The sequence below is a fragment of the Nelumbo nucifera genome, chromosome 5 (assembly GCF_055504915.1).
Source record: "Nelumbo nucifera cultivar China Antique chromosome 5, China Antique-T2T, whole genome shotgun sequence".
Taxonomy (NCBI): domain Eukaryota; kingdom Viridiplantae; phylum Streptophyta; class Magnoliopsida; order Proteales; family Nelumbonaceae; genus Nelumbo; species Nelumbo nucifera.
Window position 1 is genome coordinate 47,976,252 of NC_142653.1, and position 144,179 is coordinate 48,120,430.

General features: G+C 40.1%; 2 protein-coding genes and 3 pseudogenes across 2 annotated transcripts; all 5 read left to right on the top strand.

The window, feature by feature from the left end:
* The first annotated feature begins 2,113 nt into the window (after positions 1 to 2,113).
* Positions 2,114 to 13,277, top strand: LOC148791554 (pentatricopeptide repeat-containing protein At3g21470-like; annotated as a pseudogene).
* A 56,992-nt stretch (positions 13,278 to 70,269) lies between these two features.
* Positions 70,270 to 78,293, top strand: LOC148791555 (uncharacterized). Its single transcript, XM_088888228.1, has 4 exons — positions 70,270 to 71,134; positions 71,799 to 71,957; positions 76,032 to 76,895; positions 78,187 to 78,293. Exons 1-4 carry the CDS (start codon positions 70,270 to 70,272, stop codon positions 78,291 to 78,293), a joined length of 1,995 nt encoding a protein of 664 aa, XP_088744354.1.
* LOC148791556 (pentatricopeptide repeat-containing protein At3g21470-like) lies at positions 77,994 to 91,298 on the top strand (annotated as a pseudogene).
* A 124-nt stretch (positions 91,299 to 91,422) lies between these two features.
* Positions 91,423 to 94,762, top strand: LOC148791557 (wall-associated receptor kinase 2-like). The gene is made up of 3 exons (XM_088888229.1): positions 91,423 to 92,326; positions 92,691 to 92,861; positions 94,623 to 94,762. The coding sequence occupies exons 1-3, from the start codon at positions 91,423 to 91,425 to the stop codon at positions 94,760 to 94,762; spliced, it is 1,215 nt and encodes a 404-aa protein (XP_088744355.1).
* Positions 94,763 to 94,862: 100 nt separating this feature from the next.
* On the top strand, positions 94,863 to 95,735 carry LOC148791558 (putative wall-associated receptor kinase-like 16 pseudogene; annotated as a pseudogene).
* Positions 95,736 to 144,179: the final 48,444 nt, after the last annotated feature.

Sequence of the window (144,179 nt, forward strand, 5' to 3'; positions counted from 1 at the left end):
AAGTAGCTAGGAAAATGTATTTATTGTTTCCTAACCTCCTCATGCTATACAGAGATAATTTTGACATCGCCGGATACAAAAGTTGGCTGCCAAAGAAAATTCGGAAATATTAGCATCCCATATCCCTTTGGTCTAGTTGGAGATGATCCAACCTGTTACAAACATGATGACTTCAAGTTGTTCTGCAACACTGCCATCTTCCCTCCAAAATTGACTTTGTATGGCGATGATCCGGAGGATGACCACAACATTCTCAACATATCACTTGATGCTCATCAACTAACGATTTCCATTCTGGGAAGTGTCAAATGTTACATGGGTGCAGATGAAGACATGGAGGATAATGAAATTAGTTATTCTTTTCCAAACACATACAGGCTCTCCAATACCAGAAACAGATTGATGACAGTCGGTTGCGACACGTATGGAGCCGTAACGACTTCAAATACACATGGAACATTAGTAGATGTGGGTTGGCTGTTCTTATGTCTGACGCCCAGGATTCATTTGACTCGCAAGTTTCACATCTCTGGGACATAAGAAACAATGTTGAATACCTTCTTAACGTTGGGATAAGGACTTCCATAATTCTGGACTGGGCAATACTTAGAAACCAGAGTTGCGAGGAAGCACAAAGAGACGTGGCTGGGTATGCCTGTGTGAGTAACACCTACTGCACCAACTCCTCAAATGGCGCTGGATATCTTTGCAATTGCCTGCATGGTTTTCAAGGGAATCCTTATCTTCCCTATGGATGCCAAGGTATGCTATTACTACGAAATCCAAACAATTATTCTTCTCTCTTTTACTTCAAAATTTAAATACAAATATTAAAAAATATCAATACTTATTATATTATATAGTGATAATGGCCATATCAACAGCCCTTTCCTTCTCACATTCCCCGTCTTTCATTTCTACTTCACGATCTCTCCTTTTAATCCCTTCCCAGCTCTCTCGTTCACTCTCTCTCCTTTCTTCCCTTTCCCTAACTTAATAACCCACCTATTAAGCTAGATGTCAAGTCCCAATTTGAAATTCAATAACTATTATATTGGGAAATTTCCCAAAAACACTTGTGGAAGTTTTAGAAACTTTGTAAAATTGTTTCATTCCTTCTCTCTTTGTTCCCTACTTTCAAAAATACATACGTTTTCTTCTTTTCACATCCTTCTAACTTTCTAATCTACCAAAGTACCATACCTCATGCCACTTCAATCTGTAGACCGAGAGTTTCTTCCCCTGCTTTTGTGAGAGATCCCAAACGGCTCAAATCCATGTAGGATGTGCGCCTTCCTATTTTGAACCTGAAATTTTAGAGGACAGTGAGACATGTGACACGAAGATTTTTCCTATTCCAAAAGTTTTGTTTTCTAGATTTTTCTTTAGTTCTGATAGAGTTGTTTTCGACATTGTTATATGTTTCCAAGTTGAATGAGAACCCTGTTTAAAATTTTGATATGCCGATATGAGGTGTATTGTATCCTATTAGAGGCATATTGGTGTGTATTGGAGGTGTATCGAGCCTATGGATTTAACTATCATATCCATAGAGTAATTGAATATTTTTAAAATTAAAAAAATTAATAATAATAAATTATATTTTATCATTTGATCACAACAATTGAATATATTATAACTCTATGGATGATCTATTAGACCAATTGAAATTTCTTCTTTAATAATTACTTTTTAGTTTTATATTTTTATAATTAAAAAATAATTAATTAATTAAATTTTATCATTTGATCACAATGATTGAATGTATTATAAATCTATCGATGATCTATCATATCCACAAAACAATCGAAATTTCTTCTTTAATAACTAATTTTTGAATATATTATATAATGTTTATTTATTTTTTATAATTTTTGAAAATGAATAATAAATAATTGTTATTTATATTTTCACATCAAAGTTTTGCCAATGCATATTTTATGGTTGGATAGAAGAGTTGGGTCTTTCTCATCTCATAAAACATTAAAGCTTAAGAATTGTAATTTATAAATTATAGTTAAGAATGAGATTTTTAATGAAATTATAATTAGCTATAATATATTTCTTTTCGTCACTGGTGGACAATGGAACAGTGGAGAGCGGAGGTTGTGGCCTTGTGGGAGAAAGGGAAGTCACTGTTCATCGTCTCCCACCTTGAGATGGAAAACAGGGTAGCGGCAGCAAGAAACCTCTCTCCTCTCGACAGCAAGAAATCTCTCTCCTCCCTATTTGGTTTTGGTGGCAAATGACAATCGACAGAGGAGAGGAGGTTGGAAGTCAGAAAGGAGAGTTTGCGATGGCTCCAACTAATGGATCTTGGTCTCATGTCATAAAAAGGTACCTCTCTCAAGGAGCCCCAGAAGAAGCTCTTCTTCTTTACATCCAAATTCTCTGCAAAAGGAATCCACCATTATGGTGGTATTCCTCTACTACTCAAGGCTTGTGGGTCTCTGCCGGGAAAGCTTTCCATGCTGAGTCGATCACAATTGGGGTGGATTCAGATGTGGGGATAGGGACTTCATTGGTTAGCATGTATTCTAAATGCCGCGACATAGTTGGTTCCCACAGGGTATTTGATGAAATGCCTGATAGGAATTTGGTGACATGTAATGCAATGATAAGAGGGTGTTCAAGGAATGGTGACATGGGTTCTGCATCATTTAGTTTTGAACGGATGCTAGAGAAGACGGAAGTTACATGGGCAGAGATGATTGATGGATATGCAAGGAATGGGGTTATTATTGCTGCTAGGCATTTATTCAATTGCTCTCCACATGAGATGAGGAATCTAGTGACATGGACTGTGATGATCGATGGATATGTGAGGATTGGGCAGTTGAAGACGGCAAGGCAGCTATTTGAGGAGATGCCACAGCGGAACTGCTATTCCTGGTAGTCAATAATTGCTGGTTACTACAAGAAGAGTAACGTCAAGGAGGCGAGAGAGAACTTTGATCGCATTCCAGTCAAGAATTTGATGAACTGGAATTCATTGATTGCTGGATATGCACAGAATTGATATTGCGAAGAAACTCTAGAGGCTCTCGCTAAGATGCAGTCCGAGGGATTTAAGCCTGATGAAGTTACAGTAGCAAGTGCATTATCAGCTTGTGCACAAAATGGTTCTTTGGATCACGAAAAAGAAATCCATAATCTTGTAAATTGTAGCAATATCAAACCTAACCAGTTGACATGTATGCAAAATGCGGCGACTTGCATAATGCAATAATGATTTTTAGGGATGGGGTTTCATTGAAGTGCCAAATAGTTATTATTATTATTTATTATTTATTATTATTATTTTATTATTATGATTATTATTTATTATTATTGATGAAGGGCAAATTAGGCCCTCCAATGACATCATGACAAATGGCATCTTAGAACAGTTGAATGACACATAGACACCACCTAAGTGATGATTTTGAGTCCCAGATCGCGGTTCATTTGCGTTCCGACCTAGTGACTTTTACCACAACTTAGGTCGGCTAAGAGCACCTCGTTCAGGGCTTACCTGTAGCACCTTGTCATTGGCCGAAATGACCTCAACGCGAGGACTAGGCGGTGACCCGTGAGATGTGCTGACCAACAAATTCGGCATGCATATGCCGACACTCCCAGGTTTCTAGGAATTTGGCCCACGTACTGGATATTCTAGAGAATGCATGGCCATTACCTCCAAAGATCTCGGACCGGTTAGGCACGACATCTTGAAAATCTTGGGTGCAGTGCGTGAGATCGATGACTACTCAACTATATAAGGGCTTCAGACGTCAAGAACAGGGTACGCACAATTACTTGTTCCCTAGCCAACTAATATACAAATTTTCAACCTGCACAACCTAGTACTAACTTAGGAATCGCAATGTCCACCCCGGGTAAAGCAACCCAGGCACTCTAACATTGATTCCTTGCAGGTTTCTCCAAAGAGCTATGCAGCTTGATAATCAACTTAGCTCAACACCCGATCTACCCCTAGCTCAGTCTAGTCAGCTCGGCTTCCAAGTCTTCATCCAACATAAATCCTCCACTTCGGCCTTTGAGTCACCCACCACAAGAAGTAGCCAGATGACTAGAGAGCGCTCAGATTGCACAACGTCAATTAGCATCGAAGTCACCGGCCAGCTGGGAACTGCCAAAACTTGCATCATCAACTGGCATCATCTGTGAGAGATGCTACAAAAAGCTAAGTTCTCGTCTTCTAGAAAACTAAATGCTCATCTTCTAGAAAGTTAAGATCTCACCTTTTAAGAATTTAAGTTTTCACAGTCTAATTTCCATTTTTTATGAACTCAAAGGCATTTTTGACCAGTACCAACATCATGAACCAATAATCAATTACTGGGGGGCAAAGGCGTCCATGATGAAACTTGAGACCCACCCTATTACAATCAGAAGCAATCATGCCAAAGTCATCACTCCTAGTATCTTATGAAAACACACCGCTATGGCTTGTGAACACCCCTCTCCTCGCGGTAGAGTCATTAGCGGTTCCCACCAGGATTGAAGCGTGGCGGTTCTATGAAATGAAGGAAGAATTTCCAAATCTGAGAATGGGAGAATCCCGATGTAAACAACATAATGACCTCGACAACTAGTAGTTTGGCGACAAGCACCTTGGAGTGAGGCCGCCCCTACAGGTCGAGCCCTCCATAGTTCCCGCGGTGTTTGATAGCCAATAGATTGTAAAGAAGCCCCACCGACCTCAGCTCATTCTATGTTTATACTCAACAACGGTTAAACCGAATGAAGCCTCTTCTGCTTAGTTTCGCAAGTTTGCTTCTACAAGTCGAGCACTTCTTAGATCCCATGGGAGTAGACGACCAATGGATTACATGGACGCCCTTGTAGGTCGAGCCTTCCAAGGCTCCCATGCGAGCTGGCGACCTAAAGTCAATAGTGCTTCTCCCGCAGGTCGAGCTCCTAGTGGCTTCTTGTAGGGGTGGATGACCGACGTCACTACAAGGCTGATGCAGTGTAGCTGTGGCCACGAACTGCTAACTCACACCAATAACATGCTTATGTATCAACAACCCTCACAAGGGGGTCCGAAGTGCATAGTTGTGGTCTTGCAAGCACTCACCCAGGAAGATAATCCCACGAGACATTGTAGAAGCAGCCATATGGGAAGTTACTATAGAATGACCACCTTTTTAGGCGGAAAGGTTAATGCGCACATTGGCTAAATAATATTTTGGAGAGTGGACCACGAGTCGCTTCTAGAGCCTAAGGGCTAGGATGCCCAATTGATAAAAAACCTCAGCACCACGTGAGACCCAGTCACCTCTTTGGCATGGGCAAAATCAAGGATAAGGAGAATGGACTGTGAGTCACTCCTAGAGCCTAAGGGCTAGGGAGCCAAGCTGATAAAAGACCTCAACACCGCATGAGACCCATTTGCCTCTTCGATGTGGGCAAGATCAAGGATAAGGAGAGTTGACGGCGAGTTGCTCTCATATCCTAAGGGCTAGGGCGCCGAGATAATAAAAGACCTCGGCACCACATGTGACACAATTTACTCTTTGGCATGGGCAAGATCAAGGATAAGTAGAGTGGACCACAAGTCGCTCTTAGAGCCTAAGAGCTAAGGTGCTGAGCTGATAAAAGATCTCGACACCATATAAGACCCAATCGCCTCCTCGGCTTGGGCAATCTAGTTGCGAGCTTATTAGACCTCGGCACCACATAAGACCCAGTTGCCTGCTTCCTTGGCATGGGCAATAGAGTCAAATGCAAACTTAGCCAATCTTTTCACCTCGGTTTAGGCTTTGTGTCAAACTCGCTGGATACTCTTTCAGAACCAGTTTGAATGATGCTACGTTAGAGTCTACTTAGGTGGAGCAACCTGATAAAGCAGTCACATAGAACCCCTTCTTGAGGGCGACCCGATGAGCTCCACTCTTGAGGTAATAGGTCGGATTGCAATATCCCTTGATGGTCACATCCCTTATAAGGTAGATGTCCTCGTGTACCTGCTCCACCTTTCCTCGAGCAGATGAGATCGCTCTCATGCCCCGATAATCAAGACGACGAGGTCCTGTGTAAGGCTGCTAACACTTGGATTCTTCTAACCTAAGAAGCAAATCAGACCTATGCTTACGACTATGAGTTCATCAAACAGTCATTCCAGGCCAAAGGAACTATCTACTTCCTTCGCCTAGGTACTCTCAGCTTGGGAGTGGGGGGCAATTGGTGAAGGGCGGATGTGTCCCTCCAATGACATCGTGACACATGGCATCTTAGAGCTACTGAATGACACATAGATACCACCTAAGTGATGATTTGGAGTCCCAGATCGCGGTTCGTTTGCACTCCGACCTAGCGACTTCGACCACAACTTAGGTCAGCTAGGAGCACCTCGTTCAGGGCTGACCTATAGCTCCTCACCACTGGCCGAAGTGACCTCGATGCGAGGAACGACCTCCCTCGAGGGCTTCTCGACTTGACTGAGGATCAGGCAGTGACCTGCGAAATGTGCTCGCCAACAAATTTGGCATGCATATGCTGATACCCCCAGGTTTCTAGGAAGTTGGCCCGCATACCAGATATTCCAGAGGATGGTCAACGTGTATGGCGATTACCTCTGTGGATCTCTGACCGGTTAGGCACGACCTCTCGGAAATCTTGGGTGTGGTACGTGGGATCGACGACAACTCAACTATATAAGGACTTTAGACCTCATGGAACAGGGTATGCACGATTACTTGTTCACGAGCCTACTAGTATACATACTTTCAGCTTGCACAACCGAGTACTAACTTAAGCATCGGAGTGCCCACCACGGGTAAAGCAACTCGGACACTCTAACATTAATTCCTTGCAGGTTTCTCTGAAGAGCTACACAGCTCGACAATCAACTTAGGTCGGCACCCGATCTACCCCCTAGCTTAGCCTAGTTAGCTCGACATCCAAGTCTTTATCCGGTGGAAATCCTCCACTTCGGCCTCTGAGTCACCAGCCACCAAGAAGTCGCCAGATGACCAGAGAACGCTCGGATCGCACACTATCAATCAGCATCCGAGTCATCGGCCAGTCAGGAACTGCCAAAACTTGCATCATCAATTATTATGATTATTATTATTATTGTTATTAATTGAGTTCACATGGTGATTCACGTGTGGGCCCATGTGAATTCTCAGTTGAAATGTATAGTGTGACATGTGAAAAGCATTGTTTATATGTATAAGTGAAGTGAGAGCTAAAATTGTCATTTGTATCAATATAAGCACTTATGGGGAAAATAGCTTACCAAACATTCCCACCCCAATAAGTGCTTAAAAACATAATAAGTGATTTTAAAAGTGGGATACCAAACAGCCTTAAGTGGTTGTTAATATAATACAAGTACTTCTTTTAACAATTACTTAATCATCAAGGCCCTGTTTGGTGCATTTTTCTGCGTAGGCTGTTGGCTGCTTGGAAGCCCGAGAACCTACATTTTTGTCTTTTTCCGTTTAGTTGGGAGAAAACTAACCACTGAAGATTACGTCTGGAAAAAACACCAGAACCTTGTTATAGGCTAAATTCCACTAGTAGATCTGCGGAAGCAACAAACTGAACTCCAAATAAAAATGGATCGAGAATGGAGCACTGGATTAGCTGTAAGACTCCTTCCAAACTATGCATGAGGTTGTCACAAAACGTGGTAGGAGGAGAATACAATGGAAGGCCTATTTCAAGTATGAGAGAATACAATTGAACTATGTGGTGTTGCGCTGGTGTAAGTCTAAGGATGTTGTGGTGATGATTTAGACGTGATAATTTAGAGAGCTCTCGAATTGAGGCTGACTCTGTTAGCAAGTCCAAGGTTGTTGCACTGGTGCAAGATTCAAGTAGAAGACCAATGGTTAGGACGTCGATTACACTTGGGGAAAACCCTCCTTTCACACCTCCTAGGGATGACCCTAGTTCATAAGAAGGTGTTCCGACTGTGGGTGGTCAGGCTTTATCAGGACAAGGGATGAGTCCGTCTAGGAGTCCAGAGGTGGAGAACCTTGGGTCGGTGAAATATGAAAAACAGAGGAACTGTTTTGAATGAATACCAAAATTGTGTGTTACTCAATTTGAGACTCACATATATATATATATATATATTCATATATATATTTTTGTATCTATATGTACATGTGTCACTATACAATTGGAATTATATACATTAGAGATAAATACACAAGGAATTTATGATAAGAATACAGAGGGGAGATAAGAATATGTTAGATCCCTCATCCCTCATGTTACTGAATGGATGGAACAGTCTAAATCCCTCATGTTACGGAATAGATGAAGTGAATGGTGTAACTGATTCAGCAGTATCATCGTTATCAGTGCCCTGCAAGTGGACAGGGGGGACCACTATCAACTTGGACATAGTAAACTAAGAGGAAGGCAGCGGCTTAGTAAAGAGAGGCATGAGCTGAAGTGGGAGAGGCATGAGCTGAAAGTAGAATTGAAAGTGACGAGGAAGAGTTTTACAATGATTCCTTAGCGAAAACCCACGAGGCTTTCAAGTTTGGGGGATTTCTGGGATGTAGAAAGATAAGAAGGTTTGTTGAATTTGATGTGGATGATTCAGTTAAAGAAGATCTAAGAGGATGGAAGGCAATTAGGGGTTAAGGAAGAGGAGGAAGAGGTAAGTTGTCACTCTGTCCTACTTAGTTTTTGGGCCTTAGGTCAGTTAAAGAGTTTCGAGGTTGGTTGTCTGATAGGTCCCAGTCAAAGCTAGAGTGATAGAGTATTCTGCTTATGGTGAGAATAAGACCACAAGATTTTATTAACTTCCAACTCCCCTCCCATGTTGGATGGGTGGTGTTTAAATACAGAAAATTCTCAATTTCCTTCCACTAACATAGCCACTGATTAAGGGATTAGCTTCTCTAGTAGTTAGTCTATCCCTAAGCCATAGGAACATAACTACTTAACCACTAACAACTTGACCTATTCTTAAGTAATAACTACTTAACCAAATTGACTACTTCCTAAGGCCAACACCTTGGCTTTATTGACCTATTCCTATGTACAGGTTACAAGGAAATAGAACAGAAATAAACTAACAAGAAAATGAAGAGAAAAGGGAGGAAATCTGCTGCTCTTCTCCCTATGCCACGTCACACACCTGCATGGGCCATGCGTCTATCATTGCCCCCGTCTTTCAGAGGAACCTTGTCCTCAAGGTCCAATTTGATGTATCTGTTCCATAGCTCGTCGAAAGTTGGTGTGAGCTCCCTCTTCGTCATCTGTCTCACTTTCGTCATAATTTCCTTCAAGCAATAGCAACTGCGGCCCTTTGCATTTGTGCCCCGGTACAAATTTTTCATCGCAATTAAAACAAAGGCCTTGAGCACGCCTCCTTTGCATCTCCATCCAAGTGAGTCGTTTCATTGGTGAAGCAGACTTCAGTTTCGTTGGAGAAGAGTCGATAGTGGTCCTATTGAATTGACATGTAGCATTCAAGGATTTTGGCTTAAACATCTGAATCCCATCTGCTATTTCAATTTTAAGACCTCCCATAAAGTTGCCTACCAATGCCTTTTGAGTCCACCCTTGTACCCGATATTCCAGTTGTTCGAACTCTTTTTGATAATCACGTAAGGAGCCCACCTGTGTAATCTTTGACAATGCCTCATCAAAGTCTTCACATTCGGTAGGACCAAATCTTGCCCAAAGTTCCTCTTGAAAATTTTCCCATGTCACCTCTTTGCCTTTTTCCTTATAGGATATTCTCAACCATTGCCACCATTGATTAGCCTCGCCTTTCAAATGGAAAGAAGCCAAGGACACCTTGTGAGATTCAAGAGTGCCTTGGTATTCAAAAAATTGAACTACTCTTGTGAACCATTCGGTGGGGTCATCTCCCGCAAATCGAGGAAACTCCAAGTTGGTTAGTTTGGAAGAGAACAGTTATCATCCCACTTCGGAGTTGTCTCGAGATTCTTTTCTCATGTTGCGAGAACGCCCGGTAGGAGAGTTTGCCTTAAATTCAAGGCTGTTGGCAGTCGATGTTGCACGGTTGGAAAGTAGAGCTTCCGATAATTTGTTGATGGCATCTTCTAGCTGATGGAACTTATCAGCTATTGCCGCCTCCAAGTTCAGTCTCTAAGCTCTCAATTCTCTCCTTGTTAGTAGCCATGGTGCCTAGCTTTGATACCAATGATAGGTCCCAGTCAAAGCTAGAGTGATAGAGCATTCTGCTTAGGGTGAGAATAAGACCACAAGATTTTATTAACTTCCAACTCCCCTCCAATGTTGGATGGGTGTTGTTTAAATACAGAAAATTCTCAACTTCTTTCCACTAACATAGCCACTGATTAAGGGATTAGCTTCTCTAGTAGTTAGCCTATCCCTAAGCCATAGGAACATAACTACTTAACTACTAACAACTTGACCTATTCTTAAGTAATAACTACTTAACCAAATTGACTACTTCCTAAGGCCAATACCTTGGCTTTATTGACCTATTCCTACGTACAGGTTACAATGAAATAGAAAAGAAATAAACTAACAAGAAAATGAAGAGAAATGGGAGGAAATCTGCTGCTCTTCTCCCTACGCCACGTCACACACCTGCATGGGCCATGCGTCTATCACTGTCTTTGTTGGTCTTTTTGATTTTCCTTTGGTTATGTGGCTTTCTGCAGCAACGTTTTATTGTCCTTCCTGGTTTGTTGTTGTTGTCAGTTTGTTTTGATTAGTAGTGTGTTCCGTTCTGGGTTCTTGAGTGAGCCTCGGGCTTTGACCCATTTGTATTATTCTTTTCCCCCTTTTTCCTTTCATCTTAATAAAATTTTCTTTCTCTTGAAGAGAGAGGGAGAGATAACTAGGACTTACATTTAGCTTAGGGATGGCAATTTTTCTCATTTCCCAAATTCACATGGGGACTCTCTCTGAATGAAGTGGGGATAGGGATGATTTTCTCCCTGCAAGAATGGGGATGGAAAAATTTTCATCCATTTTGATAGGGATGGGGAGTGCATTCCCTGCCCCACGGGGACACCAATCGATCCCCGACCCCTAGGGATCTCTGCTAATATATTTTATATATGTATGCATGTGGGTATTTTATATTTTTAAAAATATGGTTGAATCTTTTTTAATGTGATTGTAAATTTTAACTATTTTATTTTTAATTTTTTAAATAAAATAAAAAATCAAAAACAAAATGGTTGACAATAAAAAAAATCATGAGAATCCCATGGAGATGGGGATAACCTTGTCCTCCAAGAGGACGGGGAGGGGATGGAGAGTGGGCGGATCAAACGCAAAAAAGACATGTGAGAAAGGAAGTAGGAATTATGCATGCGGGGATAACACCAACTGCTCTATCTCCAACAACAGCCTTGGATATATTTGCCAATGCATGCAAGACTTTCATGGGAATGCTTACATCCCCCATGGATGCCAAGGTATGACTTCACCCTTCTTCCAATTTTGCTTCAAATTTCACTATTGAATTAGGGTTATATAAAGGTAATCATCTTATATTATTCTAGACGTCACCACCTATTGCCGAAATATATATATCCCAGCCCTCCCTATAAACACCATCCCCTAAATTGGGAATCTTTTCCACTGGACGCTGAACCAAACTGTACAATGGCCTAAGGGGGCGTTTAACTCAAGTTATCCCTTTAATTTAGGGAAAATTCTCTATTTTGGGTCTAGTGCCACTTTGGTCCTGAATTTTAAAATGCGAAAATTAAATATTCAAATGTTCAAAACATGTCAATCCAATCTCTATCATTAACCATTCGTTAAGTGGCAATTGAAACAACACAAATACCCTTAAAGTGTTATCAAATTCTCTTTATCAATCTTCCAAACATTGATTAAAAATGAACAGTCTCAAATCCTTGCCTCTTCTATTAGAGAAAGTTGGAGTCACATCTTAGTGGGCATTCTCGTGACCCCAACTTTCTTGAATAAAAGAGGCAAAGATTTGAGACTCTTCATTTTTTTTTATCAAGGTTTGAAGGGTTGATAAAGAAAATTAGACAACACTCGAAGGGAATTTGTGTCTTTTGAAATGCCACTTAACAAATAATTAATGGACCAACTAGAACTTGACTGATAAATTTTGAAAGTCCAGGTATTGAGTTATTGCATTTTAAAATTCAGGGACCAAAGTGGCACTATACCCAAAGTGCAGGGTACTTATCAGGAATTCTCCCTTTCAATAAATTAAAGGCTTTGACATTTTTGTTTGAGAAGCAAATGTGATTTCTTATTTTTAATATGGTGTGTTGAACTTGAAATGTATTTATTGATTCCTCACCTCTTCTTGAGGATGGTTATGTGAGGACTACATCCTTACTTGAGATGATAGAGGTGTAGGCACGACTTGCAAGTGGTTCGCGCAAAGTGTGGGTCGTGCCGCCCTCTCCTATGAAATTGGACCGTGCTGCAGCACAAGCCCGGGTGGGCCCGTGTCGTGCTGTGTGCCAAGCCTTAGCCTAAGTCAGGCCAAGGACTGGGCCAAAGCTAATTTTGACATCGCCAGGTACAGGAGTTGGGTGCCAAAGAAAATGCGGAAATAAAATATCCCTTTGGTCTAGTTGGAGATGATCCAACCTATTACAAACATGATGACTTCAAGTTGTTCTGCAACACTGCCATCTTCCCTCCAAAATTGACTTTGTATGGCGATGATCCGGGGAAAGACCACAACATTCTCAACATATCACTTGATGCTCATCAACTAACGACTTCCATTCTGGGAAGTGTCAAATGTTACATGGGTGCAGATGAAGACATGGAGGATAATGAAATTAGTTATTCTTTTCCAAACACATACAGGCTCTCCAATACCAGAAACAGATTGATGACAGTCGGTTGCGACACGTATGGAGCCGTAACGACTTCAAATACACATGGAACATTAGTAGATGTGGGTTGGCTGTTCTTATGTCCGACGCCCAGGATTCATTTGACTCACAAGTTTCACATCTCTGGGACATAAGAAACAATGTTGAATACCTTCTTAACGTTGGGATAAGGACTTCCATAGTACTGGACTGGGCAATACGAAACCAGAGTTGCGAGGAAGCACAAACAGACGTGGCTGGGTATGCCTGTGGGAGTAACACCTATTGCACCATGGATGCCAAGGTATGCTATTACTACGAAATCCAAACAATTATTCTTCTCTCTTTCACTTCAAAATTTAAATACAAATATTAAACATAAACGCTTTGCTGTTATTAACACATGGAAGTCACCAGATGAAACCATTGGTCCGTAAAGGACTCCTCTTGATAGCGCATGTGCTCATTCCAAGGAGTTAAAGCAGCTAGATTGTCAAAGAAAATGCGGAAATGTTGGCATTCCATACCCGTTTGGCCTCGTTGGAGATGATCCAAGCTGTAATAGAGATGAATTCAAGTTGTTGTGCAATACAGCCACTGACCATCGTCCGCAACTGATGATGTATGGCCCTGACAGTGATGAGTATAGTGATAAAATTGTGTTGAACATATCACTACATGGCGAATTAACTTTCTTCTACTGGGCTTTTGTCGATTGTGATATGGGGGAGAACCCATACCACAATGTCACATACTCCTTGATATATGATCATAGCAGGGAGGGGACCATAATTCCTTGGGAATATAGATTCTCTAAATCCCGGAACAAATTTACGGTTATTGGTTGTAACATACATGGCCTTATGTCTGATTCCAATGACCAAGAGTCCCAATGTGTTTCACTTTGTCATTGTAACACGGACGCGACCAATAAACGCTGTAACGGCACCGGATGCTGCCAGACGGCAATACCAGAAGATCTTGTTTCATTTAAGCCATCACTTCACAGTATTGGCAATCTATCTACCACAGACTCCACTTGGAATATGAGCAAATGCAGCATGGCCTTTCTGGCCGACAAAGACTGGTTTAATTCAAATGGTTCTTATCCATGGAGCTTAAGAAATGAGGTGGAATACCTTGTAAACGTTGGCTTCAGAACTCCAATAGTACTGGACTGGGCAATTCGAAACAACATTTCTTGCGAGGAAGCACAAGGACAAGGAGGGACAGACACTGACTATGCCTGCGGGCACAATACCGATTGCATACACTCCAAAAATGGCCCCGGTTATCTTTGCCAGTGTAAGAAAGGTTCTCAAGGGAATCCTTATCTCCCCGACGGCTGCCAAGGTACTAATTCATTATATTCTCTTCCTTTCCTTCAGTATTTACATGTATAGGCGATGAGAGACAACCCTAGGATCAATTTTAGGGTCCAATTTTAGCTTGGGCTATGCTTGAACTACTATAAGCCTAGCCCAAAATTATAAACATGGTGCTGATAAATTTGATATTATTTCCATGAGATTCTAATGATTCCTGTTATAATCGAATAATTTAACCTTCTCATTTAATTTAATACTTTTCTATTTGACTCATCATCATCTAAGCCTTATCTCAATTTCACTGGATCAGTTATATGAATCATGTTTAGCCATTCTGTTTAGCCATTAATACTGTCACTTGAATCATTTCAGTTTTACTCCACTCCCTCCAAAGTCTACATGCCATTACCCTTGCTTAATTAGTACTACGTTCATTTTATAACGACGATTAAAACGTTACTAATAAATCCAAGAATCAATATGAATCTGTGATTTGAGAAGGTCTTCGAAATATGCGAACACATTTTTTCTAATTTACTGATGCTTTTGGATTTTTGTGAAAGTTATAACACTTATAATATTTTTGCTAATGCTTTGACTATTGTCTTTCTCTTTCCAGATGTAAATGAGTGCAATGATCCAAATAATTATCCTTGCATAGGAACTTGCACTAATACAATTGGATCATACAATTGCTCTTGTCCAAAGGGTACTTATGGCGATGGTAAGAAAGATGGGCAAGGTTGCAAGCCAAGGAGTAAAGCTTTCCCTGTAATTAAGGTCATCCTAGGTAATGCTCTTGTCCTTATGCAATTTTTGTGCAAACGTTTCAAATGGATCGTCTGTATTTAGTTTCATTTGTTGAGGGCCAATTTAAAAAAAGAAAAAATTATGAATGTAACCATACATAAAAAAAGAAAAAATTATGAATGTAACTACTATAAGCCTTATCACATTGGGCCAGGGTGGGGTGTGGGTATGCCACACCCTATCATTTTTCTCTTTCACTGTTTGGTTTGTAACCAGTTTGTCCATTTAAATTTTAATTTTCTTTTTTAAATGTTTTTCTTCGTATCTCTTCCTCTTTGTGTCTCTTCGAATAGGTGTATTGTTTTTGAGAGATACATCTCTCTTCGAATGGATCGTCTGCATTTAGTTATGAATGCAACTGTGATTCAAAATTTTATGAATCTCACCTCATTGATTTTTTGGTGTTGTCTTTTTTCTCTTCTCTTATCTTCTCTTGCATGTAAGAAAAGAGTTATTGTCCCACATTATTTGGTAAAGAGATAAAGTTGAGTATATTAGTAGGTTTGTTTCCTCTATATGTAGGAACCCATAAGTGGAAAACACTATATATCACTTTGGGCCAGGGTGGGGTGTGGGTATGCCACACCCTATCATTTTTCTCTTTCACTATTTGGTTTGTAACCAGTTTGTTCATTTAAATTTTAATTTTCTTTTTTAAATGTTTTTCTTCGTATCTCTTCCTCTTTGTGTCTCTTCGAATAGGTGTATTGTTTTTGATAGAATTTTCCTTTTCTATCAATTGTCTCTATGTCTAAGCATTATCTTTGAGTGGTTCGTGGGGGTTTGATAAACGAGTGCACATCTACTAGTAGTTGTGGGCTGTTCCTTCTTTACGACCGATTTGTATTTACTCGGCTGCTTGTAGGGGCAAATGTAATTTAAGGAGAGTGGCCTAATGGTATGACTCAACCCTCTTTTCCTCTGCAATTCTCAGTCTCGACACAACAATTCTGCAACACTGTCACATTTTGGTTTACAAAGTGTTCATTGATAACTTCCCTACCTTCTGATTATTATTTTTACAACACAACTTCTCACCAATAATTACCCAACATTTGGTGAGATGCCATATGATATAAAAGTATAAGTTTTATAGAACATAATATGTAACATTTAATCATAATATATTGGATTTGGCTATGAGCTCTTCTTTTGTAAAAGCTGATTACAAATTTCCTTTTCTAGATTAGAAGTCTGGAAGTGAATTAGAAATATTGTTACTTGATGATCTATTTCACATTCAAACAAGATTTTGGCTAGCAAAATAAGACGGTTCTCGTATTTTGCATGTCTAATTAGCTAGAAAAAACTGCTGATCAACGAACTATTATACATCAATTAACATGAACAATGGATTTCTCATGTTCATTCTATGGGATCTATTATACATATTTGGTAATAAAAGAAGATTTTTATAAAAGAAAAACTAAGAGAGAGATACAACGAACTATAGAAACTATAAAAGGAGGCTGATCAACAAATAGATATTCAGCCAATCCCATTATATACACAATATGTATGTATGTACGTATATATAGGGGATGTTGTAGGGGTTAAACCAACAGTGAAAAAAGAAAATCTGCATGGATTCTAGAAATTTTATGCCAAGTTTCCTTTTTCTTTTTATGAGAAACGGCCATGTTATTAGTCAATTTATGAAACCTTCTTCCTTGAGAAAATTACAATATAACAAAGGCTATATTGTATGACCATTTCTCTCTAGATATTCTGTTCACTAACTAATAATTGACATATATTGTATGCAGGTATAAGCCTTTGCATCTTCGTATTACTCATTTGTATCTCTTGGTTATACTTCATCATAAGGAAAAGAAAACTCATGAGATTAAAAGAGAAATACTTTGAGCAAAATGGTGGTTTGCTTTTACAACAACAGTTATCTAATGGAGGTTCAAATCTCTTGAAAATCTTTTCAACCGAAGAGTTAAAGTTGGCAACCAAAAATTATAATGAAGAAAGCATCATAGGCCAAGGTGGACAAGGTACGGTTTACAAAGGCATTTTTCCTGATCATCAAATTGTTGCCATTAAAATGTCTAGAATAATGGATTCTAGTCAAATGGAGCAATTCATAAATGAGGAATGACACAATACCTGAAAGAGAAACTCAGTTCTCAATACCTATTGTTAATAATGAGATTGAAAGAAGAAATGACACAATGGTAATACCTACAATAGGAACTAGAAGAAGTCAAAGACAAAGAACAGAGAAACACTTAGGTTCAGATTTTATCTCTACTCAATCAATTGTATTTTTGGTTGAGGCTGACAGAGAGAAGATTTTGAATAAGATACCCATTGTCCTGAACATTGAAAATGATCCAAAAATCTACAGTGAGGCCATGACCTCTAGAAATGCTGCATTTTGGAAGGAAGTTATAAATAATGAAATGGATTCAATAATGTCAAATAACACAAGGGTACTAGTAGACTTGCCTACAGAATCAAAACCAATAAAATGTAAATAGGTGTTTAGAAGAAAATACAACACTGATAGAACTGTACAAACTTTTAAGGCTAAATTGGTGGCCAAAGGATTTAGTCAAAAGGAAGGGATTGATTACTTTGACACCTATGCACCAGTGGCTAGAACAACTTCTATTAGTATACTCATAGCATTAGCATCCATTTATCACTTATCTGTTCACCAAATGGATGTTAAAACTGCTTTCTTAAATGGTGATTCAAATGAAGAGGTTTATATGGAACAACCAGAAGGATTTATTCTTCCTGGAAATGAGAAGAAAGTCTGTAAATTGGTTAAATCACTATATGGATTAAAACAAGCACTTAAACAGTAGCTTGAGAAATTTGATTCTTGCATTCTAGCTTTTGGTTTTAAACATAGTAGTGCTAATAGATGCATTTACTCAAAATTCATTGAGAATTATGGAGTAATTGTATGTCTTTATATTGATGATATGCTTATTGTGGGTACAAATATGGTTGGCATAAATGAAACAAAAAACTACTTATCCTCTGTCTTCAAGATTAAAGATTTAGGAGAAGTAGATACCATATTGGGAATAAAAGTTAAAAAGCACAGTAGGTGCTATGCATTAAGCTAATCACATTATATCGAGAAAGTACTTGAGAAATTTAAGCATTTAGGGTTTAAAGAATATAGCACCCCATATGATTCTAATATAAAACTAGTAGAAAATACTGGTAGAGCAATTGCACAACTTGAGTATGCTATTGCAGTAGGAAGCTTGATGTATGCTATGCTTTGTACCAGACCTGATATTGCATTTGTAGTAAGTAAACTTAGTCGGTTTACAAGTAATCCCAGTGCAGAGCACTGGAAGGCAATTGGGAGAGTTCTTGGGTATCTCAAGAGAACATTAGAACTTGGCTTATTTTACTGTGATTATCCAGCTGTACTAGAAGGGTACACTGATGCAAGTTAGATTAACAGTAATGGAGATAACAAGTCCACCTCTGGATGGATTTTCGTTCTTTGTGGGGGTGCGATCTCTTGGGCATCCAAGAGACAAACTTGTATATCTCACTCGACCATGGAATCCGAATTCATAGCCTTAGCGGTTGCTGGAAAAGAGGCTGAATGGATTAGGAACTTATTATTGGATATAAAACTTTGGCCTAGTCCTATGCCTCCAATTTCCATTTACTGTGATAGTGAGACAACTTTGTCAAGAGCCTATAGTGGTACCTACAATGGTAAGTCTAGACATATAAGTCTGAGACATGAATTTGTTAGGCAACTAATTCAAGATGGAGTCATCTCTATAACCTATGTGAGGTCAAGTAAAAACTTGGCTGATCCTCTTACCAAGGGCTTGGCCAGAGAATTGGTAAGAATGACAACTAAAGAGATGAGATTAAAACCCTTTACTTAGTCACCTGTAATGGTAACCCAACCTGAACTAAAAAACCATTAGTATTGGGTTTAATGGGTAACAACAATTTATAGCAATGTGAGTGTTATCACTAACATTGAGAAATTTCCCATCACAATATAAGCAGTGCTATCCGTTATGATGAGAGAGGTTGAGTTAAACTCTTAATGAAGTTCTGAAATGTGTCAAATAATGGAACACATAGTGTAACTTCACCTATTTGAACATAAAAGTGGTGTCACTTCTCATGAGAGTTTGGGTTTGCTCTCAGGATTGTTCATGAAACCAGGAAAGAAGCACATGGCCATAATAGTGCTGAACAAAACTTTAGGAAGATTTTCGTTTGTTTTGTTATTGTTTGGCTGGTTTTATTGTTTTGTTATTCGTATAGCTCTTTCTTGTTTTTTTTTCATTTTAATAAATTTTATTTTATTACTAAAAGCTTCCCAGAATAGATATCTAATGACTAATGAGTTGCAGCCAGAAAAACAAAAGTGACAACTAGGTACTGACATCATTGCCCAACTTGACCCCAACATATTCTTTATAAATGAATATGTAAATTATCAATTATTTAATTTTACCTTGTTGAATTTTCTTTATTTTTAGGGTAAATTGCTGAAACCTCCCTGAAGTTTTTGGTTATTGTTGAAACTTTTTTTGAAGTTTGATAATTGTAATTGATGTAGCGCGATCCGGTCACTCCTAGCTGGCGGTGGCTTGGCTCCTATCTGGCGACGGACAACACTTGAGACGAACAAGGCAATGAAGAATTCCTGGGGAGCTCACCCGGCAGGAATACTCCAACGATCAAGTTAGATCTTTAGCAAAGAAGTATGAGAAATGCAGAGAGATAAGAGTGCGGATAGCGCAATACCTTGGGGCCCTAAAAGGAGGGCCTTTATTTAATGGGATCCTCGTGGTCTTTGTGGAACGGTCCCAAAATCACTTCTATGATGGAGTGCGCCACTTAGGGGTAAACGTTATCCACTAACGTTAATCACTTCCATTCGGACCAGGCGGGGAGGTAATGCTCGGTGTTATGAAGTGTAGTCTCGCAAGATTGGGAAGCTGTTAAGGGTAGCTATCAGGTCGGCAGGTTGGGGTACTCGAACTATCTTATCCGAATTGTCATTCCTGAGTTATCGCTCACATATAGGTGTCGATCTCGTGACTTGTTAACGAAGTATTCTTACCTCGGGGTAGATCCAGCCCGGGAGAGCCTTAGCTCGGGGTGGACCCAACTCGGGGGAGCTTTAGATCGGAGTGATTGGAATACCACCCTGTATCGAGCTGTCGCTTATACCGAACTGCCACTTGTACCGAACTATTAGGCGGGGCCCCAACGAGACCATTACACCGAGTTGCGGCCAGTCTATCATGCTACCATGTCCAAGTGTCCCCTAATTATGAGGTCGGGCCAAATCAGCCTCCATCAATTGCCCCCCACTCCCTGTGCTAGGGGTCTTGACCCAGTGCGGGGAGTTCACGGAATGACGGGTGGATTAGGCTCGGAGTTCGGGCTGTCCAGCTAGGCAACTCATTGGTCAGACCAGTTCACTGCGTGGCTCAATCAAGGGGGACCTGAGTCGCGTACAGCTCATGCGCGGATAACACAAGATTATAGACTCCGCAGACGTCAAAGAAATGCACTAAATTATTTTCACCTCAGGGGTCGTGTAGCCGGTTTTCTTGAGAGCCGTCGGATCATCTTGATCTTGACGATTGATGCCCGAGTATAGAACCTATAAATAGTGGGGGTCCTGGGTCATTTTCTGCCACAAGTTCACTTAGCATTCATCTTGAGCTCGCGCCTAAAGGTCACCAGCTCGGGTTCCTAGTTCGTCAAGTTCCTTACTTCGGTTGCATTCTTTTGGTGAGTGCTCCCCTAGCTTCCTTTCAGTTCACTTCTTCTGTTCGGGATGTCTAGTTTTGACAATCTTTTAGACAAGCCCGAGGTAGGTACCTCGGCTCAGGGTGACCCAACCGAGGTCTAGTCCCACAAGGCGCGGGAGGCCTCTAGCCATCAGGCATCCACCTCTCACCGAGGTCGGATGCCAAACAAGTTCAGTCCCTCTACCATGACCTTGGAGAGACTTCGGTCTCTCATCCTTCAATACAACCTGCCCTGGGAGTACACCTATAGTCTTGACGAGATCCTGCTTTTCAGGGAGCAGGTCGTAGTCGGGCTTTGTCTTCCCCTCCACCCTCTCACCATTGAAGTTTTAAACCACTTCAATGTCACCATTGACCAGCTCCACCCGAACTCGATACGCAATGTGGTCGAGACAATCTCCCTTTGTTTTGACTACGCCCTCCCTTGGACCTGGATATCTTCTCTTCGATCCTGTCCATCAAGAAGCACACCGGAGTTCTCCCAGAGCACAGGCAGGCTTACTATCTTTCCCCTCGTTCGGGCTTCAAGCTCATGCATAAGCTCCCGAGCAAGGTCCCGGCCTAGAAGCAGGACTACTTCGTAGTTCGAAGTCCCGAAGGATGGCCCTTCCTTACCCAGTGGAGGGTGGTCATCCAAGACACCGGAGTCAGGCTAGACAAGGAGACAAGGGAGACACTCCAATCTTGGGCAAAGCTTGGGTTTGACTACAGGGACTTTATTGCTGAGGGCAAGCTAGTACAAGCCGGCCTGAGTCCTGGTAGGTCATCTTTTACTTAGCTTGAATTCATTCAAAAGTTCTTTTTAACAATTTCTAATGCCGAGCTTCTATTTGCAAGGCTTATGGAAGACAATCTTAGGGTGAACAAGCTCCAGGCAGGGAACCTCTTCGACAGAATGAAGAGGAAGAAGCGAGCTGCCAAAAAAGCTCGCACCGTTTTCCCAAAGGCTCCTGAGCTCGAGGTGTCTGAGGCTCCAATCATTGACTTGGAGCCAGATAATCTGTCAGTTCGGGAGCCTGAGACAGCAATGGAGCCCGAGCACGAGGCACCTTCAAATCCAGAACCTGCCTCTGAGCTTGCCCCTATGCCAGAGACAACCATCTCCAACTCGGGGAGTGATGGGGGCTGTCCGGAGCATTCTTGTCCCACGGTGCACCCTACGAAAGAGCAAGGGGGCCGTCTATGCCGAGGAGGTCGCCGACTGGGCCGATCTCAAGCCTGCCCAACTTGATGCTCGGGCATCTACCCACTCCATTGTGGTGCATATTGTTTCTTCCCTCTCCCCCCTTCCTTTTTGCGATTTTTGATGGTGCTGACTGACTTCTTTTTTGCAGGTGAAATCCACCGTGCATGCCTTGACCCTCTTGTCCGATAGGCATCTAAAGCGGGCTTTAGCTACTGAAGAGTTAGCTCGCGCAGCCCATACCGAGCTGAGACTAGCCTATGGCTAAATTCACAAGTTGGAGAACGGCGCCCATGTTCAGAGGACTTATATCGAGGCGCTGATGGCCAAGAAGGAGGGGTTGTTGCATGAGGTGGACACCTTCAAGAAAAACAAGGTGTCTCCAGAGCAGGAGGCGATCTCTCTAAGGGCGGACAAGGCGTCCTTGGAGCGGGAGGTGGCTACCTTGAAAGCAAGTCGGGTGGCCCTAGAGCGCAAGGTGGAGAATCTTCAGGCCGATGTGAAGGAACGACCAAGATCTTCACCCAAGCCATTGAGGAGACCAAAGTCAAATCTATCCAAGACTACGTTAGGTTGAACGAATTCGATGAGGTGCTAGAAGAGGCCTACCACAAGGGCTTCAAGCTAAGCCGGTTCCTCATCAGGTGCGAGTTCCCGCAACTGGACGTGAGCGCCATCACCACCTCGCAAATCACCAGGGAGATCACCAACCAGGTCACTGAAGACCCGAACTCCGAAGAGGAGGGTGGCAAAGAGGAAGCTCCTGTTGAGGCCCCGAGTAGAGAGGATGGGTCCCCAAAGTAGTTCGGGCAGTCCCTACATATTGAGCCTGCGAGCTCGGTTTTCTTTTTTTTTTTTTTTGTATCGTACAAAACGTGCTCATTGTAAAGAAACTTAATGAATGAAATATCCTTTTTTGCAAAGTGTTGTGCATTTTGATCCTTTACCGAAGTGCATCTTATCCAAACTAATTAGAGTTAAGTGCCCGAAGTAGGATCCCTCAACTAGTGTCACCCCGAACTATCTCCTAGTACTTAGTAGGGGTTGTTTCACAATGTACACTGATGTGAGTAACATAGTAGGTCGTATGCCCGACCTATCCTCGCCTAAGTTAATTATTGAGGTTTGGTTCTCACCCGAGCTACCTGTGCCTTTGGCATTACACATGCTGAAGCAGTTAGCTCTTATATGATGCCAAGGTCTCCCATTTGCTCGACACTTTGACCCATAGGCTCTTGGAGTGACTTACAGTCCACTTAGCTTGGTAGTTATAGGTAGTATTGCCTCATGTTGATAATATTCCATGCTCGAGGTACTTGTTTCCCTTATAGGGCTTCGAGCTCGTACGTTCCTTCCCCGAGTACCCGTTTTACTCAGTAGGGTCCCTCCCAATTTGGGCCAAGCTTACCAACACCGGGCTCAGGTACCATAATCTTACAAAGAACCAGGTCTCCGACATAGAGGTTCCACTTCTTGACTCTGGCGTTGTAGTACCGAGCTACCCTCTACTAGTAGGCCGCGGTCCTAATGTATGCGAGGTCCCGTACCTCGTCAAATAGGTCGAGGTTGGTGTGCAGCTCATCCTCATTTGCCTTATCGTCGTACCCTTCTAGACATAGGGTGGCGACCTCGATCTCGGTAGGGATGACTGCCTCGGTGCCGTAGGTGAGGTTGAAGGGAGTCTCGCCTGTCGCAGTCTTCGCCGTAGTCCTATAAGCCCATAGTACACCGGGTAGCTCGTCTACCCATAACCCCTTAGTTCGATCTAGGCGCGCCTTCAGTCCACGAAGGATGGCTCTGTTCGTGACTTCCGCTTGGCCGTTGGCTTAAGGGTGCGCCACCGAGGTGAGATTTTGCTGTATCCCCATGTCTTTGCACCAATTCTATAATTTAATGTCTTCAAACTGCTTACCATTGTCGGAGATCAGCACTTGGGGTAGTCCGAAGTGGCACACTATACTCCTCCAGAAGTTCTGCACATTCCGAGCTGTGATTTTCACGAGGGGCTCGACTTCAACGCACTTGGTAAAATAATCGATTGCCACCACTAAGAACCTTCTCTGCCCCGTCGCTGGTGGGAATGGACTGAGTATGTCGGTTCCCCACTGTGTGAAGGGCCATGGGTTGGTAAGTTATTTTAGATCGGCGGCGGGCTGGTGGTGGATGTTGGCGTGCTTCTGACACATGTCACATTTTCTAACGAGCTCGATCGCATCTACCTTCATCGTTGGCCAGTAGTACTCCTGTCGTAGTGCCTTTTGGGTGAGAGCCCTGCCTCCCAAGTGTCTACCGCACAGGCCCTCATGAGTATTTAGCCTCGAAAGGTCACAAGTAGCGCAGGTAGGGGAGCGTGTAAGATCTTTGGTACAGCCATTCGTTTATCATGACGTATTTGGCCGCCTGACGCTCTACCCTTCTGGCAGTATTACAATCTGTAGGGAGGGTCCTATGTAGCAGGAAGCTCGTGAGTGGATCAATCTAGCTCGGCTCTGCTTGAACAACAGGAGCAGTCTCCTCTGCCCCCCCAAGAACACTAGGCCGAGACAAGTTCTCTATATACATAGTTGGTGGGTGTCGAATCCAACCAAAGATAAATAGTCTTGCTCTGGTTTAATAATTTGTAGATAGTGAAGAGCAAGGTCGTCTCCACAGAGATTGGGTGGATTTATTTCCAAGTAAACAAAGTAAGGGAGGTTGTAAAGCTAAGGAAAATAAGAAAATAGCAGAAAATAACAGAAAGCAAAGATCAAATTGATGGGAGATATCTTCCGGTTGAAGGGACAAGTTCAACCTTGATTCTTATCATTGATCATCGATGCAAGGATAGGTTCATATGTTTACGAATAAATTGGTTATAGCTATTAACAAGCTCTAACAACCAACCTCTACTCGTATTATTCGACAACCAAAACAACCTCTTTGGTTGCTTCTCTTATTAATAGACAGTCCTAAACAAGCTCTTAGGATTTAATCTATTAATAGCATTAAGAGGGGAGAGACCTAATTTTGGTCAGCGATCTCACAAGCTCGGACCGTTTAAACCAGATTATACCTTTTCCTAACATAGATCGAAAACTTTTTTGTAATCAATTTCTGTTAGTTGCCACCATGATCGAACATACCAATCATATACGAAATTGGAGGTTCAATCGGCCATAGATTATTTCCATTGAATGAGCAAGGGGCCCTTCTTACTTAATCAATAAAAATAATCCTCACAGTTAATCGCAGAAAACATATGAATACCCATAAACATTGAACTAAAATAAAAATCAATTAGATCTCACGATGTTAAAGAGTCAAAACTTCCCTAACCCTTGAACCAGAAACAAAGACTTACAGACACTTCATAATGAAATCGCAACTTCCAGATGAGAGAGGGGGGGTCAAACTCTGCTTCTTCCTCCTTGGTTGCTGATGTCTCTCTCTGAAGGCAGAAGCTCTCTTGAAGGAGTTGATGCCCTGGGTGCTAGTCCGCCCCCCGTTTATATAGATTTAGGGAGAGAGCTGTTTTCCAACTCCCTTTAGGAGATTATCCTCAAAACTGTAAAGTCCTAGTTTGATCTAAACTTATCGTATCCTAACTCTTATCTCAATCTCCTATCTATCTAGGATTACAATTAAAAATTTAAATCTGATAAAACTCTCTTTCTTGAGATTACGTTCAAATTCTATTCTAATGGGACTCTTGGTTCTTGAATTCAAGCTGGGCTTCTTTAACAATTCGGGTTGCTTCAAGGCTCTTCAACGAAATGGGCTTCAGTTGTTAAATGGGCCTTCCTACGAAATTACTCCAGTTTTGGGCTCGATTTCGTCTTCGATTAAGACCGAATCTGTCAAAACCCAAAACATAAAAGTTGTGAGCCTTTTCCTTATCTTTTCAGTGCTTCTTGAATTATCCAAATCAGAGTCCAGAATTGAGAGTTATGCCCAGATCACTGAACAATGTTGAAACTGTGCAAAATCATCCGATTAGCCTTGTTTTCTTCCAATTGCCTTCTTGCTTGCCCGGAATCGATATACAAGAGTAATGAGTCCAATTAGGTACCAATTAAGTATAAAATACTGAATATTGAGGGATAAAAACATAACAAATTTTATTCTCATCAACAGTCCTCTTGGTATTGTCACTTGTGCTGGCCAGCCTGGACAGGGCTCAGCATTAGCGTTCTCTGACCTCGGTATTCGTTTGGCGAAGTGGGATCAGAAATTGAGCAGTGCTTCTTTGACTTTGGCTAGGTAGGCGATCATGGATGGTTCGCGGGCTTCGTATTCGCCCATGACTTGGTTGACTACGAGCTGAGAGTCACTACAGACAACAATGTGCTTAGCCTTCACTTCCCTAGCTAGAGCTAGCCCGGCTATTAATGCCACATACTCTGCTTCATTGTTGGACACCGCGAACTTGAAACGTAGCACATAATCTAGTTTCACACCGCTTGGCCCATGCAAAACTATTCCAGCTCCGCTGCTCTGTTGGTTTAACGAGCCATCCACGTGAAGGATCCAAGGCTCCTCGTCCCAGTTCGCGCTTGGCCTTACTAGGAGGGATGCCGCGCTGATCATTACTTCACAGTGCTCAAGCTCAACCGGCCTTAGAACCCCGGGCTCAACCGGCCTGGGAACTTCAGAGCTGAAAGTGCATTCTGCAACAAAATCTGCTAATGCTTGAACCTTGATAGCAGTTCGCGACTTGTATTGAAGATCGTACTCGCTGAACTCGATGGCCCACTTTGTCAACCTACCAGAGACCTCGGGCTTGAGCAAGACCTACCTCAGGGGTTTGTTAGTTAGGATGACGACAGTATAAGCCTAAAAGTACAGATGGAGCTTCCGGGCCACAATAACTAATGCGTAAGGTAGATTTTCGATCTCTGAGTACCTCGTCTCTGCCTTTACTAACATAGTAGGCATGCCGTTGCAGAAAACAACTGCAAAGAACGATTAGAGCATATTGCACTATGTGACATCTTGTACACTATAAGAAAAATTAGTTTTAGCAATAGATAAAACCATCGCTAAAAGGTATAGCAATAGTTTAGTGATGTTCATGGCTAAAAATTATAGCAACAGATATTGTACAGTGTAGATAGCAACAGATATTGTACAGTGTAGATAGCAACAGATATTGTACACTGTAGATAAAAATATATGCATAGCTATGATTTTCCCCATTGCTAATTGCAACGGTGTTATTTTGTATCGTTGCTACAACTTGATATAGCAATGGATTTGCCTGTAGCTAAATGTACAATCTATTATAAAGGTTTTTGCTGAACCTTTGCCATAGGTTGATAGTACCACAACCAAAACTATAGCTAGAAAATATGGGGAATAGATGAATAATTAGTAGTAGTAACAGTTTTAGATAAATTTATTGCTAAAAATATTAATATTGCCATGGTTGTTTTTTATATCATTGTTGCAGGTTCAGTTGCATCGAATAGGATGATTGGGACTGAGAGAGTTGTATAGTTTAGTCACTCGAGACTGAGACTCCCCTGCAAAACTAAGCAAAAACCACCGTTCTACCTTCTACCTCTTCTCCTTACACTCCGCGAACTTTGAGTCTCTTTCATGCCACTAGGATGCTTTACTACCTTTACATCATACAGCTGCTCGAGGGACTTCGATTTTCTACTGCCTGGAAGGTAATCCAAGCTGCCAGAACATGAATCAGAATCACTGCTATCTGAATCAAACTCACTTTCAGAAACGAAATTACAAACCGAGGCTGAAGGATGCACAGAAACCGTTTTGATTTCTCTATCCTTAAACCACTCACGAGCCAGCTCTTCTAGGCCAAAATCAAACGAGACCCCAACCATTCTCCCAAAGCACATTAGCCTTCCGAACACGGTTAGCGATGCTCCTAGGGTCTGCAGGCCTGTCTGCCATGCCTGTCTTCAGAGGGACCGCTTCCTCTACTGAGATGGGCGTGCACATGCTATCTGGAATAGTCAACAAAGGAAGGGATTTTTGAAGCTAAACCCGAGGCTGCACCTGTACTAGAAGGAGACTCCACTATATAATTTGTAAGAAGTTTAAGCATAGGCTTCCCATTTATAGTGGGCTGGCTTGGGTCCGGATGTAGTAGGCACGTTAGGTAGCCACAATGAGTGAGCACATAATAGTTACTGTATTTTTCATTCAAACGCTTTTGATCCGTTAGACAAAAATTATCTATTATTTTATTATCTTTTTAAAAATAATTAAAAATTAAAACAATGAAAAAAGAAAATGCAAATGAGTCCCAACTCCCAACACGTTTACATTTTCTTTTTTCATTGTTTTTATTTTTAATTATTTTGATAAAGATAAAAAATAATGGATAATTTTTGTCTAACGGAACAAAAAACGTTTGAATGAAAAGTACAGTAACTGGGACATATATCACATAGCTATTACATGCTCACACATTGTGCTTACCTAATATGCCTAATATATTCAGAACCAGCCTGAATAAGGGCTTAAGCCTGTGCCAAATGGTTCCTAGCGGAACCAGCCTTTGGGTGTTAATACAAAGAATGACCCAAACTTCAGCCAAATGGTGGGCCTGAAGTTTAAGCATAGTCAAATAATATAATTTTTTAAAATAGAAAATATAACAAACTACAAAAATAAAAAATAGGAAAAATTTGGGATACATATCTAATATTATACATTTATTATATTCAATAAAAATAAGTATTATACATAAGAAATCATTTTATCAATAATGAAAATATAATACAAAATTTAATAATAAGAAGAAGAAGAAGAAGAAGAAGAAGAAGAAGAATAACTGTTATTATAATTTAAAATTTTCACTTACAATGCACATGCTTAATTATTAGTAGAAAAGATAGAAAATTAGAAAAGGGTTTTCTGGTTTGGAGCCAAGTGAAGAGTTATGACGTGGACAGATTTGCTAAATCAAAATTATCCGAAAACCTCATTGTAAACAAATACAAAAAGGAAAAAAAGAAAATGTTAAGTTGACTATCTAGCTAGCGAAGGAGTATATATACATGAACATTAAACTTAAATTTTATGTATTACTTACTTCCATTTGTGGAATTTATAGAGGGTAAAAGAAACTTGCATGGATCCTTGTACCTTTATGCAAAGTTTCATTTTCTTTTCATCTTGAAGGTCATGCTTTTAGTTCATTTGTAAAATCATGTTCCTTCTAAAAATTAAAATATAAGGATGATATTATATGATTCCTTTCTCAGCTATAACAAGTTTGTTAATTAATGATCAATGCAGTTATAAGCTTTGACATCTTGTTTATACTCATTTGTATCTCTTGGTTATATTTCATCATAAGGAAATGAAAATTCATGAGATTAAAAGAGTAGCAATTTGAACAAAATCGAGGCTTGCTTTTGCAACAACAATTATCTTCAAATGGAGGTTTAAATCTCTTCGAAGTATTTTCAGCGAAAGAGCTAATGTTGGCGACAAAAATTTATAAGGAAGAATGCCTATACGGTATATAAAGGCATTTTACCTAATCATCAAGTTGTTGCTATTAAAATGTCCAAAATCATGGATGGTAGTCAAATTGAGAAATTCATAAATGAAGTTGCCATTCTTACTCAAATGGAACCCTTTCTCAGCACATTCATAGAAATAATGCCACCTCTTTGCTTTCTTGGGATGATTGACTGAGGATTGCAATGGAAACTGCTAGTGCATTTTCCTATCTACACTCTGCAGCTTCTATACCAATCATTCACAGAGATGAAGGAAAAGCTCTGTAAAATATTATTTCAGAAGCTAATGAATAGCGATGGTCCTTCTCACTACATATATACAAGCTGACAAAAAAGAATGATCTAGAAAAAGCAAACTCTCTAACAAACTTGTCACCTCACCCTGTAAAATAAAAGAATAATATAAAGCTAATAACTAGATAAATGGTGAGATGTAATGAGCTGTGAGCAGCACTGAATATGCAGGAAGAATATACTGGTATTGTACATCCCCCCCTCAAGTTGGACTATGATGGAAATCCATCAGGCCCAACTTGGACAGCATCAAATGAAATTGAGGAGCTAAAGCTTTGGTAAATATGTCTGCCACTTGCTGTTTAGTAGAGATGTGCTGAGGACGAACAAATCCTTGTTTGAATTGATTGCGAACCAAGTGGCAGTCAATCTCCAAATGTTTGGTTCTCTCATGGAAAATAGGGTTGGCAGTGATATGGAGGGTGGCCTGATTGTCACACCACAAAGGAATGGGAAGGTGCAGTGGAATTTGCAAATCTTTTAGAATATAAGTTATCCATTGCAACTCACAGACTGTGGAAGCCATGCTGCGGTATTCAGCCTCTGTTGAAGAATGTGACACTGTAGTTTGTTTTTTTTTTTTTTTTTTGTTTTCCATGAGATAAGAGAGTGACCAAGATAAATACAGAATCCAGTGAGTGAACGACGAGTGTCTATGCAGGAAGCCCAGTCAGCATGATTGAATGCTTGTAACTTGAAGGAATTCTGGATAGGAAAATAAAGACCCTTACTGAGTGTCCCCTTTAAGTATTTAACAACATGCAGAGCTGCTTCCCAGTGGCTTTTGCAGGGCAAATTAACGAATTGACTTAATTGTTGAACTGCATAAGTCAAATCCGGTCGAGTAAGATTCAAATATAATAATCTTCCCACCAATCTACGATATTTGTCAGGATCAAGTAAAGGATCTCCTGCTTGAGAAGAGAATTTATGGCCTTTAGGTAGAGGACTTGCAGTAGGCTTGGCACCCAATAATCCAACATCTGTAACAATATCTAAGGCATACTTTCTCTGATTAATATAAGTGCCAGTATCACTGCATGCAATCTCAAATCCCAAGAAGTATCTTGCAAGACCAAGATCTTTGATGGTGAATTCAGCATCCAAAAACTTCTTCACAGCTAAGATCTGCTCTTCACAAGTTCCTGTAGTTAAAACATCATCCACGTGCACAAGTAGAGCTAGAAAATAGGTGAAAGATTTCAAAGTAAAAAGGCAATGATCATGCTGTGATTGCAAAAAAACATAAGTTTGCAATTTATTGCAAAATCCTGAATTCCATTCTCTGGTAGCCTGTTTAAGGCCATAAAGAGATCTCCTTTGCAAACTTCTCCTTCTTTAGCCTTTTTATACCCTTCTGGAGGCCACATATAAACTTCTTCTGTGAGAAATCCATGCAAGAAAGCATTATTTATATCTAGCTGGTGAATTGGCGAAGAAAATGCAGTTGCCACATCTAAATAAATTCTGACAGTAACCAGCTTGGCTACTAGAGAAAAGCTTTCAAAATAGTCTACCCCAGCAACTTGATTGTACCCTTTGGCCACCAATCTTGTCTTGCATCTGTCAACTGCCCCATCTGGTTTTAGTTTCACCTTATAGACCCATTTAGAGCCAATAGGTTTCTTCCCTGCAGGTAATGGCATCAAATCCCAGGTTTGGTTTGATTCTAAAGCCTCTAACTCCTTGTTCATTGCCTGCACCCATTCTGCTTTAACACTGGCTTCTTTGTAAGATTTTGGTTCCTGAATAGTTGTAACATTTGCTAGAAAGGACAAGTAATCACATGTAAACAGTGGTGAGTGAATGAAAGGAAAAGTCCGAGGGGTGTGTTTGGAACTGGCGGATGTGGTTTTGAGTATGTAAGTATTGGCAGTAGTTGGATCAGTAAAAGATAGATTAGTAACAAAGTCTTTCATCCAGGTTGGCTTATTCCTAATCCTTGTGCTGTGTCTGGTTTGTTGGAGGTCTAGATCGGGTTGAAGTGGTAGCATTTCAGTTACAGGTTCAACATCTGATATTTGGTCTGGTGTTGAATGGTCAGTAAGTTCTAAATCCAAATCAGGAGTAAGATCAGGTGTAGGTAACGAAGGTTCAGGCTGTGAAATTGGTTCTGGAATAACAGATTCTTCAAATACATGTTCACTGTCAGCAGTTGACATGGGCAAAGGCAAGATGTAATCTGTTTCTTGTTTAAAAGGGAAAACATTTTCAAAGAAGATGACATCCCTAGAGGTAAAAACTTGTTTGGAAGTTAAATCATACAATTTGTAAGCCTTTTGCCCAGGCTGATAGCCTATGAAGACACATTTAAAGGCTCTAGTTGAAAATTTATCTTTTGCTGGTTTAGTATTTGTTGCATAGCAGAGGCAACCAAAAACCTTTAACATATGATACTCTGGTGTTTTGTTATATAAAATCTCAAAAGGTGTCTTCCAATTAAGAATCTTAGTTGGCAATCTGTTAATTATGAAAGTTGCCATAAGCAAAGAATATCCCCAAAATTTTCTTGGTAAGTTTGATTGAAACATAAGTGCCCTTGCAACTTGCAATAGGTGCTTATGCTTCCTTTCAACTACACCATTTTGTTGAGGGGTATATACACATGACTTTTGATGTAAAATTCCTTTCTCAAGTAAAAGACTTTGAAGTCCATTGCTTAAAACTCAGTTCCATTATCTGATCGAAAATATTTTATCTTTGTTTCAAACTGAGTTTCAACCATAATGATAAATTGCACTAAAGTTTGAAAAGTTTGACTCTTGTGTTTTAACAAGAAAGTCCATGTTGCCTTGCTATAGTCATCCACTATTGTTAACATATAACGAGAACCAGTCAATGATGCATGTTTGTAGGGTCCCCACAAGTCTAAGTGAACTAATTCAAAAGGTTTATTGGTATGAATATGACTAGTAGGAAATGGAAATCTATGCTGCTTAGAAAAGGAACATACATCACAGGGCAATAAAGATTGATTAGTGCAAGAATTTAGAATTTTCAAATGCTGTAAAACATTAACTGAAGCATGGCCAAACCTCTTATGCCAAAGTGACATAGAGTTGGCTTTGTCCTTTAACTTTATTTCTGAATTTGTAACTGCATTACAATGCAAAGGTAAAGGTGGTAATGAAACAGAATTACATGAAGGAAAGGTGTATTTCTGTATAGTGCTTGGAAGAAAAGACTTTGTATCTAGGAAATAAAGATTTCCTACTGATTTTCCCACCGCCAATACCTCTTCACTCTGCTGGTCCTACAACAAACAATGCGTAGGTAGAAAAAGAAATTTCATGTTTGCATTCTTTGCAGCTCTACTAACTGATAGCAGATTAAATTTAAAGCTAGGTACATGCAAAACATTCGTGAGACAGATTCTTGGGGTCAATTGGACAGTTCCAGTGTGTTTCACTAAGTTTATGGTTCCATCTGGAAGATACACGGGTGTCATGTGGCTTACAACTATTGGTTTATGTATAAGTGAAATGTTTGTGCACATGTGATTAGATGCCCCAGTGTCTACTATCCAGGTTCCTGATCTAAACAAATCCACAGTATTTAAAGCAAAATTAAGTTTAGGATTTAGAACAGTACCTGTAAACTCTTCAAGATGTGCAAAATTCACCATATTCGCAGGTGTAGGCATCTTCCCTTTCATCAATTTTATAAGCTCCTGCTGAATTAAATTTGCAAGCCCTACATTCCGGTCAAGTCATTTTCCTGCAGTAGTTTCAGTGTTCACTTCCAATGGTGTATCCACCAAATTTGCTGCATATTTTCCTCCTATTTCATTTCTTGTCCCTAACTCGTTCCTCTTCTAGTCTCTGAGTTGCTTGTACTAGTCTGGATATCCAATAAGCTTGAAGCATGATTCCTTGAGATGACCATTAGTGTTGCAGTTTGTACAATATTGTTGCTTCTTCTCTTCGTTGGTCATTTCATTTCTCTTTGTATTTCCCTCGTTTCCTCCATCCTTCCTAGGGATCTATGTTCTAGCTAGAATAACTGCATTCTCATTAGGTTCCACATAAGAAACTTGAACCTCCTTCTACTTCTCAACCCTTGTTATCATTGAGTATGCTTTATTGACTGAGGGCAAGGGATCCATTAGTAAAATTTGACTTCTATTATGATCATAAATATCATTCAACCCCATTAGAAATTGCATCAGACGATTAAAAGATGTGAGATTTGCTACTACCTTTGCAGATCCACATGTGCATTCAGGGATTGGCATTAAAGCAGTCAACTCATCCCAAAGTTTCTTAAGTCTAGTATAATACTGTGTAACAGTCATCATTCCCTGAGTAATGGAACTAATTTCCCTTTGTATTTGGTAGAGAAGAGGTCCATTACTCTCTCCATACCTTTCCTCTAATTCACACCAAATCTCTCTTGCAGTAGAAGTGTATAAGAAGGCTTCTACTAGGTCCTTTGATATTGAGTTTAAAATCCAGGAGGTTACCACACAGTTAACCCTATTCCATTTATCATAAATTGGTGAATCCATTTCTGGTACCTTATAACTCCCATCTATGAGTCCCAACTTCATTTTAGCTCCTAGAGCAATTTTAACAGATCTACTCCAGGCTAAAAAGTTCTTACCAGTTAAAGGTGCAGTGACCAAAGCCATACCTGGATGGTCTGAGTTGTGTAGGAAAAGTGGATCTCCATTATTCACTGCGTTTTGGTCTTTCTTCAAGCTTGTTTCAACCTCTATTTCATCTCCTTCGACTACAACTTCCTGTTCGTTAGCAATTACTGTAGCTGTAATAAGGTTGTTGTATTGCTTAATCAAGCAAAGAACCAAGACGAATCCTTCGTCTTCAAATCTTCAATACCTCTCCCTAGATCATCGCTCTGATACCATGAGCAAAGATAGAATGAAGAGAAGGAAAAGCTCTGTAAAATATTATTCCAGAAGCTAATGAATAACGAAGGTCCTTCTCACTACATATATATACAAGCTGACAAAAAAAGAATGATCTAGAAAAAACAAACTCTAACAAACTTGCCACCTCACCCTATAAAATAAAAGAATAATAGAAAGCTAATAACTAGCTAAATGATGAGCTGTGAGCAGCACTGAATATGCAGGAAAAATATACAGGTATTGTACAAAATATACTATTGGATCATAGTTATACAGCAAAAGTCTCTGATTTTGGAGAATTCAGGTTATTTCCTATGGATCAAGCTCAAATAACCACTTTAGTTCGTGGGACTTTTGGGTATTTGGACCCAGAGTATTTCCGTACAAATAAGTGATGTTTATAGCTTTGGAGTAATATTTGTGGAGCATTTGACAGGGGAAAAACCAATTTGTTTTGAAAGATCGGAAGAACAATGAAATCTAGCTTCTTATTTCATTTTGATGATGAATGGCAATCACTTGCTTCAGTTCATTGATAATCTATTTGGAGAAGATGGGAATACTGAACAATTTTTTGCATTTGCTAATCTTGCCAAGAGATGCCTCAGTATAAAAGGTGAGGAAAGACCCACCATGAGGGAGGTGGCAGTGGAGCTAGAAGGATTGAGAAGGTCAGAGAAACACCCATGGGGGATTCAATAAATAGAAGAAGAAAGAGAAGGCCTACTCTCTATATCCTCAAACTCCAAACCTATATCATTAAATCATTTACCATGGTGATGCATCTAGGCAATATAGTCAAGAGAAAGATAAGATATTTTCAATGAATTCCCCTCGTTGATACATCTATTGAGAAGGTAAATATGTATGTACTTTTCTCTTTCATTTCCTTTTGTCAATGATGCTTAAAAATAATAAACAATTTATGATTGTAAAAGAACATTTGAAATGTCAAACTACTTATTGGGCGGAAAACAAGCTTTCACCTAATGTTGGAAATTAACTCGTTGAAGTGTTTTTTTCTATTAATTATGTACCCTTGTGTAATTACTGAAATGACAGAGGATCAATGTTGCAAGGTTAAACATTGATTTGAGTGGGTGAGGAATTTTCCATGTTCATTTCAGGAGTACAAGGTTCAAATTATTAAACCAACAAAACTCTAATAATCAGTTTTATGTTTCAAATTATAAAACCCCTGTTATATCATCGGAGGTTTATGTGGCTGTTGTCAACATCCACTACAAGAAAAAATATACACATGATTTTTATAAAATATAGTTATCAATTAATAATTATTAACTTTGAATGGTGCCTCTTAATCTTACCATCACTGAAATACCAATAGTCAGTCTCGCACCAAAAGTCAAAACCACTCTTCTCAAACCACATAAGATGCAAGCAAAGTATGCCTTTACGATGCTTCATTGTGTTGCACACACACATGCATATGCATGCGCACGTGTTGGGTGATATGTGAATAAATGAGTGTGTACAATCAATAAAGGAAGACATCAGGCTTCTACGATCATATACTAAAGGTGAGATGCACTGAGATGGATTCTGCCCTATCAACAAAAGTTCTTCGAGATACAAGAAATCACTTTCAACTAGGACACGTGATAATCCAACCTCTAAAGCAAATCTTAGCGCAAATAGTAAAGCATAGGCTTTGGTCACTTCAGCAGGGACCATGGCCAATTTCAACAGCTCAACCAAAAACAAAAGAACCATGAACATTGAGGATGACAATGCTCGAACCTTACTTATTAGAACAAGAGGATCCATCTATATTGATTTTGAGATATCCAAAAGGAGGAGCTTGACATCTTATTACCCAGTCTTGTAAGATTCTGGTAGACCCTTATTTTCATAATTCATTGAAAATTAAAAATTAAAGAATCTTGAATAACCAAGATTATGCCTATGGGGGTGAACAAAACCCTAATTGTGTAACAAAACAGTATACATGTTATGCATATTCAATTTAATGTAAGAGACCATCAGAAAATTGATCCTAACTACAACCTTGCAATTGTTTGGCCTCCAAATTTAATCCACACAAAGATACGACCAGAGGTGATCCAAATTTAACCAATTTGCACACCTAATGTACACCTCAGCCTCTTACTCTCAACCTCAAGGAGTTTTAAATCCACGGCCCCATGTCAAAAAAAAACATTATACATTGTGCCACAGCACAGTGTTTTCGAGACAATAGTATTATAAAACATGGTTCAGTACCATTGAATTTGTCATAAAATTAAGCAATAACTCTTGAACAGACCCATTCCTATCCTATGGGCCTCTTCTCGCACATCTGAAAAGGATGCCTTGGTAATTAAACAAATGAGCCACACGTATTATATGCCACTCCCAGCCTCTTAAGCTAATGTTGTTGTTGGCCGGACTGATTGGTTGGACCAATGAGGACCAGTTTTTGGTTGGTTTAATTAGACGAGTTGAACTAAAACACTAGGTTAAACCGGTTAATTGTTGTAAGATTTATTTGTATCCCTTAATAAATACAGAGTTTTCTAAGCGAGGAAGCTTTGCTCTTGCCTCTTGTATGAATTACGAAAGCCCATGGTTTCCGTATATCCATCAACATCCAATACATTGTTTGGGACTGTTCAATAACTGTCCTAATATCTAATTGTTGACAAGGATAAAATTTTCAAAATCCAAACGCTGATCTGGACCATCCAAGCGATTCACCTTCATTGAACTTAGAAGCACTAATATATATTATTTATTTATTTGCTACATCGAATCACTATTAGATATGAGAGCTCTTCGAAAACCCTATAAGAAAAGAAGCCTAAAAGAAGCCCTGGCCTGCAGGTTAGTTTAATTTGTTGTTGATCTGTGTTTCAGTTTTCCGTATCCAGACTTTAAGCTTCCAGCATGTTGATGTTTCTTGAAAGTTAGAAGGGTTTCTCAAACAATGTGTTTCTTAGGCTCGTATATACGTGGCATGCATTCTCTAGGAGCAAACAACTCTTTTTCCCTGTTTGGATACAGAATTTTAAATTTGAATAGGTAGGTATCTACATGATCAGAGTATTTATATTAATGATGAAAATAGCCTGCATGCATATCTTGTTGACTGGTCTAGCTTTATGGGCTTAATTAAAGTTTTCTTTGTTCGTTAATGGTTGGTACTGAAACCATACAATGCATTTTTGAACCAAATAACTAATGATCGTGTATTTGAAATCATTGCAGCTTTTTAATACATTTCATGCAGTGCAGTTTTGTCTATAAAAGCTAGCTAATAGATGTAGGAAAATGGGGTTACTGTAACTTTGGAGATACTATCTTTAGAACATTATTTGTCCCCACTCAGTTTCATTGAGTTTGCTGTTGGGTTATAGGCAAATCCGTTCCCAGGATACAATAGAACCTTAGGCGAGGATTTGCAACCAACAAAGTTGAAGAATCTCCGAAGAAACCTTCTATGAGACTATAGCAGACCGGACTGAGAGAGAGAGAAAGTGGATTTCGAAAATGTGTATTTTTGAAGTCTGATTCATGCTCCTTAAATAGTTTATGAAAAGGTATGAAGAAAAAGTAGTTACTGGTTCAGAGAAGACACCTTGAACAATATTTAAAAAGTAGTTAACAATTAATGACTGTTAACTTTGAATTGTGCCTCTTGACCACACCCGATCGAATCATAACCGTTGATCTTATCAACGGTCAGCATCGCACCAAAACCAAAGCCGCCATTTGCCGCACACGTGCGCGCAAAGTGCGCCTCATTGCGCCGCACACGTGCGCGCACGTTGCGCGGTATCAAACCCCCATACTCTCCTCTACTATTTATAAGGATTTAAATCAGCTCCTATTAAAATACTGAAAACAAAGCTTATAATTTTTCAATGTGAGACAAATTCAAAATTGGATTTTATAAGAGAAAAGCTAATTTTTCAATCAAATGTATAAGTACAATTTCTCATATAATTGACCAATCAAACTTATTGAATTTAATATTTTATAAGATTAAAATCCAACAATAGATACGGCTCAAGTATTGCACTTCGACTTTACAGAATTAATTGTATAAGCATCATTCTATTATTTACACAAGCTTTGTGAAAGGCAAGCAGGCTATATATATATATATATATTTGAAAAGCCGTTAGATTGTATAAATAACAGTGGGCTTACGAACACTGGAAACTAAAGTTTTTGCTGTAGAGGTCGGGAAGTTCCAAACAACGTGATCATTTGATATGTTATGAAACTGGAAAGTAAAATCAAATCAGATGTCATGAACCATCCAATATGCAAAAATGGTATAAAAATTAACAAAGGAATTTGATAATGCAATCAATTGAAAGTTAGCGCAATAATAATTTAATATTCTTAGATAGACTGGGTATGGCAGTGTCCTGAAATACAACGGTCCGTAGGCTGTGTTTGGTTTGAAGGAAAAGGCCGAGGAACGGAAAGGTAGGGAAAGGCTGTATTTTACACTGTTCTTGTGATGTTGAACATGGGCCAGGATGGGCCCGGATTGGCACCTGCGCTTAAAGACATAAATACTGGGCCAACCAGGTCTGATGGGTTTAGAAGTTCTGGACCCATCATAGGCCCAGGCCTGAAAACTTATAGGCTGTTCCTACCTTTCATAATTGGTTGAATTATTATTATTATTAAATTTTGTTGTTATTGTTGTTATAATTCTCTCTTTCTTTCTCTTGAGGCATGGTTTTTGTTCGCTAATTTTATTTGTGATTTCTTCTAGGCTTTAAATAGTCCACTTTCAGTCTTATTCAAGTATGCCTTCATTATACTTCTTACAAAATATTCTGACCCAATCTTTACGAAAGGTATCAATTTATGTCCTTTAGTCCAGTGAAAGATGGTAGCTAACTAGCTACTAACAATTAAAAGTGAGATTGAATTGACTGCCTAGCAGGAGGTAGCTAACTAGCTACTAACATTTTTTTTTTTTTTGTGTAATGAATAAAAAAGTATAAATTAAGAGAAAAAGTTAATTAGAAGATGTAAGGAAAAAAAAAAAAAGCCCAAGCCGAAAAACGAACACACGGGCTAGACGGGGCATTTGAGACACAAAAATGTAGGCGACACCCGTAAAAAATCAACACCAAAAGCCCAACCCAAGCCTAACTACAGAAAAAAGAAGCACGATATAAACAAAAAGTCAAAAACCCTGCGAGAAGGCCCTCCAGGCCTCCACTCCATCCTCTACTTTACTTTTACCTAGAGGTGGCCGTGCCGTATTGGTTTGCGTGTCGTACCACCCTCCCGGCGAAAAATGTCCATGACAATTACTGCCTTTTCCAAAACTACTAAATTTTGCATATAGCTGTTGCACGTATTAAGGTTATTGTGATCTAAATCCATCGTCCAGATGTAGTAAAAACTTTAGATAATTACAATGAATAAATACATAATAGTTGTGTGACACATTTATCAGTTAATTCACTTCATCCAAAATGTTTTTGTTCCGTTAGACAGTAATTATTCATTATTTTATTATTTTTGTCATTATTTTATTATTTTTGTCAAATAATTAAAAATAAAAATAATAAAAAAGAAAAACTTAAACTATTGGGATTTGGGATTCATTTACATTTTCTTTTTTTATTATTTATTATTTTTAATTATTTTAACAAAAATAATAAAATAATGAATAATTTATGTTTAGCGCCTAACGGAGCAAAAACGTTTGGATGAAAGCGCATTAACTGGGGACATGTGTGACACAGCTATTACCTGTTCATTCATTGTGCTTACCTAAGGTGCCTATTACAGTCCGGCCCGTTCCTATGTAGAAGCTTTATTTTCCTCTTTCGTGCAGGAACAAAACGATGATCTTGTTGACGAACAGTAAGAAGAAAATGCTTTGGCCCATGTTGCTTTATCTCATCTCAATAGGGATGTTGGTAATGAAGGCAGAGGCAGCAGCATCGACATTGTCTCACACAAAGCCTGGCTGCCCAGAGCTATGCGGGAACACTAGCATCCCCTACCCTTTCGGCATTGGAGATGATCCAAACTGTTTCGTCAATGGAGATTTTAAGTTGATCTGCAACACTTCTACTGACTTTCCCTTACGGACCAAGGGCGGCCTACCCATTCTGAACATATCGTTGCAAGGTCAGCTTACAACCTCCATTTGGGCAGCTGTCAAATGTTACATGGGAGGGAACCAAAGCTTAAATGGATATGACATATCTCTTAGACTGTCAAATACCTACAGGGTATCCAATACCAGAAACAGATTCACTGGTATTGGTTGCGATATGTATGGCATTTTGTACGACTTCAACCAGGAGGTCTACTATGTCGAGTGCACTTCATCATGCTTGAACGATACCACAATTACGGGGTCATCTTGTTCTGGCCTTGGATGCTGCCAAACCACGATACCCAAGGATCTGAGTTCTTTAGTCATACATATAGGAAGTTATGGCAACTTCACCAACACAAGGAATATCAGTAGATGCGCGTATGCCATTCTGTCAGATCAGGATTGGTTCACCTCACAAATGTTACCTCTCTGGAACATAAGAAATAACGTGGAATACCTTATACAAACTGGGTTCAGAACGCCGATGGTACTTGACTGGGCAATTCTAAATGAGAGTACTTGCGAGGAAGCACAAAGCCAAATGATTTGGCTATGCTTGTGGGAGTAACACCTACTGCACTAACTCCACAAATGGCCCTGGATATCTTTGTCATTGTATGCAAGGTTATCAAGGGAATCCTTATCTCCCTGATGGATGCAAAGGTAGGAATTCAGTTATAAAGATCTCTTTTGATTCAGTACTGTTTAAATAGAAAAGATAGCATAATCGGATCAATTAGCCATTCAAGTTATTACAGTCTACTCAATCCTACACCTGATCTTTTATAACTAGATTATTTATTAAATGATATTAGAACATCCAAGTTATCAATTTGTTCAAAGGAAGGTTTTCAAGAGGGCTTATTTTGTATTTCCAGTGTTCGACTGCTCAGCTGCAAAGAAGACATGCGAAAAAGGAACTGCCAGTTATGCATGTGGGAACAACACCTACTGCTCGAACTCCGACGATGGTTCTAGATACATTTGCCACTGTATGGAAGGTTACCTTGGGAATCCTTATCTCCCCCAGGGATGCCAAGGTATGAGTTTACTAGATTTGCTTGAAATTTTAATAGCAAATATTGCCTAATTTAAATTTGATCCAGGAATAATGTCATTGGGTCGGCTTAAACGGAGAGCCTTCCTTGACCCAACCCCATTGGGTTGGTTGGGTATTGTTGGGTGTCTTGATTTAGTGTTGGGTTGGGTGCGGGTCAGGGTAAATCTGACCGCTATCTGTCTCAAGTTGAGGCAGGGAGCAGTAGGTACTGTATTTATTTTAAATTAGGAAATACTTTGTATTTGGATGCAACTCAAGTCTATTTCCTGAGAAGCACCATATCGTTTTAAAAGAGGAAACAAGTGGGCTTGCATTTAAACTTATTAATGGTTAGTGGGTTTCTTTAGTGGACTTCTAATGGTTAGTTTGTTAGTGGGTTTCTTTGGGCTAGGTTTAGTAAATGCTTGAAGGGTTAATCTTACATTAAATGCTCCAATTGCTAGTTTTTTTTTTCTATATAAAACCTTGTGATCTCAAACTAGAGGATGAAGTTCTTTCTTTTGTTTTGTGAAGCCTTTAGCTTCTCTAGAGAAATGAGAGAATTTTCTTTTTAGGTGAGTGAACTGTTATGGGCCCGAGTGTAGGATCGCGTCACGGGTCGCTCCACGGCAGGAACCTCAGATTTTCCGTGCTGCCGTGCGGTGCACGCTGCTGCCTGGCGGTGCGTGCTGCGCCTATGACTGTGCCGCAGTGCGCTGCCGGATGGTGTGACCATAACATGAACCTCCATTCTTATTGCCTCGTATTATAAGTCTTCTCATATTAGTGAATTATCATCCAATTTTCTTCTTTTTTTTTCTATTTCTTTGAACAAGTTTCTTTTACATTCTCCTCCTATTTGAACTGTATGTTGCTTCACTGCATCTTACTACATCGAATAACGGTGATCTATAATATTGACAATAACAGCATCGACATCCTTCTGGACAAAACCTTGCTGCCAAAACAAATGTGGAAAAATTAGCATCCCTTACCCATTTGGTCTGGTGGGAGATGATCCATCCTGTTTTAGAGATGAATTTAAGTTGTTCTGCAACAATGCCACTGACCCCCCCCCCCCATCTCTTTCGCTCTCCATCTCTGAGTCTCAACTACATCTATGAGTCTCAGCTCTCCCTTTCTCTGAGTCTCAACTACATCCCCCTCCATCATATTCGGAAGGTTGTTTTTAAATGTTGAATTTCAACTAACCATCTACCACTAGACTCAATATATTGAATTTATACAAGGGAGAAGAGGCTCAATTGAAATATATCTTTGATTAAATCAGTATAAGTTGGGCACGAGTTTTAGTACAAAACCTACACAAAATATAGTATCGACATTTTTTCCATTGTTTCACCTAGTTGAGAATTTGATATGTTTGAACTTAAAAACTCTAGGGCTTGTAATGGTGGGGAACGGATATAATTCCACCCTCAGGGCATGGGTTTCCAACAACACAACAGCAGCAGCAGTAGCAGCAACAGTGGCATCTCTCAAAGAATGGGACCCATGACTCGATCTCACTCCACCAAGCCAAAAACCCATCACATGATTGACTTCTAACTCAACTCCCCAAGACCGGAGAGCCCAAACAACCCTATTTTGATTTATTGACCTCCTATTTGGGAATTCCAATACTATATATCAAATTATTGGGATATGGAGGAGAGTGGAGTTGTTAGAACTTGGGATGTGAGAGAGTAAACTAGGTAAGATAGAGTTGTAGCAAATGGCAAAGGCTCAAGATGTTGGAAAAATGGAAACTTGTATTGGCTTGTCCTCAAATGTAGAAGCTTAGTCCTATTTAAATTGGAGCCAAGTCAATGGAGCAAAAGCCAACTGACATTCTATATAGTTTCTTTACATTTTCTAGAGGCTTGGAGATTTAATTTCTAGTCATACCTGCTAATTAGTTCTAGAAGTTTGAATTTCTGGAAAACTTCTAGAAAGTGGATTATTTTTTTAACACTCCTCCTTAATACACTTTCTTGTAACTCCTAATTTCTCTTGTAACAACTCAAACTTTGAACATGGTAATTCTTTTGTGAAAATTTCTACTAATTATTCTTCAGAGTTGCAGTGCTTGAGCTCAATTTCTCCTTTGCTAGTTGTCTCTCATAAAAAGTGGTACATGATTGCAATGTGTTTCGTTCTGCTGTGGTATACTGATTTTTTGCCATTGCTATAGCAGACTTGTTGTCACAATAGATCATTGTTGGTTCCTTTTGCCTTTCACCCATGTCTTCAAGTATTCTTCCTAGCCATATAGCTTGACTTGTTGCTGCCGCTGCTATGTATTCAGCTTCTTCTGATGATTGTGCTAATGTGTCTTGCTTCTTTGATACCCAAGAGAATATTCCAGATCCTTGTGAGAAGCATAGCTTGAGGTACTCTTCATGTCATCCACTGATCCTGCCCAATCACTGTTAGTATAGCCAATTAGTCTTGATGGTAGATTTGTACCAAATGAAGTATTCTTTTGTGCCCTCCAAGTATCTTAGTATCCTTTTTGCTGCTTCATAGTGAGTTTGACTTGGGCTTTGCATGAACCTTGAGAGTAGACTTGTTGCATACATAATGTTTGGCCATGTAGCTATGAGGAGTAAACTCCCAATAAGACTTCTGTAGATTGAGGCATCAACCTTCTTTGAACTATCTTCTTCCTTGAACCTCTCCTTTGTAACGAGTGGTGTAGCGACCATCTTGCATCCTTGCATCTTGAACTTCTTCAGTAGGTTCTTGATATATTTATTTTGTGATATAAAGATACCTTCTTCTTGATTGATCTCGATGCCAATAAAGTAGTGCATTAATTCGAGATCACTCATCTCAAATGTCTTCATCATATCTTTTTTGAACACCTTGATCATTTGTCTCATCGTTTCATGTATAGATGAGATCATCTACGTATAGAGAAATAATGAGAGTGTTAGATTTACCTTGGGTCTTGATGTATAGAGTAGGCTTACTTTGACTCCTAATCCTTGATTCATGAAGTAACTATCAATCTGATTGTACTATGCTCGTTCTGCTTGCTTTAGGCCATAGAGAGCTTTCTTCAATCTTAGTACCTTGTCTTCTCGTCCTTTTACTATAAACCCTTGAGGTTTCTCTACATACATTTCTTCCTAGAGCACTTCATTAAGAAACACCAACTTGACATCAATTTGATAGATCTTCCACTTCTTCTATGATGTTAATGCTACTAGTGTTCTTATAGTGTCTAAGTGTGCCTCCGAGCAAAGGTTTCATTGTAATCTGTCCCAAGAAATTGTGCATAGCCTTTAGTGACTAGTCTTGCTTTGGGTTTTTGTATTAAGCCATTAGGGTTGAGCTAAGACTCACTTAACTTCAATCACTTCTTTGTCTTGAGGATGACCCACTAATTCCCATGTCTTATTTTTCTCAATCATATTGATTTCTTCCTTTATCGCCTTTACCCATACTTCTTGTTTTGTTGCTGCTTCAAAACTTTCAAGCTCCATAGTTACAAAGTTGCATGTCAAATATATCTCACTAAGTGAAAGGAGGGAGAGATCCTTTCTATGGACGCCAAGAATGCAGTGGAACAGGGTGAGCGAATTTCAAAAATTTTCTCTCCTCCCTTCCAACTAGGAATCATATTCCCTGATTTTAGAATGCAATATTCAATGATCTAATCGAACCAAAGCCGAACCAGATCTGAACCAAAGAGAAAGGGAAGGGTTATACCTGATACAGAGAGGCGGTATCTCCCAACATCGGTGTTCACGCCCAAAGAATACTCCCAAGATCTGCTCCCACTGAAGATGACGCAGTGATACTGGAACAGAACCAGCAGTGTTCGTCCTACGAACCAAATTCTTCACAAGAATTCGATGGAAGTGAAGAGCACCGCACACAATCAGCCTTTCAGCAAAGACTGATATCAAGAACACCTTCTTGATCTTACCCTCTCAGAGAGATCGAACCAGGCAGTGAATGGCGGCGGCTGGAGGAGAACTCTAGAGATGAAGTTGGCATGTTTGCTTTTCTTCTCTCTAGGGTTTTTGAGATCCTATCTCAAATTGCAGGAGGATTTTTCTGCTAAACCCTTGGTTTGAATTCTTGTAATTCAAGATTAGGGTTTCTCCTCTTTCTTAGTGATTAAGAAACCTCCTAATCCTATTAGGAGTTATCCTAATCCAAATCTGTATTTGGATAGGGAATTATCTTAATCCTATCTACAGATTAGGTCAGCCCACTCCTGATCTCATCAGGAGGTTACCAGATTCAAATCTTTATTTGAATTTGGTCTCCAAGAATGGATAGGGTCAAGACCCAATCCTTTGGCTTGCCCTAATCTCAAATCCGCCCCTTTAAGTGGGTAATTAAATCAGCCAGTTCGATATGAGCTTTAGGCCCAATATGTATTAAGTGCTCAACAGGCTTCCAAACTGCTGCCCAGTTGGGCTTCTTTGTATGGCGTGGGACCCAAACATTGATTTATACATCAGCCACATGGGTTCGTCCCAGCCTTTGTTACAAAGCCTAACCGAATTCACTGGAGAGCCCAGTAAACCCCCTGAGCCCATCACATGGACTCTATGTGCCCAACAGTTACACTAAGTGGTCCCTGGGTCAAGCCATCTTATAAAAACCCAAGGACTGTGGGCAGATGCAAGACTAGCCCATCAGGTTAACCCTAAAAGGCCTTACACTTAACCTCTCAGCCCATAATGATCAAACACTGTCCGACAAGAGAGGACTTCTCCCTCGGCTGCAAGGAACAATGTTGCACTCTCTGCACATATGGATCTTGGGAATTAAAACCATTTGCCCGACAAAACAAAATTCCAATGATTGAAATCAACTGCCGGTAGTTTGGTTTCCATCAGAGAGAGTGCGTCCCCGATCATTACCTTTGTCCGACAAAGGGGTTGATCCTGTCACTATGATCACCCACTCAGATGAATTCTCAGACTGTCCCAACATACCCAGGTTTTGACCCCCGCTAAGGATCTCACTGATTGGCATATCAAAGACAGCCCAATCCGACACCTAGTGCAGTATCATAATCGAGTCTAGGGGTCAGGTGTAACTTTCCAGTTTTGCCCATCAATCACCAAGGTCTAGGGCAATACTGGAAATCTGGTCGGTTCAAAGATTCAAGTAATCTTACACTACATGTGCTTTGGGTCTCACCCTGGCACCTGAGACAGGCCACCCCAACACTTGGCAGCACACTAGTGTCAGCCTTGGTTGGATAAATCTCCCTAGACTTATCCAACGGCTGTGAACATTTTAAATTAACACGAGTCTCATTAAGTGTCCAGTTTAAGGGTCTTACACAGAAAAATACCACACAACATGAATCAAACATGCACTTTATTCATTTACACTAAATGTCAAAAGTACATCAAAATTGATTGGATCTAAGGGCATACAAAACTGTCTAATGGCTCCCACTTGCACTTAGGTCCAATCTAGTACAAACCGGAGTCCCATGCTTTCCACGTGTTTCTCAAACACTTTCTGTGTGAGTGGCTTAGTCAATGGGTCTGCCACATTATTCGTTGATGCTACCCTCTGAATCTGGACGTCCCCTCTGCCAACAATCTCCCGCAGTACATGGTACTTCCTCTCGATGTGCTTTGACTTCGAGTGGGCTTGAGGCTCCTTAGCTTAAGTGATCGCTCCATTGTTGTCACACAACAACGGGATGGGTGATGTGCTGGACGGAACCACTCCTAATTCGTGAACAAACTTTTTCATCCACACGGTTTCCTTGGCAGCTTCACTTGCGGCAATGTACTCGGCTTCGGTTGTGGAGTCTACCGTAAACCCCTGTTTGCTACTTTTCCAACAAACAGCATACGATCCTATCGTGAAAACATACCCAGATGTAGACTTTCTATCATTTGGATCCGATTGGAAATCGGCATCAGTATACCCTAGAATTTGTAGTGAACTACCATCAATACCAGACAAAACTCTTTTGTCCTTCGAAGGTATTTGAGTATGTTATTCACAGCAGTCCAATGCTCCTGCCCTGGGTTGACCTAGAACCTGCTTACCACACTCACCGCCTGAGCGATGTCAGGGCGAGTGCACAACATGGCATACATGATGCTCCCTACGGCTGAGGCATAGAGAACGTCTTTCATGCCCTCAATCTCCTCAGAAGTCTTGGGAGACATTTTCTTGGAGAGAGTGACTTCGTGCCTAAAAGGAACGTTTCCTTACTTGGAGTTCTCCATGTTGTACCTTTTGACAATTTTCTCAATGTAAGCAGCCTGGGATAATCCAATTATCCACTTCGATCTATCTCTATAGAGTCGAAGACCCAGTATATAGGAGGCTTCTCCAAAATCTTTCATGGAGAATTGCTGTGAAAGCCACACCTTGACCGAAGTCAACATTCCTACATCATTCCCAATGAGTAGGATATCGTCCACATACAACACCAAGAAGGTGACCTTATCCCCACTGGACTTCCTGTAAACACAGGGCTCATCCGGATTCTGCTCAAAGTCAAACGATTTGACTGCAGAGTCAAAACGGATGTTCCAACTCCTAGAAACTTGCTTAAGTCCATATATGGATTTATGAAGTTTACATACCATGTGTTCCTGACCAACAACAATGAAGCCTTGTGGATGCTGCATGTAGATATCTTCACTAAGATCTCCATTCAGGAACGCGGTTTTGACACCCATTTGCAAAATCTCGTAGTCATGGTATGCTGCTACAGCTAGCAAGATCCTAATGGATTTAAGCATGGCCACGGGCGAAAAGGTTTCCTCATAGTCGATGCCTTCTTTCTGAGTATACCCTTTCGCCACCAAACGAGCTTTGAAGGTCTCAACCTTGCCATCGGGGCCCTTCTTTCTCTTATAGATCCATTTGCAACCAATTGCTTTTACCCCGGAGAGCGGATCTACTAGAGTCCAGACTCCATTAGCCTCCATTGAGTCCATCTCGGCTCTTAAGGCCTCCACCCACTTTTGGGAATCTGTGTCCAACATAGCTTCCGCATAAGTTACGGGATCCTCCTCACTAGTCAAGGCTTCCACCAGGTAACTATCCTGGTCATAACCATAACGGACTGGTGGCCTAGATACCCGGGTGGATCTTCTAGGTTGGTCACTACCTAGAACTTGTGGGACATCTCCCACTGCTCCTGAGCTCTCATCAAGAACTATTTCCTGGCGATGGGTGTCCAGGATATAATCGGTTTCTAAGAACTGGGCGTTTCAACTACAGAACATTTTCTGCTCACTTGGGTCATAGAATAGATAACCCACTGAATCCTTTGGGTAGCCTACAAATAGGCAATGGCTGGTCTTGGATTCCAACTTGTCTGCACTCGTTTTTTAACGTGCGTAGGACAACCCCAAATCTTCAAGTGTGTGACAGTTGGTTTCTTTCCGTTCCAAAGTTCGTATGGAGTTTTCGGAACCGATTTGGTTGGAACCCGATTCAGCATGTAGATTGCAGTCTCTAATGCATATCCCCAAAAAGATGTGGGTAATTCCAAGCGTGTGAGAAGTGACCGGACCATGTCTAACAATGTCCTGTTCCTCCTCTCTGAAACACCGTTAAGCTGTGGTGTTGCAGGAGGAGCTAACTGTGATATTATCCCATTGGCCTTCAAGTAGTTCCTGAATTCGTCAGAGAGATACTCGCCACCTCGATCTGATCGAAGGGCCTTAATTTCTCTCCCTAACTATTTCTAGACTGTTGTCTGAACTCCTTGAACTTTTCAAAGGATTCAGACTTCTGTCTCATTAGGTACATGTAATCATATCGTGAGTAATCATCGGTGAAGGTGATGAAATACACGTGTTGGTTACGAGTCCTAACACTCAGGGGACCACATACATCAGTATGTATAAGGTCAAACGTGCCTGTACATCTTTCAGGCTTACCGTTAAATGGTCATTTTGTCATCTTACCTCGGAGGCAAGGCTCACAAGTGGGAAGATCTTCTACGGTTAGAAAATCCAAAGGACCATCCTTTACTAGTCTTGTGATTCGGTCAATACCAATATGGCCAAGTCGGTAATGCCACAGGCACGTGGGACTAACTATATCACGAGTCTTTTTCTTGGGGATTTTGACCGATGTAGTTTCGGTTAAGTTAGTTTCTAGAGAAGGATGTAGAACATAGAGATCATTCTCCAGTTCCCCGCATGCGATGAATTTATTGTTCTTTTTAATAGTAATCATATTACTAAAACAGACAGTATATCCATCCGCACACAGTTTAAAAACAGAAATCAAATTTCTTCTTAAGTTTTGTACATAAAGACAATCCTTAAGTACAAGTATTCCTTCTCTAAAGACTAATTCTACGTTTATGTAACTCATCATCCGGAGACAATGGTCATGAACTTGCTGCCTCTTGGTCATCTGCGCGGTCATGAACTGCTTCAGGACCTTTTGGCGAGTAGAACGGTTCTGCTCTTCGTACATAGTTTTTAGACTATCCAATATGTCTTTGGCGAGTTCGATCTGATCGAACTACCTCTGTATCGGATTATCTAAAGAGGCTATGATATAGCAACGGGCTAGGGAGTTTTTCTCCTCCCACTCTTGGTATTCCCTCCTACAGGCTTCTGAAGCCCTGTCTCCTGGATGATCCGGTGCAAGATTCTTTACCACTTTATCTAACTTTTCTGAAGTCAGGACCAGCATAAGGTTTCTGTACCAGTCGGCATAGTTTGGGCCCTTAAGTTTGTTGCCATCAAACAACTTAGCAAATTGTTCGTTTCCCATTTTCTGGTAAAACAACAAAACGTTAGTCCACAACCTTAGTTTGACTCATGTTACCTACATAGATATGGTTTTTAATCTATGTTCCATTTCCATTTGTTCATCTCTAACATTTCCCTCCTATCTCAGTGATGGAGACGGCGAAATGTCTCTAGAAATGTGGGAAATCACATAGGGTGCGTGGAACCAACTGTTTCAACTGCATAACCCCACCACCTCTCTGTGACGGATCATATCCACTCATCATATGAGTTTCCCTTTAGCCTCTGCCATACAAGGTTCATAGCCATTTTAGGATAAACCTTTCTGTCTAGTGAGTGCTCACCCATCATATTTAGGTTACACCAAGGTACCGTGAGAGAGTTCCCATTTTCTGGTGAAGCCCCTCCCACATCGGTCTATGACGCCCCTATCATCTTATGAAACACTTTGACAGACCCAACAGCAAATGGATAGCCCAATTTTATGGTGCGTTTTCTCATTACTGAAGGACCCATCATCATGCTAATGACGGAAGGCCTTTAGAGAGTCCATCATATGGATCTCCCTATTACATGCACTCATATTACCGAAGGGAACAAGTGATTACGCCCTAGTTAATTTAGGTCAAAACAAAGTGCCTCCCACTGACTTTCATAAAGTCAGATTTCTGGTGGCCCAATTTGGATAGGGTTTCCCCGCACATGTCCCTTTTTAGGGTTATGGGGCCCACCACGAAAGGAAGGGGTCATCCAATGACCGTAAGAAACACCATGGCAATGATGTGCATTCAGCCATAGCGTGCGCAAGAGCCACTAACGTATGTAATGGCTCAATTCGGCTAGGGTTTCCGCACGTGTCCCTTTTCAGGCTTATGGCCCATGGTCGTAGCACATCAAACATCCACACATCGCATGTAATGGAAGAATTGATCCAATCAATTACTTTCTGTAAAGCCTATTAATAAGCCCATTTATAATCCATAATATTAACAATTAACATTATCTAGGTATATGGGTTGAATAGCAGTTAGCAGTTCGGCCCATATAGCTTTTACACAAAATTGGCTTTTGTAGTTTTAACTCTTTAAAACTAGGCTTTACAGGTTGGGCCGAATTGGTTCTTCCAATTAAAGATTAGTTTCAGACCTAAAAGTGGGAGAAATCAGGGCTGAGAACAGCCCCGTTCGAACCCTAGATTCGGTCCAAACAGCTTTGGTCCAATCTGGTCCGAAAATGGTCCAAAACCATTTTTTAATTCAAGAAACAATTCAAGAATGATCTGAAATTAATATTTATGATTTTAGACAATCACAAATCAGATATGGACTATTCGTACCACCTGCAAAACAGAGGTTAGTAATCAAGGGTTGCAATTTCATAAACTGCAAAACGCAGAATGCGATAACACGATCTGCAAATCTCTAGCGCCGCCACCATCTTCAATCAAGAAAATAAAAAATTACAGAAACTTAATTTCTATTAATTAATTACATTCTTGATTGAATCCTATACATTCAGTCTAGAAAAATAAAAAAAAAATATTTTACAGACCGAATAGAATAGAAACTGCAAAAAAGATTGCGTAGACTATCTGCGCCAAATCTGCACATCGGTCACCATGTACGAACAGCCCATTTAAATCAAGAAATAAATTAAGAACAGTTCCAAATAAATTTCAGATTTAACAAAAATTAATTTCAGATCAATCGCCCATATCCAGAAACAATTCCTTGGAATAAAAACAACAATCTGCGCAAATCCAGGTAGAACAACTTCTACCCATTTGCGCAGGTTCAGATCTGATTTTCTTGGTTCAAGATTCGAACCTATGCTCTAATACCACTGAAAGGAAGGAGAGATCCATCGTATGGATGCCAAGAATGCAGCGGAACAGGGTGGGTGAATTTCAAAAATTTTCTCTCCTCCCTTCCAACTGGGAATCATATTCCCTGATTTTAGAATACAATATTCAAGGATCTAATCGAACCAAAGCCGAACCAGATCTGAACCAAAGAAAAAGGGAAGGGTTATACCTGATACGGAGAGTCGATATCTCCCAACATCGGTGTTCACGCCCAAAGAATACTCCTAAGATCTGCTCCCACTGAAGATGACGCAGTGATACTGGAACAGAACCAGCAATGTTCGTCCTACAAACCAAATTCTTCACTAGAATCCGATGGAAGCGAAGAGCACCATACACAATCAGCCTTTCAGCAAAGACTTATATCAAGAACACCTTCTTGATCTTTCCGTCTCAGAGAGATCGAACCAGGTAGTGAATGGCGGCGGCTGGAGGAGAACTCTAGAGATGAAGTTGGCAGGAGGATTTTTCTGCTAAACCCTTGGTTCGAATTCTTGTAATTCAAGATTAGGGTTTCTCCTCTTTCTTAGCGATTAAGAAACCTCCTAATCATATTAGGAGTTATCCCAATCCAAATCTGTATTTGGATAGGGAATTATCTTAATCCTATCTGCAGATTAGGTCAGCCCACTCCTGATCTCATCAGAAGGTTACCAGATTAAAATCTTTATTTGAATTTGGCCTCCAAGAATGGATAGGGTCAAGACCTAATCCTTTGGCTTGCCCTAATCTCAAATCCGCCCCTTTAAATGGGTAATTAAATCAGCTAGTTCGATATGGGCTTTAGGCCCAATATGTATTAAGTGCTCAACAGGCTTCCAAACTGCTGCCCAGTTGGGCTTCTTTGTATAGCGTGGGACTCAAGCATTGATCTACACATCAGCCACATGGGTTCGGCCCAGCCTTTGTTACAAGGCATAGCCGAATTCACTGGAGAGCCCAGTGAACCCCCTAAGCCCATCACATGGACTCTATGTGCCCAACAATTACACTAAGTGGTCCCTGGGTCAAACCATCTTATAAAAACCCAGGGACTGTGAGCAGATGCAAGATTAGCCCATCGGGTATAACCCTAAATGGCCTTACACTTAACCTCTCAGCCCATAATGATTAAACACTGTCCGACAAGAGAGGACCTCTCCTTCGGCTACAAGGAATAGTGTTGCACTCTCTGCCATACGGATCCCGGGAATTAAAACCATTTGAAAAAATTTTGAAACCATATATATCTATATATCTTATGTATAAATTTTGCAAAACAAAATTCCAACGATTGAAATCAACTGCCGGTAGTTTGGTTTCCATCAGAGAGAGTGCATCACCGATCATTACCTTTGTCCGACAAAGGGGTTGATCCTGTCACTATGATCACCCACTCAGATGAATTCTCAGACTGTCCCAACATACCCAGGTTTTGACCCCCACTAAGGATCTCACTTATTGGCATATCAAAGATAACCCAATCTGACACCTAGTGTAGTATCATAATCTAGTCTAGGGGTCAGGTGTAACTTTCCAGTTTTGCCCATCAGTCACCAATGTCCAGGGCAATTCTGGAAATCTGGTCCGATTCTAAGATTCAAGTAATCTACACTACATGTGCTTTGGGTCTCACCCTGGCAGCTGAGACAGCCCACCCTAACACTTGGCAGCACACCAGTGTCAGCCTTAGCAGGATAAATCTCCCCAGACTTATCCAACGGCTGTGAACATTCTAAACTAACACAAGTCTCATTAAGTGTCCAGTTTAAGGGTCTTACACAGAAACATACCAGACAACATGAATAAAAAATGCACTTTATTCATTTACACTAAATGTCAAAAGTACATCAAAACTGATTGGAGTTAAGGGCATACAAAACTGTCTAACACTAAGTGGCCTCATCCTTCTTGGTGGCAATTCTAGAGATAACTCTTCTTGTTTTTCTTCTATTGTGGCTGATGATGGAGTTGATGGTGATGTTGTAGATTGAGGACTTTTTTATCCTTCTTCTCATTCATTAATAAAAGGCCTTAGTTTTTGTACTTTTGGTACCATGATGTTATGTATCTCTATTTTTTCTTCTTTCCAGTTCCATGTAGCTTTCTCATCAAACTCTACATCTTAAATCTCGACTAATAATTAGCTTCTTGCTCTTTAGGCTATAAATTCTATAGTCTTTTGATTGCATACTATATCCCAAGAATATTCCCTTTTTTGTCTTATCTTCTAGCTTGCTCCTTTTTCCTACTAGAATGTGAAGATAGCAAATGCATAAAAAAACTCTCAAGTGTTGTGCCGACGGCTTGCTTCTGCTCCAAGCTTATATAGGAGTCTTGTTTTCTATTGCTCTTTTCGGACATTTATTAAGTAGATGAACTACAATATATATTGCTTCTGCCCAAAAAATCTTAGGCATGCCTTGTTCCAAGAGCATTGATCTTTCCATCTTCATTACTATTCTATTCTTCCTTTCTGAAACTCCACTATGCTTTGGAGCGTAGGTGTTGGTCAAGTAACGCTCCAAGACTTCATCTTTGCAAAACTTGTCAAATTCATAAGAAGTATATTCTTTTCCTCTATCACTTTTGATCACCTTTATGCTTTGGCCACTTTGTTTTTCAACAAAATTCTTGAACCTTTTAAAAATCTTAAAGACTCTTGACCTTTCATACATAAAATAAACCCACGTCATTCTTGTATAATCATTGTTAGCACCTGATTTTTACTCAGTTCCTCATCTGAACCTTTAATTCACCCCAAACACCCTATCAAACCCTTCGGACCTCTCCGAAACACCTAAAACCTAAGAAACCCGAGTTCCACCCAAAAAACCCTTAAATCCACCATCAAACTTGTTTGATACCTATCCGATGGCCCCGATTGACCCCCACTTATACCTCAACCATCAGATTAGACATAAGCATCAGACCTAAGACCTCCTAAAATACCTACCTATAAAATTTCAGCTCAGGATTCCTCCATTTACCCCTTCATCAAGCGAAGATTCCATTTCAGCCAATCTCATTAACCTAAACACTCAGAACCCAAATCCCCTTGATCTTGATACATCTGAACTGATCAAATCACACCATTAAACTTTGAACACATCAAAACACCTACCCATAAAGTTTCAAAGCTAGATTCCCCCATTTGTTTGCCCATTAAACAAAGATTTCGTTCTAAAATATCCCGTTAACCTAAATTCCTACGATCTTGACCCCCAAGACTAATCAGACATCACCATCAGATTTCGAACACTCCAAAACATCACTTTGCCAATTTTCCCCAAAATACCCCCCATTTACCTTTTGCCATACCAAGATTCTGTTTCAAGGCTCTATATCAGCCAAATCCCAAGTCCTTTTGATCAGAACGCATTTGACCGATCTGATTTTACCAATCATCTCAGACTACCCAAAAACCCTACCCTGAGAAATTTCATCCAAAGCAAACCTTGTTTTCCCATTGATCGTACCTAGATTTTGTTTCGAATCCCTAGATTAGTTGAATTAAGCCTTTTTCCAAATTTGTCTGATCTGGGCCTATATGGCCCAATCCAACCCCACTAAATGGCTTAGGACCTCCAAAAACCTCACCCTACCAATTTTCACCAAAAACACCTCCAATTTACCCATCCATCGGAAAATATTCCATTTCCATCAAGCTTGCTAGTTTACTAGCACAAAAACCTCTTTTTGGTTGAACCAATCTCAATCCTCCACTTTTCTTTAAACCAGAGCCACCCATCATTGCACCAAACCCCGGTTTAACCCATTAATCCCTCTTTGACTGGCGTACCCAAAACCACCAATTTCACCCTAGTTTTTCAAAAATTCATGAAGCTGTCCTTGGACACTCTTTAAAAAGAGGTGTTGGGTGCTTCATTTTTGGCAGAAAAACAAGGAGGAGAATTGAGGGGGAGGGCTCAGAAGGGGGAAGAAGCTGTCCACCCCCTACTTCATTCATCACAATGGCAGTGAATAAGAAATGGCAAGGTCTTCTCATGACTCTCTCTTTTCGGTGACTCAACATCATCTCTCAGGAGGTATCAAGTCTTCCTTATCAGTTTTTCGTCGTTAGCACTAATTCCTCAAACATAGTGTGACACTGAAATAAGCTAGTCATTGCCAGTAGCACTAGCCGATTTCAGGCCAAAATACTCGTTCGTGTCGAAGTGATTTCCTCTAGTAATCTCTTACTCTTCTCTTAGTTTTAACCCACCCTCCCTTCCTCAGATGCAATATTCGATCGCAGATCAGAGACGGCAATGGACCGTGTTGAGTTGTCTCTGTAAAAAGAAAGATGGGAGTGTTTTTTCTGTAGCACCTTTTTCATCATTTGCATTCAGTTTAATCTTGTTGTCGTGATCTGTTCTTGGTTTTATTTTATTTTACTTTTTATTTTTACTTCGAAGGTGTTCGTTTCTTCTTTCTTCTTATTACTATTTTCATTTTTCTGTTACTGAGACTTCCAATGTGAGTTGGTAATGTACTGAATCCTTCGTCTATATTGGTGATGGGTATAACCATCGAACCAACTTCTATAACAGATAAAACGCAACTAAAGCTTATGCCTTTAGGTTCATATTTTCTTCTCCCAATTGTTGATTTTTGATGTTTAGTCATTTCTTCACTCAGCAGATTGATTTACAATTCTCTAGCTGTAATTTCTGATTGTTCCTCAATGAGTTTCTCTTGTTTTATTCTACTTACACAGAAGTTAATCATGTAAGGTAATCCCTAGAAGTCTGTTTCATATATCATTACCAGTGTTTAACTAATTGATTTTGTTTCACTTACTCCATTCCTATCATTATCGTAATGATATGCCTCTATGTTTCTTTTTTTATATGTCTTTCTTGTTTCCTTGTTTCATTCTACCTATGTTTTATGATGAATGACCAGAGTCTGGGAAGTCATCGAAACCGATGACGGAGCTCTGTTGAATTGATTCGTCAGTCTGGAAGTCTACCCAGATCTGTTTTATTTTGTCTAACAATTGGCCCAATCGTGTGTGTTTAATTTCCTCCTGACAAAAGATTTCAGGCACACTGGTGGTCGTGTTTGAGCTTAATTTCCTCCTAACAAAAGATTTCAGATACACCGACTATAACCACCCAGATCATTCTTGTAAAAGAGTAAGAATAAAAAAAATAAAAAAGAGGAACCGGGATGACAATGGGAGATAGGTAACAACGTAGAAATGATCTTTCCCTATATAGAATCAGCAGCATGAAAGGGATCGAGAGGATTAGGCAGCCAACTCGGACATACTTAGGTGGTAGGAGAGGATATGTTACTGAAAGAGGAATGAAGTAAAAAAATGATAATACAAATTAAAAGATTAAAAGAATTAGGTAATAGAAAAATAAAAAAATAAAGATAAAAATGGTTTTCATAAAAATATATACAAATGATAAAATTAAATAAAAAGGGGAGATAAATTAAAATAAAATAATTTAGTTAGTTTTTTTTTTCTTGTGGTGGCTTGCTCATGTTTTCGCTCAGCATTATTGATTATTAATTGCTCTTAATTAGTTATTGAATTACTTTCTTTAATTTGGCTTATTTCGAATCCCATGTGAGCCCCACCTATTGAGCCCGGGAGAGGGGTGTCTAATCTCTTCCCTCTCCTATCTGAGTCTTACCCGGTTTGGTTAGCTGATGCCTCGGGCTTTGAAGTCACTAATAAATTAAAAGTGCTTTCCAATGTAAATCCTAGAGGTTGCATCACCTTTTTTTCATTTACTTGATGGGTGGTGATACCGTCTCCGGCCCAAGTCACAAGTGAGTCCATTTTCTGACGCTTACAATCATAAATGAAGAGAATGAAGTACCTGATTTGTTCGAAGGATGTCATTATCATTAGTCCACAGACATTTGTATGTACAAGCTACAGGATTGCCTTGGCTCTCCATGCACTGCTTGATGGAAACAATTTTCAATTTTGCTTACCAAGCAAGCATCCTTCACATATGTCGTTCATCAATTGAATGGATAGAAGATTCCCCATCATGTTTTTTTGATGTACTTTTAGCAATCACCAAATTTTTATTTTTGTTGTTGTATATCATGCATGAATTGCCTTTGAAGAGCAAAGACTATCCTCTTTCCACCATTTTCCTAACACTTAATAGATTTGTCTTCAATTTTGGGACTAACAACACACATTTTGTATGAATTGTATCCCATTCCTTGTCTTAACAATGATAGGTCATTTACCTTTGACCTCCAATAATTCCCCATTGCTAGGCGTGACTTGTGACTTAACTGACTTTCCTATATCTTTAAAGATCTTCTCATTACCTATCATGTGATTACTGTAGCCGCTATCCAAATACCAAGTATCATCCTTCACTTCTGAAGCAGCATGACAAGCATAGAATAGATAATTATTTTTATCATTCTCTTCAGAGTAATTAACTTGTTGTCTTTCCTTAAGACAACAATCCTTTTCTACATACCAAATTTCTTTACAATTTTGACATTATGGTTTTCCTTGAAACCAATAATCTTACTCAAGATGACTAGTTTTCTTGCAAATATGGCATGGCAAATATTTTCCATTTTTTTTATCTATCCTAATATCTCCTCCATTTTTCTCGTTTCTACAACTTTCATCTTTTTTGGAATTTTCTCTAAATTTTCTTTCACCTCTTTTGGATTTCTGAGACCTTATATTGAGCTTGGGTTGATAGGTGTTCTCTATAGAGCTTTCATTACGCCTACTTACTCTTTTTTCATAAGCTTCTAAAGAGCCTACCAATTTTGTCACTAAGAGAGTGGTGATATCTTTTGTCACCTCAATAGTGGTTATTATTGGATTATATTTTTCTACACACTAATTGATTGACAATTTCTCTTAATCTAGAATAATAATTTTTAATGGTTTAAGAATCCTTCATTTTCATATTCTCCAAATCCCTTTTAAGAGTTTGAAATTTAACAATAGGTATCTTGGCATTGCCTTGAAACTCCTCCTTTAAGTATCCTATGCACCTTTGGCACCTGTACCACAACAGATTCTTGAAAAAATTGGTTACATTACAAGAAATTTCCCATAATCCGGAGCTTGTATCCGGCGGTCACGTGCCCGCCAAAACAGCTATGTCGCGCCAAAGGAGGGATTCGTTAAGCGTAACGACGAATATCTCTCACTTTAAATCATCCTTTCCTTGAATCTCGATGCCATATCTTTGTTCCTCCATTTAACTTATCATTTGAGAACTGTGAGAATTCATGCATAGACTTCGATTTCAAGAGAACTGTGGATGTGAGAGTGGAGATTTCAAGATAACTGTGGATCGGTTGTGAATATATGCTCAGAGAGAAGGATTTAAAGCCACGAATTTGTGAATAAAGATTTGAAGATTTGAAACTAGAGGGTTTGAGTTGAAGCCAGAAGATTTGTTCCTGGTACTCCATTCCTGCTTGTGCGAATGATATTCATCTTCTCTCCTTTCTGATTTTATATTTTTTTTCTTATGAGATATCTTTATTTATATATCTTCACCTCTCTTTCCCCTCATATGCAGGGATTTCATCCATCGGCCTCTAGTTGGTACCCCAATCTTTTGTGAAGCCCTAAATAGAAGAGACATATTGGATTGTTGAAGCATAAACACGGCAGTAGGTCAAGCCAAATTCAAACGTAGGTATGTCAAAGCATAAAGAAAGCATAAAGAAATCATTTGAGGAAAGCCCTTATGAGATATTTTTATTTAACACTTTATTGGGGTTTCTTCTTTACTAGTTATGTACTATTTTCTCAACTCATAGATTTCCCTTACTATCATCATCTTGTAAGAAAAGCCCTATTTGGTGAGAAAACTATAGGTGAAAACACAATAAAAATTGAAAGTGGCAATAATTTTTCTCTACTTCACTACAAAAAACTAGATAATTCTCTACTTCACTAGTGGGTACTGTCACTACTATCAACTCATAGGAATTTCTTTTTCTGTAGAAAGTAGCCAAGGATTCATTAGGATTCAATTTATAGTGTTTTTGATCCCCACTCAAGTTGCACCCCTAATTTTATTTTTCTGATTGGTAAAAAATCTCAATTACAACTGATTGACTATATCTATCAACCTTCAGCCTCAATAAGATTTATAAAGTGCTTTTGATCTCCACTCAAGTTGCACCCCTAATTTTATTTTTCTGATTGGTAAAAAATCTCAATTACAACTAATTGACTATATCTATCAACCTTCAGCCTCAATAAGCAGGGCAATAGAGTTTTGTAGAGAGTCAGTCCAGATGAGGCAATCAGAGTAATAAGCACCTCACCCAAAAATAGAGCACACAACCTAACTTTCTCATCCTGACCCAATACAAGGTTTAAAAAATAGAAAAAAAAACCAATCATAAACCAACAAGACTATTGACCTACACAAATAGACGGAATACCAAAGTATTCTTTAAGCATGTAGCAACATTGCCATGCTTGGAATCTCATTGATGGTATTATAATCATAGAAGTTTTCTTCATTGATACCCTTATTAGCAATGAAGTTGGTACACTTGTTGCCTTGTTTTAATGTTTAAGAAAAGGAAAGGCTCATGCCAACATTTGTTTTCTTTATTTTTTGAAAGATACATTGCTAGATGCCAATTTGCCAAGGGTGTGGGTATTTTATCAATGAATATATCAAACAAACATTGGTTATCATTCTAAACCACTATTTCCAAAATGTTGTGAGATAAGAAAATCTGAAGGCCATGAAAGCATTAAATTTAGTACAAATAGAGGTTCCCTCACTATAAAAATTATGGAAAGTAAGCTTCTTATAAAGTAAAATAGTCGCATGATTTTTGCACATTAATGCTTTGGTTGCACCCTAACCACAAGAATTGTTATTCTTTCAAATGATATGTATGCTGAATGGTATATAAAACTAGTGATATATCAAAAACTTAGATCTTTATTTTATAAAATTCTTATCATCTTGGCATTGCCTAGGAGCCCACCTGGGCAACTAGGTACCCCACTGTCACCCAGAATCACCTGATGTGTTGACAAGTATGATTAGCAGTTTACTTTAAAACAATTGAGCACATCAAGAGGGGGTTCATGTCTACAACCCTAGTTGTAGTGATCAAATCAAAAAGACCAGATGATTTGGTCTTTTGAATTTAAAACTATAGGAATTGTGTGTATATTTTATGGTCAGTTACAATAAAATGCTTCAACCAAGGCTGCAGAAAATGCATTTGGACCTGCTGGTTATTTATTAGTAGCTGACCATACTTACATGCTTGCTTGATGGATGTGCATTCAATTGCAGATCCAGCACTTGATCCCACTTATAGATAATCAGTAAATCAGGAGTAGTGGGCTAGGTGAGGTCTGTAAATGGATTGCATTTAACAATATCTGAGTCCAATCTGAATATTGAAAAATGACATCTGAATCCAATCCGAATTTTGATCAGATTTGAAGATCCTGGGTTCGAATTTGAATCCTAATGGACTTGGATCAGATTCAAATTTAATCTGACACTGCTTTAATTTTTAAAATACAGAAAAAATTTAAAAAGTTGATGACTTTTTAATAAATTCATATAAATAAGACTTACTAAATATATTATATATATTTTCATATATAATATAATATACAATTATATATTTTATAATTTCAAATATGACTATCTAAATTTATATATTAAAATCAATGAATATTATAATATAATCGAATTTGGATTTTAACTGGATTGGATGGAGTTAAATCCACATCCAGTAATGCAGATTGCAAAATCCAAATACTATCCGATTATGTAAACACATAATCCTAATCCAAGATAATTGGATTGGATGTCAGAACAAACATCAGACATTCAGAGGCCATTGACAACCCTAGGCTAGGTGAGGTATATTTTATTTTTCTGTACCACCATGCCTAGCAGATCCAAATTTTGCCAATTGATCAGCTATAGAATTTAGTTCCCTAGGAACCCAATTAAGGTTGACATGCAAGGAACCCAAGATGTCTCTTGCCTCTGTCAGATAGTGGGCTAACCTCCAAGGACCTCCATCCTTTTCTCCTAACCATTTTATTGTGTTTGCAGAGTTTTGTCTTTTGCAATTCAGAGACCTGTGAGGATAGCTAGAATTTCAGCCTTTGTTGAGTGAGATGTCCCTATCAAACTAGGGGTGTAAACGGATCGAATTCAAGTCGGATCAGACAATATCCGAATTCGAATCCGATTAGAAAATCTGATATCTGAATTCGATTTGATATCTGATGGATATTGAAAATTAATATCCGAATTTGAATCTGATTATATATTTGAATATTCGATTCGATTCGAATTCGATTAATTAATTATTTTAGATAATTAATAAATATATAAATTATCTATATAACTTAATTATTATATATATTATATAAAATATTTTATAAAAGAATTAAATAATCGGTCGAATTTGGATATTTATCGAATCGAATCAGGTCATATCCGAATTCGAATCCGATTAACTATTCAGTAAGAATAGGATATCCAAATTTGACCGATTAAATATTCGAATTATCCGAATTCGATTTGATTATGTCAAATATCGAATTCGAAATCGGATTTTCGAATACCGTTGACACCCCTATATCGGACCACTAAAAACCCACCAAATTTTGACATCCCTCTTCTTGAACAGACCACCAACCCCTACTGAAACGTGGTTACCAATGGCACTACCATCAAAATTTACTTTCAACTCCAACACTTCTGGTATAGGACAGCTTCTGGTAATAATACTTAATGGTCTAGGAGATGAACGCAGGATCTCTAACAAGTTCATTTGAAGATCACCCATCAAGATGCCTTTGAACTCAGAGGTTGCTTAACTGAGACTTTATTATCCCTCACTCCCTCCTTAAAGTCTTACTCACTGGTTGTTTTGAACTGAAAGACTTTATTGTTCCTATTTATTATCCGTCACTCCCTCCTTAAAAACTTTATTGTTCATATTCTGCCTTTGAACTCAGAGGTTGTTGAACTAAGTCTAGCAATTCCTATTTGTTTTGATTTAAGTCAAACTGGTTTTAATTTTATTCCAGATTAAAGTCTTTCTAAATTTGAATAATTTTATTCCAGATTATCATGCCCAGCTGTGGCAAATTTGAATGAGTACCCTCCATGTTTTAATTTTCTAAATCCTTAACTAGATTTCTGGTCCTTGAGGTAATTTGGGGTCAGTGGTTTGAGTAGATTTTTAAGAAGGCACCAATCTGGTCCTTATCAAAATAAGAAAATGGCACCAATCCGGTGCTTATCAAAATGGGTAATCTGGTCCTTCAGGTAATGGGTAACTTCCAGGAAGGCATGCTTGGCCGCCCTAGCTTCCACTTCAGCCCCTGCCCCATCTAACACCCTTACAGTGTTGAATTATTCTTAGGACTGCATTCTGGAAACTCGGGGCCCCACAGGGCATGCCCCACAGCACATTCCAACCGTTATTGAAAACATCAATCTTTCAACGACAAGTAGAAGAGATGTTCCCAATGCACACTGAGATGAGCCTGTAGGGCGCTGATGTGATTCCTGTGGTGTATTTGAGTATATCCTACTTTTTGACGAGAATTTGCAAGAGAAATCTTCTTCTGTGTTCCTTAAACATTTTTTTTCTTCCCTTCAAGATGGGTGAAGATCCCATTATCAAAACAAGAACTTGGGTCAGTTTATCATCTTTGAGTTTGCTTGTATCTACATAATCCCATGGCAACATCAGTCTATCCCCCTTTGTGAGTTTGGTAAAATAGAGAGTATTTCAGGTTAGCATTAATTTAGCATTTTAGTTGAGTAGAACAGATGATTTCATGTTAGCATTAATCCCATGGCACCAATCTTGATTTGTTGCATGCTAGTGAGTAGAACAGAGGTTTCACTATCACTTGACTTGAACTACTTTGATGAATTGGTCTACTGTCATCAATTTGAGACTGTAGCATGATAGGTTTTGGTTTGTTGCTTTACCCAGGTAGCTTTGCATTGTTAGCTTTTAGAACTCGTTGGCAACAAGAATGAGGTTTTAACTCAAGTCGGACAGGTTGTAATAGGATATCTGATATGAACTGCCTTATTGTCTTCTACAACCAAATAATAAAACAGAATAATAAAGGTTTGTGTCAAAAAAACCAGGTTGTGACCTTTTGAAGTTATGTTGCAATGAGCTAAGTACTTGATTGGGGGTTGTAAAGGAGAGTCTAGAATGGGGATTACCTATGCTATGAGTAAATTTGTAATTTCCTTGATTTTGACTTGCATCTTGTGTATTATCTAGCATGTCACTCATGAATTGGGCCATCAGGAGATTTTAAATTTATTAATACAATCACTTCTGTTGCTTATCAACAACAACAACAATTCATATGCAGACTTCAAATTGAGTACCATGTCTGTGTTGTAAACTGCTTACAGCACCAGTGAGTGATTTTTACAAGTTGGAGTGTCTAGAAAAAGCTGAAGAGCAGACCAAAAAGGACATGGGTTGAAGTAGAGAAATGATTTCATGGACCACAACTTAACAGTAAATATAGCACTGAACATAGTAGAATGACAGAACAGATCCAATGTAGTTGACCCCATATAATTGGGACAAAACTTAGTTGATTTGAGTACATGTCAGAGGTATAAAGGCGTCCTCTCTAGGAGGAGGGGATGAGACAAAGGTCAAAAGTTTTGGGAAGGATTCAATCATCAAGGTGGTTGGAGACCAGGGTTACCTACAGAACTACCACCAAAATTTAGCTTTTTTCTGTTGAGGAGGAGATCAGCTTACATGAATAGTGGGAATGAGGAAGAGGAGCCTGCTACTGTACTCCAATCTCAGTCATCTACTGTAAAAGCCTTGAACAGATCCAATGTTTTCAGCCAATTTAAGAAATCGGTGGTTATGTTTTTCTACCAATTCATCCTTTGATTTTCCTTTTCCTTGGAAGATCCTAGTGTTCCTCTCTTCCCAGATTGCTGAAACAATAGCTGATCTCGTTGCTCTCCACCCTGCCCCTTTTATTTGGTTATCAGAAGCTCGAGTTGAGTAGCTATTGTTTGATAGTGTTTGTTTATGTTTCTCTACTTCGTTTTATCAAGTTCTATTCCCCTGGATTTTGGTTTTTGGTAAGTTTAGATTTGTGGGTAGTGAGGTTCAGATTTGCATACTGTACTGGTGTTGGATCAGGGTTAGAAATAATTACATATTTAGAGTTTTTCTTGTTGAAGATTGTTTGGTGCCGTTCATTATTAGAAAGAAAAAATAGCATCAGATCAAATTAGTTTCTCCATACAAAATTACCAAAAGATTTTAATCTGATCGGCCCACTTCTTTTCTTTCTTTCTTTCTTTCTTTCTTTTCTTTTGAATCACCACATTATTAAGAATTAAATAAAGAATTCGGTTCTTATGCTGATATATTTCTTGAGGCAAAAATAATTATTGAGATGCTTTTCATACTTCATCAACAATGCTGTTAAGACATCATCAGCATTTCAAAATTAAATTAGGATGAATCAAGGGTTTGACGGGGGTAGATCAAGAAGGCTGAACAAAAAAATGATAATTGTATTTGGGTTAGAATCTCAAATTTGATGGGGTTTTAAATGACAGGTGATTCTTTTAAATCAAATAAAGATGCTGTTGTATTAATCATGCCACATTTTTTCTTTACTTTGTCATACTCTTATTCTTAGCTTCAAAAGAATGGAGGATTGTTAAAATGAAATGCTCTTAATTTCTTAGCTTCTCTGCTGTGTCAAGATATATGGAAGATGGCCACTTATTGAAAAGCTCTATACATATTGATGTATAAAATATAAACTGTCAGAAACTCTTGTAGTTACCGGGATTTCATTCAACTTTTTTTCATGTACTGGAATAAGAGGGGAAGAAGAATTCATTTCCCATTCCTTCTCGCCAATTCAATTGTATATATTAAGTCTTACTACTTTAGATGGAAAATGATGGTCTACATTTTTTGTTTTTTTTGTTTTTTTTTTTTTTGAAATTTGAAGGCACCAGAGAATGCTACTTTGATTTAGGGTCTACATCTACATCCATGCCTAGGAGATTTCAGAATAGGTTGATCTTCTACCTATGAAGGTATAATTGGTAGGGCTCACCGGCTGACTTTGGGTCCCCAAGACCTTCCTTTCCAGCTTTCTATCCAGAAATTGTGGGTGCCATCAGTAGCTAATCAGTGTAACCAATACTCAAAGCTGGCTACACAATACAGGCTCACCAAAACACTTTATTTTCTTGCGGATGAAGATTTGCCCACAATGAAAGTGATCTGGTTTTGATCCACAAGCTTACAGGGATATTCCCAGCTTCTCCACGGTCTTCTCCTGTTCAGCAGATACTTTGAATGATTGGTGACCCTATTGACCAATTTTTAATTCTAGTGATAGAAGAAAGACTAGTAGATTTCTACTATGATCTTCACAGTCAATGCATGTGTTGGTAGGGTACAGTGCCATTTGTCTTTTTTAATGTGTTGTCCAAAATGCCAATCTTGTTCCAATTAAATTGAGGTATGGGTTTGGGAACTTAGGCCTCATGGCTGAGAATGTGGCACAAAGGGCCCAAAATATTGAATCTCCATGATCTTCTAGGCGAGCCCACATCACGTCGCGGTCTCACCATAATGGAACAGAGATGGGCTGATTGTCAGAGGCCATAACCTAAACAAGTAACCATTTAAGATGGTTTATTTTGATGTTTTCTTTACAATGTACCTACAACAGTCATTCTTCTACTTGTGGAAATTTACCAAAGAAGATATTGGTGGAAATGGCATGCTGTGGTTGTGTGTGATTGATGAATAATTTTACCATTTCTATAAGTTGGCACATGAGAAGTCTAAGTTTTCTACTCGGATGCCTTTCATTGCTTGGTTGAGATATATTGTAGTTTCACAGGCTTAAGCAGTGGCTTTCTGAAAGCATCACCATGATGGGTGTAGAAGTGTCAATTTTCTATAAAAGATAGGCACAGGCTTAAGCAGTGGCTTTCTGTGCATATGTGGCCTGCTTGTATGCCATTGTTCAACATTTTAGGATCTAGAAAGAAATAAAAGGAAATATCTATCTACAGATTTTAAATATTAATTTAAATTTGCTGGAGTTTACAATTGCATTTATTCACATCAGCTTATTTTTCTTATAGTCCTGAATCCATTTTCATATATATTCAATCATAATTGCACTATCATCAAACTCAACCCAGATATAAATTAACTTGGGTTCGATTTCCTACACTTTTTTCTCTTTTTTTTTTTTTTCAATTCAACTACCTATTCTTAGGAGAATGTATACACCTTTCATGGGGCACTTATTTATTGTGTTCTATGCATGTTATATTATCATATACCATTCAAACTTGTGTTATGACTTGCGTGTTTGTAATCTATGTACAGGTAGGGGAGTTTTAGGATTATCAATTCCTGGTTGCCCTGAAGCGTTCCAATTATTCTGGCAAGATGAACAATCCGAGGAAGAAGGTTGTAGAAGCCATAGATCAGGGGAAGAAGGCAGTAGCAGTCAAAGATCGAAGGAACAATAAATTGTCATAGATCAATAAACTGTATTTGAACAATTTGTTTTCGATGTTATAATGATTAATCTTTATATTAATAGATTGAGTTTTACATTTAAACTTTTATTTAAGTAGTTTAAGTTTCCATATATCAATTTGCAAGAGTGTATTAAGTATGTATTATAGTGGTGGACCAATAAAGTGCAGATATAAAAAGATGTTGAAAATAACATATAAAAAAAATAAAAAAATTAATAGTGACCAAAGCCGGCGGTCACCTAATCGCCTGGGCCTGGGCCTCAAACCCAATTCTTAGAATTGGGCCACAAACCCAATTCGTATTTAGGGACAGACATTTCTCCCTCATTGGGGGAGCAGCGAAACATTGACGCTGCAATAATGTTAAATTTACACACATTAATTAAAGAAATATATGTTTCTCAAACTCTCCACCGTATGAAATGTAATCCAAAACTTGGTATTATGAATGTGATAATAAATGTAACAGATATGACAACCAGCGACTCCTTTTTCTTTGTGGTTTCAAAATATGCTTTGAACGTATTGCACAAGCTTTGTTTGGAGTTTGGACCCCTTTACACGCCTTTGTTTGTAGCTCATCCTATCCCTATGCCAACGGTTTGTGACTACTAACCAGTCGTTTCACCTAAACGCTGCAATAGCCTAGAAAGAAGGGCGAGGGTGATTCAAGTTTGGCGGATTCCTTGGCTTTGGTGGCCTTCTTTTCCCATTTCAAGCGCCAAAGAAGCTCCACCTCATCAGGAACATTCTTCTACTCTCTCAGTTGAATCGTTTGAGCAAGTTGGTGTTTCCTTTGTAGATGGTCAGAAATCTCATTTTCACGATTGATTGAGATCTAAGTAGGGTTCAGTACAAACTTCCTTATTGTCATATTTGACTTACAATTCCATTTTAGAGTGTGAGTCGGATTCAGAAAGTGTTGTCCCTTGTTGCTTTGTTGATAACCTGGACTACCTCTCTAGATTCAAAAGAACCAATGGTATCTTAGATTTTTATAACGTGGTAGTGGCCAAACCCTCTTCTAGGGGGTCCCTTAGTTCAAGAGGGCAAGGTAGATGAGGCAAGAGAGGTCAGCGGAATTTGGTTCTTAGGCTTTCTAGGTTTTGGGTTTTATTGGTTTGCCTTCTATGCGGCTACCTTTTTAGTATACTTGTTGAATGATTATGTGTTTTGAGTATATGTTTTGTAAAAGGAAAATACTGGTGTGCTAAAACATTTTTACTATATATGATGTAAAGTGAACTGTGGCCACCAACCCTCCCCCTTGAATTGGCATGTATCTCATTTTATAATTTTAGATAACCTCCATTTCAGGAGGTTGAGATTTCTCCAATATCATTAGAGATGCAACTGGAGTGGGCTTAATCAGAGCCTGCAATTTTACTTGGACTAGGCATGGAATTTTAGTCCTCAGGCTGGGTTTGGGCCCAAAATTTTGGGTTTTCTTAACGTTTAGGCTGGGCTTGGTTATAGCGCTTGGGGAACTCGAGCCCAGTTTAAATCAATTTGATTTTATTCCAAATTAAGCCTGGACCAAATATATATATATATACATACATACATACACATATAGATACATTATTTATATATATACATACATGTATACACTATCCAAGCCCAACCCAAATGCATTAATTTTTAGTAAGGTATAAACTTGAATTGAACAGATAACCTTGGGCTCAGGTTTGAGTGCATGATTTATGGTTCCCCCACCCCCTTCTACACGCCCTTTTTTGTTTGTTTGTTTGTATATCATCCTATCCCTTGTTAATGGTATTTCTGTTGACTGCTTGGATTGATGGTCCATCGTCATCTCCTCTCCTTAGGTGTCACTTTCGCTCCTTTTAAGACATAGAAGAAGATTGAAAGGGAGTACCATTGACTTGACTTATGAATAAATACCATCACCTAGAAAAAAAACCCTTAAGAGAAGGAATTAATCAATGGCAAACTCTTATAAAATGTTAAATAATAGTTTCAGCAATTCCTTATCCCATAAAAGGGGCTTGAACTCTATATTTTCCATTCACAAAATATTTAATTAACGCTCAAATCTCCCACTTTCTTAGAATTGTTTTTTCAAATCTGTCCTCTTCTCGACCACTAATGTGACGTGACAGTGGAAAAAGTCACTGATATTTGTCTGCGTGTGCCTGGATTGAAAGCTTTATTTTTGGCTTCTGTGTAATATTCCACGCCTTAAGCTTAACGTTAGGGACTTGGAAAAATATCGATAGTTCATTCACTTGATTGACTTGGGATTAAACGGCTCAGCATAGTAATCTTTGATCAGTCGTACTTATATTTATAGTGGCATGGGTCACGATGATTCCATTTCCAGGTACAACAGCATTCTGTTCCTTCCTTTTACCGAGGACGCATTTATCATCCGATCATGATTTGGCCCTTGTTGCTTCTTCATCTCATCCTACTACGGTTGGTCACGATGAACGCAGCAACAACAGGGTCGTCGACATTAACGTCTCTGACAAGGCCCGGCTGTCCGGAGAAATGTGGAAACCTCAGCATACCCTACCCGTTTGGCATCGGTGATGACCCAAAGTGTTTCTTGAACGAAGATTTTCATTTGATATGCGACACCACCGGTGAAACTCAATTGTCGTTCCACGTCAATTTGCCCGTTTTGAACATATCTCTGCAAGGCCAACTGACGACCTCTGTTCCTGGAGCTGCCAAATGCTACCTAGACACCATCCTCAACAACAAATGGCAGGGGATTGGCGACTCTGGGGTTAACTTTTCAAATGCATTTAGGGTCTCGGATACCAGAAACAGATTGACCATCGTCGGTTGCGACACATCTGGTACTTTGTATGACTACAATGGCAAAGAGTTCTACGTGGGTTGCACCTCAAAATGCTTGAACGATACCAAAGTGATAATGGGCTTACCATGCAGTGGATTTGGATGCTGCCAGACCACGATACCCAAGGGTATCGCTGATTTTCAAATACAGATTCATAGCGTTTACAACTTCACAAACACACTCAATATTAGTAAATGTGGGATTGTTGTTTTGACCGATCAGGACGACTTACAGTCGAAAGTATCACACCTATGGGATGCCCGAAACCACGTGAATGACCTTGTAACTTCTGGCATTCGACGTCCAATAGTACTGGATTGGGCAATTCGAAACAACAATAAGTCTTGCGAGGAAGCACGAGGAATGAACAATTCTGCCTGCGGGAGAAACACATACTGCTCCAATTCCACAAATGGCCCTGGATATCTTTGTCATTGTTTGCAAGGTTACGATGGGAATCCTTACCTCCCCGATGGATGCCAAGGTATGAACTCAATTTCTAATTATTCTCTTGCTTTTCACTTAAGGCTCGCTCAGTTTGGAAGGAGTATAAATACAAATATGTTGACTGCAAAACCTTGTATTTTCTTCATATTTGCATTTCTACTCCTTCCAAACTGAGCTTAATTGCGTTTCAATATTGTCATAGGAGAACACTTGATGTCGTCAATATCGTTGATCGGGCAAGTAGGATTTGTCTGGATTGCCCATTTTCTCATCATTCAACGGTTTCGGTACCGTTTGAATTTTCTGTTTCTTGATATCCTCTGGATATCGTAAGTGTTAACCAGTTAAATTAATCAGCTGGTATTCATCAAACTTCTCAGAGTAGTATTGATTAATTGGTCAAAGTTCGGCCATGTGTTGGGAGTGCTTACCATAAAAATAAGTGTTTGAATAAGCACTTATTTACTTTTTTTTATTCCTTTTGAAGGGATACACAATGGGGAGTAGTAACCCCTCATATTTTAAATAAATACTTATTTTGAACTTATTTCTTAAATACCAATAAATACTTAATAATGTGGTCCAATCCCAAATAAGTATTTATTTCAAATGAGTACTTATTTTTAAACACTCCCAAACCTCTAAAAGCGCAGAATTTAGTTTAAGAATTAGATCTTAATTTAATTTATATGCATGCATAGCATCGGACGGGTCTAATCCAAAGACATGTGAGAAAGCAAATAGCAATTACGCATGTGGTAATAACACCAACTGCTACATCTCCAAAGACAGCCCTGGATATATATGCCAATGTACCGAAGGTTTTTATGGGAATCCTTATCTTCCTGATGGATGCCAAGGTATGTCTTCACAAATTTTAATTTTTCCAGTTTTCTTCAAATTTTACAATTATTTAAGTAGGAAATAAAGGCAGGCATCTTATATGTCTTCACAAACTTTATTGATTTCTCTCAACAAATTTGTAATTCTAATGATAACATGATTAACCGACGTAGCCTTTCCTATATAAAGTCTTTACATCTCTCAACCCAAATCTCCCTAAATAATAATGAAGGATTTGATTGTGTTGATAGCTCTTTTTTTATGCAAAGGTTCCACTAATCAATGGCTCTGTCTCTAGCATGCTTGAGTTTAGGGCTGATCATGGGTCGGGTGGGCCAGGCCGAGAACTAATGATAAGGGTTTGAAGCTAGGCCTAAGCCTGGCCCAGCCTGCACCCTGGGCCTAAATCACAAGCCCAAGACCGGTTCTATATAGGCCTAGGCCAGGTTTACGGGCTTTTTGGACCTAACGAGTAAAGAGTTTAAGCCCATGAAATGATATAATAAAATTTAATTTATTTAAATTTGTAAATTAAGTAATATAAAAGAATAATACATACAAAAAAAATACACATGGCCCGAACCTCATTTAATTGTTAATATCGTTTTATAGGAGAAGGAAAGGCCTTCATTCTCTTTCTTGAAGAATGTGGGATTTAGATCAACTCTAAATAATTAGTGCAACAATTGAGTGTTTTCCATGTCCCACATTGCTTAAGGAATGAGGATGAAGGCTATATATAAGACTTTTCTTAAGATAATAATTCTCATAATTGAATTGACTAGACATATGTGTTAATACATTATACATTTCAAGAATAACTAGCCCTAGCTGAGTTTTAGAAATGCTTAGAGAAAAGATGATTGAAAGATTCTTCATTCCACAACCTTACATTTGAACAACCTAAAACGGTAGGGTGTGTAATTTTCGACATAAAACTGAATTAATCGGTTGCAGGATAATCAGGTCTAACCTGATGGATTAAATTATAATATAATAATATATATATATATATATATATATATATATATATATATCAAAAACCAGAACTTTCCTAAACAGAACCGACCCGACCGCTTTGAATCCGTCCCTTTGACAGCCCTACAAACCAACATCCCAAATGTTGCTGGACCAGTTAACAATACATTGATGAGTGACAAGTGGTTTCGAGTGGGAGGGACGGCTAACGAGTGATAGGTGGTGGTTTCTGTGTCGAGTTCGGTGTTGGACTCTTTTCTCAATTGGTGATTGGTGCCTGACAAAGTTGTAGGTGGGTCCTCTTCACAAGCCCAGTCCCGTTGACTAACATGGAGTTCGAAAAGGAGACCATTCTAATTTAAAAGTACCATTCGGGCGTATTAATCGAGTTGAGTCGAGCCGAGTATCACGAGCTCGAGTTCGATTAAAAAACAGAGTTCGAAACTTGACTTGAGTTGAAACTTGAGAGTCGGTTCGAGTAGTTTTATTTGAGCCGATTTTAAATAAATTAATATTAAGTATACTAAAATTAAAATATATTTAAAATTATAAATAAATTAATATTATAAGTATTATAAATAAAAATATATTTTTAAATGCCAATTATAAATGTATTCATTTATATTATAAATAAGTTAATATAAAAAGATTAATATTTATTTATATTATAAATACAAATATATTAAAAAATATTATATTATTTTATTATGAACTCAATTAAGCTCACGAGCCATGGAGCTGATTATTGTAAAGCTTGAACTTAACTCAACCAATTACTCGACTCGAGTTTAAGCTCAACTTGAACTTGATTACTGTAAGCTGAGTTCGAGTATTTAGTAAGCCGAGCCTGAACAGCTTGAAAGTAGGCTCGACTCGCTTACACCCCAAGGTGACCCAAGGTTCTAAAAGAGATGTCCATGTAGCTGTCTCCTAAGCTAAAGGTGCCCTTCTCTCATTCAACTGACAAACTATCAGCTAAGGATCTTGCATTTAAAACATATTCAGATATAGACATATACTTCCTTTCTTAAGGCTAAATGCAACTGTTTCCTAAGTTGGATCAATCTAGAGCGTGGGCGTGAATAGTTTGCACAAGATTTAGAGAGTGCATTCCGCACATCTAGTGAGCATCGATATTCAACAATTAGTGCAAAACCACTTTCCATAAGGCTATGTTTGATTCGAAGGAAAAGGTAGAGAAATAAAGGCTGGATTGGGAAACAATAATCCAAGAGAGAATTAATTGATCTTTCTCAAAACATTCATTATAGGCTGGATTGGGAATACTATGATCTACACTAGTTCAGGAATTTCCTTTGGTGAAGTTGCGACTAAATCATCCGCATAACCCTAAAACATCCACATAACCCAAATCGACCGGTTGGTGTAGAGTGTGGGTAATATTTGAGCCCTCCAACGTAGCAGGACATCCATGCAACAGCCATGCTTATGTGAAGTTATCCCCCAATAAGTGGAGGATTCTGTTAGTCCATAGGTGCATGGGGAAGCATGGTGTCCGTGGTAGTGGTAGAGGGGGAAGACGAAGAAATTCAGAAGTTTGATAGTTTCAATTTTTCCTGAGCTGTCTTGGTTTTGTTGTTAGGAATGAGAGTAAACGTCCATTGTTATTTGTTGAGTCAGTTCATAATTAGGGGTGCTTACAGTTTCGTTAACCAAACAAATAACGGTCACAAACTTGAAACTGAACTGCTACCTTCGGTTTTTGTAAATGGTCAAAATATGATAGAAAACTAAATTAATTAATTAATCAATTGATCACTGGTCTCTATTTCTATGCTTCGGTAGTGGGGTTTGTATGCTTATGCAATACTTTGCTCTCTGTTTTTACATTACTTGTTCGACTATGATATTGGAAACTGGAAAGACCTTGTCGGTTGCAAAAGCGCCACAGGTGAAAGGAGGGGAATTGCGGTAGGAAGCTGCGTTAGTGAGGTCGTTTTCTACTCTACAGAAATAGGCCATCGGTTGGTGGTAACTGGTAAGTCGTCTCCAGTGCCTGGCCTGGGACAGACCTTGTCGTTGGAGAAACGTTGTGCTGTGTTATGCTGGTTGAGACACAGAGGTAGTGATAAGAAGAAACGGTTGCTGCGAAAGTAATAAGTGGGCCCCGCATCACGGGAAGTTGGAATTTCAAATTCATTTTGGCAGAATGATGGTTTAACTGCTGTGAGCGTAACACTTCCCTTGAAGAACCTGATGAAGCGTTTAAGTTGGAATTTCAAATTCATTTTGGCAGAATGATGGTTTAGCCCAGGGTTAAAATTGATGCCAACTAATCGAACGACATTGATATTATAAATTTACAGTAGAAATCAGAATTCTGTATTGAGCCTATCTGTATTTCTCCGATTCATCTTTGCATGTTGCGCCTATCTCACCATCCTTGAAGCAGTGTCGAATGGCGCTTTAATTGCGGTTTCTACTGAGACTATTGGAGACTCGGATTTGGGTTGAGGGGATATCTTTGGGTTCGGATCAGGTTGGAATGTGGGAGACAGAAGTGAAGTTGAGGGGCTGATCTTGATTTATAAAAGCTGGGGTGGCAAAGAAGGCTGATTTGGAAGTGTTATGTAAGAGGCATTCGGCTAGAAGAGTTTGGTATGCCGTGGAGTTGGCGGAAGGAAGTGTCTATTTTGAAGAGAGGTGGATTAGAAGATATTCTTTTGGGTCTTATCGGATGGAGGCTCCCTTTCAAGAAGTTCAGGGTGATTTTTCGGGCGGAGTGAGATCCTCTCCCCCACCCTTTAACCCTAATGTATATCCTTCTTTTTTTATTTTCAATATTTTTTTTGTCACAAAAAAAAAGACATTATATCGAGAAAACTTCTGATCAATCAATTTGTATCAAAAACGTGGTAACCAATCATGTCTTATTTATCAAAATTCATGCATGGATTTTGATTGATCAAAACTCAATTTAGACAAGAAATTAGATTGGAAAATGTATTTATCAAAACCAATCATGTCTTATTTATCAAAACCAATCATGTCTTATTGCTTCTATGTTGAATATGCTCCACATAAAGTTATGAAAGCAAGAAATTAGATTGGAAAGTGTATTTACTTTTTTCTTCATCACCTCGTCTTGACAGCATTAGTGATATCGTCGGATACAAGGCCTGGCTGCCAAAGCAAATGTGGGAATGTTGGCATCCCATACCCGTTTGGCCTAGTGGGAGATGATCCAACCTGTTTCAAAAATGATGACTTCAAGTTATTCTGCGACACTGCCATCCTTCCTCCAAAATTGACGTTTTATGGCGATTATAAGGGAGATGACCATACCATTCTCCATATATCACTTGATGCTCATCAACTAACGACTTCCATTCTCGGAAGTGTCCAATGTTACATGGGTGCAGATGAAGACATGGAGGATAATGAAATTAGTTATTCTTTTCCAAACACATACAGGCTCTCCAATACCAGAAACAGATTCATGGCAGTCGGTTGCGACATGTATGGCGTATTGGATGATTACGAGGGCTCTGTGTTCAATGTGGAATGTCGATCATCATGCTTGAACGATACAGAAGTGACAGCTAATTCATCTTGCACCGGCTATGGTTGCTGCCAGACAACCATACTAAACGATCTTAATGACTTTGAAGCAAGCACAAGGAGCCTTAACGACTTCGCATACACAAGGAATATTAGTAGATGTGGGTTGGCTGTTCTTCTGTCCGACGACCGGGATTCATTATTTGACTCACAAGTTTCACGGCTCTGGGAGATAAGAAACAATGTTGAATACCTTCTTAACGTTGGGATAAGGACTTCCATAGTACTGGACTGGGCAATTCGAAACCAGAGTTGCGAGGAAGCACAAACAGACGTGGCTGGGTATGCCTGTGGGAGTAACACCTATTGCATCAACTCCTCAAATGGCGCTGGATATCTTTGCAATTGCCTGCATGATTTTCAAGGGAATCCTTATCTTCCCCATGGATGCCAAGGTATGCTATTACTACGAAATCCAAACAATTATTCTCCTCTCTTTTACTTCAAAATTTAAATACAAATATTAAAAAATATCAATACTTATTATATTATATAGTGATAATGGCCATATCAACAGCCCTTTCCTTCTCACATTCCACCTCTTTCATTTCTACTTCACGATCTCTCCTTTTAATCCCTTCCCAGCTCTCTCGTTCACTCTCTCTCCTTTCTTCCCTTTCCCTAACATAATAACCCACCTATTAAGCTAGATGTCAAGTCCCAATTTGAAATTCAATAACTATTATATTGGGAAATTTCCCAAAAACACTTGTGAAAGTTTTAGAAACTTTGTAAAATTGTTTCATTCCTGCTCTCTTTGTTCCCTACTTTCAAAAATACATACGTTTTCTTCTCTTCACATCCTTCTAACTTTCTAATCTACCAAAGTACCATACCTCATGCCACTTCAATCTGTAGACCGAGAGTTTCTTCCCCTGCTTTTGTGAGAGATCCCAAACGGCTCAAATCCATGTAGGATGTGCGCCTTCCTATTTTGAACCTGAAATTTTAGAGGACAGTGAGACATGTGACACGAAGATTTTTCCTATTCCAAAAGTTTTGTTTTCTAACTTTTTCTTTAGTTCTGATAGAGTTGTTTTTGACATTGTTATATGTTTCCAAGTTGAATGAGAACCCCTGTTTAAAATTTTGATATGATATGTCCTGAGGTGTATTGTATCCTATTAGAGGTATATTGGTGTGTATTGGAGGTGTATCGAGTTTATAGATTTAACTATCATATCCATAGAGTAATTGAATATTTTTAAATTAAAAAAATTAATAATAATAAATTATATTTTATCATTTGATCACAACAATTGAATATATTATAACTGTATGGATGATCTATCAGACCAACTGAAATTTTTTCTTTAATAATTACTTTTTAGTTTTATATTTTTATAATTAAAAATTAATTAATTAATTAAATTTTATCATGTGATCACAATGATTGAATGTATTATAAATCTATTGATGATTTATCATATCCACAAAGCAATCGAAATTTCTTCTTTAATAACTAATTTTTGAATATATTATATAATGTTTATTTATTTTTTATAATTTTTGAAAATAAATAATAAATAATTGTTATTTATATTTTTACATCGAAGTTTTGCCAATGCATATTTTATGGTTGGATAGGAGAGTTGGGTCTTTCTCATCCCATAAAACATTAAACCTTATGAATTATAATTTATAAATTATAGTTAAGAATGAGATTTTTAATAAAATTATAATTAGCTATAATATATTTCTTTTCGTCGCTGGTGGACAATGGAACAGTGGAGAGCGGAGGTTGTGGCCTTGTGGGAGAAAGGGAAGTCACTGTTCATCGTCTCCCACCTTGAGATGGAAAACAGGGTAGCGGCAGCAAGAAACCTCTCTCCTCTCGGCAGCAAGAAACCTCTCTCCTCTCGGCAGAGGAGAGGAGGTTGGAAGTCAGAAAGGAGAGTTTGCGATGGCTCCAACTAATGGATCTTGGTCTCATGTCATAAAAAGGTACCTCTCTCAAGGAGCCCCAGAAGAAGCTCTTCTTCTTTACATCCAAATTCTCTGCAAAAGGAATCCACCATTATGGTGTTATTCCTCTACTACTCAAGGCTTGTGGGTCTCTGCCGGGAAAGCTTTCCATGCTGAGTCGATCACAATTGGGGTGGATTCAGATGTGGGGATAGGGACTTCATTGGTTAGCATGTATTCTAAATGCCGCGACATAGTTGGTTCCCACAGGGTATTTGATGAAATGCCAGATAGGAATTTGGTGACATGTAATGCAATGATAAGAGGGTGTTCAAGGAATGGTGACATGGGTTCTGCATCATTTAGTTTTGAACGGATGCTAGAGAAGACGGAAGTTACATGGGCAGAGATGATTTATGGATATGCAAGGAATGGGGTTATTATTGCTGCTAGGCGTTTATTCAATTGCTCTCCACATGAGATGAGGAATCTAGTGACATGGACTGTGATGATCGATGGATATGTGAGGATTGGGCAGTTGAAGACGGCAAGGCAGCTATTTGAGGAGATGCCACAGCGGAACTGCTATTCCTGGTAGTCAATAATTGCTGGTTACTACAAGAAGAGTAACGTCAAGGAGGCAAGAGAGATCTTTGATCGCATTACAGTCAAGAATTTGGTGAACTGGAATACATTGATTGCTGGATATGCACAGAATTGATATTGCGAAGAAGCTCTAGAGGCTCTCGATAAGATGCAGTCCAAGGGATTTAAGCCTGATGAAGTTACAGTAGCAAGTGCATTATCAGCTTGTGCACAAAATGGTTCTTTGGATCACGAAAAAGAAATCCATAATCTTGTAAATTGTAACAATATCAAACCTAACCAGTTGACATGTATGCAAAATGCGGCGACTTGCATAATGCAAGAATGATTTTTAGGGATGGGGTTTCATTGAAGTGCCAAATAGTTATTATTATTATTTATTATTTTATTATTATGATTATTATTTATTATTATTGATGAAGGGCAAATTAGGCCCTCCAATGACATCATGACAAATGGCATCTTAGAACAGTTGAATGACACATAGACACCACCTAAGTGATGATTTTGAGTCTCAGATCATGGTTCATTTGCGCTCCGACCTAGTGACTTTTACCACACTTAGGTCGGTTAAGAGCACCTCGTTCAGGGCTTACCTGTAGCACCTCGTCATTGGTCGAAGTGACCTCAACGCAAGGACTAGGCGATGACCTGTGAGATGTGCTGACCAACAAATTCGGCATGCATATGCCGACACTCCCAGGTTTCTAGGAATTTGGCCCACGTACTGGATATTCTAGAGAATGCATGGCCATTACCTCCAAAGATCTCGGACCGGTTAGGCACGACATCCTGAAAATCTTGGGTGCAGTGCGTGAGATCGATGACAACTCAACTATATAAGGGCTTCAGACGTCAAGAACAGGGTACGCACAATTACTTGTTCATTAGCCAACTAGTATACATATTTTCAACTTGCACAACCTAGTACTAACTTAGGAATCGCAATGTCCACCCCGAGTAAAGCAACCCAGGCACTTTGACATTGATTCCTTGCAGGTTTCTCCAAAGAGCTATGCAGCTTGATAATCAACTTAGCTCAACACCCGATCTACCCCTAGCTTAGTCTAGTCAGCTCGGCTTCCAAGTCTTCATCCAACATAAATCCTCCACTTCGGCCTTTGAGTCACCCACCACCAAGAAGTAGCCAGATGACTAGAGAGCGCTCAGATTGCACAACGTCAATAGCATCGAAGTCACCGGCCAGCTGGGAACTACCAAAACTTGCATCATCAACTGACATCATCTGTGAGACATGCTACAAAAAGCTAAATTCTCGTCTTCTAGAAAACTAAATGCTCATCTTCTAGAAAGTTAAGATCTCACCTTTTAAAAATTTAAGTTTTCACTCTCTAATTTCCATTTTTTATGAACTCAAAGGCATTTTTGACCAGTACCAACATCATGAACCAATAATCAATTACTGGGGGGCAAAGGCGTCCATGATGAACCTTGAGACCCACCCTATTACAATCAGTAGCAACCATGCCAAAGTCATCACTCCTAGTATCTTATGTAAACACACCGCCATGGCTTGTGAACACCCCTCTCCTTGCGGTAGATTCATCAGCGGTTCCCACCAGGATTGAAGCGTGGCGGTTCTATGAAATGAAGGAAGAATTTCCAAATCTGAGAATGGGAGAAGCCCGATGTAAACAACATAATGACCTCGACAACCAGTAGTTTGGCAACAAGCACCTTGGAGTGAGGCCACCCCTACAGGTTGAGCCCTCCACAGTTCCCGCGGTGTTTGACAGCCAATAGATTGTAAAGAAGCCCCACCGACCTCAGCTCATTCTATGTTTATACTCAACAACGGTTAAACCGAATGAAGCCTCTTCTGCTTAATTTCGCAAGTTTGCTTCTAGAAGTCGAGCACTTCCTAGATCCCATGGGAGTAGGCGGCCAATGGATTACATGGATGCCCTTGTAGGTCGAGCCTTCCAAGGCTCCCATGCGAGCTGGCGACCTAAAGTCAATAGTGCTTCTCTCGTAGGTCGAGCTCCTAGTGGCTTCTTGTAGGGGTGGATGACTGACGTCACTACAAGGTTGATGCAGTGTAACTGTAGCCTCGAACTGCTGACTCACACCAATAACATGTTTATGTATCAACAACCCTCACAAGGGGGTCCGAAGTGCATAGTTGTGGTCTTGCAAGCACTCACCTAGGAAGATAATCCCACGAGACAATGTAGAAGCAGCCATATGGGAAGTTACTACAGAACGACCACCTTTTTAGGTGGAAAGGTTAATGCGCACGTTGGCTAAATAATATTTTGGAGAGTGGACCACGAGTCGCTCCCAGAGCCTAAGGGCTAGGATGCCCAATTGATAAAAAACCTCAGCACCACGTGAGACCCAGTCACCTCTTCGGCATAGGCAAGATCAAGGATAAGGAGAATGGACTGTGAGTCACTCCTAGAGCCTAAGGGCTAGGGTGCCGAGCTGATAAAAGACCTCAACACCGCATGAGACCCATTTGCCTCTTCGATGTGGGCAAGATAAAGGATAAGGAGAGTTGACGGCGAGTTGCTCTCATATCCTAAGGGCTAGGGCGCCGAGATAATAAAAGACCTCGGCACCACATGTGACGCAATTGACTCTTTGGCATGGCCAAGATCAAGGATAAGTAGAGTGGACCACAAATCGCTCTTAGTGCCTAAGAGCTAAGGTGTCGAGCTGATAAAAGATCTCGACACCATATAAGACCCAATCACCTCCGCGGCTTGGGCAATCTAGTTGCGAGCTTATTAGACCTCGGCACCACATAAGACCCAGTTGCCTGCTTCCTTGGCAAGGGCAATAGAGTCAAATGCAAACTTAGCCAATCTTTTCACCTCGGTTTAGGCTTTGTGTCAAACTCGCTAGATACTCTTTCAGAACCAGTTTGAATGATGCTACGTTAGAGTCTACTTAGGTGGAGCAACCTGATAAAGCAATCACATAGAACCCCTTCTTGAGGGCGATCCGATGAGCTCCACTCTTGAGGTAATAGGTCGGATTGCTAGATCCCTTGATGGTCACATCCCTTATAAGGTAGATGTCCTCGTGTATCTGCTCCACCTTTCCTCGAGCAGATGAGATCGCTCTCGTGCCCCGATAATCAAGACAACGAGGTCCTGTGTAAGGCTGCTAACACTTGGATTCTTCTAACCTGAGAAGCAAATCAGACCTATGCTTACGACTATGAGTTCATAAAACAGTCATTCCAAGCCAAAGGAACTATCTACTTCCTTCGCCTAGGTACTCTCAGCTCGGGAGTGGGGGGCAATTGATGAAGGGCGGATGTGGCCCTCCAATGACATCGTGACACATGGCATCTTAGAACTACTGAATGACACATAGACACCACCTAAGTGATGATTTGGAGTCCTAGATCGCGGTTCATTTGCACTCCGACCTAGCGACTTTGACCACAACTTAGGTCAGCTAGGAGCACCTCGTTCAGGGCTGACCTATAACTCCTCGCCACTGGCCGAAGTGACCTCGATGCGAGGAACGACCTCCCTCGAGGGCTTGTCGACTTGACTGAGGACCAGGCAGTGACCTACGAAATGTGCTCGCCAACAAATTTGGCATGCATATGCTGATACCCCCAGGTCTCTAGGAAGTTGGCCCGCATATCGGATATTCCAGAGGATGGTCAACGTGTATGACGATTACCTCTGAGGATCTCTGACCGGTTAGGCATGACCTCCCGGAAATCTTGGGTGCGGTACGTGGGATCGATGGCAACTCAACTATATAAGGACTTTAGACCTCAAGGAAGAGGGTATGCACGATTACTTGTTCACGAGCCTACTAGTATACATACTTTCAGCTTGCACAACCGAGTACTAACTTAAGCATCGGAGTGCCCACCACGGGTAAAGCAACCCGGACACTCTGACATTAATTCCTTGTAGGTTTCTTTGAAGAGCTACACAGCTCGACAATCAACTTAGGTCGGCACCCGATCTACCCCCTAGCTTAGCCTAGTTAGCTCGACATCCAAGTCTTTATCTGGTGGAAATCCTCCACTTCGGCCTCTGAGTCACCAGCCACCAAGAAGTCGCCAGATGACCAGAGAACGCTCGGATCGCACACTATCAATCAGCATCCGAGTCACCGGCCTGTCAGGAACTGCCAAAACTTGCATCATCAATTATTATGATTATTATTATTGTTGTTATTAATTGAGTTCACATGGTGATTCATGTGTGGGTCCATGTGGATTCTCAGTTGAAATGTATAGTGTGACATGTGAAAAGCATTGTTTATATGTATAAGTGAAGTGAGGGCTAAAATTGTCATTTGTATCAATATAAGCACTTATGGGGAAAATAGCTTACCAAACATTCCCACCCCAATAAGTGCTTAAAAACATAATAAGTGATTTTAAAAGTGGGATACCAAACAACCTTAAGTGGTTGTTAATATAATACAAGTACTTCTTTTAACAATTACTTAATCATCAAGGCCCTGTTTGGTGCATTTTTCTGCGTAGGCTGTTGGCTGCTTGGAAGCCCGAGAACCTACATTTTTGTCTTTTTCCGTTTAGTTGGGAGAAAACTAACCACTGAAGATTACGTCTGGAAAAAACACAAGAAGCTTGTTATAGGCTAAATTCCACTAGTAGATCAGCGGAAGCAACAAACTGAACTCCAAATAAAAATGGATCGAGAATGGAGCACTGGATTAGCTGTAAGACTCCTTCCAAACTGTGCATGAGGTTGTCACAAAACGTGGTAGGAGGAGAATACAATGGAAGGCCTATTTCGAGTATGAGAGAATACAATTGAACTATGTGGTGTTGCATTGGTGTAAGTCTAAGGATGTTGTGGTGATGATTTAGACGTGATAATTTAGAGAGCTCTTGAATTGAGGCTGACTGTGTTAGCAAGTCCAAGGTTGTTGCACTGGTGCAAGATTCAAGTAGAAGGTTAGGACGTCGATTACACTAGGGTAAAACCTTCCTAGGGATGACCGTAGTTCATAAGAAGGTGTTCCGACTGTGGGGGATCAGGCTTTATCAGGACAAGGGATGAGTCCGTCTAGGAGTCCAGAGGTAGAGAACCTTGGGTCGGTGAAATCTGAAAAACAGAGGAACTGTTTTGAATGAATACCAAAATTGTGTGTTACTCAATTTGAGACTCACATATATATATATATATATATATATATTCATATATATATTTTTGTATCTATATGTACATGTGTCACTATACAATTGGAGTTATATACATTAGAGATAAATACACAAGGAATTTATGATAAGAATACAGAGCGGAGATAAGAATATGTTAGATCCCTCATCCCTCATGTTACTGAATGGATGGAACAGTCTAAATCCCTCATGTTACGGAATAGATGAAGTGAATGGTGTAACTGATTCAGCAGTATCATCGTTATCAGTCCCCTACAAGTGGATAGGGGGGACCACTATCAACTTGGACTTGAACATAGTAAACTAAGAGGAAGGCAGCGGTTTAGTAAAGAGAGGCATGAGCTGAAAGTAGAATTGAAAGTGACGAGGAAGAGTTTTACAATGAGTTCTTAGCGAAAACCCACGAGGCTTTCAAGTTTAGGGGATTTTTGGGATGTAGAAAGATAAGAAGGCTTGTTGAATTTGATGTGGATGATTCAGTTAAAGAAGATCTAAGAGGATGGAAGGCAATTAGTGGTTAAGGAAGAGGAGGAAGAGGTAAGTTGTCACTCTGTCCCACTTAGTTTTTGGGCCTTAGGTCAGTTAAAGAGTTTCGAGGTTGGTTGTCTGATAGGTCCCAATCAAAGTTAGAGTGATAGAGTATTCTGCTTAGGGTGAGAATAAGACCACAAGATTTTATTAACTTCTAACTCCCCTCCCATGTTGGATGGGTGGTGTTTAAATACAGAAAATTCTCAACTTCCTTCCACTAACATAGCCACTAATTAAGGGATTAGCTTCTCTAGTAGTTAGTCTATCCCTAAGCCATAGGAACATAACTACTTAACCACTAACAACTTGACCTATTCTTAAGTAATAACTACTTAACCAAATTGACTACTTCCTAAGGCCAACACCTTGGCTTTATTGACCTATTCCTATGTACAGGTTATAAGGAAATAGAACAGAAATAAACTAACAAGAAAATGAAGAGAAAAGGGAGGAAATATGCTGCTCTTCTCTCTACGCCACGTCACACACCTGCATGGGCCATGCGTCTATCATTGCCCCCGTCTTTCAGAGGAACCTTGTCCTCAAGGTCCAATTTGATGTATCTGTTCCATAGCTCGTCAAAGGTTGGTGTGAGCTCCCTCTTCGTCATCTGTCTCACTTTCGTCATAATTTCCTTCAAGCAACAGCAACTGCGGCCCTTTGCATTTGTGCCCTGGTACAAATTTTTCATCGCAATTAAAACAAAGGCCTTGAGCACGCCTCCTTTGCATCTCTGTCCAAGTGAGTCGTTTCATTGGTGAAGCAGACTTTAGTTTCGTTGGAGAAGAGTCGATAGTGGTCCTATTGAATTGACATGTAGCGTTCAAGGATTTTGGCTTAAACATCTGAATCTCATCTGCTATTTCAATTTTAAGACCTCCCATAAAGTTGCCTACTAATGCCTTTTGATTCCACCCTTGTACCCGATTTCCCAGCCGTTCGAGCTCTTTTTGATAATCACGTAAGGAGCCCACCTGTGTAATCTTTGACAATGTTTCATCAAAGTCTTCACATTCGATAGGATCAAATCTTGCCCAAAGTTCCTCTTGAAAATTTTCCCATGTCACCTCTTTGCCTTTTTCCTTATAGGATCTTCTCAACCATTGCCACCATTGATTAGCCTCGCCTTTCAAATGGAAAGAAGCCAAGGACACCTTGTGAGATTCAAGAGTGCCTTGGTATTCAAAAAATTGATCTACTCTTGTGAACCATTCGGTGGGGTCATCTCCCGCAAATCGAGGAAACTCCAATTTGGCTAGTTTGGAAGAGAACAATTGTCATCCCACTTCGGAGTTGTCTCGAGATTCTTTTCTCATGCTGCGAGAACGCCCGGTAGGAGAGTTTGCCTTAAATTCAAGGTTGTTGGCAGTCGATGTAGCACGGTTGGAGAGTAGAGCTTCCAATAATTTGTTGATGGCATCTTCTAGCTGATGAAACTTATCAGCTACTCCCGCCTCCAAGTCCAGCCTCTAAGCTCTCAATTCTCTCCTTGTTAGTAGCCATGGTGCCTAGCTCTGATACCAATGATAGGTCCCAGTCAAAGCTAGAGTGATAGAGTATTCTGCTTAGGGTGAGAATAAGACCACAAGATTTTATTAACTTCCAACTCCCCTCCCATGTTGGATGGGTGGTGTTTAAATACAGAAAATTCTCAATTTCTTTCCACTAACAGAGCCACTGATTAAGGGATTAGCTTCTCTAGTAGTTAGTTTATCCCTAAGCCATAGGAACATAACTACTTAACCACTAACAACTTGACCTATTCTTAAGTAATAACTACTTAACCAAATTGACTACTTCCTAAGGCCAATACCTTGGCTTTATTGTCCTATTCCTAGTTACAAGGAAATAGAACAGAAATAAACTAACAAGAAAATGAAGAGAAAAGGGAGGAAATCTGCTACTCTTCTCCCTATGCCACGTCACACACCTGCATGGGCCATGCGTCTATCACTGTCTTTGTTGGTCTTTTTGATTTTCCTTTGGTTATGTGGCTTTCTGCAGCAACGTTTTCTTGTCCTTCCTGGTTTGTTGTTGTTGTCGGTTTGTTTTGATTAATAGTGTGTTCCGTTCTGGGTTCTTGAGTGAGCCTCGGGCTTTGACCCATTTGTATTATTCTTTTCCCCCTTTTTCCTTTCATCTTAATAAAATTTTCTTTTACTCTTGAAGAGAGAAGGAGAGATAACTAGGACTTACATTTAGCTTAGGGATGGCAATTTTTCTCATTTCCCCAATTCCCATGGGGACTCTCTCTGAATGAAGTGGGGATAGGGATGATTTTCTCCCTGCAAGAATGGGGATGGAAAAATTTTCATCCATTTTGATAGGGATGGGGAGTGCATTCCCTGCCCCACGGGGACCCCAATCGATCCCCGGCCACTAGGGATCTCTGCTAAAATATTTTATAGATGTATACATGTGGGTATTTTATATTTTTAAAAATATGGTTGAATCTTTTTTAATGTGATTGTAAATTTTAACTATTTTATTTTTAATTTTTTAAATAAAATAAAAAAACAAAAACAAAATACTTGACAATATAAAAAATCATGAGAACCCCATGGAGATGGGGATAACCTTGTCCTCCAAGAGGACGGGGAGGGGATGGAGAGTGACTCCCTGTCCCCACCACGCCCCATTGCCATTCCTATCTCGAGACTTGGTTGTTGACGGGTCTTCTTCTTCCTGTGTCTCTTACTTATCCTGAGCAGCATTCATCAATTAAGATTAATAATATCTTGCAGCAGTGGCTTTTAACACTAATTGTAATGGTTATTTTATCATGCATTTAAAAGAAATGATATCATAACCGGATCTCATTAAGTTAGCTTTTCTTTTGGTAAAGTTTAACTGACCTTAATTACTACTATATAATGTCACATGGAGCACTCATATGATATTCGCCCATTTGAATCAATGATCGGTTGGAGAGGGGGATTTATTTGAATCTCCCATGCTCTGATCATCTATTGGTCATATTAGCCGTCTGACTTCTTTAATTTCCTCTTAATATGAAAAATAAACAGATTTTAATTTAAGAAATATTAATTTGCATGCATAGAAGTGGGCGGATCAAACGCAAAAAAGACATGTGAGAAAGGAAGTAGGAATTATGCATGCGGGGATAACACCAACTGCTCTATCCCCAACAACAGCCTTGGATATATTTGCCAATGCATGCAAGGCTATCATGGGAATGCTTACCTCCTCCCCCATGGATGCCAAGCTAAGGTATGACTTCACCCTTCTTCCAATTTTGCTTCAAATTTCACTATTGAATTAGGGTTATATAAAGGTAATCATCTTATATTATTCTAGACGTCACCACCTATTGCCGAAATATATATCCCAGCCCTCCCTATGAACACCATCCCCTAAATTGGGAATCTTTTCCACTCGACGCTGAACCAAACTGTACAATGGCCTAAGGGGGCGTTTAACTCAAGTTATCCCTTTAATTTAGGGAAAATTCTTGATTAGTATCTTGTATTTTGGGTCCAGTGCCACTTTGGTCCTAAATTTTAAAATGCGATAATTAGATATTCAAACTTTTAAAACATGTCAATCCAATCTCTACCATTAAACATTGGTTAAGTGGCAATTGAAAAAACACAAATACCCTTAAAGTGTTATCAAATTCTCTTTATCAATCATCCAAACATTGACTAAAAATGAACGGTCTCATATCCTTGCCTTTTCTATTAGAGAAAGTTGGAGTCACATCTTAGTGGGCATTCTCGTGACTCCAACTTTCTTGAATAAAAGAGGCAAAGATTTGAGACTGTTCATTTTTTTTATCAAGGTTTGAAGGGATGATAAAGAAAATTAGACAACACTCGAAGGGAATTTGTGTCTTTTGAAATGCCACTTAACAAATAATTAATGGGCCAACTGGAACTTGATTGATAAATTTTGAAAGTCCAGGTATTGAGTTATTGCATTTTAAAATTCAGAGACCAAAGTGGCACTATACCCAAAGTGCAGGGTACTTGTCAGGAATTCTCCCTTTCAATAAATTAAAGACTTTGACATTTTTGTTTGTGAAGCAAATGTGATTTCTTATATTTAATATGTTGTGTTCAACTTAAAATGTATTTATTGATTCCTCACCTCTTCTTAAGGATGGTTATGTGAGGACTACATCCTTACTTGAGATGATAGAGGTGTAGGCACGATCCGCAAGCAGCTCACGCAAAGTGTGGGTCATGCCGCCCTCTCCTATGAAAATTTGGGGGTCGGCCCGGCATGGCCTGCAACACAAGCCCCATGCTGTGCCGTGTGCCAAGCCTTGGACTAAGTCGGGCCAAGGACTGGGCCAAAGTTATTTTTGCCTATTTATTTAAGAAAATTGAAAAAATAACTTAAAATTTTAATTTTATATGAATTTTATTGTATAGAATTGCTTATTATACAATAATTAAATAAATTAATATAATAAAATTGAAAAAATTGTTTATTTTATTAATATATTATATTCTATATATTTTTATATAATTATAATTTATATAATATATTATATATTTATATATAAATATATAAAATATATAATTATTATGTATATATATACAAATATATATATAAATAGCATATATGGACCGTGCTGGGCAGTGCAAACATACAAGCCGCGGGCAGCACTACTTGCTTGGTCGTGTTGTGCTGTACTGACCTGTAAACTTTGAACCCCAGGCCCAGCACGGCACGGACCATCGTATTGGGTCTAACATGGCGTATGTACTGTCATGCCATACCAGTACAAATTAGTCCAAAATCGTACCGGGCCACGGGTGGCACGGCCCAATTTACACTTCTATATGATAACAATAATAATTTTTACATCGCCAGATACAAGAGTTGGCTGCCAAAGAAAATGCGGAAATATTAGCATCCCATATCCCTTTGGTCTAGTTGGAGATGATCCAACCTGTTACAAACATGATGACTTCAAGTTGTTCTGCAACACTGCCATCGTCATGCTTGAACGATACAAAAGTGACAGCTGGTTCATCTTGCGGTGGTTTTGGTTGCTGCCAGACAACCATACCAAACGATCTTACTGATTTTGATGCATACATATGGAGCCGTAACGACTTCAAATACACATGGAACATTAGTAGATGTGGGTTGGCTGTCCTTATGTCCGACGCCCAGGATTCATTTGACTCACAAGTATCACATCTCTGGGACATAAGAAACAATGTTGAATACCTTCTTAACGTTGGGATAAGGACTTCCATAGTACTGGACTGGGCAATTCAAAACCAGAGTTGCGAGGAAGCACAAAGAGACGTGGCTGGGTATGCCTGTGGGAGTAACACCTATTGCACCAACTCCTCAAATGGCGCTGGATATCTTTGCAATTGCCTGCATGGTTTTCAAGGGAATCCTTATCTTCCCCATGGATGCCAAGGTATGCTATTACTACGAAATCCAAACAATTATTCTTCTCTCTTTTACTTCAAAATTTAAATACAAATATTAAACATAAACGCTTTGCTGTTATTCACACATGGAAGTCACCAGATGAAACCATTGGTCCGTAAAGGACTCCTTGATAGCGCATTCCTAATTAGTCTATGTCTTACGTAGGGATGCCAAAGGGACGGGTTTCGTATTGTTTTGTTCAACCTAAACCCGATCCCCAACTTGACTAATTGGAATAGGTTCCCCAAGCCCGACCTGACCCATCCAAATAACAATACCGGTATTCTTACCTAAGGACATCATACATTTCTTCAGTGTTATATTGGGCACGGTGTAGGTCAGCAATCAGAATCAACCCGAATCCTAATTAAGATTGAACCGAATATGATACCATAGTCCGGTCTGGGCGGGTTTATCACTTTATTCAATACACTGACGTTCCTAGTCTTATACCCAACATTGTATTGTAACACGGCTGAAGTCATCGTAGCAGTCCGATTTTTCAATATGTCTTATGAAAAGCTTTACTTTTTAATGTGCAGTGGTAAACAGGTTAGTTGCAAACAAAGAATGTGAGAATGAAACGATGAATTATGCATGCGGAAACAACACCTACTGCTCCAACTCTAACAACCACCGTGGATACGTTTGCCATTGTATGAAAGGTTACAATGGGAATCCTTATCTCCCCATTGGATGCCAAGGTATGTGTTCATTTATGATAATAGGCGTTTTCTTCAAAACTGTAATAGGAAATTTAGTACAATTGGGGCAATTAGAGACTTCTGATTAAACCACCCCATGGGGCAAGAAATAGAGGGACAATATATCCAGTTTGAACCGCCGGTAGTAGATCTCTTTAGATAATTCATATATTTACTCCTACAAATTTTAATTCTCTCACTCACTCTCTCTCTCTCTCTCTATATATATATATAGAGTCAATAGTTATAAGTTTTCACCTCCATCCTTATCATCCTCTCCCAATATGCTTGGTCCTGGAATAGGACCTTCTCGTTAGACTGAATACCTCTTCATGGCAGATTTAGGCATTTCGAAGGAGGGTTTTGTGGCAGTAAAGGTCACCAGTGATGGGATTAGAGTTTACGTGGAAGGACATGGGATTCATGAAAGGGAACGATGCCAAACCATATATGGTGGTATGTCTGTAGAAACTGCAAGGAGTTAATGTATAAAGTCTAGAACTGTAGACTTGGATTGCTGGGAAAAAAATATTAATACCTCTTGAAAAAAAAAACGGAAAAAATGCATTGCCTGTTTTCCTTTACCTAATTTTATAACAGCTGATGATGATGACGATTGCTTTACCAAAATCTCCAGAGATAAAGCAGCTAGATTGTCAAAGAAAATGCGGAAATGTTAGCATTCCATACCCGTTTGGCCTCGTTGGAGATGATCCAAGCTGTTATAGAAATGAATTCAAGTTGTTGTGCAATACAGCCACTGACCATCCGCAACTGATGATGTATGACCCTGACTATTATGAGTATAGTGATAAAATTGTGTTGAACATATCACTACATGGCGAATTAACTTTCTTCTACTGGGCTTTTGTCGATTGTGATATGGGGGAGAACCCATACCACAATGTCATATACTCCTTGATATATGATCATAGCAGGGAGGGGACCATAATTCCTAGGGAATATAGATTCTCTAAATCCCGGAACAAATTTATGGTTATTGGTTGTAACATACTTGCCATTATGTCTGATTCCAATGACCAAGAGTCCCAATGTGTTTCATTATGTCATTGTAACACGGACAAGACCAATATACGCTGTAACGACACCGGATACCGCCAGACGGCAATACCAGAAGATCTTGTTTCATTTGAGGCATCACTTCACAGTATTGGCAATCTATCTACCACAAACTCTGCTTGGAATATGAGCAAATGCAGCATGGCCTTTCTGGCCGACAAAGACTGGTTTAATTCAAATGGTTCTTATCCATGGAGCTTAAGAAATGAGGTGGAATACCTTGTAAACGTTGGCTTCAGAACTCCAATAGTACTGGACTGGGCAATTCGAAACAACATTTCTTGCGAGGAAGCACAAGGACAAGGAGGGACAGACACTGACTATGCCTGCGGGCACAATACCGATTGCATACACTCCAAAAATGGCCCCGGTTATCTTTGCCAGTGTAAGAAAGGATTTCAAGGGAATCCTTATCTCCCCGACGGCTGCCAAGGTACTAATTCATTATATTCTCTTCCTTTCCTTCAGTATTTACATGTATAAGCGATGAGAGACAACCCTAGGATCAAAAGTCTACAAGCCATTAATACTGTCACTTGAATCATTTCAGTTTTACTCCACTCCCTCCAAAGTCTACAAGCCATTACCCTTGGTTAATTAGTACTACGTTCATTTTATAACGACGATCAAAACGTTACTAATAAATCCAAGAATCAATATGAATCTGTGATTTGAGAAGGTCTTCGAAATATGCGAACACATTTTTTCTAATTTACTGATGCTTTTGGATTTTTGTGAAAGTTGTAACACTTATAATATTTTTGCTAATGCTTTGATTATTGTCTTTCTCTTTCCAGATGTAAATGAGTGCAATGATCCAAATAATTATCTTTGCATAGGAACTTGTACTAATACAATTGGATCATACAATTGCTCTTGTCCAAAGGGTACTTATGGCAATGGTAAGAAAGATGGGCAAGGTTGCAAGCCAAGGAGTAAAGCTTTCCCTGTAATTAAGGTCATCGTAGGTAATGCTCTTGTCCTTATGCAATTTTTGTGCAAACGTTTCAAATGGATCATCTGTATTTAGTTACATTTGTTGAGGGCCAATTTAAAAAAAGAAAAAATTATGAATGTAACCGTAACCATACATAATGTAAATAAAAATTTTCTGTATGCATGATAGTTATATTTTGCACTTTTAACACACAACACCACATTGAATGCAACTGTGATTCAAAATTTTATGAATCTCACTCGTTGTTTTCTTGTTCTCTTTTTTCTCTTCTCTTCTCTTCTCTTGCATGTAAGAAAAGAGTTATTGTCCCACATTATTTGGTAAAGAGATAAAGTTGAGTATATTAGTAGGCTTGTGTCCTCTATATGTAGGAACCCATAAGAGGAAAACACTATATATCACTACATGCATGTGAGGGGAGATTAGGGGTGCTTTTCTCATATGTACACGCCACCAAATTGGGCCAGGGTGGGGTGTGGGTATGCCACACCCTATCATTTTTCTCTTTCATGGTTTGGTTTGTAACCAGTTTGTCCATTTAAATTTATTTATTTTTTAAATGTTTTTCTTCGTATCTCTTCCTCTTTGTGTCTCTTCAAATAGATGCATTGTTTTTGAGAGATACATTTCTCTGTTTATGATCAAACAGAGGTGTCTGTTCAAGTGACTGAAAGCACTCTATAAATAAAGTGTTGGACACATATAAGTGCATACAATAACACAATTTTCCTTTTCTATCAATCGTCTCTATATCTAAGCATCATCTTTGAGTGGTTCGTGGGGGTTTGATAAACGAGTGCACATCTACTAGTAGTTGTGGGTTGTTCTTTCTTTACGACCGATTTGTATTTACTCAGTTGCATCGTAGGGGGCAAATGTGGTTTAAGGAGAATGGCCTAATGGTACGACTCAACCCTCTTTTCCTCTGCAATTCTCAGTCTCGACACAACAATTCTGCGACACTGACACATTTTGGTTTGAAAAGTGTTCATTGATAACTTCCCTACCTTCTGATTATTATTTTTACAACATAACTTCTCACCAATAATTACCCAACATTTGGTGAGATGCCATATGATATAAAAGTATAATTTTTATAGAACATAATGTGTAACATTTAATCATAATATATTGGATTTGGCTATGAGCTCTTCTTTTGTAAAAGCTGATTACAAATTTCTAGATTAGAAGTCTGGAAGTGAATTAGAAATATTGTTACTTGATGATCTATTTCACATTCAAACAAGATTTTGGCTAGCAAAATAAGACGGTTCTCGTATTTTGCATGTCTAATTGGCTAGAAAAAACTGCTGATGGCCGCCTACCAAAGGAGTACATCAATTAACAGGAAGAATGGATTTCTCATGTTCATTCTATGGGATCTATTATACATATTTGGTAATAAAAGAAGATTTTTATAAAAGGAAAACTAAGAGAGAGATACAACGAACTATAGCAACTATAAAAGGAGGCTGATCAACAAATAGATATTCAGCCAATCCCATTATATACACAATATGTATGTATGTACGTATATATAGGAGAGGTTGTAGGGGTTAAACCAAAAGTGAAAAAAGAAAATCTGCATGGATTCTAGAAGTTTTATGCCAAGTTTCCTTTTTCTTTTTATGAGAAACGGCCATGTTATTAGTCAATTTATGAAACCTTCTTCCTTGAGAAAATTACAATATAACAAAGGCTATATTGTATGACCAATTTCTCTCTAGATATTCATGTTCACTAACTAATAATTGGCATATATTGTATGCAGGTATAAGCCTTTGCATCTTCGTATTACTCATTTGTATCTCTTGGTTATACTTCATCATAAAGAAAAGAAAACTCATGAGATTAAAAGAGAAATACTTTGAGAAAATCGTCAACCGAAGAGTTAAAGTTGGCAACCAATAATTATAATGAAGAATGCATCATAGGCCAAGGTGGACAAGGTACGGTTTACAAAGGCATTTTGCCTGATCATCAAATTGTTGCCATTAAAATGTCTAGAATAATGGATTCTAGTCAAATGGAGCAATTCATAAATGAGGTTGTCATTTTAACTCAAATTAATCATCGCAACGTGGTAAAGCTCTTGGGATGTTGTTTAGAGACTGAAGTACCACAGTTGGTTTATGAGTATATCTCCAATGGAACCCTTTTTCATCATATTCATCAAAACCATGGCATTTTGCTTTCGTGGGAAGATCGATTGAGGATTGCAACAGAAACTGCTAGCGTACTTGCCTATCTTCACTCCAAAGTCTCTATACCAATTATTCATAGGGACATCAAATCGACAAATATATTATTAGATGAAAAATATATTGCAAAAATTTCTAATTTTGGAGTTTCCAAGTTATTTCCTACGGATCAATCTCAAATAACCACATTGGTTCAAGGGACATTGGGATATTTGGACCCAGAATATTTCCACACAAGTCAATTGACAGAGAAAAGTGATGTTTATAGCTTTGGAGTGGTTCTTGTAGAGCTCTTAACAGGTAAAAAACCTCTTTCTTTTGAAAGACCACAAGAACAAAGAAACTTGGCTACATATTTCATTTCATCAATGAATGAAAATCGTCTTTTTGAACTAATTGAAGATCGACTTGTGGATGAGAAAAATGTTGAGGAACTTTGTGTAGTTGCTAAGGTTGCAAAAAGATGCCTCAGTCAAAAAGATGAAGAAAGGCCCACTATGGAAGAAGTTGCAATGGAGCTACAAAACTTGAAAAGGTTGGGAAAACAACCATGGGTTCAACCGATAGAGGAAGAGAGTGTGAGCTTATTATCTGAACCTTCAGAATTCTATCATGTTGGTGATACATCTGAGCAGTCTTCTTTGCAAAGAAATATGATATTGTCCATGAATTTCCCTCGTTGAGCAATAATCTAGGACATCCCTTAGGTCTAATGTTCTTTTCTTATCATTGTAGCAATATTGAAATAATGATTTGATCATCTCCGTTGAACTATTTATATATTTTATTAGTAGATTTCCTTCATCTTATGTATGAGATCCAGTGAATGTACAAAAGTACATTGAAAATAATGCTTTACTTTCTTCTATGAAAAATAAGATTTCATTTCATGTTGTACCAACTATAAAATCTTAGGAAGCTGATTACAAGAGAATTCTTTCATGTTTGAGTATCTAGAAGCAAACACTTTTTGCAAGAAAATGCGGTAAAGCTTTCTTTTGTATCTAGTCCACTCTCTAATGACAAAATGATCCATTGTTTGGTACAATATGGTGAAATTATAAGTTGTCAAGTATGAGAACATGGATTCAACCATATGAAGCAGCCATACTTTGCATGACACATAATAAGATGTTCCCCTTTCCTTCTATTATTGGTTTTCTCTTTCATTTGTTTCTCCTTAATTAATGTTGGATGTGAGGGGATAATGTTAGAAAACAAAAACATATTGGCGTCCATGTCTAACCGCCAAGTTGTTAAAAATGAGTTGGTTTTAGCTTTTAAGCTATTTTCTTAAAACTAAAGTTCTCATATGGTTAACGGTTTGGGCCGGTAGACGGATTTAGGTGAATCCATTTAACTTTATTTAAATAGGCCATTAATGAATTGACGGATTAGATAGGTTGTTATATTTAAATAGGCCATTAGTGGTGCTGAGCTACCAGAATTAGAGGCGGTTGATCAAGTGTCAAAAACTGGGGGTTTAGTTTTTTTTTGGTGGTCAACATAGGGCAAAAGATGTTTTTAACAAAGTCGAGCAGGAAGCCATGCATTCGTCAAGCACAGCGCAAAAGCAATAGGGTTCAAGTTGCTAGGCGTGTTAGTTTTTGTTAGCTAGCTAGGGTGATGTAAGGTGCCCTTACGATGAATGTGTGCGAAGGGCAGAAATTCTTATTCATTTCCCGATCTTATCAAAGCAGCACTTGATCTTTGTCATTGATCTTGTCTTGATCTGGACTATTAAGAACCCTTAAATAGGGGGGAAGAGCATTTCCCCTTTGTCATTTGCAAAAGAAGTCACTTGAAGAGCTCGACGAGGAGTAGTCTTCGGTGCTCGGTGTTTGCTTCAGTTCCGCGGCCTTCCGTTCTTATTGCTAGGTAAGATGTCTTCCTCGTCCTTCTGTTCCTTTTCCTCTTCCTCTAATTTGTCTTCCGAGTATAGTGCTTCCTCTTCTGAGTCCGAGCCAGGGTCTTACACCGAGGTTACTGAGCTTGATGTTGCCGAGGTTGAGGGCCAGGGGACTGAGGCCGAAGACTTCGGGGGGTTAGATTCTGAGAGGGTTACCGAGCCGAGGAAGCTAAGGTGGGGCCGTCATCTATTGAGGTCGAGCTTCCTATGCGGAGGGGTCACCGATTTGGGACCACCCCATTATGTTTGAACCTTTGGGATATGGCTTGGATTCGAGCGCTGTACTACATTCTTGAGGAGGATGAGCTCAAGTGTCCGAAGGCTGGTGAGGGGCCCACACATGCTTGGCCGGACGAGCTCTATGTGTACGAGAAGAGTTTAGAGTCCGGGCTAAGGTTCCCGTTACACGAGGGAGTAGTCGGGGTGTTATAGTGGTACCGAGTACTACTAGCGCATTTGATGTCGAACTCCTTTAGATTCCTGATTGGCCTCATCTCCTACTATTTTGTCCATGATGTCGAGCTTACCTTGGGGATGGTTTCCTACTTCCTTCAATTGAAGCACCACCAGTAAGGGTACTACTACTTCTCGGTGAGGCAGCGCATCAAGGTGTTGGTCAAGACCTCATCAAGGTGTTGGTCAGGACTTCATCCTCTATAAAGCACTAAGGCATTGCAGCTTGCGTTGGCCCGGCTTACCGAGGAGTAGAGGGCAGCGATAGGCATGATTGAGGAGATTGACGTGATGTGCTACATGTCCTTCTCGATATTGATCCATGCCAGGCTGATGAGCGAGGAGGCCAGTTTGTTTCGTCGCTTCAATTCTTTATCTATCAAACTCTTCTTTTCCGATCTTACGACTTGTACTGGTTAGATGCTTATTTAGGTGCAAGTGAGGAGGTGGTTGCTCAGTTCAAGGGCTCGAAGGAGTACTAGTATGTGATGGACAACTTTGTTGTGCATTTTTTTGAGATGGGATTCAATCTCTTTCGGAACAAGGTGTTACGCCATTTCCCCGACATCGCTGAGGTTGCATAGGGCTGGGGCCCTTACGATGCTACCACTCCTCCTACAAAGGATAACACTGCAGCCATGGACATGCCTGAGGAGAATGAAGAGGCCGAAGGATTGAAGTGCCTGTTGGTTGTTGTTGCTGATACTAGTCTGAGTTCATGTCTTGTTATATTCCACTTTTGTTGCTGCAATGTTGACCATTCTTTTTCTTCTTTTCCTGTATAAACAACTCAATATGCCAAGCCTAGAATTATGTACAAATCTCAGCTAATTAATGGAAGTATGCTTTTTGGTCCCGAGCTTGTTTGCTACCCTTTTTCTCTTTCTTTTTAAGGTGCAGGCCTTGGTCTTACCATGGTTGAGGTCGGGAGTGGTTAAGATCTTTTGTCTTCGGCTTGCTTGGCCGAAGTGTCTTCCGAAGTCTCATCTCAGGGATGCTTAGTTACCAATCTCAGGAGCTTTCGACTCTTTGTAGACTAGCCGTTCCTCAACTAGCTCTGGAAAGTGAAGACTAATAAAAGTAATTGGGAAGAGGCTTTTGGAAAGAGATATTTTAGGTAATTGGGAAGTGAGGACTAATAAAAGTAATTGGGAAGAGGCTTTAGGAGAGAGATATTTTAGGTAATTGGAAAGTGGGGACTAATAAAAGTAAGGCTCCTTAGTGATGTGACTTAATGTAAAGGATAGGGAGGGATAATGAAAAGAGAGAGAGAGAGAGTTAAGGAGAAGGCGGGAAAGGGGAAGGAGAAAGGAAGATAGTATAGATATACAATAAATTAAATACTTAATAGTATAAATATTCCATAAATTTTTACTATATTTTATATGTTATATATGCATATATATTGAATTTCATATTAGATGTCAAATATTTTACTTAAAATATACAAATTTTATCATATACATATGCCACATGTCAACACACGAGTCAACTCAAATGTGAGAGAGAGTTGTCCTCAGAGGTAAGGCCTCCTTTGCAAGGAATGTAGGATTTAGAACAACATTTAATAGTGATTGACTGTTCCAAGTCTCACATTGCTTCAAAAAGGGAATGAAGGCTTTGCCTTAATCTATAAAAGTATGGAGAGGCTAAACCAAGTATAGGAATTAGATTAGGCCCATGCCTTATCTTTTGTGTCATGGGCTCAAAGCCTAGCTAAGCCATGCAAGCTAAGCATGAGTTTGGAATAAGGCCAGGTCTAGGCTTAGACCTAGGCCCATGATCACCCTACGATCTTATGTAAATGTGGCTTTGACCCCATATGAAGGAGGGATACTGATTGCCAAGTGACCTACTAAATCATACTCGGTCTTGAAAAGAAAATTACTGGAAAGAAAACATAGAACCCATACAGTTATCAATCACCCTAACTCAACTATATTTTACAATTAGATAGAAACCATAGCCATAAACAACTGAGTATCCCCAAATGCAAACCTAAAACCAAACCGTGAAATCGATAAGATAGTTGAGAGGCCTTGCGGAAATAACTTCAAGAGATAAAAGGCTGCACATATAAAAAGGTTCAACATAAGACGAGACAATCAGCTCCCCATAAGACAAGACTGCCCCCCACAACGTCCTACACCATATCTCCACCGTGTATTAGAAACATCTCCCGATGATGATATCATTATTCCTGTTATTATCATCGGGAGATATTCCCAATACACGGCAGGATGTGCTGTGAGACGTTGTGGGGGGTTGATTTGAACTCACATAAGATCAGTATTAAATCCTTTTCAAAATTACATAAAAAATCCTTTTTAAACTGGAAAGAAAACAGAAATATGCTTTAAACCAATTGGACTGGACGGTTGGAACGGAAAAACCGGGAACTGGTCACTTGATCTGACCGATTCCGTTTTCTCCCAAAACTGATTTTTTCTCTAAAACCATTGATTTTGATCAACAAACCGTTGAATCAGCCAGTTAACCGTTTGAACGGTTTTGACCATTTTCCAATTTTTTTAATTTTTAAAATTATTTTTGTCAGAATTAACCGGCCTCAAACCGTTCGTACCGGTAACCATTCCCCTGATCGATTCGATTTTAAAAACCATGGCTTTAACCGTGTTCCTTTACCTTGTCTTATAACAAATTTTGATGATGACAATTGCAAGTCTTTCCAACATCTCTAGAGACAAAGTTAGGTTGTCAAAGTAAATGCTGAAATGTCAGCATTCCATACCCGTTTGGCCTCGTTGGAGATGATCCAAGCTGTTATAGAGATGAATTCAAGTTGTTGTGCAATACAGCCACTGACCATCCGCAACTGATGATGTATGGCCCTGACGGTGATGGGTATGGTGACAAAATTGTGTTGTCACCCCAGAAGCTAAACACAAAAACCCAAGAAAACCTTGCTCTGAACAACTCAAGAAACATCCGAAAGGGCACCGGCCAACCGATATTCTCGGAACCTCGCCATTTTAATTAGCTTCATAGCTACTTCCAGGAAGTCCCTCAATCATGTATATGTCCGGGATGTTGTAAGGGTTAAACCAAAAATGAGAAAAAAAGAAATATTACATAGATTCTGTCAGCTCTATGATTAGTTTTTCTTTTCTTCTTTTCATAAAAAAGGTGATTTTATTAGTCAACTTATGAGATGTTGTTCCTTGAGAAAATTACAACATATATAACAGTGGTTATTCTGTCATTAACTAATGATTGATATATATATTCTATGCAGGTATAAGCTTTGGCATCTTCTTGTTACTCATCTGTATTTCTTGGCTGTACTTGATCATAAGGAAAAGAAAGCTCATGAAATTGAAAGAGAAATACTTTGAGCAAAATGGTGGCTTCCTTTTACAACAACAATTATCTAATGGAGGTTCAAATCTCTTAAAAATCTTCTCAACCGAAGAGTTAAAGCTGGCAACCAATAATTATAATGAAGAGTGCGTCATAGGCCAAGGTGGACAAGGTACGGTTTACAAAGGCATTTTACCTAATCATCAAGCTGTTGCCATTAAAATGTCTAGAATAATGGTTAACGGTTTGGGCCGGTAGACGGATTTAGGTGAATCCATTTAACTTTATTTAAATAGGCCATTAATGAATTGATGAATTGGATAGGTTATATTGAAACTCAACCCAAATCCAAACCCACCCAATTGCCACCCCTACATTAATCACCATATAGGAGAGGAGGATTAGGTAATGGTGCTGAGCTACCAGAATTAGAGGCGGTTGATCAAGTGTCAAAAACTGGGGGTTTATTTTTTCTTGGTGGTCAACATAGGGCAAAGGATGTTTTTAGCAAAGTCGAGCAGGATGCCATGCATTCGTCAAGCACAGCCCAAAAGCAAAAGGGTTCAAGTTGCTAGGCGTGTTAGTTTTTGTTAGCTAGCTAGGGTGATGGTAAGGTGCCGATGAATGGTTGTATGGATGGAGTTCTTGTTGTTGAGGGGCGGGATCTTTAATTGGGTAGGTCGCTTGTGTTTTGAGTGTTTTTTGGACCCGGTGAGATCACTACTGTTGTACCTTGGGCTGATATATCTTGTATACTGTACATTATAGTTCAATTAAACTCTTAATTTGGATCTAAATTTATAAAGAGGTATGTTAAACTTTGAGATTTGAGATCAATTTTTAGAATTCAAAAATGTGTTCAGATGTTCAAATGGAGAACCAAAGTAACCTTCGAAAACCAAAAACACCATGTTCAAATGTGATCAACTCAGTGAACTGAACCCAATCTTAATTATCACTGTTTTACGAAAAGAATGTAAAAACACCATGTAGCCAACTTATGCCGAAACCTATACCATTGTTTTCTCTTTAAAACTTTCCACTTAAAATAATATAATTCTAGCAAGGACCTGTGGGATTCAAGGGATTTGTCAAGGGAAAGTGTAACAACAAGCATCAATAACCATTACAAGGAAGGAATGCAATATTGTTTAAAATAATTCATCTTTATATTACTAATTTGTTACAAAAATAGTTTAGTAATTTGTGTTAATTATATTAATAATTTTTAACAAAAATAGTTAGCTACTACTAATTATTTAATAAAATAATTAATTTTTCATATTATCTGTTCATGTTTTATTTTATTTACTATACTATATTAATGATTAAATTTTACAATTTTTTGTAAATGTTACTTAAATATTAGTAAATATATAAAATTTGGTTGTAGTCATAATTAAATTAATCTATATATTACCATTTTTAGTCATAATTAAATTAATCTAAGCCTGAGCTCAAGTTTTAAGACTTCGGGTTGGGCTTTGGTTGATCCTCGACTTGACCCTTCCCCTAACTTGCACCCCTAAGAGCAATGTGACATTTGTAATTAGACTGAACCAAACCGAGTACAATCCAAGCATGCATTATTTTTGGGTTTTCTTACTACTTAGATAAAAATTATTAAGATTGAAGCTGAATGGCTATGGGGATGGGCTACCCACATTGTATAGCCTAATGAACCAAAAAAACATAAAAGATCTCAGGCCAAATCATTATAGTGTATTAATAGTTTTTAAGGTTTCCTAGCCCAGCCTAGCCCACACCCCCAAGCATAATAATGTTTGTTTAGGCTTGGGATAGGTACCGGATTGCCTATGTTAACTAAGCTATGATTCTTTTACAAATTAAAATTTCTACATAATTTTAGTTTATTATAAAAAATATATAAAATTTCTGATCTATATATTTATATGAAACTTGTTATCTAAATATATATGTATATAACTAAGGTTCAAAATATTGATACATATCAGGCTATATCGACTGATACGTATCATATCGAGGTTGGGTCGACAAGTGGTTCAGAAGATAGATTGCCCTTAAACCAGCCCCTATGAACCATAATTGAAAAAAAAATAAAATAACAAAAAAAAAGAGTACTGATATAGTGTATACACACTATCGACATATCACCCTGTATCAATATTTTGAACCTCATATATAACTTCCAGGTTGAGCTTAGGGGTTGCTTAGCTTGGACCTACCTAGTAGGGCCATTAATAGACTCCAAAAGTCTGATACCTGATTTGACTCTAAATCTGAAAATCCTGGATTTGGATGTTAGAACTAGTATGCAATTAATAATTGGATCAAATGTGGATTTAACATCATTCAGTCTGCCTAAAATCCAAGTTCAATAAAAATTATTATTTTATGTATATATGTAGTATAATTATGTATACATAAAGATATTATGTACAATTATATAAATTTATAATTGATAAATTTAATATTTTATATTTATATACATTTATTATACATATACACTTTAAAATAATTAACATTTTAAAACTTTTTTTTGTCATTTTAAACACAATAAAATGGTTGCAGATTAAATTTGCATTTGACCCCAAATCTAACATAATAATTAGATGTAGATGTGGAGATGGAGATTTCATAATTGAATGTGGATGTGGGTCCACTAGGATCCGATCTAAATTTGATCAATTTAAAGCACTACTACCTACAATATTTGTGGGCTAGGTGGAAATCTATGCTAGACCTAGCTCAGAAGAAAATAATTGCTTGAGCATAAAAATTTATAGGTCTAGCTAGGTTAGGCTAAATCATAAAATATTATCCCTAAGTAGAAGGAGCCTTATGATATTTCTAATCGTGCCATTATTAGATTTATTTTTTAATTAAATTTTAAAATTTTTATTTGGAATGCAAATGGTTTGTTTTATTACTTTTAATAAATTTTATAGTTATTATTTTATTATTACTATTATTATTATTATTATTATTATTATTACTTATCTTATTATTTTTACTTTTCCCCTTTTCTTTTTTCATTTTAACAAAATTATACATTTAGCTTCAAAAAAATTATTTTTAATTGTCTTATTAATATTAATTATTTTAAACATAATTCAACGCACTTGAATTTTTAATTTGTGAACTACTGATTTTTATTGATTTCTTAATTTTTAATAGTTCCTAGATAAAAGCTTAGTAAAATTTAATATTTTAATAATTTTAGTATGTTTTATTAAATTTAGTTTTTAGGCTTAAATTATAATTTTATGACAATTAACCAATTAAATAAAATTTGAATATAAAACAAATAAATGAGATTTGTATGGGAGTAGAATTTGTGGACGTGATGTGGACCTGGCCTGAGTTGGATTGAAATAATCACCCCTAAGCAAATTTCTTTTGATTTATTAGATTAATGAGGATAGGTGAGAAAATAAAATATAAAAGGCGTATCGACTTGTATCGATTTTTTTTTTGTTTTTTTTTTCGAATCTAGTTCAAAGGGGCCGGTATAAGGCTAGTCTACCCCCTAAAAGACTCGCCGACCCGAAACACCCCCTATATGGGAGAATCCAAAAGGCCTCGTTACAATATGTATCGGTGGTACGACCTGATACGTATCGATATTTTGAACCTTGCTCTTAACTACAATATTTTGAACCTGGTACGACCTGTTCTTGGTTTTATTTTATTTTATTTTTTATTTTTACTTCGAAGGTGTTCGTTTCTTCTTTCTTCTTATTACTATTTTCATTTTCTGTTACTGAGACTTCCGAGTGAGTTGGTAATGTACTGAATCCTTCGTCTATATTGGTGATGGGTATAACCATCGAACCAACTTCTATAACAGATAAAACGCAACTAAAGCTTATGCCTTTAGGTTCATATTTTCTTCTCCCAATTGTTGATTTTTGATGTTTAGTCATTTCTTCACTCAACAGATTGATTTACAATTCTCTAGCTGTAATTTCTGATTGTTCCTCAATGAGTTTCTCTTGTTTTATTCTACTTACACAGAAGTTAATCATGTAAGGTAATCCGTAGAAGTTTGTTTCATATATCATTACCAGTGTTTAACTAATTGATTTTGTTTCACTTACTCCATTCCTATCATTATCGTAATGATATGCCTCTATGTTTCTTTTTTTTATATGGCTTTCTTGTTTCCTTGTTTCATTCTACCTATGTTTTATGATGAATGACCAGAGTCGGGGAAGTCATCGGAACCGATGACGGAGCTCTGTTGAATTGATTCGTCAGTCTGGAAGTCTACCCAGATCTGTTTTATTTTGTCTAACAATTGGCCCAATCGTGTGTGTTTAATTTCCTCCTAACAAAAATTTTCAGATACACCGACTATAACCACCCAGATCATTCTTGTAAAAGAGTAAGAATAAAAAAATATAAAAATTGAGGAACCGGGATGACAATGGGAGATAGGTAACAACGTAGAAATGATCTTTCCCTATATAGAATCAGCAGCATGAAAGGGATCGAGAGGATTAGGCAGCCAACTCGGACATACTTAGGTGGTAGGAGAGGATATGTTACTGAAAGAGGAATGAAGTAAAAAAAAAAATGATAATACAAATTAAAAGATTAAAAAAATTAGGAAATAGAAAAATAAAAAAATAAAGATAAAAATGGTTTTCATAAAAATATATACAAATGATAAAATTAAATAAAAAGGGGAGATAAATTAAAATAAAATAATTTAGTTAGATTTTTTTTCTTGTGGTGGCTTGCTCATGTTTTCGCTCAGCATTATTGATTATTAATTGCTCTTAATTAGTTATTGAATTACTTCCTTTAATTTGGTTTGTTTGGAATCCCATGTGAGCCCCACCTATTGGGCCCGGTAGATGGGTGTCTAATCTCTTCCCTCTCCTATCCGAGTTTTACCCAGTTTGGTTAGCCGATGCCTCGGGCTTTGAAGTAACTAATAAATTAAAAGTGCTTTCCAATGTAAATCCTGGAGGTTGCATCACCTCTTTTTCATTTACTTGATGGGTGGCGATTCCGTCTCCAGCCCAACTCACAAGTGAGCCCATTTTCTGACGCTTACAATCATCAATGAAGAGAATGAAGTACCTGATTTGTTCGAAGGATGTCGTTATCATTAGTCCACAGACATTTGTATGTACAAGCTACAGGATTGCCTTGGCTCTCCATGCAGTGCTTGATGGAAACAATTTTCAATTTTGTTTACCAAGCAAGCATCCTTCACATATGTCGTTCATCACTTGAATGGATAGAAGATTCCCCACTAATTATGTCACTAAGAGAGTGGTGATATCTTTTGTCACCTCAATAGTGGTTATTATTGGATTATATTTTTCTACCACACTAATTAATATTTTTTCATCCACAATTTTCTTAATTGATTGACAATTTCTCTTAATCTAGAATAATAATTTTTAATGGTCTAAAAATCCTTCATTTTCATATTCTCCAAATCCCTTTTAAGAGTTTGAAGTTTAATAATAGGTATCTTGGCATTGCCTTGAAATTCCTCCTTCAAGGTATCCTATGCACCTTTGGCACTTGTAGCACCACTGATTCTTGAAAAAATCTGTTACATTACATGAAATTTCATATAAGCATGCCAACAAATCCCAACAACATCAGTGAACAAATTTGCCCGCTCACGTTTTGAGTAGGGGCCGACGGTCAAATTTTAAGAGGCCATATAACGTAACCGCATGATGAGTCCCGGCAGTTATTATTTTGAAAAAAAAAAGAAAATAATAACCAATTGACCAGTGAAACAGGGGTCCCGCCAAAACAGCTATGTCGCGCCGAAGGAGGGATTCGTTAAACGTAATGACGAATATCTCTCACTTTAAATCATCCTTTCCTTGAATCTCGATGCAATATCTTTGTTCCTCCATTTAACTTATCATTTGAGAACTGTGAGAAGCCATGCATAGACTTCGATTTCAAGAGAACTGTGGATGTGAGAGTGGAGATTTCAAGATAACTGTGGATCGGTTGTGAATATATGCTCAGAGAGAAGGATTTGAACCCACGAACTTGTGTATAAAGATTTGAAGATTTGAAACTAGAGGGTTTGAGTTGAAGCCAGAAGATTTGTTCCTAGTACTCCATTCTTGCTTGTGCGAATGATATTCATCTTCTCTCCTTTCTGATTTTATATTTTTTTCTTATGAGATATCTTTATTTATATATCTTCACCTCTCTTTCCCCTCATATGCAGGGATTTCATCCATCAGCCTCTAGTTGGTACCCCAATCTTTTGTGAAGCCCAAAATACAAGAGACATTAGATTGTTGAAGCATAAACACGGCAGTAGGTCAAGCCAAATTCAAACGTAGGTATGTCAAAGCATAAAGAAATCATTTGTGGAATAAAGAATATATATCTGTCTTCATGTTCAAATTTTTGGAGATGGAGAATTTAGGTTTCTTAAAGAGTTTTTTATTTAACATTTTATTGGGGTTTCTTCTTTACTGGTTATGTACTATTTTCTCGACTCATAGATTTCCCTTACTATCATCATCTTGTAAGCAAAGCCCTATTTGGTGGGGAAACTATAGGTGAAAACACAATAAAAAATGAAAGTGGCAAAAATTTTTCTCTACTTCACTACAAAAACTAGATAATTCTCTACTTCATTAGTGGGTACTGTCACTACTATCAACTCATAGGAATTTATTTTTCTGTAGAAAGTAGCCAAGGATTCATTAGGATCCAATTTATAAAGTGTTTTTGATCCCCACTCAAGTTGCACCCCTAATTTTAATTTTCTCATTGGTAAAAAATCTCAATTACAACTGATTGACTAAATCTATCAACCTTCAGCCTCAATAAGCAGGGCAATAGAGTTTTGTAGAGAGTCAGTCCAGATGAGGCTATCAGAGTAATAAGCACCTCACCCAAAAATAGAGCACACAACCTAACTCTCTCATCCTAACCCAATACAAGGTTTAAAAAATAGAAAAAAAAACCAATCATAAACCAACAAGACCATTGACCTACACAAATAGACGGAATACCAAAGTATTCTTTAAGCATGTAGCAACATTGCCATGCTTGGAAACTCATTGATGGTATTATAATCATAGAAGTTTTCTTCATTGATACCCTTATTAGCAATGAAGTTGGTACACTTGTTGCCTTGTTTTAATGTTTAAGAAAAGGAAAGGCTCATGCCAACACTTGTTTTCTTTATTTTTTGAAAGATATATTGCTAGATGCCAACTTGCCAAGGGTGTGGGTATTTTCTCATTGAATATATCAAACAAACATTGGTTATCATTCTAAACCACTATTTCCAAAATGTTGTGAGATAAGAAAATCTGAAGGCCACCAAAGCATTAAATTTAGTACAAATAGAGGTTCCCTCACTATAAAAATTATGGAAAGCAAGCTTCTTATAAAGTAAAATAGTCGCATGATTTTTGCACATTAATGCTTTGGTTGCACCCTAACCACAAGAATTGTTATTCTTTCAAATGATATGTATGCTGAATGGTATATAAAACTAGTGATATATCAAAAACTTAGATCTTTATTTTATAAAATTCTTATCATCTTGGCATTGCCTAGGAGCCCACCTAGGCAACTAGGTACCCCACTGTCACCCAGAATCACCTGATGCGTTGACAAGTATGATCAGCAGTTGACTTTAAAACAATTGAGCACATCAAGAGGGGGTTCATGTCTACAACCCTAGTTGTAGTGATCAAATCAAAAAGACCAGATGATTTGGTCTTTTGATTTTAAAACTATAGGAATTGTGTGTATATTTTATGGTCAGTCACAATAAAATGCTTCAACCAAGGCTGCAGAAAATGCATTTGGACCTGCTGGTTATTTATTAGTAGCTGACCATACTTACATGCTTGCTTGATGAATGTGCATTCAATTGCAGATCCAGCACTTGATCCCACTTATAGATAATCAGTAAATCAGGAGTAGTGGGCTAGGTGAGGTCTGTAAATGGATTGCATTTAACAATATCTGAGCCCAATCTAAATATTGAAAAATGACATCTGAATCCAATCCGAATTCTGATCAGATTTGAAGATCCTGGGTTCGAATTTGAATCCTAATGGACTTGGATCTGATTCAAATTTAATCGGACATTGCTTTAATTTTTGAAATACAGAAAAAATTTAAAAAGTTGATAACTTTTTAATAAATTCATATAAATATGACATACTAAATATATTATATATATTTTCATATATAATATAATATACAATTATATTTTTTATAATTTCAAATATGATTATCTAAATTTATATATTAAAATCAATGAATATTATAATATAATCGAATTTGGATTTTAACTGGATTGGATGGAGTTAAATCCACATCCAGTAAAGCAGATTGCAAAATCCAAATACAATCCGATTATGTAAACACATAATCCTAATCCAAGATAATTGGATTGGATGTCAGAACAGACATCAGACTTTTAGAGGCCATTGACAACCCTAGGCTAGGTGAGGTATATTTTATTTTTCTGTACCACCATGCCAAGCAGATCCAAATTTTTCCAATTGATCAGCTATAGAATTTAGTTCCCTAGGAACCCAATTATGGTTGACATGCAAGGAACCCAAGATGTCTCTGGCCTCTGTCAGATAGTGGGCTAACCTCCAAGGACCTCCATCCTTCTCTCCTAACCATTTTATTGTTGTTGTAACCGTTTTTGGTCACGTACCATTTTTTGTGATGTATAAATTTTTTTGGCTAAGTACCTCGTTGTTTGACTTGGTGGTGACGTGCCTTGGAGATGAGCTGCTTGGTGACGAACTGCCTGGTGGCGAGCTCCCTAGTGGCGAGCTCCTTGGTGGCGAACTCCTAATGGCGAGCTCCTAATGGCGAGCTCCATGGTGGCGAACTGCCTGGTGGTGAGCTCCATAGTGGCGAACTGCCTGGTGGCGAGCTCCCTAGTGGCGGACTGCCAGGTGGCGAGCTCCCTGGTGGCGAGCTCCCTGGTGGCGAGCTCCCTGGTGGCGAACTCCTAATGGCGAGCTCCTAATGGCGAGCTCCATGGTGGCGAACTGCCTGGTGGCGAGCTCCATAGTGGCGAACTGCTTGGTGGCGAGCTCCCTAGTGGCGGACTGCCTGGGGGCGAGCTCCCTGGTGGCGAGCTCCCTGGTGGTGAGCTCCCTGGTGGCGAGCTCCCTGGTGGCGAGCTCCTTGGTGGCGAACTCCTTGGTGGCGAACTCCTAATGGCGAGCTCCATGGCGGCGAACTTCCTGGTGGCGAGCTCCATAGTGGCGAACTGCCTGGTGGCGAGCTCCCTAGTGGCGAACTGCCTGGTGGCAAGCTCCCTGGTGGCGCTCCCTGGTGGCGAGCTCCATAGTGACGAACTGCCTGGTGGCGAGCTCCCTGGTGGTGAGCTCCCTGGTGGCGAACTCCTTGGTGGCGAACTGCCTGGTGGCGAGCCCCCTGGTGGCGAGCTCCCTGGTGGCGAGCTCCCTGGTGGCGAACTCCTTGGTGGCGAACTCCTGGTGGCGAGCTCCATAATGCACTGCCCGGTGGCGAGCTCGTCGTTCGACCTGCTCCTACGCGGCCTGCAACTCAGACGGTGGGGCTCTTTGGTGCAGCGCAACCCGACTACCCCCTGCATGAGGTGATTTCCTCTCCTTTGTAGGCGACGGGAGCTGAGGGACCTGCGAGAACTGAATCAGAGGACCCGGGGGTATTTTCCCGGCGGGGTCTCTCCGACGCTTAAGTTAGCACTCTGATTGTAGAGAGCTTTGAAGATGATATTGGAGAAATGAGAGAGAGAGCAGGATTACCTCCCTTTTTTCCCATCCCCCATCCTTTGGGGGGTGAGGTCTTTATATACCCGAGTCCTCGCGGGTTAGGTGGGTGAAAAGCCTCCAAAAGGTGACTTGTCACATCCCGTCAAAACCGGGGTACGGTGGTGAACTCCTCGAGGTCGTCAGGCTGGCGCTTGTGTCAGTCGACGGGTCGTGTCGAGGCCAGGTTGTCAGGTCGGCGCCTGTCAGTCGGCGGGTCGTGTCGAGGGCAGGTTGTCAGGTCGGCGCCTGTCAGTCGGTGGGTCTCCAGGTCGGCGCCTGTGTCAGTCGGCGGGTCGCCAGGTCGGCGCCTGTGTCCGGGCCAGGTTGCCAGGTCGGCGCCTGTGTCCGGGCCAGGTTGCCAGGTCGGCGCCTGTGTCCGGGCCAGGTTGCCAGGTCGGCGCCTGTGGCAGGCTGATCCGGCCGCGCAGGCCGCGCGCGGGCCTGGCGCAGGCCGCACGCAGGCCGCGCCAGGTTGTGCACAGGCCGCGCCAGGTCTCGCGCAGGCCGCGCCAGGTCGCGTGCAGGCCGCGCCAGGTCGCGTGCAGGCCGCGCGGGCCGCGCCAGGCCGCGTGCAGGCCGCTCGTAGGCCGCATGCAGGTCGCGCTAGGCCAGCCAGAGCGGTGCCCGGGGTCACCAACTTGGTAAGTTGTTGCCTGGGTGTTTGCCTAGTTGTCATTTGGTGCCACGTGTCGCAATTTCACTGGAGGGCCAAATCTGCCCTCATCAGTTGCCCCCCACTACCGAGCTGAGAGTAACTCAGCGAAGGGAGTAGATTTCTTTTGGCCCGTAAGTCGATGAGCTATAAGTGCTGATCCAATTCCTTAGGCTTTGGGAGCTGCCTATATGTGGCGAGCTGCCAGTAAGGTGAGGAGGTCTCCGCCAGTTCAGTAGTGTAGCTCTTTAGGCTTTGGGAGTGACTCATAGTCTACTCTTCTTTGACTTTTGCCCGTGCCGGAGAGGCGACCGGGTCTTAAGCAGTAATGTAGCCCGTAGGCTTTGGGAGCGATTCGTAGTCTACTCTCTTTTGACTTTGCCCGTGCTGGAGAGGCGACTGGGTCTTAAGCAGTAATGTAGCCCGTAGGCTTTGGGAGCGACTCGTAGTCTACTCTTTTTTGACTTTGCTCGTGCCGGAGAGGCGACCGGGTCTTAAGTAGTAATGTAGCCCGTAGGCTTTGGGAGTGACTCGTAGTCTACTCTTTTTCGACTTTGCCCGTGCCGGAGAGGCGACCGGGTCTTAAGTAGTAATCTAGCCCGTAGGCTTTGGGAGCGACTCGTAGTCTACTCTTTTTCGACTTTGCCCGTGCCGGACAGGCGACCGGGTCTTAAGTATTAATGTGGCCCGTAGGCTTTGCCTGTGAGGCGTCGAGCTATGATCGTGCTGCATCAGCTTTGTAATGTCGGTCACCCACTCCTACAAGAAGCTACTAGGAGCTCGACCTTCGGGGGCGGCACTACTAACTTTAGGTCGCCAGCTCACAAACTTAATCATTTAAATTAACTAACAAAACCAAACAAACTTAATAAATGTAACGTACATAATTTAGTTAATTGAAATACCCACTGGGCATATTGTCTCTTCAACCCCATCGAGATAGATAGGGATGAGGACTTCTCTCATGGGGACAATGATGGGGACAAGGAATAACTGGGATACCCGATCAAGGTCAGGGAAAGTGATGGGGAGTAAAGTCCCCACCCGGATAGGAAACTCGTCCGGACAAATTGGACAAATTTTGACGAGTTCTGTATAATTCCAATAATGCAATGGACAAATTTCTATTTTATCTTGGTGATTAATGATTATAGTTAAGTGTTAAACCAAGTTTGATTATTGAGATTTTTTTTTTTTATATTTTAAGTAACTCATTCCCAAAGCAAGCTTTTAATTCTAGAAAGAAAAGATAATTTGGGAATTTGGGTCATTGATGGGGAACTTATCTCTATCAAAATGGAGGTTCATTTTTCTTCCCGACAAGGATTAGGGATTGGGATGGTGAGTATGGTTCCCCCTAGACCCATTCCATTAACATTCCTAAATTCCACCATGTCAAAATATTAAATTAATCAAAAAAATATGTATGTAATAGTAATAAAATTAATAATTAATAGTATATAATACCAAAACATCAAGTTAGTAGCTATAAATTAATACTAAGATAATTAGGAAAATTAAAATAAGTATTAATTAATAATATAAAACAAGTTAATAACTATTACTATGTATATATGTGTTATATTTCATTAGATGTTTTAAATTAGCAATTTAATCTAAGATTATAATTTTTGTATTGGACCTGTATTTAATTTCATTTAAATTAAATGAAAAAGAGTAGAATCAAATAAAAATTAGTAAAAATAAAAAAAATAAAAAAACTTTATCTAATAAAAATTAAAATTTATTTAATTTAAATTTGTAATAATGAAAATTAGCAACACTTTATCTAACTCTAATACAAATCTATACACCTTAATAGAAAAATTAGTACAAGTTTATCTAACACTATAGAACACAAAAACAATGCTTGGTCCCTCGACTTGGATTTTGTATAAATAATACAAGTTTATCTAATACAAATTAGATAAATAATACAAGTTTACCTAACATGTTAATAGAAAAACTAATACAAGTTTGGCTTTGCCCAATTGAAAATGTAAAAACAGTCTCTCAACTTGGATTTTGTATAACAAAGCTCATACATCGCACAAGGCCCTTGCTAGATTTAATTATCGTAACTTAATTAGCTATGCTAATGTACTTTATATTGAAGTAAAAAACACTTGGATTAATTATACCTATACGTGGTTAAGTTAATTTGTATATTGATTATGATTTAGTTTAGATTAGTAGTGATCAGAGATAAAAACTTTTTTATTAATAAAAACATGTCCTAATTTGTTAGTAAATATATTATCCTAGATTAATTATTATAAATATATAAATTCCATTTGTAGTAAAAATAATTAATTAATTAACTATCTTAAATTAATCAATTATCTATTTAACTATTTTTATAAGGTAAGTTATTTTCTTTTCTGAGGCAATGATATAATGTACATTTCTTTTTGATCCCTTCTATCATCATAATACATATTGGGTCTTGCTAGATAAACACTAAGAAAATACATATATATATATATATATATATATATATATATATATCCCAAATTTGAGTTTTGTTGCAAAGAGATGTTTGTGAAGGAGATGGCATCGTCTAATTGGTGTTAATGACTGTTAGCACACTCCACTTACAAACTCAGCAAATGAGAGGTCAGATTGGCTCTAAACAAAATCATACACTGTGGGGTTAGACAACCTATCATATGTGAATGCACTATTGTTCATGTGCATGTGTGAGATTGTTGCATTGTCATTTTGCAATAAAAAGAAGAAGAATCCAACTATAATGTATTTATGAATATTTGTTTTACATTAAATTAAGATTTTAATCAACAATGTTAAAGATATTATATGGTTTACTTATTTTTCATTGATTTATATTTCATAAGGTGTACTTACCACAAAGACTTAAACAATGTTAAAGTTGTCAGTTGTGACATCTCATTTTTCTCTATCCTATTGCACGTGTCACTGAACTATTGGATGCAAAGGAGGATGAATGGTAGATGATGGTAGTTTCCGGTGAGTTCACTTTCGCTCATTCAAGAACGGACGAAAGAATCCGCCGCAAGATTTTTATTGGGCCAGTTCGATTTATTAATCCACGTCAGAGCTGCTTGTCCCAACGTTTAAATGAGAAACTATTGGTTATGGTGTTTATCTAACGACGTCAGATTTTATTTGAACAATTCCAACTATTTTAAACTTTTACGGTTTGCATCTATTAGGGTTTGAGGTTTTTTTTTTTTTTTCAAAATAAAAAAGTAAAGAGAAGAGGGAGACCGACCTTACTCCTCCCAATCACCATTGCAGAGCACATGAAAAGCACAACCATTTTCGTAATACGAACTAGTTTCTGTTACGTCAATATCTCCTTTTGTCTCACCATTGTAGAGAACAAGAAAGGAAGCACAACCATTTCCGTAATACGAACTGGTTAGCTTTTACTTTTTATTGTCTATTTTTTCATTCTGATTTCTGTTACGCCAATAACTCTGTCTCACCCTGAAAACAGTGTAATATCAAGCAAAAAAATTAAAAAAAAAAGATGAAATATGGTTTTAGATCCAATACGTTAACAACTCCCTACATGTGAAAGAAACACATCAACATAAGGTTAACCAGCCAAATATTACCCTTGTCTTTTTCTTTATATATTGGTGAGATACAAACAAATAGTTTCATGCATTAAAAACAAAGTTGTTTTCTATAAGTTATAGATGAAGTTATCAGCAGAGAACAATTCATGTTAAAGATTAAACCTAGTCATTGATGAAGTTATCGGCAGAACAAAGAAGATTTTTTGTTTAAAGGCTTAAAGTTAACTTGATCTAATAATAGAAACAAAGGGGTTATTGGCTTGTCCTCAAATGTACACGTAGAGATTTAATTTCTAAGGAGTGCCTTTGGGGTTGATGAACTCGAATTTCAAAGTGGTTAGTTTTGGTTCATTGGATTGAGCTCCTCTTATCATTCTTTTATCTTGTGTCCCTCCAATTTGGGTCTCGATTTTGACTATTGATCATTCGTTTCACCCAAAGCCTGCAACAGCTTTGTTTCTTTCAGAAGCTATTCAAGGGCCTAGAAAGAGAGTGAGGTGATGCTTGTTTGTTGGATTCCTTGGATTTGGTGCGGTTTTCCCATCTTGAGTGGTTAAGAAGCTCCACTTCATCAGCAGCATTCTTCTCCTTCTTCTTCACCAACTTTTAGCATCAGCAGCATTCTTCTACTCTCCCATCTTGAGTCCTTTAGCAATTTCTCTCTCTTCCCCTTGCAATCGTTAGAACAAGTTGAACAGGTTGAGTTTCGGGAGGTTGTGATTTCTCCAAGGGTGCTACTGGAGCGGGCCTAATTAGAGTCTGAACTGATCTAACCTACAAATTTACATGAACTAGGCATGGATTTTTGGTCCTCAGACTTGGTCTCAGTCTGGGTTTAGTGTACAAACTGGGCTTGGGCCTTAAACCCAATTCTTAGAATTGGGCCACAAACCCAATTCGTATTTAGGGCCACAAACCCAATTCCATCCACACAAACTATATTTAACGCTTAAATCTCTCACTTTCTTAAAATTATTATTTTTTTTCAAATTTGTCCTCTTCTCTACCACTAATGTGACGTGACAGTGGGAAAATTCAATGAAATGAAGAATTGACATTCATTTTGGAATGCTGAAAAATTCCATCAATACTGGACAGTATTGTGAGGGATAGAGTAAAAGCGAAAACAAAAGGTTAAAACCCACATTCCATGAAATACCACGTAGTAGATTCGAAAAAGATTACAACATTTGTGCAACAAGGTGATCACTCACATTACATTGTCCAGACACATTTTTCAAATGAGGATATCTGGTGAAAGTTCATCTCCACAACCAAATTAATACCACATATGAAACAATGTATCGAAATGGCCATTGCCATAACAAAATTTGCATTAGAATCTTTAATAACAACGCCCGCCCCTGCACACACTCATCCATATGGGTTCCACCAACATTAATTTGTGAAACCCAGGCTCGCTGAGACCAAGAATGAGAATACATTGACCCATCTAAATAGTTAATTTAATTGACCTGACAAGATAAATTTAACTTAATCATTTAAATTAACTAACAAAACCAAACAAACTTAATAAATGTAACGTACATAATTTAGTTCATTGAAATACCCACTGGGCATATTGTTTCTTCAACCCCATCGAGATAGATAGGGATGAGGACTTCTCTCATGGGGACAAGGAATAACTGGGATACCCGATCAAGGTCAGGGAAAGTGATGGGGAGTAAAGTCCCCACCCGGATAGGAAACTCGTCCGGACAAATTGGACAAATTTTGATGAGTTCTGTATAATTCCAATAATGCAATTACATATATTGGACAAATTTCTATGTTATCTTGGTGATTAATGATTATAGTTAAGTGTTAAACCAAGTTTGATTATTGAGATTTTTTTTTTTTATATTTTAAGTAACTCATTCCCAAAGCAAGCTTTTAATTCTAGAAAGAAAAGATAATTTGGGAATTTGGGTCATTGATGGGGAATTTATCTCTATCAAAATGGAGGTTCATTTTTCTTCCCGACAAGGATTAGGGATTGGGATGGAGAGTATGGTTCCCCCTAGACCCATTCCATTAACATTCCTAAATTCCACCATGTCAAAATATTAAATTAATCAAAAAATTATGTATGTAATAGTAATAAAATTAATAATTAATAGTATATAATACCAAAACATCAAGTTAGTAGCTATAAATTAATACTAAGATAATTAGGAAAATTAAAATAAGTATTAATTAATAATATAAAACAAGTTAATAACTATTATTAAGTATATATGTGCAATATTTCATTAGATGTTTTAAATTAGCAATTTAATCTAAGATTATAATTTTTGTATTGGACCTGTATTTAATTTCATTTAAATTAAATGAAAAAGAGTAGAATCAAATAAAAATTAGTAAAAATAAAAAAATAAAAAAACTTTATCTAATAAAAATTAAAATTTATTTAATATAAATTTGTAATAATGAAAATTAGCAACACTTTATCTAACTCTAATACAAATCTATACACATTAATAGAAAAATTAGTACAAGTTTATCTAACACTATAGAACACAAAAACAATGCTTGGTCCCTCGACTTGGATTTTGTATAAATAATACAAGTTTATCTAATACAAATTAGATAAATAATACAAGTTTACCTAACATGTTAATAGAAAAACTAATACAAGTTTCGCTTTGCCCAATTGAAAATGTCAAAACAGTCTCTCAACTTGGATTTTGTATAACAAAGCTCATACATTGCACAAGGCCCTTGCTAGATTTAATTATCGTATCTTAATTAGCTATGCTAATGTACTTTATATTGAAGTAAAAAACACTTGGATTAATTATTATAAATATATAAATTCCATTTGTAGTAAAAATAAATTAATTAATTAACTATCTTAAATTAATCAATTATCTATTTAACTATTTTTATAAGGTAAGTTATTTTCTTTTCTGGGGCAATGATATAATGTATACATTTCTTTTTGATCCCTTCTATCATCATAATACATATTGGGTCTTGCTAGATAAACACTAAGAAAATACATATATATATATATATATATCCCAAATTGTAGTTTTGTTGCAAAGAGATGTTTGTGAAGGAGATGGCATCGTCTAATTGGTGTTAATGACTGTTAGCACACTCCACTTACAAACTCAGCAAATGAGAGGTCAGATTGGCTGGAAACAAAATCATACACTGTGGGGTTAGACAACCTATCATATGTGAATGCACTATTGTTCATGTGCATGTGTGAGATTGTTGCATTGTCATTTTGCAATAAAAAGAAGAAGAATCCAACTATAATGTATTTATGAATATTTGTTTTACATAAAATTAAGATTTTAATCAACAACGTTAAAGATATTATATGGTTTACTTATTTTTCATTGATTTATATTTCATAAGGTGTACTTACCACAAAGACTTAAACAATGTTAAAGTTGTCAGTTGTGACATCTCATTTTTCTCTATCCTATTGCACGTGTCACTGAACTATTGGATGCAAAGGAGGATGAATGGTAGATGAAGGTAGTTTCCGGTGAGTTCACTTTCGCTCATTCAAGAACGGACGAAAGAATCCGCCGCAAGATTTTTATTGGGCCAGTTCGATTTATTAATCCACGTCAGAGCTGCTTGTCCCAACGTTTAAATGAGAAACTATTGGTTATGGTGTTTATCTAACGACGTCAGATTTTATTTGAACAATTCCAACTATTTTAAACTTTTACGGTTTGCATCTATTAGGGTTTGAGGTTTTTTTTTTTTTTTCAAAATAAAAAAGTAAAGAGAAGAGGGAGACCGACCTTACTCCTCCCAATCACCATTGCAGAGCACATGAAAAGCACAACCATTTTCGTAATACGAACTAGTTTCTGTTACGTCAATATCTCCTTTTGTCTCACCATTGTAGAGAACAAGAAAGGAAGCACAACCATTTCCGTAATACGAACTGGTTAGCTTTTACTTTTTATTGTCTATTTTTTCATTCTGATTTCTGTTACGCCAATAACTCTGTCTCACCCTGAAAACAGTGTAATATCAAGCAAAAAAATTAAAAAAAAAAGATGAAATATGGTTTTAGATCCAATACGTTAACAACTCCCTACATGTGAAAGAAACACATCAACATAAGGTTAACCAGCCAAATATTACCCTTGTCTTTTTCTTTATATATTGGTGAGATACAAACAAATAGTTTCATGCATTAAAAACAAAGTTGTTTTCTATAAGTTATAGATGAAGTTATCAGCAGAGAACAATTCATGTTAAAGATTAAACCTAGTCATTGATGAAGTAATCGGCAGAACAAAGAAGATTTTTTGTTTAAAGGCTTAAAGTTAACTTGTTCTAATAATAGAAACAAAGGGGTTATTGGCGGAAATAAAAATCTTGGCATCCGTCCATCATTAAACGAGCGACCTCGCTGAGTTAACCGCCCCAGGTGCTCTAATCCTTTATCTTACAACTTAGTCCAACTCGCTACAGGACTAAAATCAAAATCAACAGTGAATTCAGATTGAGACTTTAAGTGTTTCATCACAATACCACCGATCAAAGTTGGGATTTTACTTCTCATTAGTTTGGAAGCGCTATCTCGATCTTATATTTTTGCTTTATAATGAATGAAGTCGGGAAAATTTTCTTCTCAGAGAGCATATTTTTAGACAGAAAAAATGTCTGCCTTCAAATTAAGTTTTTGTTGCATATTTAGAATTTCAATTAAGTTCTACAAGGAGATGTGGACTAGGTGCAGATTGCAGATGAACTGTTACAAATTTTGCAAGCGTAAGATCTGGATTCCACCCAAAACGTTTTAATGTTGAAAACAAAACATTTTAATGCTCGTTTAGTCAAGGCAACGACAGTCACTGACATTTGTCTGCGTGTGCCTGGGGTTGAAAGCTTTATTTTTGGCTTCTGACTAATATTCCACGCCGTAAGCTTAACGTTAGGGACTTGGAAAAATATTGATAGTTCATTGACTTCGGATTAAACGGCTCAGCGTAGTAAGTTTTGATTAGTACTTACTTATATTTATAGTGGCATGGGTCATGATGATTCCAGGTACACAACAGCGTTCTGTTCCTTCCTTTTACCGACGACGCATTTATCATCCGATCATGATTTGGCCCATGTTGCTTCATTTCATCCTACTACGGTTGCTGACGATGAACGCAGCAGCAGCAGGGTCGTCGACATTAATGTCTCTGACAAAGCCGGACTGTCCGGAGAAATGTGGAAACCTCAGCATCCCTTACCCGTTTGGCATCGGCGATGATCCAAAGTGTTTCTTGAACAAAGATTTTCATTTGATATGCAACACCACCGGTGAAACTCAATTGTTGTTCCACGACAATTTACCCGTTTTGAACATATCGCTGCAAGGCCAACTGACGACCTCTGTTCTTGGAGCTGTCAAATGTTACATGGACGCCGACAACAATTGGGACGGGAATGACGACTCTAAGTGATGAAGCGCAATCCGGCTGGTCCTACCTGTCAATGACCTTGCCTTTGAACTGAGTAGCGGGGAACCTGAAACGGAGAAGATGAGGAAGCTCCGGGGAGAATCCGGTGTAAAGGTTCTGAAGCTTAAGTTAGATTCCTTCAAAGGCAAGATAAACCAGATAGCGCAAATTTTTCATACCTCCTCTTTGGGGGTGGAGAGCCTTTTATAACCACCTCGCGCACTCACTCCTAGACTCCTGTCAGGTCGGGAATGAGTATTTTCGTGCTTCTGCCAGTTCGGGCGTCATCGCCTCTGCTGGGGCAGAACCGTCACTGCTCCTTTTGTCGGAGCCGTCTCTGTAACTGGAGGTAGCGGTGACAGGTGACGGTGGCAGGTGGCCGTTTGAAATGCGGCCGTCAAGCGTCAGATCCCAAGTCAGTCGGGTACGCCGCCCCTGGATACGGACTCCTTCGGTGTCAGGTACGGCGTGGTTTGTCCAGTTCAATGCTCCGGAAGTGAAGTACCTGGAGCGGCGCGTGAGGCGAAGTCTTGAGTTCGGATAAGGGGGGGCCCTGAACTGTCATAAGACGGGCCAGTTCGGGTCTCTGCTTTTGTGTGACCCGGGGCCAAAGGGGGAGTTCGGGCTCCTCGTAGGGAGTTCGAGCTCTAAGTAGGGAGTTCGGGCACCTTGCAGGGAGTTCGACCACGAAGTAGGGAGTTCGGGCACCTTGCAGGGAGTTCGGGCTCCTTGCAGGGAGTTCGAGCTCTAAGTGGGGAGTTCGGGCATCTTGCTAGGGAGTTCAGACCGCTGGTCTCTTCCCTTTGGCGTTTGTACCCTTGGTACGCTGTTTTAAGTGCCGAGTTACTTGCTTTTTTGCCACGTGCCGTGATTTGCGAGGTCGGGCCAAATCTTCCTTCATCAATTGCCCCCCACTCCTCGTGCTAAGGGTCTTGCCCTGGCGCGGGAGTTCGCAAGGTGTTAGGTAGATTTGTCCTGCACTTTGAATCTTGGTTCTGTCGGCGCGAGGTGCGTTTGTCAGGGTTTCTTGGGCTTCTTCGAGCGTCCATTTATGCGGGAAGCGCGTCGGTCTGTCTAAATGCTGATAGATGTGGCGGCGCGTGTGTTGTTTCAAAATTTCAAAAAAAGCACGCCACTTGGGGGCGCGACAGCGGGCGTTTTTTCAAATTTGAAAAAGACGTGCCGCTGCCGTTTTTCCTGAGGAGACGTGCGCTGGCGTTCCGTCAGTTTCGAAAAGATGTGCGCCGGCGCTGTCAGTTTCAGGAAGACGTGCGCCAATCACGTCTCGGTCTCGGGGGACGTGCGGTCAGTGCGGCCGTAGGCCGTCGGATTGGCTTTGATCTAAGCCGTTGCCTTTCGGTCACTGTGAGCATAAATAGCGGGGGGGGGGGGGGGACCCCAGTTGTTGTCACTTTTGTATTTCTCTCGAGCACGCATCTGAGTTTCAGCTTGCATCCAGTTCGCGTCCAGGTATTTTCAGTTCGTGCTCAAGGTCTTCCGTTCGTCCGAGCTCCTGTGGTCTACAGCTTTTGTCCGGGTGAGTACTTTCCTGGATCTCATCACTCCAAATGTCTAGCTCGGATGGCTCAGATAGTCCTTTCAGCGGGTCTGATGTAGGTTCTACGAACCAAGCTGCATCCTCCGATAGCCATAGCGAGCCGGAGGTAGAGCTCAAGGAAGAGTTCGAGCCCGTAGGCCGTGGCGCTTCGGGTAGTTTGGCGTCCACCTCTCACTGGGGTCGGATGTTAGACAAGTTCGGCCCTTCGACCATGTCGCCCGAGGGGCTCCAATCCCTCATTACTTACTATAACTTGCCCGGGGAGTATGCTTATTTCATACCTTCGGGTGGCTTTCCTTGGGAACACGGTCCTGATGAGATCATGATATTCCAGGAGCAGCTCGCCGCGGGGCTGCGATTGCCTTTCCACCCCCTCTTTGTCGAAGTCTTGAACCACTTCAGCGTGACAGTCGGCCAGCTTCACCCGAATTCCATTCGAAACTTGGTGGGGACAATCTCCCTTTTCTGCGATGAAAGCTTTCCGTTGGACTTGGAGATTTTTTCTTCAATCTTGATGCTTAAGAAGCCAGCGGGTCCTCTCCCCGGGCACAGGCGGGCTTACTACCTGTCTCCTCGCCCGGTCTTTAAGCTTTTACACGAGCTCCCCAATAAGGTCCCAACATGGAAGCGGGACCCGGGGTGGGCACTTGTTTCAAGGTATGAAGAGGAGAAAGCGGGTTGCCAAGCGAACTCGCACCGAGATGCCTCAGGATGCGGAGCCCGAGGTGCCGGGATACCAGCCAGAAGATCCGCCCAGGGAGCCCTCGATGGTCCCTCCGATGCAGGAGCCGGCAGGGGGCTCCTATGCTGAGACTACATACACAGGGGCTCCTACATACTCTGGTGCTCCTGCTTACTCCGGGTTTGCTCATACGCGAGCTGGGCCCTCAGGCTCGGGGGCCCCGGGGGATTTCAGGAGTGTGTTGACGCCGACCCATGTTCTTCAAAAGAGTAAGGAGGCTATCTTCCCCGAGGAGGTCGCGGTGTGGACTGATCTTCCTCTGCATCAAGTGGCTTGCCGTGCCGTTACCCATGCCATGGTGGTAAGTGTTCTCCTTTTTTAGAGCTCTTTGGCTTTTGTTTCGTTGGTTCTTTTGATCATTCGGTCTCTTTTGGTAGGTGAATTCTTCTATTCACGCCTTGGCGGCTCAAGTAGAGAGGAGCTCGAGGCAGGCACGAGCTGTTGAAGAGGCTCGTCGTGCTGCCGAGGAGGCTGCTCGTGCTACTGAAGAGACTGCTCGCTTTTCCCGGATCAGGCAAGCGAGGTCTCAGAGAGATGCCGAGGCCATGGGAGTGGTGGTGAAGCACATGGCGGACTTGAGGCTGGATCTGCAGCATCAGGTCAAGTATCTTCAGGAGGACATCCGGGAGAGGATGCAGATCTTTTCTCAAGGTATCGAAGATGCCAAGAAGAAGGCCGTCGATGAGTACATCGCTTCGCCGGGTTTTGATGATCTGATGGTGGATTCATATAGGAGGGGTTTTAAGCTAAGCCAGTGGATGATCCGGAATACATACCCCGAGTTCTATGTTAGCGCCATATCCACTTCGCGCATAACTCAGGAGATGGCTAATGCTGCTGACGCCGAGCCAGACTCCGAGGGCGAGGCGGGGCCTTCGGGTTTTGTCGAAGTGCCTTATGATGATGAAGAAATAGCTCATGGCTTGTAAATTTTTTTTTTCTTTTTTTGCACTACCCTACTTTTGGAATGGAATCACTTGTTTAAGTGCTGGTTATTCTTTCTCCCGAGCTGAGCGTATTTGCCGAACTAAACGTATTTGCCGAACTGACTGTACGTCCGGTCTGTTTTCTGCCTGGGTTACCGCACTTGCGCGGCCTGTTTTCTTTGCTTGCTTGTGCTGAGATTCCTTCGTTAGCTCGACATTCTAGCCCGTAGGCCTTGGTGGTGATTTTATCCAGTATTCTTGGCGGTCTATAGGTAGTATCGCCTTAGGTTGACAATGTTCCATGCTCGGGGTACTTGTTTTCCCTCTAGGGTTTCGAGCTCGTATGCCCCCCCGAGTGCTTTCTTTACTCGGTAGGGTCCTTCCCAATTCGGTCCGAGTTTTCCTACGCTGGGTTCGGGTACCATGACCTTACGAAGAACCAGGTCGCCGATGCGGAATTTCCTCTTCTTTACTCGCGCGTTATAGTACCGAGCTACCTTTTGCTGGTAGGCCACAGTTCGGATGTGCGCAAGGTCTCTCACCTCATCCAGTAGGTCGAGGTTGGTGCGTAACTCGTCTTCGTTTGTCTGCTCGTCGTATGCTTCTAGTCGCAGTGTAGGTACTTCGATTTCCGCTGGGATTACCGCCTCGGTGCCGTAGGTGAGGTTAAAAGGGGTCTCTTCTGTGGCGGTTTTTTCCGTGGTTCGGTGAGCCCATAGAACACTTGGTAGCTCGTCCACCCACAACCCTTTAGCTCGGTCTAGTCGTGCTTTCAGTCCGCGGAGGATGGCTCTGTTCATTACTTCTGTTTGGCCATTTGTCTGCGGGTGTGCGACCGACATGAAGTTCTGACTAATTCCCATACTTTGGCACCATTCTTGAAACTTGATATCCTCGAACTGTTTGCCGTTGTCGGAGATCAGTACCCGAGGTAGCCCGAAGCGACATACTATGTTCTTCCAAAAGAAGTTCTGTATGTTTCGGGCTGTGACTGTTGCCAGAGGTTCAGCTTTTATCCACTTTGTGAAGTAATCTACTGCCACCACTAAGAATTTTCTCCCGCTTGTCGCTGGTGGGAATGGCCCCAGAAGGTCGATGCCCCATTGGGCGAAGGGCCATGGACTGGTGAGGTACTTGAGGTCGGCAGCAGGCTGATGGTGGATATTGGCATGCTTCTAACACTTATCGCATTTTCTGACGAGCTCGACGGCCTCTGTCTTCATCGTTGGCCAGTAGTATCATTGTCGAAGTGCTTTTTGGGCGAGGGCTCTGCCCCCCAGGTGTCCGTCGCACAAGCCTTCATGAGTGTCACGGAGTACGAGGTCGGCTTCAGCCGGTCGCAAGCATCGCAGGTAGGGGAGCGTGTAGGATCGTCGGTACAACCGTTCGTCTATTATGACTTATTTGGCTACCTGGCGCTGCACCCTCTTGGCTGCATTGCGGTCCGCAGGGAGGGTTCCGTCTAGCAGGAAGCTCGCGAATGGGTCGACCCAGCTCGGCTCTGCTTCAGAGACGGGAGCGACCTCTTCTGCCCCACTGAGAATACTGGGCCGAGGTAAGTCCTCTATGTAGACGGTTCTCATGGCGTTGTGACTCATGCTGGCTAGTCGGGACAGGGCGTCGGCCTCAGTGTTCTCTGACCTCGGGATTTGCTTGATGAAGTGTGACTGGAAGTCGAGCAGAGCCTCCTTTACTTTTGCCAAGTATGCAATCATAGTGAGCTCGCGTGCTTCGTATTCGACTGTAACTTGGTTGACCACGAGCTGGGAATCACTGCAAATAACTACGTGCTTTGCTCCGACCTTGTGCGCTAGGTTCAGCCCGGTTATCAATGCCTCATTGTTGGATGCTGCAAACTCAAAGAGTAGTGCGTATTCCAACTTTGTTCCACTCGGGCCACATAGCACTATTCCAGCCCCGCTGCCCTACTGGTTCGAGGAGCCATCTACGTGAAGGATCCAGGGCTCCTCATCCCAGTTCGCGCTTGGTCTAACCAGGAGAGATGCTATACTGGCTGCTACTTTACGGGGTTCAGACTCGATTGACTTGGGAGCTCCGAGCTCGCCCGAACTGGGGATCTCGGGCTCGACCGGCCCAGGGGCTTCGAGGCTAAACGTGCATTCGGTGATAAAATCTGCCAAGGCTTGGGCCTTAATAGCAGTCCTTGGCTTGTATTGGAGGTCGTACTCGCTGAGTTCGATGGCCCACTTCGTTAGTCGACCAGAAACCTCGGGTTTGAGTAAAACTTGTCTAAGAGGTTTGTCGGTCAGGACGATGACGGTGTGAGCCTGGAAGTACGGGCGGAGTTTCCAAGCTGCTATCACCAGTGCGTATGCTAGCTTTTCTATCTGTGGGTACCTTGTCTCTGCTCCCTGCAAAATTTGACTAACATAATATATGGGTCGCTGGACCCGGTCTGTTTCTTTTATTAGTACCAAACTGACCACCTCGTTGCTTGCCGAGAGGTACAGTTCTAAGTCCTCGCCTTCCTCGGGCCGGGCTAAGGTTGGCACACTGGCGAGGTAACCTTTTAGCTCGTCAAACGCGAGCTGGCAGTCTTGGGTCCACTCGAACCCTTTGCCTTTGATTGCTTTGAAGAAAGGTAGGCAGCGGTCTGCTGATTTGGACATGAAGCGGCTCAGAACGGCTATGCGGCCGTTTAGCCTCTGAACTTCTTTTACTTTCCGAGGTGGTCTCATATCTAGGATGGCTTTTATCTTGTCCGGATTGGCCTCAATACCGTGCCGATTGACAATGTAGCCTAGGAATTTGCCCAAGGTGACGCCAAAGACACATTTGTTGGGGTTCAATTTCATGCTAAACTGATGTAGGATTTGGAAGACCGAATCTAAGTCTTGTATTAATTCTTGTGAAAACTGTGTCTTGACGACCATGTCGTCTACATAACACTCTATCTTCATGCCAATCAGGGGCCGAAACAGCCTATTTACAAATCTTTGGAAGGTCGCCCCGACATTTTTTAATCCGAAGGGCATGACATTGTAGCAGTACAGGCCAAACTCGGTTATGAAGCTGGTTTTTTCCTCATCGGACTAGTCCATCCGGATTTGGTTGTAGCCTGAGTAGGCGTCCAGGAAGCTTAGCAACTCGTGTCCCGAGGTCGCGTCCACTAGGCGGTCAATTCTGGGGAGGGGGAAGCAATCTTTCGGGCAAGTTCGGTTCAGGTCGGTGTAGTCGACGCACATGCGCCACTTGCCGTTCGCCTTTTTTACCAACACAGGGTTGGCCACCCAGCTCGGGTAATGGACTTCCCTTATGAAGTCTACTGCGAGGAGCTTCACGACCTCCTCGTCGACCGCCCTCCAGCGCTCTGGGGCTAAGTTGCGTTTCTTCTGTCTAACGGGTCTGACTACAGGGTCAGTGTTAAGTTTGTGAGTTATAAGGCCAGGGTTAATACTGGGCATATCGGCCGCGGACCATGCAAAAATATCTAAATTTTGAAGTAAAAAATCACCAGTTCGGTTCGTAGGGGCTCCCCGATGGAAGCACTGATCTGGAGTGTGCGAGCTGGGTCCGTAACCGAAGTCGCTGATCCTTAGTTTAATGACAAGCGCGTCATCGTGGGGGTAGTGGACCCCTCGGGCATCATCCTCCATGAAGAAGATTGGTTCTTCGGTCTTTGGTCTCTTCGAGGGGTTCCGTTCCTCGAGGGCCGCTTCGCGAACTGAAGTCCGGGCTGCTGCCGAGGTACATCCTGCTACCACCGAACCTCCCACAATTACATGGATGATTCCCCAAACTGGCCTCTCTTCCGGAGGCTGTCGCTGCAATGGTTCGGCAGGTCTACTGCTAGATTCGGGGGCATCCTTTTCGTGTTCCCCTGGCTGACCTGCCTTATTGTTATTATTGTTGTGCTGTACAAAGTTTCTCAAGTATCCGCGACGGATGAGCCCCTCTATCTCGTCCCGGAGATTATTACACTGCTCGGTGCTATGCCCATGGTCTCTATGGAAACTACAATACAAATTCTTATTTCTTTCATTCGGATTTCCCTTTAGGCAAGGTGGCCACTTCACGTATGGGGCGTCCTTGATCGTCATTAAGATCTCGGTTCGCCTTGTGTTCAGTGGCGTGTAATCCGTCCGAACTGCTAGGGGAGCTCGGAACGACTGGTTCGGCTTCGGCTCTCGTGTCGAGTTTTTCCGGTCGACTGGGTTAGAGGGCTCGCCTTCCCTCTTTCTTTTCTCGTTCCTGCCCTCGGTTCGTTGGTTGATTTCTTCCTCTGTCCTCATGAACTTGTCCGCGACCTTGAGGAATTCGGCCACGGTTGCGGGCTGGTTAGCTACCATGTGCCATTTGAATTCTTTGTGCGTTACCCCTCTTTTTGCCGCCGCGAGCTGCACCGCGGGGTCCAACCGCGGTATCTGCAAGCATGCTTCATTGAATCGCTTGATGTAGCCCCGTATGGATTCTCCTTCCCTTTGGACTACTCCGAAGATGCTTTCCTCTATTCTGGGGCACCATTTGCTGGTGACAAAGTGTGCGGTGAAGACCTGCATGAACTGAGCCCAGCACTTTATCGACACGGGGGCCAGGTTCCTGTACCAAGTGCGGGCTACCCCTCTGAGGGTGGTGGTGAAGGCCACGCACATGCACGATTCGTTGGCCCTAGCGAGGTGCATTTGGGACTGGAAAGCGTCCACGTGGTCGTTGGGGTCAAAGGACCCGTCATACTTGTCCAGAGGTGGGAGCTTGAAATCTCTAGGCAAGGGGACCAACAAGAGTTCTAATGCGAGGGGGGAAGGAACTGAGAGAATCGGGGCAACCCCTACCTCGTCCGAGCTCGTCTCTTCTTTGCCTCTGAGCTCTGGCAAGACACGGGTGGCGGTTTGGCGACTTCGCCGGCGCCTTCGCTGTTGGGTGGGCGTACTGGCGCTGCTGGCCTCCGTGTTGCCGAGCTCGATGGGCCCGAAATGCTGGTAATCTGCTGCTGCCAGTGCACCGAATCGATTTTCCGTGAGTGGGAACTCAGGCTTGGAGCGCCGAGGTGTCGATCTCGCGGGCGAGGTTCCCGACCTGCTTGCGAGCTGCGAGGCGGGGATGATTTTTTTCTCTCTTTGGCCTGGGGACGAGGCCTGGCTATTAGGGGGGTTCTGGGGCCTGGAGGCCTTTCCTTGGTGGGGGCGTCCATCCTGCGGGGAGGCCTTGGCCGGCCTCGGAGCAGGGTGGCGAGGTGGAAGTAGTGGTTGGTTCAGTGGCAGTTGAGGGAACTACTGTTGATAGTGATACTGGGAGATGTTGTGCAGCACTTGGTGCTAGTGAAGCTGGTGTTGCTGGAACTGTTGCATTTGGGCTTGCATTGCCCGCATGCACTGCATCAGGTCGTCCAACCGGTTTTGGCTGGCTGCCAGGGGGATGGCAGTCGGTTCAGTAAAGGTTGTCTCAATAGGGGGAGGAAAGGGGATGCTCGTGGTAGGAAGGTTTACGGGCGCCACCGCTTGTGGCACATTCAAACTGGGGATTCCATCCACCGAAAGGGGGATGGTGAACTGTCCAACGCACACCACGGGAACTTGAAGTTGTTCCCCGGTGGTGTTTGTCTCTGTGCCACGTCTGGCGTTGCTGGAAGAGGCCATGAGTGTTGGGTTTTTTGAAGAAGAAAAAAGGGATATGAGAGTTTGGAGGGAGGCTTTTTTGAAGCGTTTCTCACAGACGACGCCAATTGATGAAGCGCAATCCGGCCGGTCCTAGCTGTCAACGACCTTGCCTCTAAACTGAGTAGCGGGGAACCTAAAACGGAGAAGATGAGGAAGCTCCGGGAAGAACCCGGTGTAAAGGCTCCGAAAATTAAGTTAGATTCCTTCAAAGGCAAGATAAACCAGATAGCGCAAAGTTTTCATACCTCCTCTTTGGGGGTGGAGAGCCTTTTATAACCACCTCGCGCACTCACTCCTAGACTCCTGTCAGGTCGGGAATGAGTATTTCCGTGCTTCTGCCAGTTCGGGTGTCATCGCCTCTGCTGGGGCAAAACCGTCACTGCTCCTTTTGTCGGAGTCGTCTCTGTAACTGGAGGTAGCGGTGACAGGTGACGGTGGCAGGTGGCCGTTTGAAATGCGGCCGTCAAGCGTCAGATCCCAAGTCAGTCGGGTACGCCGCCCCTGGATACGGACTCCTTCGGTGTCAGGTACGGCGTGGTTCGTCCAGTTCAATGCTCCGGAAGCGAAGTACCTGGAGCGGCGCGTGAGGCGAAGTCTTGAGTTCGGATAAGGGGGGGCCCCGAACTGTCATAAGACGGGCCAGTTCGGGTCTCTACTTTTGTGTGACCCGGGGCCAAAGCGGGAGTTCGGGCTCCTCGTAGGGAGTTCGAGCTCTAAGTAGGGAGTTCGGGCACCTTGCAGGGAGTTCAACCACGAAGTAGGGAGTTCGGGCACCTTGCTAGGGAGTTCGGACCGCTGGTCTCTTCCCTTTGGCGTTTGTACCCTCGGTACGCTGTTTTAAGTGCCGAGTTACTTGCTTTTTTGCCACGTGCCGTGATTTGCGAGGTCGGGCCAAATCTTCCTTCATCACTAAGGTTAGCTTTTCAAATGCATATAGGGTCTCGGATACCAGAAACAGATTGACCATCGTCGGTTGCGACACATCTGGTACTTTGTATGACTACAATGGCAAAGAGTTGTACGTGGGTTGCACCTCAAAATGCTTGAACGATACCAAAGTGATAATGGGCTTACCATGCAGTGGATTTGGATGCTGCCAGACCACGATACCCAAGGGTATCGCTGATTTTCAAATACAGATTCATAGCGTTTACAACTTCACAAACACACTCAATATTAGTAAATGTGGGATTGTTGTTTTGACCGATCAGGACGACTTACAGTCGCAAGTATCACACCTATGGGATGCCCGAAACAACGTGAATTACCTTACACCTAAGGGTAGGCATCTTATGTTACTGCATAGACGACACCACCTATTGCTACTACGTCTTGGAGAAATATGTGACCTGCTTCGCTTTTATGTTTGGTTTTGGGAATCTGATGAGCGTTCTTTTCTAACTTTTAATTGGCGCCGGTTTTGGTTTCACCATGATACAAGAAACATATGAATGATATCCTAAAAAATTGTGACCAATCAACGGGTATGCTAAAATGTGGAAATCAATCAGGTGATATGTATGAATATTCACAAAAGGGTTTTAATTTTCTTTGAGGGACTTGTTTCATTTGGTGGTAATTTTTTATTATTTTTTTGGTGGGGGAGGGGGAGAGCATTGGTCAATGAGAAAGTTGATCAAAGTTTTTGTATTCAGTTTTTGTTGTGTGGGTCGCTCTGATAAGTTCTTTGGCAATCTGCCCAAAAACCTATTCACCAAGTGAATAAGTTATTTTTCCTTGGAGGGGGGAAATTGGCCATACTAAGTGGGACTAAAATTGCCCCTTCCAATCAAACATTTTATAGAACACATGTGAATATTTGAGAATACTTTACTAAAATGAATATACTGAAGTAAAATAAATCGTACGGCAATAAATTCATTTACCACAATAATTAATTTACTGTAAAAACAAATTATTCAGAATTGGGGTTATTGAAAATTTGAGGAAAAGCTTTAAGGTGTGTCTGAAGATACTATCTTTAGAATGCTAATGCCCCTAGTCATTTCTACTGAGTTTGTTATTAGATTACAGGCAATTCCGTTTCTAGGATACAATAGAGCTTTGTGTTAGAATCTCCAACCAACAAAGTTGAAAAGTTTCTGAAGAAACCTTATATGAGACAGTAACAGATCAAATTAAGAGAGACATGAGTGATTTTCGAAAACTTGTGTTAATTTACTTAATTGACACTCCTTAAATAATTTTTGAAGAGTCTCCAAAAATGCACCACACATGTATGAACGCGTTGCGTAGTAGCAAGCCTCCATATTCTCCTCTTATATTTCTATAAAATGTAAATAATCTCTTACTTAAAACCTTAAAACACGTTTAGTAAATTTCCAATGTGGAACAAGTTAAAAATTGATTATTAATAAGAAAAAAAACTATTTTCCAAAATATATTTGCAGATGTATTTATCATATAATTCATCAATCAAATTCCATTGGTTTTAGCCTATAATAAATTAAAATCCAACACAAATGGGACGTAAGAAGATCAATTCATTACAAACAAGGTGTTCACATAGGGTTAGTAAATAAGGTGATTTGTAGCTCTAATTTAGTGATCACCGAGGGTCAATGTATCAAAACAGGAAGCATGGTTACAATGTCAAAAAAAATCGAGGGTCCGCATCTTTCTTTTGAACTAAGTCGTTGGAGTAAGGTGACATGGAGAAGACACTTGCCTTCGGTGACCAAAAAAGTTTAAGTGCGACATTGACTTTTAGTCTTTGAATCTGAGCTGAAAGCCATGAGGGTGCTTAATCTTAATCCACTGTAGCTCAACGGTAGGAAACTTTCTTTGTTGCCATGGTCTCTAGTTTTGACGAATTTCAATTAGCTAAAGGCATTAGCCATGTAGTGGGCAGTGGAACCGATGATAACACTTCACGCTAGTGAAAAATTACATGGGGCCCATAGTTAAAAGTTGAATGATTATGTGCCCCATGTATTTTATGATTACTGTAGAGTATTATTATTAGTGGTTCTAATTTTTAAATTAATATTAATGAACAACTATTTCATTCAGCTAAACCTATCGGGCATTAGATGAAATTGAAAATTTTGAAAGATATCTTAAATGGTGAGTGAAGATTTTTGGCATTGGACCTCCTTCAAATAGATAGGGGAGCCTCTAGGGGGTTTGCTGGCATAAGCACCAAAAGCTGAGTGGAGAAATCTAGAGCCCCTGATAATCCTTTTCTAGTCAAGATATCCCTAATTTATTTCAAATTTACTAAAGCTAGTGGTCAATAGTAGTGGAAGGACCTTGTTCTATCATAGTTAAAAGGGGTGTCAAGGGGAGTGATAAGCCACGAAGGTCGCTGAGAACACCCATGAGGAATCCCAAATACGTTGATTAATGTTCCATGCATGGCCCATGCAAGGCGTGATGTGGCATTAGGGCTGCTTCATTTTCTTATCAGTTAATTATGTTCTATTTCCTTATTATCAGTGCATAGTAATAGGTCAATAAAGTCAAGGGTTGGCTCCTTAGGAAGTGGTCAATGTGGTTAAACAGTTATTACTTAAGATTAGGCCTGGTTGCTAGTGGTTAAGTTTAAGACTAGGACTGGTTGTTAGTGGTTAAGTGTTTATGTTCCTATGACTTAGGGATAAGCTAGCTAATAGAGAACATAATCCCTTAATCAGTGGCTTAGTTAGTGGAAGGAAATTGAGAATTTTCTTGTATTTAAACACTCCCCAACCAGCATGGGAGGAAAGTTGAAAAGTTCAATAAAATCTGGTGGTTTGTTCTCACCCTAAGCAGAATACTTTTCCTTAATTCTAGCTTTGACTGGGACCTAACATTTGGTATCCAAGCTAGGCACCATGGCTACTAACAAGGAGCGAATTGAGAGCTTAGAAGATGGACTTGGAGGACTCCAAGATAGCTTTAGTCGTATGGAGGTGGGCGTATCTGATAAGTTTCATCAGTTGGAAGATGCCATCAACAAATTATCGGAAGCCCTACTCTCCAACCGAGCTGCATCGACTAACAACAGCTTCGACCTTAAGGCAAACTCTCCTATGGGACGTTCTCACAACGTGAGAGAAGAATCCCGAGACAACTCCGAAGTCGGACGACAGCTGTTCTCTTCCAAATTAGCCAAGTTGGAGTTTCCTCGATTTGCCGGAGATGACCCCACTGAATGGTTCACTAGAGTGGACCAATTTTTTGAATATCAAGGCGCCTTTCAATCCCACAAGGTGTACTTGACCTCCTTCCATTTGGAAGGTGAGGCTAACCAATGGTGGCAATGGTTGCACAGATCCTATAAGGAAGAAGGCAAAGAGGTGACATGGGAGATGTTTCAAGAAGAACTTTGGGCATGGTTTGGTCCTACCGACTGTGAGGACTTTGACGAAGCATTGTCAAAAATCCAACAGGTAGGTTCCTTACGTGACTATCAAAAAGAGTTCAAGCGGCTGGGTAACTGGGTGCACGGTTGGACAAAAAGCCTTAGTCGGGACGTTCATGGGAGGTTTCAAGCCCGACATAGATGAAAGCATCCGAATGTTCAAACCAAGGTCGCTGAAAGAAGCTATCAGCCTTGCATGGATGAGAGACGAGCAGCTGATGCACCAATGGAAAGCCACTCGGTCTTTCAACCGACCCATCGCTGACTTCCCTTCCCCAATGAAGTTCAAGACGACTCTACCTATGAAGAGTCTCACATGGGACGAGATGCAGAAATGGAGGGCGCAAGGGCTATGCTTCAACTGTAATGAGAAGTTTACACCGACTCTCCGGTGTAAAGGACCACAACTTCTACTATTAGAAGGCAACAACGACCAGTCAGAGGAGGAGGAAACTGACGGGCTAATGGAACCACAACCCGAGATCTCACTCCATGCACTCTTCGGATGGACAGCCTATAAAACCATGCGGGTAATGGCAAAAATTGGTCCCTATGAGGTGGTTGTATTAATTGATAGCGGCTCTACTCATAACTTCATTAGTGAAAGAGTGACCAATATGCTGTGACTGCCCGTTGTACCAACTGAACCATTCAATGTCAAGGTGGCAAGCGGGAGGTCGTTGAAATGACAAGGCAGATTCGAAAATGTCCAAGTTCTCCTTCAAGGTATCCCTTTTATCCTCACTTTATACGCTTTACGACTAATGGGACTGGATTTGGTCTTAGGTGTCCATTGGTTGGAACAACTGGGAAAGGGCGCAATCAATCCAACCCGCTTCAGCCAAAGCTATCTCCAAAGACATGTGGAAAGGGAGTTCAATGTTTGCTATTTGCCTTCAAGCCGCCGCCGAGCCAACAACAAAGGATGTCAACCGGAGATGCAACATCTACTGGAGAAATTCGAAGATGTGTTCCAAGAATCGACGCATCTACCGCCCACATGGGAAATCGACCATCATATCAATCTAAAGGAAGGAACCGAGCCCGTCAATGTGAGACCATACAGGTACGCCCATTTCCAAAAGGCCGAAATTGAAAAGCAAGTTCATGATATGTTAAAGTTGGGGCTTATAAGATCTAAGCACTAGTCCTTTCTCATCTCCTGTTTTGTTGGTTAAAAAAAGGATGGTTCATGGTGTTTTTGCACTGATTATAGAGCACTTAATGCCGTAATCATCAAAGATAGATTTCCAATTCCCACAGTAGATGACATGCTTGATGAGCTCCATGGAGCTACTTATTTCACTAAACTGGACTTACGGGCAGGATACCACTAAGTTCGAGTGCATCCCCTAGATATTCATAAATCTGCTTTTTGCACTCATAATGGCCACTATGAATACTTAGTTATGCCCTTTGGTCTCTGTAATGCTCCATCTACATTTCAAGCAATCACGAATTCAATATTTCGCCCGTACCTCCGTAAATTTATGCTTGTCTTCTTTGATAACATTTTGATCTATAGCCCCAACTAGAACATGCACCTTGAACATGTTCAAAAGGCTTTGGAAATACTAAGGCAGCATCAATTTTTTGTCAAAATCAGCAAACCTTCGGGGTACAAGAGTGGGAATACTTAGGCCATATTGTAACTCCAAAAGGGGTTAAGGTGGATCAAGGCAAAATCCAAACTATGCTGAATTGGCCTAAGCCTACTAATATCTCTGAATTGCGTGGGTTTCTAGGACTTACAGGTTATTACCGAAAATTTGTCCGTAACTATGGCATCATAGCACGTCCTCTCACCAATCTCCTAAAAAAGGGGCAGTTCGGGTGGCCAGATGAGGTAGAAAATGCCTTCCAGGAACTCAAGAAAGCTGTGACCACTACCCCAACACTCGCAATGCCGAACTTCAATGAGCCATTTATCATTGAGTCAGATGCTTCGGGGGACGGCATAGGGGCAGTTCTGTCACAACAAGGAAGGCCTATTGCGTTTATGAGTCGCGCCTTGGGCGCCACCAAACGTTCATGGTCGGTTTATGCAAAAGAAATGCTAGCAATCATTCACGCCGTTCAGACATGGAGACCATGTTTGCTAGGCCGGAAATTCTACATCCAAACATATCAGCGCAATCTCAAATACTTGCTGGAGCAACGAATAGCCACACCCAAGCCACAAAAATGGGTAACTAAACTACTTGGCTACGATTATGAGATCCAATACAAGCCAGGCCGGGAGAACAATGCAGCTGATGCACTATCACGGGTAGCTGTCAACCCTAGTCTTGATGCCTTGTTTGTGTCTCAAACTTCATTATGGGATACAATCAAAGCCGAAGCTAGTGACAACCCTTACATGAAAAGAATTAGCCAACAAGCGACCAAGAACCTGAGCATTCCTTACAGCTGGCGCAATGGGTTAGTTTGCTACAACTCTTGCGACAACTCTTGCGACAATACCACGACTCTCCAATGGGCGAACATTCGGGCGTACTACGGACATACAAGAGACTAGCGCAACAATTTTATTGGCCATCAATGCACCAAGCAGTGAAAAATTATGTTGTTTCTTGTGAAGTATGCCAATGCGCTAAAAGTGAGACCTTGTCACCTGTCGGACTCCTACAACCACTTCCAATCCCTTACCAAGTATGGGATGATGTCACTATGGACTTCATCGATGGCCTTCCACCTTTTAATGGTAAGAATTCAATTCTTGTTGTGGTTGACAGATTGAGCAAATCAGCACACTTTTTGGCTCTCGCCCACCCGTATACAACAAAAGTGGTGGCCGAAAGATTCACTGAAGGGTTGTGAAAATGCATGGTATGCCGTGATCCATCATAAGCGTTCGAGACCTGGCATTCATCAGTCATTTTTGGCAAGAGTTCTTCAAATTATCAGGCACACAATTGAAGATGAGTTCTGCATACCATCCACAGACGGATGGACAAACAGAGGTGGTCAATCGTTGTCTTGAACAATACCTCCGGTGCTTTGTGTACCAGCAGCCCCGTAAATGGCAATCCTTCCTCCCATGGGCTGAATTCTAGTACAATACTACCTATCATGCATCTACCGGAATGACCCCCTTCCAAGCTCTATATGGAAGGCCTCCACCGCTGATCCCACATTACGATGAAGGTTCTTGTTCGATAAATGAAGTGGACCGTAGCTTAGCCTCTCGAGATGCCTTGTTAAGATAGCTCAAGGAGAATTTGCATACAGCAAACAATCGGATGAAGCAACTTGTAGATTCCAAATGACGGGACGTTGAATATCAAGTGGGCAATTTTGTGTTTCTGAAACTTCATCCTTATCGTCAACATTCTGTGTTTAAACGTGCCTATCAAAAGCTTGCGTGTAAATTCTACGGACCCTATCAAATTGAAGAAAAACTTGGGAAGATGGTCTACAAACTCAAGCTTCCTGAAGGTTCACACATTCACCCGGTATTCCATGTGTCCCTTCTCAAGATACAATGGGGAGACATAATTGCTGCCAGTAACAAAATACCCCACTGACTGAAGATGGTGATGTGACTATTGAACCGGAGGAAATACTGGATACCCGTTGGATCAAGAAGGGGTCTAAAATTATAGAGGAAAGCTTGATCAAATGGAGACAACTTCCACTAGAGGACGCCACATGGGAGAACACACAAGAAATAAAGGACAGATTCATGAACCTTGAGGACAAGGTTCTAGCAAAAGGGGGAGGTATTGATAAGCCACGAAGGTCGCTGAGAACACCCATGAGGAATCCCAAATACGTTGATTAATGTTCCATTTATGGCCCATGCAAAGCGTGACGTGGCGTATGGAGGTGGACTGAGAGCTTAGAAGCTGGACTTGGAGCGAACTGAGAGCTTAGAAGCTGGACTTGGAGGACTCCAAGATAGCTTTAGTCGTATGGAGGTGGGCGCAGCGGAAGTGTGGTGGGACGTTACGATTCATTTGTCCTATGTTGGTAGTATGAAATGCTAATGTGAGGTATCCTACATTGATAGAATGGGATTCTGTTGTGGGATATATATGTGCTTGGATTCCCTCCCTCTAACAGCTAGCTTTTAGGGGTGAGTTCTCCTAAGTTACGTATCAGGGAGTAAGTTGTTGGAAGTGTATATGGATATTAATAATAATAACAAAATGAGGATACAAATGTAAAATTTAAGAAAGAATAATTTTATTATAAGAAATCAAGGAGTTTCAGAGAAAGTAATTTAATCGAAAAAATAAAATAAAAAAGCCACTAACAACAAAGTTAAGGATATCCTTTTGTAAGGATTCTCCTTTGTCCATTTTCTTCATCTCTCTTTGACCGTATGGCTTGCACACTGTTCAAGGGAGATATCCTTTTTGTAAGGATGCTCCTTTGTCCATTCTGTTAGACAGTTTTGTATGCCCTTAGATTCAATCAATAATGATGTACTTTATGAGTTTATTTTAATAAATAAAAGTGCATATTTGATTCATGTTCTCTTGGTATGTTTCTGTGTAATACCCTTAAACTGGACACTTAATGAGACTCGTGTTAGTTTAGAATGTTCACAGCCAGTGGATCGGTTTGGGGAGACCTATCCTGACAAGGCTGACACTGTAGTGCCACCAAGTCGGTTGGGGTGGCCTGTCTCAGCTGCCAGGGTGAGACCCTAGGCACATACAGTGTAGGATTAAAAGAATCTTTGAACTGGACCAGATTTCCAGTATTGCCCTGGACCTTGGAGATAGATGGGCAAAACTGGAAAGTTACACCTGACCCCTAGACTCGATTATGATGCTACACTAGATGTCGGATTGGGCTGTCTTTGATGTACCAATCAGTGAGATCCTAGGAAGGGTCAAAACCTGGGTATGTTGGGACAGTCCAAGAATTCATCTGAGTGGGTGATCATAGTGAAAGGATCAGCCCCTTTGTCGGACAAAGGTAATGATCGGGGATGCACTCTCTCTAATGGAAACCAAGACTGCCGGCAGCCGATTTCAACCGTTGAGATTTGTTTTTGCAAAGTATATTTTAAATATGATATAAAAGTATATATATTATGGTTTCTAAATTGTTTAAAAAAGGTTTTAATTCCCGGGATCCATATAAGTAGAGAGTGCAACACTGTTCCTTGCAGCCGAGGGAGAGGTCCTCTCTTGTCGGGCAGTGTGTGATCATTATGGGCTGAGAGGTTAAGTGTAAGACCATTGAGGATAATACCTGATGGGCTAATCTTGCATCTGCCCACAGTCCCTGGTTGTTACAAGGTGGCTTGGCCCAGGGACCACTTAGGGTAAGTGATGGGCCCATAGAGCCCATAAGATGGGTTTCAGGGGGTGCACTGTCCATAACAGTGTGTTCGGCCAAGCCTTATATTAAAGGATGGGCTGAACCCATGTGGCTGATGTGTAGATCAATGTTTGGGTCCCACGCCATACAAGGAAGCCCAACTGGGCAGCAATCTGGAAGGTTTTTTGAGTACATAACATTAAATGGGTCTTAAGCCCATTTCGAACTGGGCTGATTTGATCAGTCAATTAAAAGGGGGCGAATTCTGAGATGGATCACCTGATAGGATTGGGCCTAGACCCTATCCACTTAGAGAGTCTAAGATCTAAATGAGATTTAGATCTGGAAACCTCCTAATTAGATTAGGAGATGGCTGATTTGATCTGCAGATAAGATAAGGATTATCCCTTATCACTTAAAGGGACTTCTAACCCAAATATGATTTGGATTAGCAACTCCTAATCTGATTAGGAGCTTATCCCTTTAAGATTATAAAAGAAGAAGGGGGCGGCAGCCTTTAGGACACACAGATTTTGATTCACAACATATCTTCTCTTTAGAGCAAATAAAGAGAGAAAGAGAGATTTCCTGCACATAGCGAATTCTCTTCTGCCGCCTCCTTCCTGTCACTGCCATTCCTTCCAGTTCGATCTCCAGCTATAGGGAGAAATCAAGATTTGATCTTGATCTCAATCTTTTGGGGAAAAGATTGTTTGGAGCTGTACCCAGAAGCCATCCAGTCGATTCTTGCGAAGGGTCAAGTTCTTTTGGAAGAACGTTGCTGATTCTGCTCCATTCTACACTGCGCCATCTTCAGTGGGAGCAGATTTTGGTTCCTTCCTTGGGCGTGAACACCTCCATTGGGAGATATTGATTCTCTGTATCAGGTATATCCTCCCTTCTACTTCTTTTGGTTCAGATCTTATTTGGTTCTTGATTCAAGATTGATCCTTAAAATATGTTTTCTGAAATAGGGAATTCGATTCCCTGCAAAGATGGGAGAAATTTTTTGAAATTCGCCCCATCCATTCCGCAAGATTTGGGCGTCCATGTGATGGATATCCCATCCCTTCAGTGGTATCAGAGCCATGGTTCAAATCTTGGATCAATTTAACTCAGATCTGAACCTGCGCAAATGGGCAGAAGGTGTTCTACCCGATTTGCGCAGATATGGGTTTTGGAAATTTTTTTTCCAAAATTTAATGGGCAAATAATCTGAAATTAATTTTATATAAATCTGATTATTGTTTAGAATAGTTCTTTATGATTTTCTTGATTTATGGGCTGTTCGTACAAGAGGAGATCGAATTCTTGGTTTGCGCAGGGAACCTGCAAAGATTTGCAGTTTCTTGATTTGTTCATTACATTTGGTCTGTAAATAAATTTTTTTTATTTTTAGACTCAATGTATTAGGTATTCGATCTGATGTAATTATAATAGAAATTAGGTTTCCTATTTAATCTATTTTTGGATCGAAGATGGCAGCGCAAGGAAGGAGATTTCGCAGATGGGACATTCCCTACCTGCGATTTGCAGTTTATGAAACTGCATTCTGTGATCTAACATCTGTTTTGCAGGATGGATTGTATGAACAGCCCTGGATTAACTGATTCTTGTTTTCTTTCATCAGTTCTTTAATTTCAGATTATTTTCTTGAATTAGAGATTTAATTAAAAGATCAAACCCTAGACCCATTCGAACCAAGATTGGTTCAAATTGTTTGGACCGAATCTAGGGTTTATTTAAGGCTGAAAGTCAGCCCTAATTTTTCCCACAAATGGGCCTAAGGATTGATGTTTAATTAAATGGTTAATTCGGCCCAACCTGTAAGGCCCAGTTTTAAACCGTTAAAACTGCCAAAAGCCCACTTCAAAGGAACAAGCTATATGGGCCGAACTGGGTAACCCTGATTCAGCCCATATATGGGCTTCAAATGGGCTATTACAGATAATTAATTGATTGGATCAATTCCTCCCTGCATGTGATGTATGGATGCGTGTGATGTGCTACGTTCATGGGCCATAAGTGCTTGGCCCATGCAGATTCGACAGTGGCTCTTGCGCTCACCATGGCTGAATGCACATCATTGCCACGGTGCCCCTACTGGTCATTCGATGACCTCCCTCAATGGTGGGCCCCACACCTCCTGAAGAGGTTACGTGTGGAACCCTAGCCGATTTAGGCCCACCAAAATCTGGCTTTATGAAAGTCATTGGGAGCCACTCTGGTTTAACCTAAAATTAACTAGGGCGTAATTCTTGTTCCCTCTAGTAAATATGAGTGCATGTGATAGGGAGGTTCATATGATGAACTCTCTAAAGGCCTTCCATCATTAGCATGAGGATGGGTCCTTCAGTAATGAGGAAATGCACCAGAAAATGGGCTATCCATTTGCTGTTGGGCCTGTCTAAGTGTTTCATAAGATGATAGGGGCGTCATAGACCGATGTGGGAGGGGCTTCACCAGAAAATGGGAACTCTCTCACGGTACCTTGGCGTTCACGAATATGATGGATAAGCACTCACTGGACAGAAAGGTTTACCTGAAAACGGCTCTGAACCTTGTCTGGCAGAGGCCAAAGGGAAAACTCATATGATGAGTGGATGTGATCCTTCACAGAAAGGTGGTGGGGTTTTGCAGCTGAAACAGTTGGCTCCATGCACCCAATGTGATTTCCCACATTTCCAGAGACAAGTCGCTGTCTCCGTCCCTGAGAAGGAGGGAAATCTCAGAGACGAATAAATGGAAATGGAACATAGATTAAAACTCCATATCTATGACTTGAACATGAATCAGATAAAATTGTGGACTGATATTTGCTGTTTTATCAGAAAATGGCAAACGGACAATTTGCAAAGCTTCTTGACGACAACAAGCTTAAAGGCCCAAACTATGCCGACTGGTACCGTAACCTAATGCTGGTTTTAACATCTGAAAAATTGGACAAGGTAGTAAAGTCTCCTGCCCCGGAACGTCCGGGTGATAGGGCTTCTGAAGCCCGTAGGAGAGAATTCCAAGAATGGGAGGATAAAAGCTCCCTAGCCCGCTGCTATGTCGTTGCTTCTTTGGACAACTCAATACAGAGGCAGTTCGATTAGATCGAACTCGCTAAGGACATATTGGACAGTCTGAAAACAATGTACGAAGAGCAGAACCGTTCTACTCGGCAGAAGGTCTTGAAAATGTTCATGACCGCTCAGATGTCCAAGGGGCAGAAAGTTCACGACCATTGTGTTTGGATGATGGGTTACATTAACGAGCTGGAAGCCCTTGGATCCGGGCTTGATCTTGGAACTCAAGTGGATGCCATTCTGAACTCCTTACCCTCCTCCTTCAATGGGTTCATATTGAATTACAATATGAACAAGCTGAATGTCAGCGTCCAGGAGCTGAGCAACATGTTGCAAAGAGCCGAGGACTTACTTAAGAAGGATGAGCCTGTGGTGATGCTTGTTGAAGCAAACAAAACGGGCAAGAAAAAGAGGAAGGCAAAGAAGCCTCAGAAAAAGACTACCAAGCCCAAGAAGCAGAAGAAGGACAGGACAGCCGATGCATGTCACTTCTGCAAACAAACCGGCCACTGGAAGAGGAACTGTCCTCAGTACCTGGAATCCAAGAAAGGTAATTTCGAATCTTGTGTCATAGAAACCACTTATTGGTGACTTCTGCGTCCTGGTGTATTGACTCTGGGGCTTCAACTCATGCATGTAACTCACTGCAGGGGTTCAAGGTAAGCAGAAGGCTGAATGATGGAGAAGTAATGCTCTACTTGGGGACTTCTGCAAGCGTTGCAGCTACGGCAATAGGCACCGTAGAATTAAAATTTAGAGAAGGATTTATTGTACTTAAAGATTGCCTTTTTGTGCAAAATTTAAGAAGAAATTTGATTTCTGTCTCAAAACTATGTGCGGATGGATATTCTGTCTTTTTCAGTAATACAATTACTATTAAAAGAAACAATAAGTTCATCGCATATGGGGAACTGGAGAACGGTCTCTATGTTCTACATCCTTCTCTAGAAACAAACATAGCCGAAACTACGTCGGCGGAAATCCCCAAGAAAAGAGCACGTGATACAGTTAATCCCACGTGCCTATGGCATTACCGACTTGGCCATATTGGTATTGACCGAATCACAAGACTGGTAAAGGATGGTCCTTTAGATTTTCTAACTGTAGAAGATCTTCCCACTTGTGAGCCTTGCCTTAAGGGTAAGATGACAAAGAGGCCATTTAACGGTAAGCCTGAAAGATGTATAGGCACGCTTGACCTTATACATACTGATGTATGTGGTCCCATGAGTGTTAGGACCCGTAACCAACACGTGTATTTCATTACATTCATCGATGACTTTTCACGGTATGGTTACGTATACCTAATGAGACACAAGTCTGAATCTTTTGAAAAGTTCAAAGAGTTCAGGCAAGAGGTCGAGAAACAGTTAGGGAGAGAAATTAAGGCCCTTCGATCAGATCGAGGTGGCGAGTATCTCTCTGACGAATTCAGGGACTACTTAAAGGACAATGGGATAGTATCACAGTTGGCTCCTCCTGCTACACCACAACTTAACGGTGTTTCAGAAAGAAGGAATAGGACCTTATTGGATATGGTCCGGTCACTTCTCACCCATTCAGAGTTACCCACATCCTTTTGGGGATACGCATTAGAGACTGCGTTATACGTGCTGAACCGGGTTCCAACCAAATCGGTTCCTAAGACTCCTTATGAGCTTTGGACCGGAAAGAAACCAAGTGTACAACACTTGAAGATTTGGGGTTGTCCGGCTCACGTTAAAATAACGAATCCGGACAAATTGGAATCAAAGACCAGCCGTTGCCTATTCGTAGGCTACCCAAAAGGCTCAGTGGGCTACCTATTCTTTGATCCAAATGAGCAGAAGGTGTTCTGCAGTCGGAATGCACTATTCTTGGAAAATGACTACATCCTGGACAATCTACGTCAGGAAATTGTTCTTGATGAAGAGAGCTCAGATGCAGTGGGAGGTGTCCCACAAATTCCAGGTAATGACCAACCTAGAAGATCTACCCGGGTGTCCAGGCCACCGGTCCGTTTTGGTTACGATCAGGATAGTGACCTGGTCGAAACCTTGACTAGTGAAGAGGATCCCATAACATATACGGAAGCTATGTTGGATATAGACTCCCTTAAATGGGTAGATGCCATGAGAGCTGAGATGGACTCAATGGAGACCAATGGAGTCTGGACTCTAGTGGATCCGCCCTCCGGGGTAAAAGCAATTGGTTGCAAATGGATCTACAAGAGGAAGAAAGGCCCCGATGGCAGGGTTGAGACCTACAAAGCTCGTCTAGTGGCAAAAGGATACACTCGGAAAGAAGGCATCGATTATGAGGAAACCTTTTCGCCCGTGGCTATACTTAAATCCATTAGGATCCTGCTAGCTGTAGCAGCTTACTATGACTATGAGATTTGGCAGATGGATGTCAAAACTGCGTTCCTGAATGGAGATCTTACTGAAGATATCTATATGCAGCAACCGCAAGGTTTTGTAGCTGCGGGTC

What these genes read in the sequence shown, in the direction of transcription:
- LOC148791555 (XM_088888228.1), top strand. Translation starts at nt 70,270, where the DNA reads ATGAACGCAGCAACAACAGGGTCGTCGACATTAACGTCTCTGACAAGG. An exon ending in CCTCCCCGATGGATGCCAAG is followed by an intron (nt 71,135 to 71,798) that starts GTATGAACTCAA and finishes ATGCATGCATAG; the next exon opens with CATCGGACGGGTCTAATCCA. An exon ending in TCTTCCTGATGGATGCCAAG is followed by an intron (nt 71,958 to 76,031) that starts GTATGTCTTCAC and finishes TCGTCTTGACAG; the next exon opens with CATTAGTGATATCGTCGGAT.
- LOC148791557 (XM_088888229.1), top strand. Translation starts at nt 91,423, where the DNA reads ATGACGATTGCTTTACCAAAATCTCCAGAGATAAAGCAGCTAGATTGT. An exon ending in TCTCCCCGACGGCTGCCAAG is followed by an intron (nt 92,327 to 92,690) that starts GTACTAATTCAT and finishes TTCTCTTTCCAG; the next exon opens with ATGTAAATGAGTGCAATGAT. An exon ending in TGTAATTAAGGTCATCGTAG is followed by an intron (nt 92,862 to 94,622) that starts GTAATGCTCTTG and finishes TATTGTATGCAG; the next exon opens with GTATAAGCCTTTGCATCTTC.